General features: G+C 41.1%; 8 protein-coding genes and 1 pseudogene across 10 annotated transcripts; 5 read left to right on the forward strand and 4 right to left on the reverse strand.

The window, feature by feature from the left end:
- Positions 1-354: 354 nt before the first annotated feature.
- Positions 355-1,484, forward strand: LOC130200090 (WAP four-disulfide core domain protein 18-like). Its single transcript, XM_056424054.1, has 3 exons — positions 355-483; positions 683-820; positions 901-1,484. The coding sequence occupies exons 1-3, from the start codon at positions 396-398 to the stop codon at positions 1,035-1,037; spliced, it is 363 nt and encodes a 120-aa protein (XP_056280029.1). The 5' UTR covers positions 355-395; the 3' UTR covers positions 1,038-1,484.
- LOC130200089 (WAP four-disulfide core domain protein 18-like) lies at positions 1,466-4,105 on the forward strand. The gene is made up of 4 exons (XM_056424053.1): positions 1,466-1,554; positions 2,597-2,728; positions 3,166-3,303; positions 3,384-4,105. The coding sequence occupies exons 1-4, from the start codon at positions 1,542-1,544 to the stop codon at positions 3,515-3,517; spliced, it is 417 nt and encodes a 138-aa protein (XP_056280028.1). The 5' UTR covers positions 1,466-1,541; the 3' UTR covers positions 3,518-4,105.
- Positions 4,106-6,856: 2,751 nt separating this feature from the next.
- On the reverse strand, positions 6,857-13,528 carry pigt (phosphatidylinositol glycan anchor biosynthesis, class T). The gene is made up of 11 exons (XM_056423844.1): positions 13,117-13,528; positions 12,283-12,460; positions 11,975-12,102; positions 11,430-11,530; positions 11,048-11,222; positions 10,839-10,936; positions 10,330-10,486; positions 9,805-10,005; positions 8,475-8,640; positions 8,278-8,361; positions 6,857-8,141 (listed from the first exon to the last, which is right to left on the reverse strand). Exons 1-11 carry the CDS (start codon positions 13,526-13,528, stop codon positions 7,892-7,894), a joined length of 1,950 nt encoding a protein of 649 aa, XP_056279819.1. The 3' UTR covers positions 6,857-7,891.
- Positions 13,529-14,538: 1,010 nt separating this feature from the next.
- On the forward strand, positions 14,539-49,071 carry phactr3a (phosphatase and actin regulator 3a). The gene is made up of 12 exons (XM_056423709.1): positions 14,539-14,673; positions 35,732-35,896; positions 38,031-38,198; positions 38,579-38,794; positions 40,261-40,489; positions 40,765-41,015; positions 42,143-42,296; positions 46,362-46,417; positions 46,684-46,745; positions 46,894-47,034; positions 47,388-47,464; positions 48,298-49,071. The coding sequence occupies exons 1-12, from the start codon at positions 14,571-14,573 to the stop codon at positions 48,311-48,313; spliced, it is 1,638 nt and encodes a 545-aa protein (XP_056279684.1). The 5' UTR covers positions 14,539-14,570; the 3' UTR covers positions 48,314-49,071.
- On the reverse strand, positions 48,969-71,539 carry sycp2 (synaptonemal complex protein 2). Its single transcript, XM_056423708.1, has 46 exons — positions 71,466-71,539; positions 71,193-71,333; positions 70,972-71,105; positions 70,778-70,880; positions 70,650-70,674; positions 70,275-70,360; positions 70,082-70,176; positions 69,958-69,992; positions 69,722-69,864; positions 69,532-69,584; positions 69,322-69,367; positions 69,040-69,144; positions 68,868-68,928; positions 68,556-68,704; positions 68,107-68,181; positions 67,731-67,817; positions 66,432-66,540; positions 65,588-65,733; positions 65,421-65,489; positions 65,070-65,133; positions 64,930-64,975; positions 64,736-64,815; positions 64,167-64,600; positions 63,528-63,652; positions 63,391-63,427; positions 63,230-63,300; positions 63,096-63,141; positions 62,946-62,989; positions 62,771-62,831; positions 62,386-62,545; positions 62,193-62,257; positions 61,923-62,108; positions 61,502-61,666; positions 60,071-60,221; positions 59,328-59,617; positions 58,194-58,472; positions 57,979-58,030; positions 57,578-57,703; positions 57,104-57,268; positions 56,612-56,805; positions 56,174-56,268; positions 51,878-51,977; positions 50,979-51,037; positions 49,870-49,948; positions 49,494-49,550; positions 48,969-49,405 (listed from the first exon to the last, which is right to left on the reverse strand). The coding sequence occupies exons 1-46, from the start codon at positions 71,487-71,489 to the stop codon at positions 49,349-49,351; spliced, it is 4,974 nt and encodes a 1,657-aa protein (XP_056279683.1). The 5' UTR covers positions 71,490-71,539; the 3' UTR covers positions 48,969-49,348.
- A 1,410-nt stretch (positions 71,540-72,949) lies between these two features.
- ppp1r3da (protein phosphatase 1, regulatory subunit 3Da) lies at positions 72,950-75,325 on the reverse strand. Of its 3 annotated transcripts, none has more exons than XM_056423840.1 (2): positions 75,127-75,325; positions 72,950-74,539 (listed from the first exon to the last, which is right to left on the reverse strand). In XM_056423840.1, the coding sequence occupies exon 2, from the start codon at positions 74,509-74,511 to the stop codon at positions 73,594-73,596; it is 918 nt and encodes a 305-aa protein (XP_056279815.1). In that variant the 5' UTR covers positions 74,512-74,539; positions 75,127-75,325; the 3' UTR covers positions 72,950-73,593. The 3 variants fall into 3 exon arrangements, with proteins under 3 accessions (XP_056279815.1, XP_056279813.1, XP_056279814.1); XM_056423838.1 differs by having other exon boundaries at positions 75,091-75,170; XM_056423839.1 differs by lacking the exon at positions 75,127-75,325 and adding an exon at positions 74,893-75,074.
- Positions 75,118-79,264, forward strand: fam217ba (family with sequence similarity 217 member Ba). The gene is made up of 5 exons (XM_056423837.1): positions 75,118-75,207; positions 75,337-75,893; positions 76,009-76,108; positions 76,249-76,313; positions 76,415-79,264. Exons 2-5 carry the CDS (start codon positions 75,787-75,789, stop codon positions 77,850-77,852), a joined length of 1,710 nt encoding a protein of 569 aa, XP_056279812.1. The 5' UTR covers positions 75,118-75,207; positions 75,337-75,786; the 3' UTR covers positions 77,853-79,264.
- A 119-nt stretch (positions 79,265-79,383) lies between these two features.
- Positions 79,384-81,136, reverse strand: LOC130199960 (probable tubulin polyglutamylase TTLL9; annotated as a pseudogene).
- Positions 81,137-84,913: 3,777 nt separating this feature from the next.
- Positions 84,914-99,831, forward strand: edn3b (endothelin 3b). Its single transcript, XM_056423836.1, has 5 exons — positions 84,914-84,931; positions 85,027-85,096; positions 85,197-85,407; positions 91,505-91,663; positions 99,750-99,831. The coding sequence occupies exons 1-5, from the start codon at positions 84,914-84,916 to the stop codon at positions 99,829-99,831; spliced, it is 540 nt and encodes a 179-aa protein (XP_056279811.1).
- Positions 99,832-116,640: the final 16,809 nt, after the last annotated feature.

Genomic DNA, 116,640 nt, shown 5'->3' on the forward strand with positions numbered 1-116,640 from the left:
GTCTCACCAGCAGTCAGATAGGAGAGGGATACAAGTTTATATGCATCAGGTTAAGAGATTAGTCAGAATGGACCAAAAAGGAAGAAATCCAGCCACAACACACAAAACTCATAAATGACCCTGTGGTTGCCTTGTGACCTGTGCAGGATGTACCCAGCCCCTGCCCTCTTCCAATGTCAGCTGTGATTCCCCCCCCCCCCCCCCCCATAACAAGATAAGCAGTTACAGATAATGATGGATGGACAAATGGACAAAACATATAGTGCAGAGATAAGAATGTAACTCTACAGGCACGAGGACCCCGCGCCCTCTGTCTGGGATGCTCAGCCTGCAGGTTGTATATAAAGATACATTTCCAAACAGGAGAACATTCCTCTTGTGAGGAGGAAGTTAGAATGGAGCAATACTGGTCGACAGTTGGTGCACTGCTTCTAGCACTCATTGCATGTGAGCACTCTGACATCGCTTTGGCTACAAACAAAGGTTCTTATTTCCCAGTATACGTTTGTTTTGTTGAATATATAATCTGCAAGTTCATTGTTTACTTCTGAAAAAAAGTGGCTGTTTGTGTGTTTTAATTAACAACCCTGTTTGGCAACTAGACACCTTCATGCATGTTCTCCAGGTGATCTGTCTCCTCTGATCTGATCTCCTCTTCTGCTTTACTGTCTCTTTCTCTTAGCAACGAAACCAGGAGTGTGTCCTATTTGGAATGGCTTCGGAATGTGTCATCAGTTTTGCCGCTTTGACACGCAGTGCCCCAATGTTCAGAAGTGCTGCTCCAACGGATGTGGAATGCAGTGCATGAGACCATACGAAGGTTAGATATAATCAACAGCGGAAAAATACTCCTAAAGTATGTTTGTTTGATCAAATCTTCTTCTTTTTTTGTCTTGTCAGAGAAGCCGGGTGTATGCCCTCCTGAACATGGGGCCAGCATATGTAGCGAGGCATGCTCTCAAGACGGGCAGTGTGAAAGAGATCAGAAGTGCTGCAAGACATGTGGCCATGCCTGTCGTGATCCGGTCCTTGTGTAGAATTAGCTGCAACAGAAATGTATCATTTTCACTTTTTACAAATTTCAACTCCATGGAACAATATTTGGATTATATGGGGGAGAAAGTAAATTGTTAAGATGCCATTTGATGTGCCTGTACTTTAAGTACACACAACATTCAAATAGTGTTCTACTCTAAATGTTAAAGAGCAAAAGCCTAGAGAATAACCTGCAGGAGGGAAATAATTGGTACCGTTTCATTCTCGTGTAAAAGTGTTGTATTTTTTAAAATTAATTTACAACTTGATTGATCTTACTTTGATGCCAATAACATGTTGGTCAGTATGTCTGGAGGAGTTTAGATATTATATCTTCTAGTATATTGTATATTCTAAATGGATGAACATTTACTTTACATATATCAGTTGCTTGAAGGTATGGAGGAATGTGTTTTTCAACCAATAAACATGTTTCCAGAACCTAGAAATGTCTCATCAGCTCGCTGTTTATAAGAAGAGAAGAGAGCGAGAAACGTTGAGGTCCCATGAACAATAATGGTAAGCCTATGAATGACATTTGCTGTTCCCTTTAATTTGTACTTCGGCCAAATGGGTCATTTTATAAGTTTTTAATCATCTTCCCCTCTTCAAAATGGCCAACATATTTTAAATACACGTAGAAAGAGATACATTAACTACTTTTACATAAATCTTCACAATAATTAGTCCACAGTGTGATGCAGATAGATTCATTGATAGATTAAATGTGAGACTATTTATGGTGGGTCGTAAAAAGAACATTATTAAGAACCTAACAGTGTTTTTTTGTGTGTGTCAGTGAGAACATAACAAACTTCCATTTAACAGCTTTCATGTAACTCCTGATTTTGCCAATAGATGGCAACACAGGGTCAGAAAGAGCGCTCCATGCTTTGTCGGATACATAACTGTATTAGGATACTATCTTTGATTGTTGTATCGTGTATTTCCAGTGACCTCTGGGATAATAAGGTCAACTGAAGCCACAGCACAATAAATAAGGGGAGAGAAACACAAATAATGTATGAAATGCTGGTAAAGTGCACTCAAGATAAAAGTAACAACACAAAGTTATAATCATAAAATACCTTTAATAGAAAGTCTCAATTGAAGTTCAGATTCATGACAACTAGGGCAATAATCATGTATTCATTACATTTTTAACATAATCTACTATTGTGCACAAGAATATGAATATGAAATGGGGCTACAGTCAAACATTAGGTATGAATGTGTGCAGTGTGTTATTCATCCAGAGACTATGAGAACAACAAAACATGCTGTTTCCCCCCTATAAAGGCAAAACAACAGATTACTATTTGGCACAAGAAAACTTTTCAAACTACAAACTATGACATAAACATAATTTCTAAAAAAAAAGGTCAAACACACTGCATCATTGAGTCGATTTGAAGCATTTGATTGGGGAAAGGGTGTCCGCTGTCAAATAGACCACTAAAGTGCAGAGATAGGAATGTAACACTACAGGCACAAGGACCCCGCGTCCTGTGTCTGGGATGCTCAGCCTGCAGGTTATGCATAAGGATAAATGTCCAAACAGGAGAACATTCCTGGGAGAAGGAAGTAAAAATGGAGCAACACTGGTCGACAGTTGGTGCACTGCTTCTAGCTCTCAGTGCATTCGTGCACTATGACATCGCTTTTGCTGCAGAAGCTGATGGTAACTCAACAGGTACGTTGGTTTTGTTTAACGAATAATCTGCAAGTTCATTGTTTACTTCTGAAAAAAAGTGCATGTTTGTGTGTTTTATTCCTCTTCTGCTTCACTGCCTCTTTCTCTCAGTGATTCTTCTAAAACCAGGCCACAGCCCACGAGATTTAATGTTGTCCCATCACATAAGGGGTGCCTTTGTGTGTGTGTGTGTGTGTTTACGTGCATGTGTGTGTGTGTGTATAATATAAGGATTGTCCTGCTGACCATGACATTGCTGTGGAGCTGCCTGTGTCCCTCTTACTTTCAGTGTGAGCCACAATGTTTAACTTTTGCTCAAGCGTGCAGCTGTTAAATCTTTGTTTGAAGCTGAGCTGACGTGAGAATCAAGCATGTACAGTATTTCAAATGTCTGTTAAAGCTCTCTTTGCATGTATTCATTTGCCTTTCCCCTTCAGCCAAGCCAGGAGTGTGTCCTAGCAGACTCTGGGGCGTTGGAAAGTGTGCTGAATTTTGCACCAATGACACTGACTGCCCTAAAGATGAGAAGTGCTGCTACAATGGATGTGGGCATGAGTGCATGGCACCACACACAGGTTGGATATGATGAACAGTAGCAAAATACTCCTCAAGTATGGTGTTTGTTTGATCAAATCCTTTGTCTTTGTCTTGTCAGTGAAGCCGGGCCGCTGTGCCCTTCCCCAGGGAACCCCCATGTGTGCCGAGTACTGCTATCATGACGGGCAGTGTCCAGGAGAGCAGAAGTGCTGCAAGACATCCTGTGGCCACGCCTGCAGTGAGCCCTGCTGACCGGATGGCACAGAGACTCAGCTGCAACAGAAATGTATCATGTTTACTTTTTTTACAACTCCATGGTAGCACTCTTTGGCGCAATATCTGAGCACTGGATGGCACCAAGTTGGATTCTTTGGAGGAGAAATTAAATTGTTGTTAAAATGCCATTTTATGTGCCTGTACTTTAAGTGTGTACACAAATTTAATAGTTATGTATCTTCTAGTATATTCTAAATGAATGAAAATGTACTTTACTTATATATCACCTTTTTTTTTTTTAGGTGTAGAGCAATTTTGTATTCCAACGAATAAACATGTTTCCAGAAGCTAGACATGTCCCATCACCTTGCTGCTGTTTTTAAGGTCCCTTTTATGGGTTTTTTAGATGAGAGCTTGGCTCAACAAAAAAAAGTGATGAAATGTACCAAGGATAGAAAATGTTTCCTGGCAGAAAAGCAGACTATTTCAAAAGGTGGCCAAGAATGCCTGTTGCACCACATCAATCTTCAAATGCAGCTTGAATTCATTTTTTGGAAATGATTTACACCCATTCCCAAACATACAGGCTAAATAAAGGGCTGTGACGGGCCACTTATCATTGAAGATGTGCATCCTATTATTGTGTGTGTGTGTGTGTGTATATACATACAAGCCTATACAAAATATGTATATAGTATATATAAAAATATGTACACATATATACAGTGCATCCGGAAAGTATTCACAGCGCTTCACTTTTTCCACATTTTGTTATGTTACAGCCTTATTCCAAAATGGATTAAATTCATTATTTTCCTCAACATTCTACACACAACAACCCATAATGAAAAAGTGAAAACTGTTTTTTGCAAATTTTTGCAAATCTGTTAAAAATAAAGAACGAAAACATAACATGTACATAAGTATTCACAGCCTTTGCCATGACACTCAAAATTTAGCTCAGGTGCATCCTGTTTCCACCGATCATCCTTGAGATGTTTGATTGGAGTCCACCTGTGCTAAATTCAGTTGATTGGACATGATTGAGAAAGGCACACACCTGTCTATATAAGGTATCACAGTTGACAGTGCATATCAGAGCATAAACCAAGCCATGAAGTTCAAGGAATTATCTATAGACCGCCGAGACAGAATTGTATCGAGGCACAGATCTGGCGAAGGGTACAGAAAGATTTCTGCAGCATTGAAAGTCCCAATGAGCACAGTGGCCTCCATCATCTGGAAATGGAAGAAGTTTGGAACCACCAGGACTCTTCCTAGAGTTGGCCGCCCAGCCAGACTGAGCGATCGGGGGAGAAGGGCCTTAGTCAGGGAGGTGACCAGGAACCCGATGGTCACTCTGACAGAGCTCCAGCGTTGTTCTATGAAGAGAGGAGAACCTTCCAGAAGGACAACCATCTCTGCAGCACTCCACAAATCAGGCCTGTTTGGTAGAGTGGCCAGATGGAAGCCACTCCTCAGTAAAAACACACGACAGCCCGCCTAGAGTTTGCAAAAAAGCACCTGAAGGACTCTCAGACCATGAGAAACTAAATTCTCTGGTCTGATGAAACAAAGATTGAACTCTTTGGCCTGAATGCCAAGCGTCATGTCTGGAGGAAACCAGGCACTGCTCATCACCTGGGCAATACCATCCCGACAGTGAAGCATGGTGGTGGCAGCATCATGCTGTGGGGATGTTTTTTCAGCGGGAGGAACTGGGAGACTAGTCAGGATTGAGGGAAAGATGAATGCAGCAATGTACAGAGACATCCTGGATGAAAACATGCTCCAAAGCGCTCTGGACCTCAGACTGGGGCGACGGTTCATCTTCCAACAGGACAACGACCCGCAGCACACAGCCAAGATAACAAAGGAGTGGCTTCGGGACGACTCTGTGAATGTCCTTGTGGCCCAGCCAGAGCCCTGACTTGAACCCGATTGAACATCTCTGGAGAGATGTGAAAATGGCTGTGCACCGACGCTCCCCATCCAACCTGATGGAACTTGAGGTTCTGCAAAGAAGAATGGGAGAAACTGCCCAGAAATAGGTGTGCCACGCTTGTGGAATCATACCCAAGAAGACTTGAGGCTGTAATTGCTGCCAAAGGTGCTTCAACAAAGTATTGCGCAAAGGCTGTGAATACTTATGTACATGTTATGTTTTCGTTCTTTATTTTTAATAAATGTGCAAGAATTTGCAAAAAACAGTTTTCACTTTGTCAATGGCTTTTTGTGTGTAGAATGTTGAGGAAAATAATGAATTTAATCCATTTTGGAATATGGCTGTAACATAACAAGATGTGGAAAAAATGAAGTGCTGTGAATACTTTCCGGATGCACTGTATATGTATACAGGACTCTCAGAAAATTAGAATATTGTGATGAAGTTCTTTATTTTCTGTAATGCAATTCAAAAAACAAAAATGTCATGCATTCTGGATTCATTACAAATCAACTGAAATATTGCAAGCCTTTTATTCTTTTAATATTGCTGATTATGGCTTACAGCTTAAGAAAACTCATATCCTATCTCTAAATATTAGAATATCATGAAAAAGTATACTAGTAGGGTATTAAACAAATCACTTGAATTGTCTAATTAACTCGAAACACCTGCAAGGGTTTCCTGAGCCTTGACAAACACTCAGCTGTTATAAATCTTTTTTTAACTTGGTCTGAGGAAATATTAAAATTTTATGAGATAGGATTTTAGAGTTTTCTTAAGCTGTAAGCCATAATCAGCAATATTAAAAGAATAAAAGGCTTGCAATATTTCAGTTGATTTGTAATGAATCCAGAATGCATGACATTTTTGTTTTTTTAATTGCATTACAGAAAATAAAGAACTTTATCACAATATTCTAATTTTCTGAGACAGTCCTGTATACATATATATGTATATACATACTGTATATGTGTATACATATATACATTCCATTTATACCTTGTCAGCTGCAAACTGTTGGTTACTCATCATGCAATCGATATAGATCTAGATCTATATTATATCTTGCATGATGAGTTAACAGTTTGCAGCTGACAATGTATCAAGAAATATGCAGAAAGCTGCTTTTTCTTTTGTTTCACGCTGTTGCCAGACGTGCAGGGGTGAGACTCGGTGACCGGCCGAACACAGAGACTGTGAGTCTGTTTTCTGTGAGTGCCAGAAAAGGGGCCAAGTTTGTTTTTACAAAAATGTGGGAAGTACTACAGCTCTGGTTCAGTTTAGAGCAATGTACCTTCTTACACAGCGAGGGATTTTAATAAGATGACAGAAAGATGGTATATTTGAAAAGAACACTAGTTATGACACACACACTTTTACCCAGCAAGTGAAGCACAATGTAGATCAATGCAAAAAAAGTGCAACAGTTAACAAACAAATGCACGGTAGTATTTAATGGTCGAGTAAAATAATGTCCACAATGACAGACTTCTTATTCGCTATAAGACACTATGAACCTGCATTGGACAGATGAGATTATAAAACCCAACAAACTACAGGCAATTAGTTATGAAGAGATCTGCAGACAATCGTATTGAACATTCAAGCATGCATCCAACATCCAGCAAGGGATAAATAAATGTTTGGTAAGAGGGCTGTGCATTTCCTAGAGGACAAATAAACCAATAAAAAAAATATGGTTTTGGTACCTTTAGTATTTTTGAGGCCATTTCTTCTTTTCTCATATATTATACTATAAAACATGTCAGACAAGACAAATGAATGAGAACTATTAAATATAAAAAGGACATATAGTGAGACTTTGATGCCGTGTTAAATTCCAGTTTACCAAAAGCACGTTTAACGGTCATACGGTTCAAGTAACTGACTTAAAAAGTTATTTTATTTGATCTTTCCTAGAAGGGCGATAGCAATCAACAGGTCAGAAATGCAGTACGACAACAAAAGGCTTCTACTCTCTGAGCTCTGAAGCTTTGTAATGTTGTGTAAGGCCATTCGTCTCATATTTGTAGAAACATAATTTTAGCACACATAGGAACAAAATGTCTCAGAGACATTGTGGCTACATTATGACGGAGTGGAATTATGGCTTCACACATCCCAAAAAAACAAAAACATCGATGCAATTGCCGTAGCAGCACGCTGCACAGCGTTGGTTGCTTGTAAAACAATAACAACGCTCTTGCATCTCATTCAAGTTGAGAAATGTCTGTTTTCTCTTGTCCTTAGTCAACAGGAAATTACCCTGAATACATTTATGTTAAAAATTCTTATTTTTCTTCTTCCATTTGAAAAGAACACCTTCCGAGTTGACCATTAGAAAAACAAAACATTCAAACCAGTGCTTGACTCAGTTCTTCCCTGAATATCACATGTTGGCCGGTGGTTTCGCCAGAAGGAAAACGTCCTCTCTAAAAGTAGAGCCAGTTGGCATCGATGTCTCAGAGTAGCGGCACGCCCCTCATCTTGCGGATGATGTTGGCTAACCGCTTGGCCAATCCCGGGCCGGGCTCTTCTATCTGGAAGCTCCGGGTCAGTAGGTTGTAGAGGGAGCCGTAGCCCACAGCCACCACAGTGCAGGTCAGGCAGATGACATTATAAGGCATGCTGAAGTCTGGGGTTGGCAGGTTGACCAGCAGAGGCTCTGTGTAGACGCGCATAAAGTAGCTGGACTCCTCTTTACAGGGAAAACTGGAAGCAGAAGGGATATTTGATCATTTGATTTGAATGCGTTTTTTTGCAGGAACTCAAACGTGAATGTGAACGTCAATGAATGAGTAGCAACAACAGGCATTTTCCTCAAAAAACCAAACGACTATATACTTACAAGCTGCTGAAAAGAGGCTGTTCCCGAGTGCTGTTTGTATCCATGGCGACGATGCTTGGTACCAGAGAGCTGATTACTGAAGACCTGAATGTTGCAGAAACAGAAAAATAAATACAAACCATCTTTTAAACAACAGTGCTGCTTCTTCTTTCCGCGACCTCTGTAAATCGGTTTTGAGAACTCAACATGCTCCATACCCGACATAGAAGCCGTGGTTGGCATCAGGCGTGTATTCCGTCCACTTGAGCAGAGCCCTCTCGAACTGCACTGTGACCTCTGTGACCGAGTTGGGAGGAAGCTGGACAAGCATCTCCAGCAGGTGGGGCCTGACGCGGTCCTTAGACGGCTGGTAGTGGATGAAGCCTGACGGAGAAAGAAAAAACACGAGTGACCATCGACACACTATTCTAATGTGTATACATAGCCCTTACCAGCATACTCCAGAAATATAATTAAAAAACATTGTTTCATGAAGTTCGTCTTTTAACCAGAAGGAGGAGAACTCGAGTCAGATTCTTGACAGGAAAACAGTAGTGGAAAAATTAATTGTGTGCATGTGTAATATATATATATATATATATACACTACCGTTCAAAAGATTGGGGTCACTTAGAAATGTCTTTATTTTTCAAAGAAAAGCACTGTTTTTTCAATAAAGATAATATTAAATTAATCAAAAATACACTCTATACATTGTTAATGTGGTAAATTAATATTCAAGGTGGAAGTGTCTGGTTTCTAATGAAATATCTCCAGAGGTGTATAGAGGCCCATTTCCATCAACTATCACTCCAGTGTTCTAATGGTACATTGATGCTTGCTAATCGCCTTAGAAGACTAATGGATGATTAGAAAACCCTTGTGCAATTATGTTAGCACAGCTGAAAACAGTTATGCTGGTGATATAAGCTATACAACTGGCCTTCCTTTGAGCTTGAGGTTTGTAGAACAAAATTAATACTTCAAATATTAATCATTATTTCTAACCTTGTCAATGTCTTGACTATATGTTCTATGAAATGTTCAATTCATTTGATAAATAAAAGTGTGAGTTTTCATGGAAGACACAAAATTGTCTGGGTGACCCCAAACTTTTGAACGGTAGTGTACATACATACACAAACACAGAGAAGATTAATTTTTCCACTACTGTTTTCATGTCAAAAGAATATGACTCAAGTTCTCCTCCTTCTGGTAAAAAGACTCAAACAATGTTTCCTGTAAGGAAAGCAAGACTGACACATCATGGGATTGTTGATGGCATTGTTGAAATAAATAGCCACGCTTCTGTTGTTTAGCGTCACATCAATGCCAATTAATTTGTTGTGAGTGTAAGATGTTTCGTGAAAGGGGGATCTGATTTATATAATCTTATAATGCAACGACTTGAGAGTGGCTTTCCTTCATTTATCGATTAAAGACAAACTGATCCAGCATTTGGCACATTTGGACTTGTTAATCACAATCAGATCCTGATAGCAAATTGGTGTGCACACAGATCCCTCTCAACTTTCTAAAGGGACTCACTGGGCTTGTTGTCCTTTCCCTTGCTGGTGACAGTGAGGGTGTGGATGTAGAGACGGAGGTACCAAGGCACAGAGTCCAGCAGCAGCACAGGGAAAGACCTGTAGGGGTGGTTGTTGTACATCAGCGTGTGAATCTCTCCCGTCTGCAGCCCGTAACCAGCCACATAGCGCTCAGCGTGGAGCAGCGGACGCAGCATGTCTCCTGCAGACAGGAGTTACGAGAGAAGGAGATTAAATGGGCAACCATGCGGGAAACATTGCATGAGAAATATTGCAATAAAAACATTGATTTACGACTTAATTTCATTTGAACATCAAGTCAGTTTCTCTGGTTGACTTTGTCAAAAAATTAATAAACAAGTTTATGTCATGTTTGACAAGCTCACAGAGGAACAAGGAGGAACAATGTTGCTTCACTACAAAACGCAACAATCTGAGTATTTTATGAACTCCTTTCCAGTGAATAATGATCCGACTGTATGTCCAGCCTCTAACACAAAGCTGTGTGTCATGCGCTTTAACTCACCTTCACTGGATTTCCAGCAAATCAACAGGTTAAGGGAGCGCACGGTGCCAAAGGTGATTTGTTGGGTCAGATCGTAGACGGAGAAGGTCCGCCTGTCCCCCAGCACCATCGCCTGGCTCATCAGGTGAGTGGCCGGGCTCACCTCAAACTGTTCGCCCTGCAAAATCACACCGAATGCATCTCGCGTTGTACTTCTCCTTGGACTCTGACAAATAGTTTGAACGCATTTCCTTCCTCATTGAACACTTACAAAGTCGATGGTAAAGTATTTTAAATCCTGTTTCCATGTTTTGTTGCTAGCTTTATTGGCGCATTGCTGCATATATTAGCCAGCTCATAAATAAACAGCTCCAGAGCGCTAATCCAAAGGGACTCTTTAAATATCTCTTCCTTTGTACATATTTAACAGTTAAGTCAAACTAATCCGCTTCTGCTTTTTTCGGTGAAGTTTATGTTAAGCAAAATAACTTCTCATTTGAGTAGATGATAGCATATCCTGTGAGTCAAACCTGAGGGTCGTCTGTGATGTCGATGTAGATTTTACTGGAGGAGGCCAGTGGACAAGCTTCCGTCAGCGTGCGAGAGAACATCTTAAAAAGAGACCACTCTGAGGGAATAAACAGCTGAAGTTAACTAAGGCCAGGGTGTCATCAAAACATACCTCAGAAACTATACACTTAAATGTGGGATTGTGCAGGAACAATGTGCCTGTGCTCACCCCGTTTGCCCTGTCCAGAGGTGTGCAGGTCAAAAACCACATTCAGCGTCTGTCTCAGCTCCCAAGAGGTAGTTTTGCACTGCCAGTCCTGACACACGGGTCTGATGTGCACTGCCTGGGAAAGAAAACTGCTGTGGAAGAGTTTCTCCGACTTCAACAGGACAGCGAGACCAGCCTACAACACGGGCACGTAAAGGAACAGAAGAAGAAAGTGAGCGCAAGTCTGAAAATATGACACTAAGAATTTCTGCCTTATATGAGGGGTTCACATACAGACATAAGATCCTGGATGTCCGTATGTGCATTATAGAAAGCATCACACATGGTATTAGTGTTTACTTTAGAAATACAGAAATAATGACACACACACGCGCTCACTCACCTTGGACCCACACGGCAAGAGTTTCTTCCAGGGTGTCAAATTCTCAGTGCAAACAATCTCTCGTGGGAGGGTGGCATAGCGAAGGAAGCGGTGGTCCGTCACTTCAAGATCAACACAAAAGACATGTATTTTGGGCAGAATTTATATAATAATTAATATATATGTATGCTCGAAGGTTGGTAGGGTCATTGATTTCAAGTCAGATGTGAATGTGTTTACAACAGTGCCAGTGTTCTTGAACAGTCCTTGTTAATGTAATTACAAAGACCTGAATATGAGAGTTTTTTTTTTTACGTTGTCATTTCCTATTTAGATGAAACGAGATCTGTTTGTTATTAAAATGTTGATGTAGTGTCATATTTCACATGAAGGTTAACCTTAATGTGGCACACTGATTAACAAGAAAATTACACAATGGCACTTTGTAACAAAAAGGATGCCGACCACTGAGTTATGGTGTCTAATCACAGCATAAAGTCAAATTCAGGCTCATCGTGAGAAAGCTTGACAGAATACAAAGGGGAGATAAAGAAGGCTTTCTGTACCGTTGCTTATTCCCAGCGGTTTGAAAGACGCAGTTGGCTGAACCGTGTTGGTGGAGTCAATGAAGTTAAGTGAAGCGCAGAAGATCCCGGACAAAACATTCGTCAGCTCCTTCCATGTGGCATCGACACTAGGAAAAAAGGGAAGAAAAAATGTCAAAGGAAGGTTGAAATGACTGAGAAAGCACATACAAGGATTTCAGAAAGAAACACATGCTTGTTGTAAGATGAACTTTTCTCTTATAAATCCACATATACAGGATATGTATTCCACCTCCGATGCTCTACAGCCACCAGTGGGCTACACTCACTCTGTCACAGAGTCCTGGAACCAGACCCACAGTTCAGCCCCAGGAGGGGATGGAAGAAAAGGCTGCCCCCACTGCATGGTCCTCCAGTAGCCCTGCGTGAAGGAGATGTGCAGCTCTCGCACTGAGAACTTGGAGAGGACCTGACCCAGAGACTTGGGAAACAGCCGATAGTGTGACACTGAGAAACATAAAATAACATTATGGAGTTTAGGATTACGGCGAGCAGGGTGGATAGTACTTATTTACCATCAATGAACCATCACAAATCATCAAAAACAGGGGAGGGAGGGGCTAGATATTGTAATGTCAATAAGAGGAACATTTTGTTTTAGAAGGGAGGCTAATCTTTTCACTGTCCTCATCAGGTGCATTAAAGAAACACTTAGAAACCAGGATATTGAACGAAGAACGCTTCAAGACTGTCACAACCTCCATATTTACGTTACACTGATAATATAGGATAGGAATATGTCCAAATGTAATTCATTACCAAAAGAGTGAAAAAACACGTCCATTTCTGACCCAACATGAGTAATTCAATTCAATTCAGTTTATTTGTATAGCCCAATTTCACAAATTACAAATTTGTCTCGGAGTGCTTTACAATCTGTACACAGACATCCCTGCCCCAAAACCTCACATCGGATCAGGAAAAACTCCCAAATAACCCTTCAGGGGGAAAAATGGAAGAAACCTTCAGGAGAGCAACAGAGGAGGATCCCTCTCCAGGATGGACAGATGCAATAGATGTAATGTGTACAGAAGGACATATTTAGAGTTAAAATACATTCAATGAATATGACAATGTGCTTGTTAACAGACGACGCAGCTAACCTTTGTTTCCTCGCATGAAGTCAGTCTCCCACAGGGTGCGGAACTGGAAGCTGGCGTAAATGTCTCCTGAGTGAAGCGGTCTGATGACCAGTTCCTCCTGAAAATCGTCTTTGGGCTGCGGCACCGAGGGCTGGACCACGGCTTCCGGGGCAGGCGAGTCCTCTTTTCCGGCTGCCGCCTCAACCAGAGTCGCCTCTTCAACCTGCGTTGCTTCCCACCGCCTGTCCTCCTCGACAGCAGGCTGCTCGGCCGCCGCTCCTTCCGCTGTTTCTGCGACTGTTTGTAGATTATCGACCGCAGTGGCATGATGATCAACAGTTAGTGTCGCTTTGTCACTGTCGGCGACGATGAACACCAACAAACTACAAAGAATAAGCAGCAGCGCCGAGTGGCTGCACCTGTGGGCTGCCATCTTTCTCCGACAGTGGGGATACACTTCCGCATTAACGCGTCATTCGTGAAAGCAGCCAATGGGCTGCTTCCATATGTGCTCCTGTGAACCTTCTTTGTGAGATCGAGATTTTATGATATTGTACGAGTAAATGCTGATATAAAAGCTGTATCTGTTTTATTTTAAGCAAGTATTCTAAGTTCTACGTATTTGTTTTGGTGGAGAATACAAATATCTTTAACTCATTGCTTTTTTAATTAGATGTATTTAATATATTTTGGGCCTTGAAGAATGTATCACATTTAGTTGTATTATAAAAATGAATACACCGATTGGTGCATTCTTCCTATGCTTTCTGGAGACATGGAGGAACATTTTAAACAGATACCAAAATTACAAATAAATACGAAGCCATTACAGTATATACACCACCAGTAGACCAGTAGTAGCCTATATGTCCATTTTGACATTCTAACTAACTAACTAAATCACCAATTAACTAACTAACCAATTACAGGCAATGACATATTCATGAGTATGCCTTTGAATTATCTGGTATTGCATGCCGTTATACCACGGCTGTTTAAATACCTAATACCCCTAATGGCTGACGCGGGTTGGTCGGGTTTTGGGGGTGGGGTACAAGGATGATTTGTCGCTAATATAATGTCATCATAAAATGCATATACAATTAATTATAAGCTCCAAAAATGTATCAACGTATGCAGCATGCTGGATGTTTGAGATATTTTGTCGTGTTGCTGGACAGGGACCGGCATCATCGGGGGCTTAACACCCCTCCCACATCCATACACATCATCGCGCACACTGCTCAGACACACGCACACACACACACACACACACCACACGCACATAAACACGCACACACACACACACACACACACACACTGAATTTCTGCTCAGCCATGGCTCCCTGGTAGATGCTCAAGCGGCTGTTGTCAGAGCGAATTAAATCTGCACTCGCTCGCTGCTTTCCTCCTGACCTTGCCTGCTTCTGGTTGGGTTTTCAATATTTTATTCAGGATTCCTGTGCTGTCTTCCTATGGCTACATCGGATGGACTAGACGGCTGTCTGCAACGAGGCAGATCTCAAAGTGACCCGAACCTACTCACCGAACCGGCCGTCGATGTGGCTCATGGCACAGGTAAGATAGACGCGTCATTGTCTGTATATATATTTGCTTTATATGCAACTGTTTTTTAGTATTTTTTTTCCTGTTTCCGCTGCTTTGGCGATGCAGCGGTTTCGAAAATACATCATTGCTTGCCCAGTGGGACATCGCGAGGGATAATTAGCGCATATGCTTCCAACCTTGGACGTAAAATACGGTCTGTAACACCGAATCGTGGAGCTGCAAATTGAAAATTAATGTGCCATATCAGCGTCTATGAATGGCTGCATGCCCCTCCAGATTTGCGGGTTACAAAGACGCCTGTAGCCCATTGGGCTGTCATGGCTGCAAGTATTTAGGAATCAGCGTGTAGGCCGTTTATTATGTTATTAACGCGTGCAACATTTACAGAATATGTAGCCTATTGCCTTCTGCACGATACCAACCTCCCCATGGAGCGCGCTCATTCATCTCAAAATCCGCATGCATGTGTTTTCATCATGCTAGGCTGAGCGTATTTGTTGTCTTATCTAAGCCACCACCATATCCTCGTTATTCCGGAGACACATGCATTATTCTTTTTGGCGTTAGATTTGAGTTTGATGCATTTAAAAAAGGCCCATGACCGTCTCCTTTTAAAACATTTTTAATACAAGCTTATAGCTCTCACCCTGCGTTTTGACAGCTCTTTCACCCCCACCCCTCCTCTTTTCCCCACACTGAAATGATCACTGTTATGATCAATGGCCGGTCTTCCACGTGATGGAGGCAACGGTTGGAAATATGTCCAATTCTGCACAGCCATGCTCGCACAAGTTATCGATTAACTAATGCATGCATCCTGCAGGTGTGCTTTTCAACATGGAGCCCATGCTTATCTCTCCGTGGTCTGTTAGTCATCCCTCTGCAGAAGGAATAATGAATTGATCTTTCATTAATAAGAGGACAACAGCAGGGAGCAGTCATGTCAAACACTTTTCTGATGAACTCCTGCATATAGACTTCATGGCTCTTGTGTTTGCTGTAAATTATTCTCGCTCCTGAATTTACCTTCAGTGCAAGTACAGTACATGGTTTGATTTTTGATTTTTTTTTGTGAGGCTATTTATGGTCATATTGTGTGGGCTTAGAAAGAGTCATCACCTTCACTCCCACGCATGGTGAGTTTTAAGAATGCTTGACAGAATGCTTCAGAAAAAACCAATGTCATACACCTTTCAACTGTTCACTAATGAGGCCCATGTTTTACTCAGCCCTCAAATCACACCTGTCTGCAATCATCAACTGCCCATAACACATATTAATGGGCTCTTGCTGAAATCAACCCCCCTATGGACGATTTAATTCACATATGGGTGGATGTGATAATTTCACACTGGGTCTTTGAGACACCTGAACAAACACCATAGCAGCCATTGTAGTGATGAGAGCTAGGACACATTGAATATCAGCCTCTTGCACTGGGATATACACAACTGCACCACTGTCAAAGATGTGAATACAGTTATCAATACACTGCAAGGACAATGTTAGTGTCTGGTGACCCAAAGTACACAACATTGCCCACCCCATCTCTATGTGTATCATTACTGCGCAAGCGGCTGCGACAGCAGTCTTTGCCAAAGTAATCCTTTGGCAAAGACTGCTTTCCCCCCAACACAGTGGCCCTTGCAGCTGCGGAGGCTGACACTGTTTTCATCCACTTACTCAACAATAGGAAGACGAGTCAATAGAGACAGCAGTCCCAGTTGCCCATCGCAGAGAAGCCGCTATGTTTTCTCTTGAATACAAGTGCAGTAATGATACAGCAAGTCGAGTCTTCAAACTGTCCGACAATCTGTTTCTTATTGTGGGTTCGGGTTAAGTGTTAGTGGTAAGTGTTCAGGCTCGATAATGTTTTCTCTCATTGTTCCAATAACCTTTTATTCTGGGGGGTTAGTCTTGTGGAAATCCTCTTAGAGTATCTGATTTATATTTCACAGTTATTTAGGTCCGGTAACAGGAGCAGCAGTATAAAACTAGTTCAGTCTGTATGTTCAGACAAGGACCCTCTACATTCTACTGTTAATAAAATGTCACTTTCACTCAAACTGCGGGATCAATAAAGTATACATCTATCTATCTATCTATCTTAGTCATTGCAGAGTGACGACCAAGTTAATGGTGTGGAGAGGACACCTTGAAGCTTTGCGGACAGGAAGCGTGTCCAAGCAGGGCTGTCGCTGTGGCTCCTCTGAATATCCTCTTTCCTGTATAAATATGGGATTCTGTGCACAGAAGAAGCACTGGTGAGGAAGATTTAGGCAGGAAGTTTGGGCAGAGTTACATAAGACCCATATCAGGAGAGAATATAAGAAGAATATCAGTTATGCAGTCCAAAAAAACACACAAATACCGTCCCGATACAGATACAACCCATGATTAATTTAATCTCCAGTTCACCAGTTTATGTTTTTTGGATAACCCAGTAATATTTTAATTTAGTTAATGTCATAACAAAGTGGGAATCCACGTCATAGTTTCCCAGAGCCAGAGTGGATGTCTTAATATTACTTGTTTTATCTAACAAACAGCCCCAAACCCCCAACTATCCCAAGTACAATGATAACACACAGAATATAATGGGAACTTCAAAGAGTTTGTCTCTGTATTTTAAACTGAAGAAGTTTGAAGAAGTGGTCATCTTGCTCAAGGAAACTTCTAATGGTGGATCTCAGCTCACATGGCGGCTTAAACCTGTGGACAGTTGGACCCACTTTGGGTCAGTGGACAGTGTGCAATGAACAGAGGTCTTTTAGGTCTCATCCCCCTTCACCGGTCTGACTGATACCTGGATAATCCTCTCAGATCTGCCATCAGAAGGCTCTCTGAGGATTGCAGGTATAAGTGGAGTCCCCCTATGAACAAGGAGATGCATCAAACATTGTGAGAGCTGATATTGAACTCCCTCCAAACAACCTCCCCGATGCTCAGGCCTTGAGGAGCAATAATACACTACGGGTTAGGGTTAACTATACGAACAATCAGACAAGGATAGAAAACATACAAAAAAGCACAGACATAAACCAGAAATAAATCATCAGCCATATTGAACATACTATAACAATTATGTAATAATGAATATTGTGCACTTAGGTCATCAGGTCCCTTGGATGCTAAAGATGCAACCTCTACTTCCTACCACCATTTGATTTTTATTTTATACAGGCCACTCTGCGAATTTCCGAATGTCACCCCAAGAAAGATTATGTACAACATGGCAGCTATAGATACACAAGGAGCCAGACACATCCACAACCAATGCTAGAGGAAAAGGGTACAGCAGAAATGTAATGTCTTTCATCTATCTATCTTTTAATGTATCTATGTATTCATCCATTAATCTACTTAATCCACCCGTGGATCTCTGTCAATGACTCGCTGTCTGGCTCAAAGACTCTTCAGAGAATACTGCAAAGATTAGAGTGGTACCAATCTTCTTTGCTAACTTTCATCCAGAAAACAACAAAAGAATGTCTTTCAAAGAAATCGTCATCTACTGTCTATTTTTCTGAATGATTGTCAACCTCCTCGAGAGTCTACTCTAGAAGCAAGGTGGGAGCTTGTTGCAACCAGCTGTGGATCACATGAGTTGAGGTGTTCAAACAACAGTGAGAGCAACAATGACAAAGAGGTGGGACATGTTTCAGTAGAAGAAGTGAGAATTAGACACCAGTATATAATTATGCTATAACAGTTAAAGTCTGTGAGTATCTTAGTATGACATCATGCTGTCTGTGTCTGGCGAGGTTATCAGCTTTACTAAGCAAACATTTGAATGAAGTAAACCAAGGAATGCCAAGTATTTTCTGGCATGACAGGTGTTGTAAGAGAGATTTAAAGTGATCATTCAACTAAAGTGAAGTTCAGTTGCAGTAATATTTGTGTCTGTTTGCAGAATGAGTTTGGCTTTAAACTGGTTGTGTGTGGGAGAAATACAGATTTTACTGGCTGAAGCCTTTATCAATGTTAGGTTGTAACGCAAATGGAAGATATTATCACTAGAGCTGAAACAAGTAGTCGATTAGCTGATCAACAGAAAAGTAATCTGTAACTATTCTAAGTTATTGTGAAAGGAAAATTTACAACAATTCACAGGTTCCAGCTTTGGTAATGTTTGGATCTTAAATAATTGTAAACTGAATATATTTGGGTTCTGGACTGTTGAATGGACAACACAAGACACACTTGGACTCTAGAAAGAGTTTATGGCCATTAATTATTATATCATGACATTTTCTAGACAAATAAAATAATGTTAAAATATCCGTTTTTGAAGGGTTATTTAGTTGCATTCAAGGAGAACACACAAAAACAATACACACACAGCTTACAGTATCAGGATGTTCTGTAGTAAGATGTGGTCTTCAGAAGAACCACCTGCACCCACATGAAGCCCGGCCTCTTTAGGTCCTTACTTCCTATCTCAAGAAGCAGGGCTCACGCCGGTGTCCCGACTCATTGGTCATAGAGGGACTGTGAGTCAGTCGAGGCCACCTGTTAGGGGTAGCCTCTGGAGAGCTGTTCCTTTCTCTCCTCCATGATGCTCTACGGGTCCTCACAGAGGCCAACGAGACAAACACCACATCTAGAGCCTGAGAGCAGCTGCCGAACCAAATAGAGGATTTCACCAACATGAAATGTTGACTGTTTTTTCGTATTATTAATTAATGTAGTTGACTGAGACTGTGGGATCAAATAGCTGAGTGTTTTCGAGTTGGCACTTTAGGACAGTGATACATATCCATCAGTCCATGACTACAAGCACTGACTCATTCACTCATCGTTTACTGTCTTTGGTAAGGAAGGGCGATATAAATTAAATATTCCATAACATTATATGTTATTTCATACTGTAATATGTATATACTAATCTGAATAAATGTTTTTAAAAATTATCCATCCATATGGGGCAGAAGGAGTCACTTAATGGTTTAATTAAAACATATGAATCATGTCCTGTGGCCTTCATAGTCATCAGGTCTTTTAGAGCGATGCCTTTACAAGTATCTGTTGGAGGAATGGGCTTCATCACTTCAATTCCTGGATAATCAATAATGCCAAGGCGAGTTGAAGCTGTTTCATTATTGATACGTTCCGTTATTTGTTAGCTTTCTGGCAATATTATTTTAAAATTGTTTGAATCGTCAAAATAATGAGTTGGGAAGGTCTTTGTTTTGGCCTATCACGTGTATTAAGCACTCGATAACCGGGGCACTTTTTTTCATCACATTGATAAATATTAAGCAGATGGCCTTATTCTACTTGAGATAGAACCAGAACAGAAAATGCATTGCAAAATGTGTTCTCCATTGACCTTCATATAGGACTGCAACGAACTAACTCTTAATTAATCATCCGTCCATTTATTTCTTTTTATTGTTTCGCCTGTAAAATGTCGGAGAATTGTGGAAAAAAACTGAAAAAAATGTTTTATATATATATATATATATATATATTCATAACCTTTGTTTTTAGTTTATTTATTTATATATATATATATATATATATATTTATTTATAAATATATAACAGAAAAGAGTCAGGAAATGTTCTTTTGTGTTCCCCTCCTTTCTCCTCTCCGTCTGTAACATATCTGCACGTTGTACCAACCGTACTGTCACATTGTGTGAGGAGTGAATGGTAATAAGCCACATCTGGACGTTTTGTTGAGCTCTGCTCTCTGTGGACGCCTTCACTGCCTTTCAGCCGCCCATGAAAATGGAGCACAAAAATGATGACAACAACAAAAGCTCTACATCATGCTTACTCCCTGTGGATGTGGGAGCAGATTAGGCATTTGACGGTGTCGGAGCCATGTGTGTCTGCTCCTGTTGTTTGCATGCACAACATCTGCATGTCTGTGGGATTTTTGGAGCGTGTGCATTCAAGTGTGCATTGATCTGCAGGAGAACTGTCAGGTCTGTGCAGACTCGTGCAATGAAAACAATCGCACAATTACAGCCGGAATATGCTAGAGTGAAAGAGTCACGCAGGTGAACAGACAGCCCTGGAGAACAGGGAATGAAGACCCAAGCAGCCCTCAACACCTGCTGGAGAAACCAGCGTAAAGGCAGTTTGAAATGGAGCGATTTAGCCTTTAAATGCTGAGGTTAAATGAAGTTCAGGAAGTTGTATGCACTATGCCGAGAAGGGTAAAGAGCAAAGAGAGGAAACTCCTCTCGGGATCGAGTCTGTAGAACATTTCTCTTTGGAGGAAAGGAGAAAAAAAGGACAGGGGGCTGAATTAGTGAGGGCAAGGAGGTGGAGGAGCAGGAAACAGAGAGAAAGAGAGGCGAAGAAATGGTCACTATTGCTGACTTGCCAAGGTGAGATGATGGATAGTCTACAGAAGACAGGCAGTAGTAGCTGTGTGGGTCTGCAGCTCCAGGACTGGACAGTTTCCTATGGATCCTGTTTGATATAGTTACACCAAGAAGACTAAATCCTTTCGACCTAAACCTGGATGATTTCCTCCTCAGTCATTTCTTCCCATTGACTTACCTTTTGTTCTACATTTCTAGACTCTCATACTTATTTTTTCAAGCAGCTATTAATAGCAATATAAATATGAATATCAACTTGCAGAGACTTTAAATGTTTAGATAATTAATTAATTATGGGGAACATTTGGTTGAATTCATTTGGATCAACAAAAATGTTGTTAGACAATTACACCTGTTAAAAGACAAACAATATACATGCATGCATGGACATTGTAAGGAAAAGGAAAAGCATAATATACATTTGGTATTTTTCTTGTATGGATGCAACTAATGATTATCATCATCATTGATACATTATTTTTCAATCAGTCAATTTAATTCAGTTTATTTTGTATAGTCCATTATCACAAATTACAAATTTGCCTCAGAGGGCTTTACAATCTGTACACAGACAACATCCCTGTCCCAGGACCTCACATGGGATCAGGAAAAACTCCCAAAAAATATTTAAAAAATCTTTCACAGGGAAAAAAGGGAAGAAACCTTCTGGAGAGCAATAAAGGAGGATCCCTCTCCAGAATGGACAGATGTAATATATGCCATGTGTACAGAATAAATCATTATAGAGTTACAACACATTCAATCTGTTACGAGCTCAGACACTTAGGAAGTAGGACCCAATTGCACGACCCGGGAGACAGAGATAAAGTATTTGTAAGTACTTTATTTTTTTTTTTTCGCAGTGAAACAATGAAAGCGCCGTGATGAGTGAGGGATCAAAAAAACTTTTCAAGAGCCCACCCCTGATCGGCAAAAAGAAGAGACTACTGAATGACATGAACCTCTCTAGCATATCTGTCGGTGCACAACAGTACCCCCTAGGGCCAACCATTAAAGTCGTGGATAAGTAGTGTCTCGCGATAAATAAACCAGCTATATCCCAGCTTCTAGCCTCAGGACAGCACTTCAGTCTACCAGGAATTGCTTTTGCCCCTCCCCTATTACCGGACCTAGCTTGCCCCACCTTCTGTAACGTTATCAAGAAGAGAGGGGGGGAGGGGAGAACAAGAGGGCACAGTGTGCTCTATCTACACCACACGTTGGGTTGGTTGATGACTCTGGACACTGGAAACGGACCCACAAATCTGGCCCCAGTTTCTTGAGCGCTGGTAAGTCTTAGGAGGAGCGACCCTGCGATGAACGTCCGCAAGCGCATCCGAGCTGCTGAAACTGAGAAGAGACTGGCGCACACCCAAACTCTGCTGCGACAACGTCTGATGGCATGTATGGATGGATGGAACCATCACCTCTTCCTTGGGAAAGGAAAGTGGCTGAAACCCTGATGACAGGCTGACGGTGGCACCTAGTCGACGAAACTCTTTCTTCCAGAAGGGCGGAATTGTGGACCCCCCCCATGTCATTAATGTCATTAGATCATGGATCCTGAATACGTGATTCATCATGACCTCTGCGGTGACTTTAGAGGGAAGGCTTGGTCAATGATGGGATGAAGTGAGCCATCTGTCGATCAAATCCATCGAAATGTGTGACAAGGACGATGGGGGAATCGGCAGCGGCTGGAGCCATCTTAACTTGATGAGGATGAGGTCTTATTACACGCACACACGCTATATACGGCCACATTTTTCTTCATGGATGGATGCCAGAAGTTGTGTTGAATCGTTTGATTGTTCTTGCTACTCTTGCTACTCCCACGATAGCACGAGAGCACAGATGAGTGATGACCTTGGGTGAAAGAGCCCAGGAACAAACAGCAGGGACACTCGCTTCTGGGACACTCATGACATTGCCTCTTTATTGTCTGACTCCACTTGCCAGGAAAAGGCTCCGATCACCCGGTTAAGTGGAAGGATGGAAGGATGACTCGCCAAGTACCGCGGTTGGGATCGTAAAAGAGGAGACAAAGCATGTTTTGATTCTGAGACCGACCGAAAGAAAGTGTGAGAGTGAAATGAAGTAAAGAGAAAAAGAACCTCACCTGGCCTGGAGGGGTTAAGGGCTTTTTTATATTTCTTCTATTCTCTAGATTCTTGAAACGGTGTCTCGGGCTCTAAAGCAGTCTGCTCCTCCCATGTGTCAGGGTCCCGAGGGGCAGCTTTTACAGCTAACATTCCCTAATTTCCTCTGCCCGTCACCCGTGCCTCGTTGTCAACTTCCTTCCCAGCTAAGCACATGGTGTTCTCTGTTGTCTTGTCGAATGCAGTTCCGTTTCCTCATCCAATTCCTCCATCCCGACCATAAAGCTGGCGCTGGGAGTATGGGAATGAGTGACTGGATCTCTGATGGTGTCTGAGAAGTGAAATTTGAAAGTATGAAAAGTTAAGGGGTCCAGGAAGGAAGAACCTTGAAGGAAAGAACAGAGGGAGAAAGAAACATCAGAGAAGGCTTACAACAACTAACTTCCTAATAAACTTCCTCCTAGAAGTTAGCAAGTCCTAGGAACTGCTGAACCTTTTTCCTTCCATCTGGTGTACTGATGGTGGGATGATGCACTGAGACCATAGGATCCATTGGATGTATCTCTGTGACCTTGCTTTCTGTGTGAGCACCGCTCTGTGTCTGCTCGCACTTCTCTGCGCCTACCACTAGTTTATGATCAGTTTCTGTTGGACTAACATGAGATTTAGCACACAGAGTTTAGCGTCTGGGGTCAAATCAGTATGTCATCAAGAAAATAAAAAAAACATAATTCAAAATTCACTAAAACAAAACTCAAACAACCGGTCCAAAGCAACAGCCGTGCACATTACCATCCACTCTCCACAAGCCAGTCTTCCTACCATGTTGATCTAGTTATCATCCAAGTTTTATCATTCTCTTACCGTGAACTTCTTAAATCCAACTTGGTGAACAAATTGGCCGTGGCAGACAGTTCAAAAGCAGAGCAGATGAGTGGCAGAGGCAGAGAATGTGACACGTGGTCTCATTAGTGGACTGTAGTCTGTTGTAGTCTAGAACCGGAGACGAGGTCTCAGAAACCCGCCTTTCGAGAGGACAAAGATTCCTCCGACGGAGGAGGATGATTCAGGATTTATGTAGATGTATTCACTAAGAGAATGTCTTCCTCCAGAGATCAATTCTCCTCAGGTCTCCCCAGTAAAATGGCTAGGCTTGGGACAGTCAAAATCTGGGTGAAATCATGGTAACAGGAATGGTAGCTTTAAGGCTTTAACTTTTGTTATTATTTCTCTTTTTCACTTTGGTCAGAGAAGGAATTAAGTGATCATGTGTAGATCAGGATAGTCAGGTATATCTCTCCTGTCCTAGAGGTGTGTGTTGGTGCAAGGTTCCTCTTCACACCAGTCTTGATCCTCCCCCTCTCTCCATCTTATGAGTTGTTCATGTGAATGAAATGGGATGTTCAACAAAAAAACCCCAAATAGGAAACCCCAAAATAAATCAAAAATATTGAGTACTCAAAATATGGTCATCACTATCTGTAAGTAGGTGTGACTTCAGTGCAATTTATATAGCCGACAAACAAAGCCCGTCTCTAAGGCACTAAGACTTTGAGGAGGCTGCGGGCTATTTTTTGTTTTTTTTATTTGACAGAGCTATTCTAGGTCTACAATTATTGAGTCACAGCCCATTGTCTAACACACCACCTGAGTCGGTCTACAAGTCGATAAGACAATCCTTTCGAGTAGAGAAGTTGCAGAGGAACTTCTGCGGACAAATTTGTCACCAGCGCCAACGTTTGACTGCGGAGCGCATATCTTTTTCCCAGGAAAGCGCCTGTCCCGTGAGACTGCATAGAAACAACAACCCTCCGTGAAACAGCAACAGAGAGCCTCACCTCTCTCCGCTGTCCTTCCTCTGGTGTGCCGCGAAGACCGGAGGTAAATCCGAGGATGGTCCTATACGTCTCGGTCTCTCTGGGTCCGATCACTCAGCTGCGACCCGATCGCCCCGATGCGGAAGAGGCGGTTACTCTCTCGATTCGCCGGCCGATGAGGATTCTTCGTCGGCGCTCCTCTCTCATCCGGGCCTGTTCGATGAGGGATTCAAGTCCCGGAATGTTCCATCCGGAGCCAGCTGGTCGCCGAAAATTTGACGGTTGAGCTGACGTTTTGAAACAGTTCTTCTCTGCTGGCCTCAGGCGATGAGTGAGTGGTCAAAAATCTCATAGTCTCTCTCTGAAATCGGCCAGGCAAATACATATTCTTTCTTGTCTCTAGACCATTCTGCAGGGCTGCAGGCTGCAGCTCTATAAATAGAGACATAAACACTTTTAAAAAAGCTGCTGGGTTGTTGAAATGCAGATCATCACCAGAGAGGCTCTGCAATGAGAGTCTCCGAAAATCTCCGGAAAAATCTCCGAGCCAGCCGAATGGGACAAACTGGAAACAGCCTGACTCGTATTGACTTTAGGCAAATTCTCAGCTGTGGATGACGCACCACCAGAGGAGAGTCTGTTGATGAGTGAAATTATTCAAATTACAACCAGTTGTTGTTCTGTGTAGATAATTCTTCCTGAACTTCCTGCTGAACCCCGGCTCTCTGTATTTCAGTTCTTTTGTCCAGTTTTTTTTTTTTCCTCGAAATGAAAATCACGCCTGCACCACAGCCCTGTGCAGCGTGAAGGGTGAGCGTCCTCAGCCGGTCCATGTCGTTGCTGTCACGATTATTCTGTTTAGGCTTCAGACCAAGAGACGACCTGAGGGACAAGAGGGAAAGAGACTGTGTAAAGTATTTATTGTAAGTTTTTTTACGGTCTGCAAAAGAACAATGGTGAAGGATCAAATGAGGATCAAAAAATCAAAGAAAACAACATAACCCTGATCATGGTAAAAGACCAGACACCAAAGAACAACACACTGGGAGACAGAAAGAATTTGGCACATGGTAACAAACACACAGTGACACAACAGAGGGCAGGGCACAGATGAGCATAGGTGACAGGAGGTGTGATGTGAGGTGTGAAAACAATCAGGAAGCCTGGAATGAGAGAAAGCGAACATAAATGACATGAACCTCTCTAGCATATCTGTCGGTGCACAACACAATCCATCAGTTATTTTCAACTTTGTCTGTTTAGTGCTGGGCAGGTAGCGTACGGTGGGTTTTAAGAGTTCTTTTACTGAAAGGGGCTGCCAAAGGCAATACTTAAAGAGTGTTGAGAGTGAACCAAAATACTAAAAATGGTAAGCCATAAAACAGAAACGATGAACTGAAAGATGCTATAAAGCTGCAGCCGAGGGGGACCGCAGAATCGGGTGGTAATCGTCTGTGTGTTCATCATTTTATACAACTCCTTTGTATTGTCATGAATTATCATCTACATAACAATTACAATTAAAGCAGCTTCAAGCAAGGCTGTATAACAATAAAGACAAATATTCTCTCTCTCTCTCTCTTTCTCTCTGTCTCCTCCCACCTGTTTATAGCCAATGTGTTCCTCTCTCCTAACAAAGCTGCCAGATTTAGTCAGAGATAGATGAAGAGGGCAAAGGGGAGTCCTGGGCCCCATCACCGATAAACGCTCCTGTCTAGGATGGAGTAACAGGGGATAGGGGAGGCACAAGTGAAGGACAGGGTGAGAAAGGAAGAATAAAAACAGGCAGGTAAAGCTTCAAAAGTAGGGGAGGTATGATGAGACAGACTAATAGACTGAAAGACTTGAGAGAGCCACAGAGATGAGAGAAAATGGTGTGAGGCCTTCCAGAGAGTGACTGTTTAAAAGACACTTAGACTTCAGTGTTATTGAACATCTCCTCCAGGGCCTCTCTGGAGATGCTAAATTAAAAACTTAGTCAGATCAGATAACTGTACTTGAAGTAATACATCATAAAAAGTAAATTAATTGAAGCTTTTTATTGTGTTGTTGGACTGACTGTGTGAGGTAAAGAGATGCTCTGGGTATTCACTCATTCAATATTCCCTACACATTACTTACTCTATATTTTGAAATGTGTTTTAAATGTATATCGCATCGAACACAATTCCACAACATTAAAAGCCATTTTGAGTTTCACATATCGATCCCCCGCGACATCTGTCGAAAGGAGAATCATAATTCTCAGAATCTGTTCATGATAATGTTGTTTTGCCACATAACTTTAATTTACATGTATCAAAAGGTAAAGCACTGAATTGTCAGAAGAATATGTACATAATCTTTGAAGCCAAAGTCACAAAATAATATTTTGTATACTATTCATGTCAGCTTCCTCTCATTTAGCCTATATGTATCAGGTGTTACTGTTTGCACAGTTCATGGTGATATATACATTTTTCCAATAAAAATATTAAAGAAAAGTTTAAAAAAAACTCTTTACCTTTTTCCCAGAGCCCATGGTGAGGAATTTTAGTTCACACAAAGTCACACTTCAGTCATACTTCATAACATTTTATGGATCATAATCTTTATTGATTCATCATTGTCACATAACGTTTGTACTCCATGGTGAAGGGCTGAAAGGATTCATCTCTTGTGTCATTTCCCAAACAAAAAGGTAAAACATTCTCTTGTTCTAGCGTCTCTAATGTGAAAGGTTTGCTGCTTTTCTTTATTATTGTAGATAACGTTTTTTGGGGTTTTTGACCTTCTGGCTCTGGGAATTTAACATTTTGCATTAAGCACATAATTTATTTGACATTCATTCAACACTTAATTGAGAGGTCAAAATAGTAAGCAGATTAATTAAAAATAAATATAAGCTCGAGCTCCAGTTTTTGAGCCCAGTAACATTAAAGAATTTGAAATTTGGTGAAAAGGAAATGTATTGAAATATATTGGAATAATTTAACTGATGACATCAAAGAAAGTAAAAATCTGGTGCAATTCAAAAGAAAGTTTAAAAACATGACTGGAGAAGTATCGACTTGACGGTTTTGATAAAGCATAAGAAGTAACGGATCATGGGGACAAATACTTGAATTTCTGGTTTGTTTGTTTTGTTTTATATATAAGGCTCTTCGGAACACGTTTTCAAGCAATTATCGGTTAGGGCACTTAGCTTGATAGCTTCAGCCTTAACCCTTTCGGTGAGCCACATGTATCTTTCTTCTTTTTTTATTTCTGGTGGTTGCATATTTTGCTAATCGAAATGAATAAACGAATTCATTCATTGCTCTAGGTTGCTAATAGGGAGTGATGTTTGACTTGAGTTGTTCTGGTATTATAGCAGAGTGAGCTTCAGCACCATGGACAGCACTTTTGCATTGCAGAAAAGCCGCATTCTGTGTGCTGATAAGTCATCAGGCTCTTTTTTTGCCTTTTTTTGTTTTTGCACATTAATGAGGAAAGCACAGTAGGAACATACAGGCACAAAATTAAATTAAATTCAATCATCCCAAACATTCATGCAAGGCAAAAGCTCAAATCCAATCCCATTAAAACTGCTATTAGAACTGTGGCCAAGTCTGTAGTCATTAATGATGAGTGAGTGGCTTCTAGCAATTTGTCCATCAACACAGATTCATCAAATGAAGATAGCGTTGTTCTTTCTTTCACCACAGCAGCCTCTCTCTTGCATTACAGGGAAGCGTGTGTGGTCACTCAAGTGAATGTCTTTGTGTAACTGGGCAGAATCCTTTGTGGACAGTTTCCTGTCTGCCATCAGTACCAGACATCTCTCACAACAGATTCTACTGGGGGATTGACTCATGTTTGCTCCAAAGCAAAACACATTTTCCAAACAGCAAAAAAAAACTATTTCTGTTGACATCATCTCAGGCAGGAGACCGAGATTCTGGACTCGGTCTACTTACAGGTGCAATACTTTACTTAAAGAAATGAAGCCTAACATCATTGTGGGAGCAGAACTGTGTCTTTGATTAGAAAGCTAATAATTGTAACTGCAGTCCTAACTGTTGTAATATACTACACACATCACATTTCCTATCTCTGATCTCTCAATACAACTAGCATGCAGTGTGTTTGTTTGACCCCATGTCTTCCATGATATCCATGAGATGACTATTAACATGGTAATTACATGCTATAATGACAAGAACGATCATGCATGCAATGCCTGGCCTATTTAAGTATATCTGTTTGTCCATGACGAATGAGGTAAATGGGCAGTTACTGGTCTGGCGTCAGAAAATTAGCTGTTGGCCTCTGTCCATGTTTCAATTGAGGTCCAGCATATGGCGGAAACACAGCTTTTTGGACAAAATTCAATTCAATTCAATTCAGTTTATTTGTAGAGCCCAATTTCACAAATTACAAATTTGTCTCGGAGTGCTTTACAATCTGTACACATAGACATCCCTGACCCAAAACCTTGCATCGGATCAGGAAAAACTCCCAAATAACCCTTCAGGGGGGAAAAAAAGGGAAGAAACCTTCAGGAGAGCAACAGAGGAGGATCCCTCTCCAGGATGGACAGATGCAATAGATGTAATGTGTACAGAAGGACAGATTTAGAGTTAAAATACATTCAATGAATATGACTGAGTGTATGCATAGTTCATAGTAGGCATATTCCACATGACGAATAATGATATTCTAGTCACTTTTGTGTTCCCCTTGAGGAGTAGCAGTTTTGTAGATTGTGGGTCACTGTTTCTCGCTCCAGTCACTGCTTGGGCTGATACATCAAGTTATTTTTAGTAGTCCCACAAACATGCTCGCACACTTGAGGGAATCCAAATGTGAGTGAGGTCCTTGTTGCGGGAACTTGGTTGGAGATTACAGTGCTAACAGCAGAGATTTCTACTGTTCCTCTGCGCATCGCTCATTGTCTTCCCTGCCTGGAGACCGTGATGTGCTCATCTCCCTGCAGAGCAATGGGAGTCGAGTGGAACTGAGCTATCAAGTGCACAGAAACATGGATACACACTCATGTAGTCACACAGATCGCCCACGCCTCATTGAAGACCCACGGCTCATCTGAGTTTACATATCCTGTTGGGATTAAAGCGGAGCATTTTTGTTGTTGGATAAGCTCTTCAAAACACAAGACTGACCACCTCTTTTTTGTCATCAGGGTGTACAAGTGTAACTGTATCTCTGTGACAAGGCTAGCAGGAGATTTGAAGACATACAATGAGCTGAATGAGTCAATGTGAATCTTGCTGTTTTTTAGATGAATGTGATACACAGGAACAACCCGAGGTATGAAGGGTGAACCAAGACTTCCATTACCTGATTGGAGCGACCTTTTGGATGAGATTTCTTGGAATGGGAACACGGCCAACACTGGAAGTCCTACTGTACTCAATAAGGGCCTCTTTTTCCTTCTGGGGTTTGTTGTTAGGTGAGCAGGTTGGAATGACATTTTCCGAGGCTCGTCTTATTGTGTGGGTGACAGTGAAAGCACTTTTAGCAGGATCGTTTCCGTCCCACTGGGTGGTGATGGCTGCAGCAAGGCTTTCACAGTTGATCAAACAATTATTTAAATGTTTATTATAGTACTGGGAAAGGCACCAGATAGCATTTTTTTTTCTAAAGTTGAGCATTAGATGTTCTTGATGTAAATAGAGTTTAAACAATTATAACAAAAAAATGCTTCCAAAATAATTACACTAGCCAAGCTTTAAATAACGTTTCAAATATATGCCTAATGTGCACTCAGCTATAACTAATGAGGCTAATTCAGTTTGGACAAACTGGTCCTCCAGATTTCATGAAACCAGATAAAAGGCCTTCCATCAGAAACTGAGAATGAACTAGATTCTTAGATCTCCTTGTTGATGCTGCAGCAAAGCCTTACACACAAAGCCACACTAGTCCTCATTCCTAACACCAACATATGGTAACACAAAAAACAAGAGCCTCGGGCATTTCCTATTGGTTGCTGGCTTCACTGACATCATTTCACTCTCTCGATGCCAGTAGCCCACATGCTGGAGTTTTGGGCTGTAATCACTTGGATGATCTGGAGGCTTGACATTTGCAGACTCATGTAACACCGTGACACCCTGTTTTCCCATAAGTTAGTTTTATTCCTAAACAAGTGAGAGTATGCAAAAGACATGGATGAGTCGTTTCAACACATTAACCTGAAGGAGCGTAGCCAGCTTTGTTTGTTGACACCGTAATGTATTTATTAGGATTAGAATGGATGCTTCAGAAGGGTGCATAGATTGTTTTTATTATTTCCTCTTCTAATGAAGTACATTTGTATGTGCACACAAGACACAACATGACCTTCATCAATCACCGTCAGTCGTGGTTAAGGTCCATTATATAATAAAACTGTACTGAAAACAAGTCATTAGTAATGTATTATTTATGTATCGTTAATATACACAGAAAGCTTTATGAGACAAGACTTTCAGGTGTTACTGATGTCGAGTCTTTTTTGGAGTCTTTTTGCGAAGCTGTTCATTATTCTCCCTCTTTCTCCTTTAATAAATAACTCGACACTTGAGCACCGCCGTTCTTGATCTCAGCTTTTGTCTCTCATTCTTACTCGTTTCCCTTCTCGTTGCCTCAGCCCTTCCCCTCTTCACTCTCTCCCTGCAAGTTGTTCGCCGTGTGCCCTAACTGTGCCGGGGCCCCGAGGCAGAGGGGCCACAGACAGATGGCAGCACAGTTGTAAAGCCAGAGGGTAAAGTGAGGAGGTTAGCTGGTGGTCTGTTCAAGGGTAGACTGTCTGTTGCCCGGGTGGAGGGAGCAGGATGGCTTCAGTGAGGACCCGGTGGGGTGAAGGGCCGTTATTTACAGCGATGATGAGTCCACATGCATCGTGTTATGCAGGAAAGGCTGCACGGTGATATTTATTATTTGTTATTAGCCCCAGGTTTGGAGATTTAGTCCACCTGCAGCTACAGTATAGTAACAAGAGTCTTCAGCCATGCTAGCAGCGGTGTGAGGCATGCTAATATTTGCAAATCAGCACAAAATACAAAGTGCAGCTGAGGCTGATGGGAATGTCATAAAATCATTGCAGGTAGTCGCACTGATTACCATATTGACCTAATGATGGTGCTGGAGGAAAAGTAAAGGAATCACCAAAGTTATTAGAGTTAATTCTGAGGTGGCCATAAAGGACTGACGACAACCGACTGACAGGCTGACATGGCCATCCTTGGAGCGAGGCCACTGGAGTGACGACAACATTAAACCAAAATGAACTGAACAACTCACCAAAGATAAACTTAACAGTGCACCAGACTGTCTGAAGCTGTACTCTATGATTGTATATTATGTCATAGTAATCATAGTAAGATAGTATTTTCTGACTCACTTGACAACCCTCCAAGGCCTTTTCAGCATTGATATCCCAGAGATCAGAGACCTGATTGTGTTTGAGAGTTTAAAAGATCTGCTTTCAAAAATAATTGTGATAACACTTGCAATGCAATCGAGTGTTGAAAACATTATTGACAGTTGACACAGACGACTAGATTAGTACTGGAATGCTGTTTTATTCTGAAGTGTCTTTTAATACGACAGAAGGTATTTCCCAGTGCAAGGCTCTGTGGTTACAGAGTCCTTTTCAGTATCGGTTGTCTTCAGCCCTCACTCATTCTTTAACGTGTTGACTGTCATGGTTGCAAAAAAAAGCAAAACAATTCGGTGTTTGACTTTTTTTTTTTTAAAGTTGCCTTTAATCTTTAGTCTAGACTTCCTAATTTTAACAGAACATATTCACCTTGGTCTTCTAACTGTAGGCACTTGGAAAAGGGATGATGGGAGAGATCTTATGCGACTGAATGTGCTGACAAGCTGGTTAAGTAGGGCGTGGTCCCTGGTGGCACACTAACACACTCTGATGTAGTTTTCTTGCCAAGTCACATTATCATATTGCCTACTTCATTCCACTCCTAAATCATCTTGGAGTTCACACCGCACTAAGGCCGTATAGAGAGCAGCATTCAACGTTTATACAGTATTTCCCTGCAATCATGTGCTCGTTCATGAACTATATAAGGTTATCAATCAGGAATTTAATCTATTTACTTGTGGAAAGGCATCAGAGAGGACTGTGGGCATACGGCAAACGGCTATATTGGTCTACTTCGTCAGCATGAAACTATGATCTGTTAAATCCTAGTTGCATTAGCATATTAATTAGAATAACATATAATCGTCACATGGTACACGTAGTTCATTCATGCTTATCTGACATTTCAATACAGCCTCATCCAGCAGATAAAGAAAATAAATCTCCATGTGCATGTATGTGTTTTCAGCTAATTCCGGTGCTCCTGTCATTTTCTTTGAGTAGCCACCCCTTCTATGAAAAATGAAGAGTTACTTGATATGCATTAGAAATAGCTGCTCCCTGATTGGCCGAGCTCATACTCTCCTGCAGGCTCTTCCGTATAGCAACAGCCCCCTCCCATCCCTCCTTATCACCGCTTCTCCCTGGAATCCCCTTTCTCTCCTCCTCCCCCCTCCCATCTCCTTCCCTTATTCAAAAATGCAGACGGATCTCGTCCTCCATGTAGCTTCACCCTCATCCCACAATGCACTGGGTGCTGCCACTGGCTTTAAGGTGGCAAGCAGTGTTGGTGTAAGGGGCTCCTCTGCTCTCCTCCTCTCCTCTAAGCTACGGACTTGCTCCTCCCGCCGGCTCCCACTGCTGCGGCAGCATCTGGATCTGGTCGCCATGGCAACAGCAGCGGGCCTAACCCCACCTCCTCTCCTCCTCTTCTCTCTCTCTCTCTCTCTCCACACACACACTCTCCCGTTCACCCAGACACAACGCCTCTACCCCTCCTGCTCCCCCTCTCTTAAGCTTTTTTTTCTTTCTCTGCCCGGCTGGGTGCGCTTCCTTCAAGCTTGACCTGGATTCAGCGTGCGGCGCCACGTCTGCTACGCTGCATGTGTGACAGGCAGCGCCGCCGCTCCCATAACGCGCACTACGCGCTGCGCGTAGGGCACCAAGTCCTGAGGGGGCACCACAAAATAGGCAACTAAAAAAATCCTCATAGTTATAATAATTATAATGCTGATATTATTTCAGTCTAGAAATATTAGGCGCCTTTTAGGCATGTATATCACAAAACAGGCAGAACTAGAGATATATTTAATCTTTCAGCACCCCCCGTGAACACTTCTCGGGTCGCATCGCTCTGCCGTGATGCGCGCCGACACATCCGCGCACACAGGTGAGCACACTCTCACTAAGGGTCAAATGTTGGACTGGAAATGACCTCCTATCATCTCATCTATTCTCCTTCCCTTCTTCTGTTTACTGCCGATACTTTCCCTTTCCTTTCCTCTCCTCTGCTTGTTTCTCGCTCCCTTTTTTCCTCTTGCCACTCTCCTTTCTTTCCTCTCCTCTCTTTTTTTCTCATCTCCTCTGCTCTTCTTTCTTGGATCTCCTATCTCACTTCCTTTCCGTTTAGCCACCAGCCTTCCTTTTCTTTCATCCCTTGTTTCTTCTCTCCTTTCCTTTACATTATTGCTTCTCCTCTTGTCTCCTTGTTTCTCCTCTCCGCTTCTCTCCTCCCCCAAGCACCACTACCACCACCCTCTTTCTATTCCCTCCCCATGTGCTTCAGGGCAGAATGAAGGGGCTGTAAAAAAGAAACATGAAAAAAGTCAACTGTATCCTCTTTCCTCCATCAGTCTGCACCCCCTACCCAATCCTTTCCTCCCCCATCACAAATCCTTGCCTTCTCCTCAGCTGAATATTTGAACAAAGATATCAACCTCCTGAAGGCAGATATCGCAGAATGTGTATCACACTGCAGCTCTTAAATACATGGACTGTATTGTACTTTATTTTCTTTCTTTTTTACACTCGTTGTGCGTCTGGCCCAGCAGCAATGTTCTCACATGTATATGGAGACCCAAACTTTAAAATATGAGTCACAGACACTATTTATTGGAAAATATTCAGAATTTTCTTGGTTTGTTTTTTTCCTTCTATCATTTTCATTGTTAACCCTCATTTACCTGCCAAATCAGCTCACTTATCTTCTGATGTTTAAAGTATGATTGGTTATTGCCTCCTGTGTGCTTTTAAGTTGTTGTGTATTTTTTATCATTTTATGTGGGGAACTTGAAGAGCACACACACACACACACACACACACACACACACACACAAACACTCAAGGCTTTGAGGGATGAAATTATACAAATTCCGCTGCATGTAACTCACGATTTGTTTAATAGCAATATACTACATATTATACAGACATGTACATCTTCTGATAACATGTGTCCTGTGAGCAGAGGAGCATTATATTGGACAAAAAGGAAGTTGACACAATAACACAATCAGCCCATTTACCAGGCAGCCGGGTCTCATGCAGTATCTGGGAAAGCAGAGAGGCTGGGAAACCGGTTGGTCTCAGGGGATATGCATCTTTTGTAGTGTAATGAGGCTGTCTGCATGGTCCCAACACATTTGGAAAGTGAGAGATATTTATTTTGATACGTGACATAGGGGAGGGGTTTCAAGTAGCAACTGTTAGGGAGTGTGTCAAATTAGTCATTCTAATTCTATCTGTTCACAGCACTTGGAGTCCATCATGGTTTATTCAGTAATGTGAGCAAACTAATTGTGCTCTGGTTTCCTCCCTGCCTCCCCACCTCAATACTCCCTTCCCCCTTGGTCCTCTCTTTGCATGCATTTGATCCCCCCTCCTCTACAAACCAACACACACTATCTCCTTGCCCCTCTTTCATCTCACTCTTCTCTGGGCTTCTTTTCCAACTCCTGTGTCCCTGCAGTAGAGTTGATGGACCAGCAGAGGGTGCTGAGGACCGGTTGCCTGGTGACAGGTGTCCACACTCCACCCATCCGACGTAACAGCAAGCTTGCCACGCTGGGTCGTATCTTCAAGCCCTGGAAGTGGAGGAAAAAGAAAAATGAGAAGCTAAAGCAGAGTTCCACAGGTACAGTGCTGGATGGGTTATGGGTGAAGTGATGGCATAGGGTGGCTGGAGAGGTCCAGGTTCACACACACGCACGCACGCACACACACACACACACACACACACACACACACTCTAGCATTTGCTGAACACATGGTTTAATGTGATGCTCTTGCTGTAATGGAGAGTGCTTTGGAGAAAAGGTGACAAAGAAGGTGAACGTCATTTCGGGAAACGGTAACAGTTAGTCAGAGGTCTGCTGCCGTGGATCTCAGTCCCTCCAGTGACTGGACCTGCCTTGTCATGGGCTAATGTAGTCCAAATTCTATACATTAATAACAAATAAATCAAAAAGTGTGTGTGTGCGTGTGTGTGTATATATATATATAATATATATATATATATATACACATATAAATACACATGAATTTGTACGTGTATATATATATACAGGACTGTCTCAGAAAATTAGAATAATGTGATAAAGTTCTTTATTTTCTGTAATGCAATTAAAAAAACAAAAATGTCATGCATTCTGGATTCATTACAAATCAACTGAAATATTGCAAGCCTTTTATTCTTTTAATATTGCTGATTATTTTTTACAGCTTAAGAAAACTCTAAAATCCTATCTCATAAAATTTTAATATTTCCTCAGACCAAGTAAAAAAAAAGATTTATAACAGCTGAGTGTTTGTCAAGGCTCAGGAAACCCTTGCAGGTGTTTCGAGTTAATTAGACAATTCAAGTGATTTGTTTAATACCCTACTAGTATACTTTTTCATGATATTCTAATATTTAGAGATAGGATATTTGAGTTTTCTTAAGCTGTAAGCCATAATCAGCAATATTAAAAGAATAAAAGGCTTGCAATATTTCAGTTGATTTGTAATGAATCCAGAATGCATGACATTTTTGTTTTTTGAATTGCATTACAGAAAATAAAGAACTTCATCACAATATTCTAATTTTCTGAGACAGTCCTGTATATGTATGTACATATATACTTATATGTTTATCTTCCTGAGACACAGCCCATTCATTTGTGTCCTCTGTGTTGGACATTTTGGTTTTGCATCTCTTTTTTTACCCATTTGAGTTCTATCAAAACCTGTTGTACTCTCAAGAGGTAAGCCTGTACATTATATACAGGACTGTCTCAGAAAATTAGAATATTGTGATAAAGTTCTTTATTTTCTGTAATGCAATTAAAAAAACAAAAATGTCATGCATTCTGGATTCATTACAAATCAACTGAAATATTGCAAGCCTTTTATTCTTTTAATATTGCTGATTATGGCTTACAGCTTAAGAAAACTCTAAAATCCTATCTCATAAAATTTTAATATTTCCTCAGACCACGTAAAAAAAAAGATTTATAACAGCTGAGTGTTTGTCAAGGCTCAGGAAACCCTTGCAGGTGTTTCGAGTTAATTAGACAATTCAAGTGATTTGTTTAATACCCTACTAGTATACTTTTTCATGATATTCTAATATTTAGAGATAGGATATTTGAGTTTTCTTAAGCTGTAAGCCATAATCAGCAATAAATCAGAATAAAAGGCTTGCAATATTTCAGTTGATTTGTAATGAATCCAGAATGCATGACATTTTTGTTTTTTTAATTGCATTACAGAAAATAAAGAACTTCATCACAATATTCTAATTTTCTGAGACAGTCCTGTATATATATAATATATATATATATTCATATATACATATATATATACACATGTATATACATATACACACATACATATATATCTACACAGATATACACATATATATATATATACACATATATACACCCATATATATATATATATATACACACACATATATATACACACATATATATAAATATATAAACATATACAGATATATATATATAGATATATCTATATATATATATAGATATATATACAATATATACATTCGTTGCCTCTGTACCTGTACTCTGTGCAATGACAATAAATTGAATCCAATCCAATAATAACAAGAAAATAAGGATAATGGGGGCAAGGTACTAACACAATACAATACAATAACAATTCTGACAACAATATTTGCCCTTAAAATGTCCAGGGTGCCACATATATATGTACTTCTTGTCAGAAGTATCATGACATACTTCTCCCCTCTGGTCCTCCCACAGATGTAGCATTATCCAGCAGTCTTCTATGCCACGACCTGAGCTCCCCCACCCGGGGCTGCTGCTCAGACGGGGCCGTCCTGCTTGGAGGATTTGGGGGATCCTTGAACTCAAGCCTCGCAGTCAGCAGTGTGGAATACCTTGGTCCTGAGGAGGAGCTTCCCCCTCCAGGTAGTACAACCCCTCAATGTACTCAGACTCAAATCTTCAATTTAGATGATAGAGCTGCAACAAGAAAACATTGGCCGGGTGTCTTTTCCTCCGCTACGGTAGATCAATAGGAGAGTTAAGTTCTGAATTACTGCCGTTTTACTAAAGTTGTTGATGCTGCGATATAATTGAATTATTAGTTTTGTGTATGAATCGTCAAGTTCAAAATTAATTGTGTATGCTTTTCATTTTTGATGTAATCCACTAAGACATTTATTCCGAGGTCAGCAAAGAACCTCATAAGAGTTCTACGATATGTCATCAGTAAAACAGCTATGCAAAAATATTACCGCAAAGTCCATTTTAGCTCAATTATAATTGCTTTCCTGAACACATTCCAGTAGCTGCCCCTCTTCATGACTGTGAACGGGTGGAGGAGAATGTGCTAACACCGGAGGAGGAGGGAAGAGAGGAGGGTCACCCTGTCGGGGATTTACCTGAGAGGCTGCAGGACGTGGGCGAGCAGATGGAAGAAAGACCAGAGGAAGAGATTCCTCCTCGAACGTCCCCACCACAAGTACCTCCCAAACTTTTGCACCAGCTGAGTCCTGGAGATGGTAAGTGCTATGAGGTCAAGAATAAGTCCTTTGTGTATCAGATGAATCGGAGAGGTTGTGTGATGATCAATGGGTGAGGAACGAGGATACAATTAAATCCTGCTTCTCAAATGTGTGTTCTTTGGGCTTTCCTCAAATGTGTGTTTATATATATCTGACAATCCTTGGGCTCAAATGGTTATTAACATGAAACCCTCCGAGTAGTTTAGAGGAGAACAACTGAACTATGACGAGGGGACCTAACTAGACACTGTCTCAGAGAAAAGGTTCAGAATTAACAGTTTAATCCTACATAATATGGTGTGTTTCATAAGATTAAGGCTTAATTTTAAGAATAAATAGTTTACTTAATTATAGCTGTTAAACCAATGTCGTGGAGTAAAAAGTACAATAAGTTCTTTAAATAAATGTTATTTGCTAATTTTCACCACTGTTGAATGTCTAAATGAGGGAATATCTTTCGGAAGACTGGGGACTGTCCCGCCAGGTCCAGTTCCAGAGGCGTGTGGAGACTAAGATGTAAAGCGTGCTCTAGGTTTCATGTTGTCACTGAATGTATTCAAGCATTTAAAGACGGTCGCTGTCTCCGGGTCTGTGTGTCTGCGCCTGTGTGTGCTCTACGACGTTATACCTGGATGCAAGACAAACATTCCCTGGGAAACATTGACAGTTGAAGATTCATTGAAGCTGCTCGGTCGGGTCAGGGTGGCTCGACACGTTACTAATTGTGTAGTTTGACACGTCTTAAAGTTCGCATCGATACCTCGTTTAAAAGCCAGAGTGACTCAGACTTCTGTGTACATAGCGACGAGCCATTTAACCCTTGTGTTGCCTTCGGGTCATTTTGACCGATTAAATATTACACCCTCCCCCCGCCTTTGGGTCATTTTGACCCGATTCAATGTTTCACCCTCCTGTTACCTTTATATTTACTAACATATTTTACCCTTTGGGTTCAATTTGACGCCAGCAATTAAAACCTCCAGAAAATTATTAGAATTAATATTGTTTTCCAAGTTTAAGTGTGAGGCACTTTATGTTTGTTTGTTGACTACCGAAAGAACACCGACATTAAACATTGAATGGGGTCAAATTAACCCGAAGGCGGCAGAAGGGTGTAATATTGATTCGGGTCAAAATGACCCGAAGGCAACACAAGGGTTAAGAGAACACACACACTGTAGATATAGAGCAGATGGCAGGTTGGCAAAGTAGTTTGCTCTTTATTTCTCTTTGCATGAACATTTTGTTCATATTTTTCCTCCAGATATCTCATATTAAACAGATGTGCAAGTCTAGTGCATCTTAAATTCTGAATAACTAGAGATGTAAATGTGTTTCCCAAACTTCAGCGAAGTATCATTAAGATAAACTCTAGCCCCCATGTGCCTGCAGACAAATATAAGGATAAGATAATGGGGGGAATAAGAGAGTCCTCCCTCCACTGATTATATGCTCCCTTTCAGATTCCGGACCTGTGTCTCTTCCTACTCACCTGCCCAACTCCTACCTCCCCAAGGAGCCTCCACCCAGGGCCACAGAAAGCATGGCTTCAATGACTCTGCCGCTACGAGGGCTCCTAGTCAACACCTCAGGGTCCCCATATATAGGCAATATGATGCACCCTCCAATGCCCCCTAGTTGCATTATGGAGGAACTGCAGAGAGCATTCGCTTCCAAGAACAGACAAGAGAGGTGAGTGCTCAGGTGCCCCCCTCCGACCCCCAGATATCTAATTATATTAACGCCACTTGGAATTACTGGGAGGGTAAAAAATCACATACGATGTTGCTTTGTTCAGTCTAATTGGTGTTATAATGAAGTTTTCTCACACATTTCGGACAATACAACCATTCATTAAGATTTCCCCCCTGGATGACACCTTCACTCTATATTGATGTTATCAGATGTTATCCTCCCACTGCTGTCAGCCTTAAGCCTACATTTTCCCTCCTCCTCTGTACCCTCAGTGTCCATAGAGGGTGTGAGCAGGCCTCACCCCCAAGGCTGTGGTGTTCAGACGGACGTCTCTCTCGCTCCTGCAGCGCTCAGAACCAACACACATCGTCTTTTGGGGGCGGCTATGTGGGAGGCAGACGGTCCAACTGGCCCAAGAAGGAGGCGGAGGAGAATAAGGAGAACATGCGGCTGGACCAGTGCTTCTCCAACACCTCAGGCCTCCCCACCGACTTAGAAGAGTGGAATGATTCCGTCATCTCTGGTGGGTTGAAGAGCTTAAAAGTATGATTTACAATGCGGTCTCGAAGCATTTTCATATTTACACATTTTTAGTTTTGTCTTGGTACCGTACTTTTAAATTAAAATTAAAATTAAATTAATGACTGATGAATGAAACATAGCCCCGCCCTTATCTGAGTATCCAACCAGCTGTCGTGTCAATCATTTTGTGAAATTCAATGAAACTAAAATGTTTCACAATTTAAAGCTGCACAAATCAATATTTCTACGTAAACAATGGGTGCAATACTAGACTATGTGTAATATGAAAGAGGTCGCTCATATTGAAAAACCCACACAGAATTACCACCTGGCTCTCCTCATCTCTCCAGAAGATGTTAGCGTCCTTTAGCTCATTGTTTTGGTTTTACAGTCCACAACTCTGTTGTTTTGGTTAATTGCTCCCCGCACCATGGGCTTCCAACCACCGATTCCCCCACAAAAGTTGTGATGAATCAGCTACACTCCCACAGGTAGCCAGTTACACAACTCCAACTGAATGCTAATGTTGCTCTGTGGCTGCCGGGGTGTAAATAGAGAACTGATGCTCACGATTTCACCCTAAAAACTTTATAAAGTGGCAAACAGACTCAATTAATGCAGATGTTTCTCATGCTAATAGAATCAAATTAAGTAACATAGGTTTAAAGTGATATATTTGACTTTACTTTGGTATCTCCATAAAAGATTACCCTCCCACAATATCAGCTGAAATATTAAGGAATTGTCCTTATTATTTCAGCTGATATTGTGCTTAAATATCCCCAAACAAATTTGTACTTGCAACATATTTGAGGCAGGAGCCTGGCCAGGAAAGTTACATATTAAAAAGGGCCTACGAGTTATTCATTGTTTCACTTCAAATGAAATTAGCTGCAGTACAGGGCAACACACAACAGAAAACTACATGAATAACAATCACTCGGTGTTGATATTTGCTGAGATCAAGTCGTCATTGGCATTTTTGGGGTGAGGGATATGTAGGTTTGATTTTTTTTTAAAATGATTTTCCAAATTGTTAAGATACATAATTGTAAATAAACACTGTGGTTCTAAGAAGAGATAATCAGTTGGTTCCCTGTGTGTTAATGCTTGTATGCATGGTTGCAGGTACACTTCCTCGCAGGCTAAGGAAGGAGTTGCTGTCTGTCAAACTACGAAACCGGCCCAGCAAGCAGGAATTGGAAGACAGAAATATCTTCCCAGTCAGGAGTGACCAGGAGCGCCAGGAAATTCGCCAGCATATTGAGATGAAACTTGCCAAGTAAGAAATTAAATATTCCCTCTTTTGCTGCAGTCTTGTACAAATGAAATGTTTTCATGGATTTCACTTTCTCCTTGCTTAAATATGCCTCAATCCCAGTCTGCAGTTTCATGTCATAACGAGGCAAACCAATGACAGATCGGGCCAATGCTTCCCGCAGGGTAAATCTGTGCGTTTAATTGCTTGAGTTACATAATACCTAACAGTAGGAGGATGAGGTGAGATAGAAAATGTGATCTCACCGGATTATCCCATTGTTTTGAGTGATGCTGTGTAATCTGCTCCTGTTTAGAGGAGACAGTTTACTCAGTCCTTGTATTGTATTCCAGAATCGCACGAAACCACTAAACTGAGAGGATTCACAATGTGAGGAAACGTTACGTCTATTGACTAGTGAGGCATCCAAATGGACTGAAGTCCCGGAACTCCTTTGGCGAAACAAAACGTGCACATGTCAAGTCAACCTCTGGATGCTTTCGGAGGTAACAACAGGTGCACCGAGAACAGACAGACGCTGCTTTCAGGAAATCCCCAAGTACAAGACGTACCGCGGATGTATCTGTGCTCTCCTGAGAGGACATTAATAGAACAACGGGCTGGTACAATAACACTGGGAAACCTAATGTGCAAAGACTAAAAGCAGCATTCTCGTGTGTGAACGTGTCCCGAGGCTCGACTTCTTTAACACCAGCTTTTCAAACCACCGCGTTACATAACCTGCTGTGCAATAGAACTCGCAGCCACACTTTGAGATCCAAGATCCATCGACTGTCTGTGCGACAACTAAGAATACTGCCTCCCTGATCTTTTCTTAGATTGAAAACAAATATAGAGTGTGTTGTCATGTGAGATTTGTACAGGTGTTTCATAAGCAAACCGCGGATATTGAAAAGGTGAGGACAGGGCACAATTGGTCTGTGTTTTGAAGACGGGGAGTTTCCTCTTCGCACAGCAGCGAGAGAAGCTGCTTGTTACATGAAGCGTCAGATTCAATTGATCTGAAACCCAGTTTTAACTTATATTTGGGTCGAAATAATACAGACTGAATTAAAGGAATGATCCCATAACGATTAACGCGGATTCTCAAAGGAGATTCGATTGCCTCATGCTGACATTGCTGGAAGAAAATTGTAACAAAATGGATATATCCGAATAGGCAAAGGGCGTCTGGCTGCTGTCCAGGTTAGGAAGTTCTAAAAAAAGTATGTGAATCCCCTCCGGTGGCAAGCAAAATAGAAGATGCCTTTTTACCCTACAGTATGAATACGTTGAGAGCATAATGCACCATTTTGGAAGGAAATCCTGGCTAAATATAGCTAAAAATGTTAAAGAGGAGGACGAATGCTAATTTCCCCGGGGCATTCTTACTAAATGACAAAACAATCCATCACACTACTGTGGATTTCTGTGGGCGACTCCCACCCAGATTCAATCGGCTCTTCTTCCGATCTCATCCGCAGCTCACAACAAGGCAAACCTGCTGCCGATCGAGCAGAAAATGCCATCGGGACGTGTCGTGGATAATGACACCTCGTCTGTCCATCGTGTCAGTGATAGATGACATTTCTATCTTTAGAGACTCCCCGCCTCCACTTGTGCTGCAGCCGCACTCCGCTGTTCTAATCTTAGTTCCTGACGCTGTTCAATAATGCACCTCCCCACGCACTCTCTCTTCTCCACAAATGTGTTCTTGGGGAGTTATATCAGCAGAAATAATAAGAATAAATAAATATAAATATAAAGAATATAAATAAATAAAAAATAAATAATAAGAAATAATAAAAGGAGCAGGTGGGGATTATATACTGTTCTAAAAGGAAGAAAGATGGGAACGGCCAAGTGCGTCTCCTTGCACGGTTGGCAGCTGAAATATATAAACACACTGAAAGCCTCGGCCACCCACTCCTTGTTTTTGTATTCCTTTGTTTAGATTTCTCATTCCTCCCTTGGCTGACATGGTTAGACTTTATATTCCAGCTCATTTTGTTTGGAGAACATCCTGAGGGGGAAATGGAAACCCTCATGCCGACAGGCATGTGTGCGTCATCGCGGTATTCCGGGGATTCCTTTCAAGATCATACTTAGAGACCCCATCCTCTGTCACCTGAGCGGAGCAGAGTGATCAGCTTGCGTGTGATTAATTTGGCTCACAAATAAAGAACATCCGAATGTGGGACCAAAATAGTGTCGGATATTGACAGCGATCTCTAAAATATATTCAGCTCACCCGCAAGGAAAATTGTCCGTTTCTAAAAATAGCCACAGACTCTCTGCCAGGCGCACACATCTCTGTGTGCAATAGTGAACTCTCCATTAGCGTGTTGCTAGGGAGAAGTGAGAATATTCTGCGGGAAGATTCTATTGTCTCAAGGATACCGAGTGTTGTTGCTAAGCAACTCGGAGGCCAGGTCAATAATACAGTGGATGGTCGTGTTCGCTTCGGCTTTGAAAGTCATTTTCCGTTTCATCTGCTTGAAATGTAATCCTGTTAAGTGCTGTGGGAAGACTTTGTGTATCAGTCACTAAAGAGTCATCGTGTTGGACTGCTCCCCAACATAAGATTTGAGGATTGTATTGTAGAACTGATTTGATCAAAAAGTACTTTGATAAAAAGGCAAACCTCACAGAAGAGGATCGAAAGCAAACGGGAGGAAATAGATCACGCTCCCACGCGGATCGTGTGCAAAACACTGAAATTGTTCTCGACCATCCTCTTAGTGTTCGTGTTCCATATTTCATCTGATTTCTCAGGAGTGAAACTATTGCATTATTCCTGTTACTATTACGGGATGTCTAGTCACGCATGTTAATTAACACCAGCCCGATCGCCCGATTACACTACCGGTGTGACGTTGTGCTCTGTGCCAGCCAGCGTTCTTTCCTCTGCCATCCTGTGATGTGGAAAACACACCTGATCCCGTAATGCGGTTTAGTCACGATGCATTTTTTTCTGTTTTGATGGTGGCATCTGCTTAAGTCCCACTTAAATAGTTTTGGATGACTAAAATGTTTCTCACGACTACCCCGTGCACATGTAGACGGGCACACACACCGTTGCTCTGTGGGTGTCCAGGTCTCAGTCTATGTGACCTAACTTTGATCTTTCCAGGACAGAACTATAAAGTGCCCGGTGTTATCTTGGGTGGGGGTATGAAGAGAGTCCTGCTGCGTGGCGGCATTCTGCCCTCTCCGTCCTTTCCACCTCTAGAGGTGTGCCACATGATGTCTGGGGCTGAGTCTGGCTGTGAAGCTCACATTTATTATTTATGCAAAGTATGAATAGTTCACACACACACACACACACACACACACACACACACACACACACACACACACACACACACACACAGGGGACTCTGAATTTGGGAGACCTTTCGGATGCTTTGATGGCGAGGGAACGTGACAGCTTGAAATGAATGTACTCTACTGTGGGTGTGATCTGAACATGAGAGCAAAAGGCAAATTTGAATTGTATCAGAACATAAAATAGTGATTACTATCGTTTTACTTCCTTTAAAAAAGAAGAAGCTGCGTTTTACGTGACTAAAAACAGCAATTAAGTGCAACAACAAGAGTAAAATGCGCGTGCCAGCAGCACAGTGTGCACCAGAACGAGGTTGGGGATGCCGCGAGTGGGAGCCCGTTAGGCTCCGCCTCCTGAACATTATGCATGCAGTAACCGGGGAAACTAGAGTAGTCGCGCCCCGGCAGCCCATCACGACCCAGCTCCAAAGCGCTCGTCGGCTGTCGGAGAGCAGAGGGGCGCTCCGGCGGTGTTTTGGAAACGCACTCCGGACGCTGCACCTGAGATGCAGCATCTTGACATCGACAACTAATTTAGCGTCGAGAGATTCTCCAACGAGAGGATTGCGCTCCTTCGACTGTTCCAGATGTGGGGCGCGCCTCTGCCGAAGCATCACAGCCGCGGTTTGGATGCGAGATGGAGACATAGGGGATTCCTCTCGAGGACGCGCAGTGCAGAAACTCCAGCCGGTTTAAGCAGGACGGGGACAGGGCGGCTCGAGCCACGATGGTTCAAAACGTGGTGTTGGTGTTTCTCCGCAGGAGGCTGAGCCAGAGACCCAATGTGGAGGAGCTGGAGAGTCGGAACATACTGAAGCGTAAGTACACAGTCTTCCAATGGCGTCTCCAAACTGCAGGGTCTTCACACAAATACGAGTGTTTACTATGTCAAATAAATCTGAAAAAACCCGGATGGGAAGGGAAAAACACACACACCAGGGCAACATGATGCATTAGTGATAAGGCAGATTGCAGTGTAGTATATTATTCAGGAGCAAAATGACGTGTGAGGGAACCTTGTTGGTAGGAACTGAGAGTATATATATATATTTATTTTTTCCAAATTGATATTTCCTTTTCCCAGAGAGAAACGACCAGACAGAGCAAGAGGAGAGGAGGGAGATCAAACAGCGGCTAAACAGAAAGGTAAAACATGGTGTGCTTGTGCATTCTGCATGTTTAAAGACATTTGTTTTGATAACTAATTATAACAACACCGGCACTGTTCTAAATGAAGCGCATGGAGACTTTCATAGCAGGCAACCATAAATGTGTGTCTCATCTCGTGTTCCAGCTCAACCAACGGCCCACAGTAGACGAACTACGAGACAGAAAGATTCTGATCCGCTTCAGTGACTATGTGGAGGTGGCCAAAGCTCAGGACTATGACAGGAGAGCGGACAAGCCCTGGACTCGGCTCTCGGCAGCAGACAAGGTGTGTATCTGGGTGGAGCGGAGACGACGTGTTTGACAGTGAAGACAAAACAGCCTCCGTGCCAACACGTGTGCCCCCGACACTGAGCACTTAACAAAGCAAGTCCCCCATTCAGGACAACCGGATACAAAAAAAACCCTTCAATTCTTTGTCTTTTAAGTTCATCGGGACTATTTGCATGACGTGTAGCTGTTATCAGCTTATCTCACAAAACCCCCATACTCTTTTTATGCTGATTATGTTTCCTCTTCCTCCTCCTGCTGTCACTTTGCCATCCAGAGGTTTCAGAACCCGAATGGCTCAGGATGTACTTAGGAACGCACTAATGTTGTTTTTCACTATTCCCCACGCAGGCTGCAATCCGAAAAGAGCTCAACGAGTTCAAAAGCACGGAGATGGAAGTGCATGCCTCGAGCAAACACCTCACGAGGTCAGTACTGTACCACTCCACGTAGTATGCGCTTGGTAATGCATGCTCGCTCTATTCTGGGCTGCAGCGGTCTAAAAATAGCTCTCCTCGCTCATCCAGAGAGCACAAAGGAGCTAAAGATGGATGGGGGGTGCTTGCAGACGGGGGCCGGGGAGGTTGTCCTCTGGGGAGCTGGAACTGCAAAGCAGAGACATGATTAAATGCCACAGTGTCCTTGGCGAAGCAGGAATCCTTAATGTGAATTGTAACAGTGACACAGCGGGAGGACTGGATGCGAGTGTGTACAGCCCCTCAGCAAATGTAATGACTGTGCTAAAAATAGCAACACAAAACTGATGATAGCTGCAATAGATGCCTTGCTCGCAGCATCCTGAAGGACTCTTCTCACCCTGCTCAGACTGTTCTCCCTCCTTCAGGAGCTTACGGTCTGACCAGCCGTCTGAGGAACAGCTTCTTCCAGAGCTGTTACTCTTTTGAACTCTACCCCCCACTGATCATCATACACCACTCTATCCGCACCGGAGACACTTTATGCCATTTGTTGCACTATCGAGTTAATATGCACTGAATATTTGCACAAGTTTAGCAACCCCAGAAATATATATTTATATCTCCGCATTATTTATAACCTGTAGATCATGTATTTATTAGGATACTTTCTGTTGCACTTCTGGTCGGATGCCAAGCTGCATTTCGTTGCTCTGTACTTGTACATGTGTCATGACAATAAAGTTGAATCTAATCTAATCTTGTGCGGTGACAAAGGCGCCCTCTGCTCTCACGCTTGTGATTCGACCCTTACAAGTGGTTTCTCTGCACGTTTGTCTCTCCAGGTTCCACCGGCCATGAAAGCAGGGAGTTTCTTCTGTGAAGAAATGCTGAGCTTCAACATTTTCTTGAGCTGAGCAGCGGCAGGCAGTTCAGAGAGCCTGAGGCCTCTTCGTCTTCAGCGCGTCCTGAACATTGTTCCAGCACCCTTGACATCTGTATGAGGGCACGGGTGTGAGAGAAGCCGATGGAAATGTTTGCGGCAGTGTGTCCTGGTGACTCCTGAATGTCGCCGCGTGGAAGCTGGCTGGTGGAAGAGGACTCTGATGGCGCCTTTGACCCTCCGCATGAGAGCGGAGGGGGGGAAAAACAATTATGTCATTCAGTCAGTGTTGTTTTTTTTACTATTTCATGGACTTTGGCGAGGCGGTGTCGTTGGAAGAAGTTGTGCATGTGACCAGCTTCACCTTTTCTTAACTGATGAGTAATGTGTCACTTGGACTGTGTAAAGACTGCAGTCTCTGAGGTGGTGTTGGGTATGAATTTTGATATTATCTGTACATACAGTATGTCAATCTGAATGGGACGTCAATGTCTTCACTGAAAAGAGAAATACCTTTGTAAGCACTACTTGTCTTCAAAATACAAGGTCTTTTTTAAGAATGGCTTATTTCTTTTGTAAACAGTGTTATTTTCAATTAAGAATCAGGTTGAATACCTATTTAAAAACAATTGATAGATTTAACAATTTCATTGTTTAATTAATTGGCAATTTTCAGTACTTTACTAATCTACATGAATAAATCAGGAATTTGTATTAAAAATGTCACAGAGCCGAACAGCTTTTTACTGTACTTACTTTCGAAGAACACAAAACATCAGAATAAGATAACATTTCTAATAAAACCAAACATATAGCAACAACACTTCCAGGTCAGAATAAAACAAACATATCCAGGTACAATGAACGCAGAACCTGTAACAATCAGTACTCAAGGCAAACACTTTGAAATGAAACCAGAACAGTTAAAGTACACAGTGGTAAAATACACAACCTTGTTTATACTGTAGTGATCTTTGGCTGTACTTTGTTCAGCTCAAGACGTGGCTCCATCATCAGGGGAAAAACAGAGCATGCAGGCCTCTCTTCACACTCTGGATCTCCCCCTCTTGCTACAAAACACACACAAAGAAATATTCTGAAAAGACGCCTCGTTAAAATGAGTCATAACTTCTCTCCGACTGCGTCGTGTCTACTCACCATCTCGCTGAGGAGTCTGTCCTGAGCTGACTTCATGTCATTTCGTATCATGCACATCTGAGAAAGAGCAGACGCAGCAGCAGGTTTTAGGGGCGCTAACATAGAAGATGACAGTCGGGACAAGCGGGACGAGTTGACACACGAGACAATGACAAAATTGTATTAATGCAACTCAGTGGAAAATCTTTAGTCAGACAAGCTCACAGGCAGAGGTAACGTGCTCTATTACAAGAAATTGATGAGCTGTGAATACGCATTCTCAGTTAGAAGCCACCTGAGCTTTGGGTGTGCCCAGCGAATTAGATGCGACCACTTGGGCAACACAAGGAAGCACATATTAGAAGTCAGCCGTGAAGTTTCGGTGTGCGGATCCCACCTGGGATGTGAATATTTTCTCCTCATACTCCACACTGTGACACACGTTAGTCCGGAGGGCTTTCTTCAAGGCCTCATTTCTGGAAGGAAGGTGACGGACAGTCACACAACCAAATGAGGGATAGACACAAAAAAGGTGAGAAAACACAAGAGCTCAAGGTAAGCAAACATGTATATGTGATATAGCTTAAATGGGAAACACGGACAACATTAAATGCATTATTTTCTAAGGACTGCACTTGAAAATAATTTCTGGTTTACTGAACACTATCATTGGATGTCGGTGATTCAAACTCAAACACATTTCTAACTTAGACTGTAAAAGCAAAAAGCCTACGATTAAATCAAGGAAATAATCTGATCAAGATTAAACAAAAGAAATTCTACATTTTTTGACCATTAATGCGTGTGTGAGTGGCCACAGATAAAGCAGCTAACCCACTTCACCCCATCACTTCTTTGTGGAGACAATCATTCGGAATAATTACAAAACTCAACTCAACTCTTTTTAAAAAAATGTATCAGTCTTGATCTTGTCAAGTTAATAAATAATGTTGAAACTTTCTGAACAGCCTCTTTAACATGTTCGACAGGACACTGATTGGATCAGCTGGCCGATTGTCCTTTGTATCGATTCAATCAGACAATACAGTAGTCATCCACAAGACAAGCAACAAAGGGCCCTTTGCATCGGGGCAGCAGTGCCAGGCTGGGGATAAATGCATTTTGCATACGCATGACGCTGCCTTGCGTCTCCTGCTTTTATTTGAAGTGTTGGTTGTTTAGTCAGAAATAAACGCGACACATACACAACGCATGATAACACAAAAGTATACCTCCTACGTTAGTCATATAAAGAAACACTGGTCACATCCCTCAAAAATAGCTCCCGGTGCATATTTAGTGTATGATGATGAGCTTGAGGAATAACTTATTTTTCAAGCGTTTCAATTTAAGTTCCACAGATTAATCAAGTGTTTTTCACTCTTTTACAGAGTATTTGGGTTCAAGCCTGCGGGAAAACTGCCGTGAGGCGGGAATCCCCGCATTAAAATTATAGAATGGCTCTTTCAGTGCTCTCACAAACACACACAGAGGCATAAGTTTCACCTGATGATTCCCTGCTCCCGGTGGGAATGGAAAGCCACGGACTGCTTTTTCCAGTAAATCTGTGAGAGAACAGAGAAAACACTGATCAAGAACGCATCATAATTAGTGCCATTTGTATTGAGCAGAATCCTGTATGTGGATAGTGTTGAGACTGTGGGGGGGGGGGGGGGGGGGACCTCTGACTCTCTAGGTGGTTACAGCGGAAATGCTGGGCATTTTAAAATGAAATGCATCAACCTGGTGTACTTTGAGATACAAAATTAGGAGGCCGGATCAGTTGAGAACTTTGTGCTCTTGTAAACAATATTATGCTCTAGCAATGGTGGAATGTCACTAATTACATTTAGGCTACTCAAGTAATCAGAATCAGCTTTAATGGCCATGTGTGTGTACACATACATGGTGTTTTAAATCATACATATGAACTCAAAAAAGTAATTACATTAAGTACAATTTTAAGGTCATTGTACAATTACAATAGTAATGCATCCTTGATCAATGACAAAGTAAATCCAGTAAATATATTATTTGAAATTATATCGTATACTCATACTGCATAATGAGTAAACCTATGCTAATTTGAGTATATTTTGATGGAAAAACTTTTGTATTTCTACTTAAGTGTCATTTTGAACGCAGGACTTTAACTTAATCGCGTGGCATGGCAAACGGAACGGGCCTGAGGGGTCGCTGACATTGGCTCAGATCGAGCACTGCGGACAGTCCGCCCTGTTGAAGAGTCGCCCAGGAACAGGAGGCTCGGTCACTCCCGGCAAGAGCAGAGGCGCAGAGAGTACCGAGTTCATGGGCCCAGGAAGCGGTGCAGTGAGGGTGAAGGGTGCTGTGAAGCTGGCATGACTGACTGAATGTGTGTTTGAGTGAGAGAGTGAGTTGCATACAGTCAGGTCTCTCTCCATGCTCGTGAGCACAGTGTCATCCTTCTCCAGTTGGTTGATCTCTTCCACGAGGACCTTCTGAACCTGTTCAAGCCTCTGAGTCCTGCACACAGGAGGAAATATTAAGTGGAAATCTACAATATAAAGCAGACAAAAAAACCATGTTTTCAGATTGCAGGGAGGCACAACAATGTGGACTTGGAGCCTGTCAAACAAACACATACTTAGGTACCAACAAAGTAAACTTAAAGCTGCTTTGGGAAATTAATACTTGGTATACCTGCTGACTGTATAGTTGTTTTCACTAAGACCACATTGGTGGGCAAGCAACTATTATACGCTGGCTTAAATAAATACGGGCAGCCATTGAATTCAGAGACCTCATCCACATTGTGGAGGTGATAAAAATATTAAGCCATGACATTCAAACTCTTTTAGATAACCCCAAGCTATGCTTCTGTACTCAAACACAACAAACCTGCCCCGCCGACACTCACATCCCCTCGCAAGACTTCAGAAAGTGAAACTCTTATCATAATGTAGTCAGACCCATCTAATCACAATCACAGCCGGTCGGTGACATAGACCAGGACATTTAATGGACGTAAATGACGGTGTTGGCTGGTGCCTTGCTGGTGTCTACACCAGTTTTAGAAAATGTTGCTGGTGTCCCTACTGGGCCCTATTTCTCGTACCTGGCTAACTTAGTTAGCGGGATAGGGAGGATGAGCGGTGTTGGATGTTCCTAATAGGAAGCGCTGTGCCAACGGCTGCTTGTTTCAGTAGTGGCGTTTTGCTTTTATTTTATTGTCTTTTTTTTTTTTTTTTTTTGTTTTTTCTTTCTCTTTTTCTTTTGTCACTTAGTCTTATGGACGGACGACACTGACCATAACTACTTTTTCGATACTTTTTTGTTTTTTTTGTGTTGAGTTCGGGTATCGGTAACATAACAGCATAAATGACTGCTGGGACCTGTGTCGCTCGCGCGCAGCTGATCGCTGAGGCCTGACTTCTGCTCTGGGAGAAGGAGAAAGACCTGTGCTGGAGCTAGAGAGAGGGCTCGGCGGCTGGCTGCGGTGTCGCGGGGCGGCTAGGGCTAAGGAGATACAAACCCTCGGTACCCGATCGGCACGGGGCAGGCGTCTTTGGCGGCGAATAAGGGATGATGAGCTCCGGCTGCGCTAATGAGGGAGGGTCTGACGTGAGCAGTCCTGTGTTCACTGAGCGCGTGGCTGCGCGGCGGACTATCCGGATCCGGCCGGCGGCTTTGCCGGCGCCCGACTTCAGGACTGAGCTGCAGACAGGGTAGAAGACAGAGAAAGGGCGGCGGGTGATGTGAATGTTTATGTGTGCCATCCGATGGTGCATTGGAGTGGCGCAAGAGTGTGCTGAATTGAGAACTGTGAACTGTGGGCGTGAGGATGCGCCCGTGGCGAGAGTTCCGAGTCCGCCATTGTGGTTTGGGGTTATCGTACGTCAGTCCGCTGACGCTGAGCTGCTGAGGAAGCTGATCCACTCCACCACTGTCTGTGCTCCTGCTGCTGCATCAGCCTGGAGCATTCATGGCACTCACTGGTGACACCACACACCACACTGGATAAGCTCTTGGAACATCAGCCATGCCATGAACTGCTGCCCAACTAGACACAAACACTAGGAACAATGCTGCATGCTAACTAATACCGGCATACAGCGCCACTGCCCCTTCCCCCTCGGGTGTCCGGGCTGACACCCAGGTATGTTCCTCTGGGTGTGTTCCTCTGGTGCTGTGAGGGTGGGACTGTGAGGAGGTGGTCTAGTGAGGGACTGGCTTGAGGACTGCTTGACAGGAACGACTGGGGAGTCGCTGGATGGACACAGTGGGTGAGGACGGGAGACATCAATGACCGACTGCATCACACTGACCTGATCATCACGGTGAATCCACACCATCCCCATCCACACCACGGCCGCGCTTCACCCAACAACAAGCCCTGGATCACAGGAGATGAAAAGGGCTCTTAACATGAAAGCTGCTTTCAGGTCAGGAGGAGCGCAGGATGAGCTGAGAAAAAGCGCAGCACAACTCCTACAGGAGGAAGGGAGGACAACTCACTCTGGGAGGAAGAAGCTGGAGGGCAAACTCCAAGCAAGGAGGTGTGGGTGTGGAGGTGCATGAGGGCAGCTGCTGGTGGAGAGGCCAGGGGGAGGAGGCTCCCCCAGGGGTGCTCCTCAGAGCTGCTTTTTCATTTCCTTCAGTTCCATCACTCCCTCCTCCCACATCCCCCACCTCCCACCTCCAAACATCCCTCTCCCCCCCTCCCCCTGCTGACCTGCACCTCGAGCCTCCTGACTCCATGACCTCCCTCCTCCCCTCCTGTGTCTCAGCCAGGCCAGAAGCTGGTGAAGACTACAGTCCAGGGGCGACAGCTGGAGGTCCCAGGCATCAGCCCAGGGTCAGCCCCCTCTGCACCCAGCTGTCTGGTGTCCAGCCTGAGCGCCTCTTCAACGTCAGCCTGAGGCTGGGGGGGCTGTGGCTGGGGTCCGTGCATCAAGTCACTCCCCAAGAAGTCGTCAGCACCATCTGGCAGCACCATTGTACCGACTGTGCCCTCACCTCCCATGTGATGAAGGTGCTGAGGTGGGGTCTGTGGCCACCCGTTCTCTACCAGCCAATCACTGGTGACTCCTCAAGGGACCATCATCCAGCACCATGTGAGCCTTGCTTAATTGCAACGGGTGGTGGTGCAACCTCATCAACTTGTCACTCAGTGAGGCTCTGTGAGAGTCACTTGAGCTTACTGATGTCTCTGTGAGCTGCATGCAGAGCCATCCACCAGTGCCAGGTGGACTGGCCTGGATGACTGACGACCACAGTTTGTCAGTCATGATCAGTGTGTCACAGGCAGCCCACAGTTTTTGTCAGGCAGGTCAGTGTTGTTGAGCCCGTTCTGTTGCTGTGTGGACCCTGTACACCTGTGACTTCCACTCAGGAACTGCCTCACCACCTGCTCCAGTGACTTACAGAGGTGCGGTATCCAGCAGTGGGCAAGTACTCTGATGATTCTGCAGTGAGTGGGCGGCTGGTGTGGAGGAGGTGGGGGAGAGGTGGAGGCCAGGACCAGGGAGGTGTGGATGGACAGGAGGAGATGGAGGTGGAACCTGGGAGGAGGGGGGTGGACACACTGGAGAGAGATGGGCGTGGACTTGGTGGGGCGGGGACAAGTACAGCGTATTGTCATGAAGGCCCGGAGTGACAGGGATGGAAAGGGACATAGTGGAGCTGGGGCTGAGAGCAGCGACCCACTGAAGCAAGCAAGGAAAGCTCACTCTTTTTCCTGAGAAGGCTCTGGAGTTATTCTTTTGCAGCAGTGTTGCTGTCCTTCAAGCACCAGTCGGCGAGGGCCAGTGCTTACAGAACCTAGGTGGAGTCTGGGGCCCATCACGTGTCTGCTGGGGAGCAGACTGGGCACAATCTGGAAGAGGTCACTGAAAACTCTGGGACAGCTGGAGTTGGACACCCGGAACTGGTGCTCACCACCTGGAAGGTGGAAGGAGGTGGTGTCGAAGAAGGACACTCCCCGCTCCTGACTCTCCACACCCTCTCCACATTCTTCCCCAGGTCCTCAAGGCTCTCACAGAGCATTTCCTCCAGGAGATCACCAACCCACGATACATTTTGTGTTTTTTTAGAATTTTTTTTTTTTTCTTTGTGTTAGGCTCTTGATTTTTTCTTTTTTTTTGAATTTTTTAATTTTTAAATTTTTTTTATTTTTTTCTATCTTTTATATTCTCCTTGGGCTGCTATAATCTATGATTATGGTCTGGAATTCCTTCATATGCGTTCATGATCATCTCCTGCTCGTCAGCGCAGAAAAACAAGGCTTTTCCTTTGAGTTTATTTGACTTTGTGCCGTTATATAATTATGGTTTCGGTGAGACGCTTCCCCCTTTTGAAGTCGGGACGGGCACGCTGTGGACTGATGTCTGGTTCAAATTAACGAGACAGTTTGAGGGCGGATCAGGTTTTGAGAAACCGAGATAGCCTGATGTTCAATCATCTCGTTAATTTAAGCGGGATAATAGGACATTTGATCGACTTCGTTGAGACACGTACGAGAAGTAGGGCCCTGGTCAGTTCAGACACAAACATGGGAAAACGTGGTCACGGTAAATAACCCCAGTTACCCGTAAGGCTTATCAATCTTGTAAAAAGAAAAAAGAAACATAAAATGTGCATATTCATTTTGTAATCTATTAGCCAACATGACTCGTGGATGGAAATGTTAGCTTTACAACACTAACTACATACTAACTGACCTGTATTTGGTAACATGCATGTTGAGGCAGGAGACATGTTGTTGGACGGTCTTCAAGGAATGCTTGTTGTAAACTTCCACCATATTATGACGGCTCTGAATACAAACCCATTTAATAGATACGGTTTCAGCTAGGCCATTATTTAGACATTTAATTGGCTCAGGATTACAGTCATCAAGAAAAGGTTATAGAATATATATGCAAGACAAATACATTTCATTTATATTTAATATATAGTATATAAGACAAACATTTGTCTTTTGAAATTCCTTGAGAAGAAATGGAACGACATAATGCTGAATGCCAGTAATGCAATTATGATATGATATGATATTCCTTTATTCGTCCCACAGTGGGGGAATTTCAAAAATTACTGCTGCTTTTCTCTTTTCTATTTAAATGTCTATCATTGTATGTGTGTGTATATGTGTGTCCAACCTGGAACTTTTTCTTTAGCTCAGAGCTGAATTGTTTGGACAGGTTACTCGCGTTTTCAGCAAGTTTTGGCAACTCGAAACCCTCATCCGCATCCATGTCTCCATCTTCCACCTCAGCCTCCCAATGACTGGTGCTCACCGTGTGGGAAGAAGACATCACACAGCTCACCTCATCCTCGGCAGACACCTCAGCGACTGAGGATGACAGAAAGGGCCTCTGATCTATTAGAGAAACATCTTCCCAAAAAAGTAGTATTGAAGTTGTATAGTTGTATTTTGCTGTTGGTATACAGTAATATCTCATTTAAACTATGAAAAATACATCCCACATGCAACTATTACAATAACATTTATTCTAAGACAACTTATCTGCTTTTTGAGCTTTTCTAATTGTGACGGCCAGACAACAGTCCCCGAGTAGGATCCTGATCACATCTGTTCCATGACAAATCACCTGACACTGAATGTGATGTATAGTCGGGGAAACAGATACCTGTGCCATGAGCCGTGTCTCTGACAGTCTCCTTTGTGATATTCTGATATCTGTCACTTATTCTTTCCTTAGCAACTTTGAAAGTCATCTCCTTTGGCTGGCTTTCCTCTTCGTCTTGACTACTTTGCTCTCCCCAGAGCTCGTCTTCACCATGAGGTCTAGTTGCTGAAACAATGAAGAGATGACTATTATCTCACAGACGAGTCATTGGCAATATTAGAGGCAAATCAATGAAAAACGGTCATGTTTCAATACTGAACACTCTCTATGGTGTACATTACGTAGCATGTAAAATGTAAATGATGAGTTGAGAAGTAACTTATCTCTAATCAATCATTTCTTTGCAAGAGAGGCACTAATTTCTTGATGGATATTGTTCTACCTGGACATTTGGAAATGTTATTCTAAAATTAATTGAAAGCTAATTGTACTTATCAGTTAACTGTTAATTAGCAGTAAAGTACTATGTCTTACAGGTTTTGAACAACTTCCTTGGTTTCATCCGAGGAGTGCGCTGTCCTCTTGTCTTGCTCTTTTTTCTCTCTTCCTCTTCATCTTCCTCAGAATTACAGGACAAAGAGATGCGCTTGCGACTGGGTCCTGGAACAAGCACCAACCGTTACAATACATGACCCAGATACATTTAACACATTCCCTTTAAAGCTGATCAGTGATGTGACCCTGGAGCCCCATTTCAGATAATTGCGACTCACAATGACTATTTCATTAGATTACATTACACTTTTACATTTCGTCTGAATTGCAACATCGTTTCGCTGTAAAGGGAACCTGGCTTTGAGGATAGACTGTACAGCAAAAAGGGAAATCCATTGTACAGCTGTCAACACCCCAGTTGAACACAACAGGCCTTTTACCTGAGAAATGAAGCCGGTCAGACCTTTGGTCTCGGTCTGAAGATGGTGTTTTCTATCAGGATGGACGGTAATGTATTAGTCGTTTGTTTGACTGGCTTCAGTTTTTTTTATTGCAATAACTCAAAGTGGTCTTTCGTGGCTCTCATCCGTCTGTCCTAAAGCATTCCAATTATAATGAATCCATCATAAAAACATAAAGTGTGTTAAAGCCCTACCTCTTTTATACGAGACACATTCAGGGCAGCAGCGGGACTGCTCTTAACTCTACTACTGAGTACTGATGACTTAGTGGATGAAACCCAAGATACTGAAGACACTTTACTGAAGCTGTAATGGCTCCCATGGTTGAAAGTGTCTTCAGGGAACGGAGACTGAGGAGGAGAGGGAATGGACGTCTTCTCCAGCTCGAGAAGAGTGGATGTCAACAGGGGTTGAGCAGACAGAGGAAAGGGAGATGGAGTTGCAGACGGCAGACGCTCCTCGATTGGATTCATCTGGAAACAAATAAAGGAATGGAGAGGGACAGAAAGTGATGAGGAAATGAAGGACAAAATAAATAATTGAATGGTTAACTAATCACCATGTATATAATAAATTAAGCAGTTCAATGAGAAGAACAGTCAACCATTTGTTAAGCGGCACAAATGAGTGCTCTGCCTCGAGTAGCATGGATCATTTCAATCATTCCACCTAATCATTCAGATCACGTGCAATGCCAATGTTTACTACTTAATTACATTTCATATTTATCTTGAAACATTGTAACCTCGCAAATGGCCACTCCGACTCATTCTGACAATATCCCCAGTCATCTTATGTTACCCGTAACAACTGTTTGCAGTTTGGTAGTTTGAGATTCAATGGAAACAAACTGCTGAAAGAGAGAATCTCAAACTTAAAACGGGTTTACAGAAGGAAGTGTTACTCCTTTAATTTCTCTGCACACATTTTCTCAGTTGAACTGGGATTACAGCCAGCAATGCTTCAGTTCCCGACCGACTTCATTAAATTCTTTGTTTCCATTTATGAAGGCCTACAGTCACACAATAGTTCACACCTTCATTCACGTCACTCTGGTGATTCTCATGTGATTGTTGCTCCACACCAGTCGTCAGACCTGATTAAGACTCTGAGGTATGACTATCTTTTAAATAATTACATTCAGCTGCGATTGCCTACAATGAATACCACGGCGTACTACAACATATATTCTCGACTACACTGCCCAGGTGATGTATATATTGTTGGAGTAAAAGGTAGCATGTGGTATGATGCTACATAACAAATGTAGTTGGAACCTTTAACACCGAATCCACACATGACAATGACACCGACATCAGGTGTTGTACCTCTGCTGCAGCAGCAGGTGCAGGGGTTTGTCTGATGGGGGTCAGTGAAGGGAGAGCGGGTACAGACTGGTTGGATCGAGTCTTGGATGAGCTGCGCTTTTTTTCTGCACTGTATAAAGAGGCCCTTAAGTTTCCTTTGCTGCTGACTGTAGAGCGAGGTTTGGGTCGCAGCAGGATCGGTGAGGAGGGGTCCTCGCTGAGTTGGTCGGGGGAGGCAGGGAGTGGGGATCCCCGCGGGGTGAAGAGAGGGGAGCAGGTCAACTCCAAGGTTGGGGCTGACCTCTCAGCAGCTGTGAGGGTCCAAAATAAGCACAGATGTTCAGGCAGCCGCCCTCAGAGGTCGGACAGGGAATACAAGGTCAATATATACATGCTTTTCTAAATATCAATTTACAGTTCAGAGTTTGGGGAGCAATAGGGTGATTTATGTAACAGTTTAAAAAAATGCTCTGCATTAAAGTAAGTGACAATGCATTGAGTAAAATAAATGTAGATAAATACAAAATGTTTCACATTTTTACAGGGGGAAAGTATTATATCTCTCGGCTAAAAGTTAACAGACCACGTAAATGCTTGACATACAATAGGTGCAACAATGTAGGTTTACGGTGAAGAACCAAATGTAATCTCGCTCTACAATTGTTTCAAACTATTTAAACCACTATGACACATGTAATCGACACTAACTGGTGTAAAAAAAAAGACTGTTATGTAATTGTTGCTGATCGGCTATCCAGTCTTACATCTCATCGTCTCGATCAAAGGGGATGGATTGAAGAAGGTCTGGCGGTCAGCCCGGGGACCCTTCAATCTGTTCACTTGTTCTTGGGCAGGAACGACATTTTTCTTATTTAACTTCCTAGTTTCTGAAAGAACATTGTCAGGCCTCTGCTTCTGAAAAGCAAAGTGTATTTGTCTTCAACAAGCAGGAAGACAAAGAGAACCTAAAAAGCTCACATTCAAGACCATGACTCCTTCCCAATTTATTGCAAAAAGGGTTGCTAAAAGTTCCTTGAAACGTTTCACTTGTTGGTGTTGATGATATTCAGTTTTCTGTGTGTTAATATTTCCACCAACTGGTCAGTGCACATGCATTTATAGCTGGTTGTTATGCATTATTTTAGAACTACATACTGTATTTTCCGACTATATCTGGATTAAAATACAGATTAGCACTTCAGACTGGTGGTATTACTGATGGTATTATTCATGGTACTTTTGTAGTTTGACTTTCTTGAAGAAATGTTACCCTGGATTCTTGTTCTGAGTTTTTACTCTTGGTTGAATGCACTTATTGTAAGTCGCTTTGGATAAAAGCGTCTGCTAAATGACATGTAATATAATGTAATGTAATATCAGTTGTCGAATATGATGAGGATTTTTATTATTTTTAGATACATTTCTCTTTTTAGTTTAACTAACATTTTATTTGTGTTTCTTTGAAAATGAACTTGTATTATCCAATGTCCTTCATTAACACAACGTAGTACTTTTGAAAAGGTAAGACACAAAGACCTAAATTAAGGGGCTCCCCCCGTCGACCCAATGGCTTTTTAAGATCCGACTGCTTGTTGCTGTTGGATCTCCTCTGTGCATCGTGGATTGCTCAGAGAGGATTTTTCCCTCCTTACCTCTGGAACCTCTAAACAGGACTTCTCACTCTTCCCCTGCTGGCCTACAAAATATGTCTTTTGGCAAACCAATAAGGAATGTGTTTTCAATACAGCCATGATGTTAAAATGAGTATGTACATATTCTACAGAGCTCAGTAAGGGGAGGCTGATGTGTGGACTTTCAACAAGCTTTGCAGCTTAGAAAAGTTACCTGTGGCTGAACCTTTCTTAGTCAGTCTGTGTCAAAAGACGATTTGATTTCCACCCCGTTATTTTCCAGTTAGAGGGATTTTTTTAAACAGAAGCTCTAATAACTCTGACGTTTGGGGAACAACTGCATCCACCTGGGGAGTTTATAGTAAGCTCTGATGTTGCATGTTACATTACATGCCATTTAGCTGACGCTTTTATCCACAAACTAGAAGTCACAGAAAATAAATGATGAGTACAGGGTGATATGGATACATTCCCTGATATATTCCAACATAGATGCTTTGTGGCATGCAGAAAATACAATCACCTGATCTCAAAAACACGAGATTACATCTTAATGACCTCTACCTTGGAAGGGGGTGGATGTCCAAAGATGGACTCTGACTGGTTGCTATGACGGTCGCTCTCTGGCATCATATAGCTTTTGGTTGGGTGGCTGGCAGTCTTTTTCTTTGTCACTTGAGCAGCCTCGTAAGTTCTCTCAGCATTCTGCAAATGATGAGCGGAGGAGTACTATTATGCAGACAAGAGACAGTATGATTTTAGTAATTATCCTTGCTGAAGTAGTTCATCAAAAATATTGAAAGAATTTGCTTGACATTGTGTAAGGTGATCAGGATAAGTCTGTTTGATCAAGACAAACCTAGTCTCTTGGGCATGTGCTTACACAATTAGAAAAATAGTTGTTATTTTTTTTAACAAAAGTAGAAACATTTTTTTGATGGTTAAAAAACAAGATCAGAACGTGAGATAAAGTGAAGTATTTTGCCTTGGGAACAGCAGGCTTCTCTAACTCCGATAGGCTGTCATCAGTGTCTGGCTCCTTGTAGCTCTTGGTAGAGATGGCTGCAGTTCTTTTGGACCTCCTGCCTGCTGCATGGAGTCTTTTGGGTGCTGGTGCTAGCTTCACTGCCTTGTTTGGCTGCTCCACTCTCCCCTTCACCTCAGGCCTCTTCTGATTAAACAATGACACACTGTGGCGAACTGCGATATTGCATAATAGACTAGGGCAACATCTAAAAAAACAATACTGTCACACCTTGTTGAGTTTGGTATTGCCCTTCTCAGGTTTTTGAGAGGATGGGGGAAGATCTGTGAAATCATCTGTATTGAAAGAAAGACCCATTTGTTATGGAAATATTGATGTCTTTAAATAATTGTATGCCCATTCATTATTAATGACAATTATTCCAGATTGTGAGCCGTATGAATGCGTGGCTTTCATGGCCTACATGAAGTATGAGGTGACATTGCTCTTGGTTGGACAGGCGCCTGTCTGGAGTATTTGGTGACTTTAGGTTTGGGTTTCCTGCATGTTTCCCTCAGCCAGCTGACATCTGTCGTGCTGTAGTCCGTGTCACTGAACAGATGCTTTTTCACATACCGCTTCGCCTGTAACACAGAAGGCAAGGTAGTTCAAGACGCATATAGGAAGATGGTTTATTGGCCAGCACATAATGTATTTATTATTTTGTAATGGCAGCGTAATAATTGCCCAGAAAGTGAACTTAAGCTGCAGTAAGCATGCACACACACATAAATCGAGTGAATGAGTGTCTCTACGAGCTTCAACTTTGAATACCTATAATAATACACTACGGTGCAATAAATGTATACTTTTTCCGCAGGTTGTCCTTTCTTGGTTGTGCTGGGCAGTGTTGGTGAGTCATTGCTGCTACTGTCAAACAATAACGCGAATATCAAATTAGATTGTTAAACTTTTCTTTTTTTAAGATTCTTAAAAAAGGTTACCGTTTGAGATGCTGGACAGTCCACAGGCCATCAAACCTACCTGATCGACATGGCAGAAATGTGAGAGAATGTTGTGTTCTTTCCCTAAAGAGCAAGAAAACAGACTTAAAACACTAGTGGCATATCAAGTACTTGGGTATAATATAACCAGGTGTCAACATATCAAATAAATAACATGAGTAATATTTACCGTCACACTCAAATGTCCATCAATGTTGAATGCAAAAATATCTTTTCTGTACAACAGAAAAAAAGCATTAGTGACATACAAAAATACACTAAAAAGCCACTGAAATATCTAATGTTTTCACTGAATTGCTGTACCTTTGCCGTGTAGATTTAGTTGTGGTTTTGCTCTCTGATTTCATTAGGCTTACAGCTCCTGATGATTTGTTCTATAGCAGATTAAGATTGTGTTTTGTTAATCAATTAGGAGGAAGGTAACTCAAAGTTACTCCTCCATATATGAAGTAACGATCACTTACTTTACCACCTGAAAACCAGCTCATATTGAAGACATGCCTATTACAAAAACAGTCAATAAGCGACAACCATATGTTAGTGACCTCATTTGTTAATTTACGACAACATAATGTAGCCCAACAATCAGCAATATGTGTACCTTTTGACAAGAGGAATCCAGCTCTTGGGGATACCTTCTGCAGTATCTTTTGCTTTGGATTTGGTGTTGATCTCATAATGACTAGAAATGCGCTTCACCAGGCTGCCTGCAACTTCTGCATCTCTCTGAATCGAGACAGTAGGTATGAGAATCACAGCGTACAAAACTAAAAGCCATACAATCAACTGAAAAGGCCCAAAAGCACTGAAAGCATCTGACGTGCGTTTTTTTAAGTAAACATATTGTTTTAAATGGCTTTACATTTCAGAGCGACAAATGTGGACCCAGCAGCCTCAGTATCCATCATGAAAACTAAAAGGAAGAAAAAGCTATGGATTATTCCCAGAGGAATTAATTATGAATTAAGAATAATACTCTCACTTTAATAAGGTGCCAATGGGAGGGCACATCAGCTACATTAATTCCAATCTTGATGTAACTTTAGACCAAAAAGTTTAAAGAAAATAATAACAATCTGTAATCTATGCTCAGCCAGATTGTTCATGAGGTAAAACAAGCTTCAAAATGTAACATCAGTGCCTCATAGGAGCATCAAATGATGCCTGTCAAATGAGGCTCGTACGTTTCTGCTCAAGTGTGTTTGGGCCTTAAAATGCTTAAAGCGTACAGAATGCATACCGTCTCTTTGTTTGATCGGCCAATATCATTTCCAACCTTAGCTTGAGGTGGAACTCTTTTTTGCAGAGCCTTGGCTGTGGAGGTCTTGGCTGGAGCTTTGATTACAGCAGCATCTGCCTCTGGTGACATCAGGCGTTGGCGCTTCCCTTTGGAAAGGGCCTTTGTCCGGGTCTGCTGCTCTTTGGAAGTACACAGCCCCAAATCAGACTGAACTGCAGAGTTTCTGCCTTTAGAACCCTCTTTGAGATCGGCCAATTTTCTCCGGGGGGTGGATGGCTCCCGTGGTGCAGGACCTTGGTTCCTCTCACTGAGGACCTTCTGCAGGCGCTGGGTGAGTTCGATATGGAGTTGCTTTTGGCTGGTTGAGCTTGAGACTGGAATTGACAATTTCTGTGACGGGCACTCCTGCTGTTGTGCCAAACTTGAACGAGGCTCTAAGGAGAACGAATGGTTTCAGAAACAAATAGAAGTGAAGTGACGACACTCGTTTTGGTTCCTTGCTTTTAATAAGCAAAACATTTGGTGACATCTTAGAGATAGTTGTATTATTTCATGACTTCTTTGCCTACCAGGTCTTGGCCGAGAATTGATTTTCTGCGTCGACGTCATTATGAATTCAGAAACTGACAATTTGTTCCGGTTCAAAGTTCTGCAATTTGAACAAATGAATTGTTAAGATATACACTCATACACATACTGTATAAACACAACTACTCCGAAGGCAGTAGATTTAAAAACAGCATGGTGGTTCTTCAGTGCTTACATGTTCCTCTCAGTTCTGGGTTGGGTGTCAGGCACAACACTAGACTCTGTCAGTAAAAAGATCAGTCGTGGGTTCAAGATATTCTGAAGAATAACAATGCAGCTATATTTTTTCTGGCTAAGCTTCAGCAATAACAATACCCAAAGAGTGTTCTTCTCCATGTCCAGACAGAACCATTTTGACTGCTTCTGCCACTGGTATGTTCTGTAGAAAAAGCAGAGAAAACAAATGTAACAATTTAAAGATAGAAGATAAATTACATTTGGAAGGCAGGTTGGGACAGCCTCAAACAGTATCTGGGCCTGGAGTCATCAGATGCAATTATAATAGTTAATGCTAATACTAATTACTAAAAAGATTAAAATCAATATTGTTGTGTTTTTTCAATCACATCATACCTACACTGAATACAGTTCAGAGCGATTGCGAAATAGCAGACGAGTGACACTAGCTCCACTTTATTCATAAACATATCAATTTGGTGATTATACCTTTTTGTATTTGTGAACATTATTCCTATTGGACTGTTTGGAAGCCATGCTCTGGAGAGACGGATCAATCTGAGACGGACACCATGAAAACAAAACACATTTTGAATACTGTAATGTCACATTTTGAAGTTTCTGATCTTAAATACAGTATTCAGTATATGTCATACCTGCTCTGTCATGCCACCTGCCATTGTGCTGTTAGGTGTGCTATTACTGCAGGTCTTAGCAGATGTCCTTAGCGCTCCCAGGTAAGATTCACCTTGCCTATCACATGAACGCACCATCTCCAGAGATGGCTTCCCTTTACCCTTGGCTGAAGTGTCAAAAAGAGAAAGTCACACAATGTCATCATAAGATCTGAGTTGGCAAACCTTTCTTTAACTCAAAAACAAAGAAAGAGAGAATGAATAATTTTAGTTAGATGTTTTGTAAACTAACCATTTGATTTCTCTTACTAGATGTGACCTATTACGATGTATCCCAACTGCTTCCTCCCTTACTACAAGGCACAATTATGAAATCTTTTTTTTATTTTAAGTGTTGTCATAAATGGTGAACAAAGCTTCACAGTAAAGTAAAGCCAATGAATTGTAAAATAAATGTTTGCATATTGTACCAGGAATTCTATATTATTCGAAGATTATAAATATATATATAAAAAAAGTAAAGTAAAGCAAATTGTAAAATAAATGTTTGCATATTGTACCAGGAACCCTATATTATTCGAAGATTATAAATATATATATAAAAAAAGTAAAGTAAAGCAAATTGTAAAATAAATGTTTGCATATTGTACCAGGAACCCTATATTATTCGAAGATTATAAATATATATATAAAAAAAGTAAATACACAATACAAAATACAGCACAAACAAACTGATTGATTAATTGATTACTGATTCCATCGCAAACAAGCTTAATTGTTATAATTGTTTTTAAGTGCATTTCTAATAATTTCACTCATTTCAATTTGTGTGACAGCAATTCAAAACAATTTCTGGGACACCCACTTGAGGACATAACAGAGGAGAGGAGACGGGAATCATGCACACTTCCTCCTGCACTGTTGTTGATGAAGGTGGTAGACTCTGAACACCTCCTCTTCGTTGGGGTCTCCATCTGGATTGAAAATCAGAATGTGTCAGTGAATTCTTTGTGTCGTCCGTGAATGGTCAATTTTAATGTAATACTAAAATGACAACTAAAACAAAAATCTTAAAAGATATATGTAATCCCTTCCAAATTACGATAATAGTGCAAGATCACAGCAGAATGGAAATATTGAAATTCTACATTAAAAAGGGTCTATTGTCTTTAATGTCAACAACTCCTTATATATTGTCCAGCAATCTCTTAACCTCATATGGCTGGTTCTATTACCCTTTGCGCCACCTAGTGGCCTTGACTGTTTGTTTTTGAGGCGTTGCCTTGGCAGAAAGGCTGCAACTTGTAAGTGATATATTAAAATCATATATTTATTTTAGTGCTGTGAAAAATAACGCATTAACTCAGTTAATTAAATTACAGGATTAACTAGTTTTTTGTTTTTTTACGCATTTAACGCATGCGCAGAATGAGCTTCCAATCCGTCTGTTGTTGGTCGTCTCGAACCAGCAGCGTGTCATTCTGTCTCTACCTACGTGTTGCGTTAACACGACTCCGATCTCCGTCTCGCGCGCCGCAGAGCTCGGATGCCGAAAAAAAGTCACTTGCCCCCCCCCCCCCCGTCAACAACTCTTCTCGGAGCTCTTGCTTGTCTTGAGAGCCCTGTAAATGTATATATGTGATTAATCATGATTAATCCACAGAAACCTGTGATTAACCTGATTAAAAAACGTTCTCGTTTCACAGCCCTAATTTATTTGCATTCATTTATGTAGCTATAACACAGCATGGTAGAGTTGTTACAAATACATTTATCAATTCACCGCTAATGATTACTATTGGATAACAACCGCAACTGAAGTCAATCTAAATTGTAATAGTTTGACACTTCTTTAAAATCCTTATTTGTCTTTTATCTGAAAGAATCACATCATTTGTAGACAAAAAACTTCACAGTGATATGTAATGTATTGTTATACTAAATCTCTTCAAACTAAATAGAGTAATACCTGAACTAAACTTTTGTTCTGACTTATCGTCCATTTTTTGTACTTGGAGTAAGAAAAACATTTTTACATTTCAACTGCATAAATTACTGGTTATGTATGTTTTGAGCCAACTGAACTGTCATTAACAAACTTCTGCCTCGTAAGTGTGTAATAGCAAAAGTATTTGATTTAATATAGAATACAAAATTGTTTCACCTGCACAATTGCAGACTGGGCAGGTAAAAGGTAGGGGGCAGTATCTTTCTCACTTTCACCAAGGGACATCTGACTCTCTGGAACAACCTGCGTGGTGAGCGGTATGCAATATGAACACACAAATGCCATCATGCTGATGTGTTTCAACCAGCCATACAATGATTTTCTCTGTAGCAATATTCCATTCACTAAACATAATTTACACCGTGTATCCTGACAATGTAATCCAAGCCGATCTCAGAAATTAGCCAGTCCCATCCACAAATAGGCACCCACCCGACAACTCAGTGAAGACATTTTGGCATTTGTCATGACATTTATTGGTCACATCATAGCTGCATATTGAAAAACAGTGTGTGAACAGACATTTCATTACCTGGGAGATGTTTTCCGTCATTATAATTCTAACTGTCGTCTTTACTTGCGATTTGCCCATCTTTCCCACAAAGCCCTGACAGGAAGAGATGCTTGTTAAAACAAAACAAAAGTTCCAAGTTCTTTTCAATATCGTTAATGTATCTAGAACATTTAATATTTGTGTATTTTGGTGCTACAGGAAGATCGAATATTCTTTTGAACATTTTCAATTAAATTCAGTTTACTTTATACAGGCCAATATCAAAAGGACAAATTTGGCTCAGAGTGCTTTACAATCTGTACACATACGACATCCCTGTCCCAGCACCTCACATCGGATCAGGAAAAAATCCCCAAAAATAGAAAAAATTCCTTTCATGGGGGAAAAAGGGAAGAAACCTTCAGGAGAGCAACAGAGGATCCCCATTTTGTGGTCATTGTGGATTGGGTAAATAAGCCATGACATACTTTGTTTTTGCGGTGTCCGTAGACAGTACAAGCAGCCTGCAGGATGTCCAGGGAGGAGCTGAAGTGGATGGCAAGTCTTGATCCTTCTATGTCACCCACAACGATCAGCTCTGACAACAGTAACTGCAAGACTTTGCTCTTGCCCTCCTCTGGAAATAAAAAAACACACACAAATATTGAAAAGACATGGCCAGTCACATGACAAAAATCTAAAGGAAGATATCTTCTTGAAGTTTAGGGCTCTTGGTTCATTTGTTATGCATGCTTACTTACTCCATATATACACACACCTGTGGTCTCTGTTTTGATTACCTGTAACAGTGAAACTTCTGACTTCATGGTCATCGATGCATATTGTTTCCCATTGGCCCTCCTACATGAAAAGGAAATGACTCCATGTTCAAAATCTGACAAACATCTTATGTGTATTATAATATAAATGTTGCACTTTGATTTTTCAATTTCATAAATGATTGTGAGGTACCCGTGCTTCTCCATCAAATAAAGAGAAGTAAAAGGAGATGCTGTGGCTGTCAAGGTTGAAGTCAATCCAAAATTCTTCCAGCTTCTCATCAGCAGGCATCAGCAGCTAACAACAAAACCATAATCCTTCCAACACATCTGATAATAGACTGAAACTATTAACAAACAGTTAATTGTACCAATCAGACAATGGGTTCTTGATAAATGCATTATTATTATTATTATTATCTGTTCATGTTTCTTTTTAAAAATTATTAATCATATAAATCCGGTTGATACTGACCTCATGCTTGTCCAGAAAAACCTCCAAACAAGGATAGGAGTACACTCTATAGTGCAGAGAGGACATTGGAATTACACACAAGTTTTTCCTTTGAATAATATACATGATACTTCACCGGGTAAAAAGGCAGAAAAAGACATTAGGACATCATTCTTTTGACTGTTCGACTTCAGCCTATGTCTTGGGGTGTGCGTTATGGTTATTGTTTACCTTCTCCTGTCTCCCTGCATCCCATTCACCAAGTTCAGAAACTTGCGACAATCCTGAAATCACACTTATATTAAATTCGATATAGCTAAGCTCCTGCTGTGGTGTTATGACAATAATTACCATTGTAGTGCAAAAGAATATTAATTCAAATAAAAGGCTAAAGTGATTGGATAATATGACATGTTTTTACCGTCTCAAACTCAGAATCTTTGATCTTGACAAAGGCATTGGCCACATGCTCCATGCTGAACCATCGATCTGCCAGTTCCTTCCTCTGGTCAGAAGAGGCCATTCTGCACAATGCCTCCATCAGGGCTGTCTGCAAGTCGTAATCTGACACAAACAAAGTGCGTTGTACGTGTTTGTGTCCATGTATGGTTCCAAGTGAAGTGAGATGGAACTATATATTTAAAAAAAGATACTTACCACCCCCCTTCAAAATCTGACCAGCCAACTTCACCCTGAAGAAATGAACAAGCAAAAGTTAAGAGGATGTGGTTCAAAAGTGAATAATAATTATCCTTACAATGAGGAAACTACCATAACATACATGATATCTGAAGCCTCATTTGATGTTAGGATCTTCCTCTCTTTCTTAAGCTCCACTGGAATCTTGTCCAGAATTAAGTTATATTTACGAATTGCCTGTTCGGACATGGTTTGCAAATTAATTTATGAACAAAGACATGATTGACAGTTTCTAATGCTACTCCAAAAAGGGAGTTATCAAAACCATCTCAAACCTCTTTTTGGATCAGGATGAAGACTCTGGGGTCTACTGCCAATTGACCGACAGGGTACAGGAAGAACTCTGTGATTTTGCATGTTCCTACAAAAAGAAAAACACGTGTGGCAATATTGTGAATAGAGAAAGTATTTACGTATATATACCATGATTCATCATGAAAGTTGATGTGGTCCTAAGAAGTTCATTAAATATGATCAATGCCTATTAGATTATTTTACCACACCTACAATAACTGCGTTGTATAACTACATTTCTTAAACATTTAGCAATTGAAGTTTCCATATTCTCCACTTGGGTCCTAAAAAGGGCTAACTGAAGATGAAACACATGAGCTGAGGACAAATAAGAAGGAGAACATGTACAAGCATACCCTCTTTGCATGCTTCATGAACCACCTGTAACAAAGAGGTAAGAAACATGTTTAAATGATGAACACTAATGTGATTGGTCCATTGTTGAATTATACACGGTGTGTTTTAGGGTTTGACATCAGCTCACCATTAAGGCATCAAAGAATTCCTCAGACAGATTGAACAAGGTCTCATCCCATTTCGGGCCACATTCGATCCACAATTGCCTGCATTTCCCAAACCACTGTACCATGTGCACAAAACCAGGTTTAATAAACAACTGACTAGGTACTTGTACCTGTGCAGCAGTACTCACACACTGTGTGTATTACATGTATACTTATCTTTTCCAGCAGGCCTTGAGCGATCAATCCTGACAGCCCTTGGCAGCCACCAGGTAGTTTCAGGTGTTTCCCATACTTGTAAAGGATAGCAAGACCCAAACTGGCTGACTTGAAATCGTTTTGATCCAAACTCTAAATAAAGAATAAAGATATGGTTGGATTTAACCCACACTACAGAGCAGCAACCTGGCGTCTTGAGTGTACTGGGATACATCTTACCCTGATAACAAGTTTATCCAATTTGGGGAGAAACTGTGCAGAACATGCTATGGGGGGGCCTTCATGGATGTTCGTTTGCAAGAACACATCCAGCGCTTGGACATCGCCACTCTTTAGCACGTCATCGATGACTTTCTCCAACTGCACATGAAAAGGGTTCATCAAAGTTAACTTGTTACCACTTCTACAAGAACAAATATGTCAGTAACGCGACGTAATGTGACAGGAATGGTATTGTGCTTTGTTTTTGTTTTTACGGGTTTGCGTTCCCACCTGAGTGTTGTGCCTCGGAGCCATTTCTCCGTACGAGAAACAGCTTTCCTGCCGCTCGAAAAGGCTTCCCAGAAAGACGCTGTGAACGGTAAATTGCAAACCACAAATGTCAAGTTAAATGTCAAACAACCTGTCATCTAACGTGACTTGCACGCGAATGTACTTAGCTTAATGCGACTGTACGGTTAACTACAGTGTACTGACCGAACCTAACGTTTTGTATGCAGTGTATCAAAGTCCATGGGTGGGTTGACGTGTACGACAGACAGACAGACGGACGGACAGACAGACACAGACAGACGGCTCAGTTAGTGAGAAGTTAGTTACAGATGACTTGTAACTGTTTCACATGTAACGTTATCGTCATAACTATTTCGGCGACGTGAACCAACATTAGCTAACGTTGCTATCACTGGACACAACGTTTGAAATAAGATAACGTTAATCTGAGCTAACGTTAGCTCTGGCTAACTGACAGGTTCACCACTCGACGGTTTGCTCGGGGTGATTGGCGATGATTGAACGATAATTCTTAAGCTAATTTCATCAGCCACTGGATAACTAAAATCGTAGATTTGTCTTATTCTTATAAAATAACTTACCGCGATGTCAAATGTCGGAGAGAAACATGACTCGTAAACTATTTTTACGCGGCTCTGGACGAAGCGCGCGAAGTATCTTCCTTCATTGCGCATGCGCACGAATAGTGTCGCTAGAGTCGTTCACATAGGAAAAGGTTGCCTTTTTTTTATTATTGAACACAAACCAAACCAACTAGTTTGTGAACAGAAGAAAGGGCAAGGCTACTACGTATAGTCCATCTACTCCCGTGTTGGATAGTATAGTTAGAGCAAGTCCTCATTTTAACACATATATCATATGTTGTGAGTATTTAACAACTAAAGTACATTTCCCATGAGCTTTCCCATTATGTTCCTGGAATGTTCTTGTCATCGATAGCAACTGATTACAGTAGTTTATTCACATTTAGCTAAAAACATAAGACTAAAAACTATGTTTTCAAATATTACTACATTCCTTAAAGGAAATTGTTTACACATAGAGTCAACGTTCTTATGTGTTTTATTGATGTTTCCAAAGCTTTTGATTTTGTTAATCATAAAAATGTGTTTGTTAAATTGGGTCAAAGAGGTGTCCCTGAATCCATTATAAGAATGCTGGTTTATTGGTATGCCCACTAGACTACAGCTGTGGGGCCATTGGTACAGCAGTCTCTTTGTAAGGCATTGTTAGGCCTATGTACTTGTATTGTGCTTGTGTATGTCATTGTATGTACATTAATGGTTTGTCTTATCTGGATCCTATGTCGAAAATAAATGTTTTATTAATTGATTGATTATGTCACAAAGAATGGGTTTTGAACAGTTCAGAAAGGCAAATTAAAAAAAATAGCTGGTAGAGGATATTTGCAGCCTTCAATAGGAATATAAATTACAATACAACAAATAATAACAAGCATAACATTATTTGGAACTGTGCTTTATTGCTAAACAAAATACACATTTCTGATTCATTACAATTGTATCTATTGAATGGTTATGGCATTTGGTTTGACAACATTTGACTCCAAAATAAACTCTGAATACTGGGTTATTTTTTTTTGCCTAGGACCAGACCTTTGAATCAGCCCACTCCACCAAGTATACGAGTTGACAATTCTGTCTGATGACAGCCACGAGCAGAATGGTTCTGCAGACAAAATTCCTGCATCGTATAAAAACTATTTTATTCTTACCTAGCAGGAAAAATGAGTGGACTGATGCGTACTAATTTACATTTGACTGACTATTCATATAACGCTCAGTGGGTGTCACATCCATTCAAAACGCACACATTAAAGTGAAAAAAAATATAATTAGAAAGTGCATTAAAAATTAAAAAAATTAAATACTGCATTAAAGTTGGCATAAGGTAGAAGTGCATTAGTGTTTCTGTTATTGTTCACTCTGACTGTCTAGTCTGTCTAGAGTTGACAGTTTATCTAGGTTCAAAAAATGTTTAGTCAAAATGAATATGACATGTCACAATGCAGTTATGTATATCTAGATATTGCTGATAACCATCATAAAGTGCTCTAAATAGATTTGATCTACCTTAAGTCAGCATCCTAAATGAAGTGCACCATACTATCCTCACATTCTTTGGGCACAGTGAGTTTGTAGTTATGGCAAACTAACTTATAATTCTCTCCATAATTATTGTCCCAGTATTCAGCCCCACGGACTTTGTATTGAATGGCAAACTGTAACACTGCTCCTGGCTGCAGGAACGGAGGAACAGGCATGTGGAAACGAAATGTATCACAACTGAGTTGGCCCTCTCCTCCTTCCCAGCTCTTGGTGATGGTGGACACCCAAGAGGCCTTAGTTTCAGTGCAGCTCTTCCACTCTGTAAATGAATACCGGGCTATGACATCTTTTTCAAAATCCAAATTGAGGACCTGGGTGATTCCGATGACACCTAGTTCAAAACACAAGACTCTCTCAAGACACACTTTCTGCTCATAAAGGCGATGCAGGAATCCGTGCTGGTCGCCAGGTTGTTGGGCAAAAACCGGCTTCAAGTATGGCAAGGATATCTCTAGATGCCTTCCATCTGCCAACTCTGCACCCATCGACAATCTGAAGGCAACATGATGTGGTACACATGGATCTTCTCCTGATTTGAAAAGCTTGATGTGTTCCAGGTCAAGCCCCAAAGAATCAATAAAGCGTACGCCAACATTTCTGCATTGTTTCCTCTTTTCTGTAGTTGGAGGCAGAGAGCGGGATCGTTGTCGGATGATGGGTTTAGGCCTAGGTTCACAGGAGAAACTGCAATGAAACTCTTGTTCCCTCTGCGGATAGACTCGGGAGCTTGGGGGCCGGATTGGAATCGGTTTCTTTACTGCACTAGGTTTGTCAGCTTGAAGCATTTTAGTCAGGTTGATAGTAATGCAAGACCTCGAGACACTGCTGTCAGAGCTGGACGGGTCCTCCTCTGGAGGGGGAATCCTCTCAGGTCCAATAAACCACCCTCTATCCATGTTCTGTGAGAACTGGTGTCCTGCTTACCTGTAAACAAAGTTGTGACGCATTGTTTATCAGGCCTCTTATGTCACATTCCAAACACACACCAAAACACAATGTCATTTTTATCTAAAGCATAATGACCCCGTTGTAACGTCAATGTACCCTTTTTTTTAACCGAAAATGTATGATGCTGTGCTGCAAATGTAACAAGAACAATGGTGTTGTTGTAAATGACAAGACAGAAACCGTCCCGGCAGGAAAGAGTATTCGTGGACTCTGACAGTAGGCCTACGTGCCTAAATGCATACGACCCTTTTCCTCTCTGCGTAAAATTCTGCACTATTCAAACTACGTTTAATTTGTTTAAATAATATTAGATGTCGATTTCACCTCACCATATAAAGATATATTGCGTTAGTTGCATCTGAGCTGCAGGATGTAGCCGAAGCTAAATCTTTGATTTAAGGAAGTATTTATTCGAGATCCGCGTGCCGTGCGTCATGCAGTCTCCGCTGTTGGCCACCGCCACACAACCTGAATATTAACCGTCTACCTAAGGTTAAACTATATTCATAAGTCTCGATGACACATACGTGAGTGTAGCATGCCCTCGATGGAGATCGGCCAACCTGCGCTCAGTTAACCGGAAGCGTCAAACAGTCCAGAACATCACAGACGTCGACTGGGAGATTGAGTAATGTAAGATTAAGGTCAGCGTCTGTGTGCCTTGTTCTAAACGTTTTCCTCAAAAAAAGTGTCGGCCGTGTAGCCACGTAACGGCACCAATATGTAAAGTTAGTAGTATCACCACAAGAGTGACTTCGTATTTCGTTTGACAGAGCGGCTCGTATGACTGCACTTCAAGTCCCATGATGCACCTGCGGTGCTCACTTCGACACGAACGGCGAGCCAGTAAGCAGCAGGTAAACAAACCCATCTCGCTGGGAAGGAGCCAAACGAACCGTAGGCTATGCGCTGTTTTACCGTCTTGCATGTTTTATGGTGAGGAGGATGAAGAAGAGACACGTCTGCTGTCGGCAATTCATTTCAACAACAAAATCGCTGACGAGCGAGGCGACGGCAAACGGAAGGACGAGTTTAACCTACAACGACTGTCGCTACTGGGACGTCTGCGCATGATGCATTGCACCACTTTTGGGGAAATGGGAGTTATGCTCGTTCTCAGAACAGAGCACATTATCAGAGTTGACGGTTGTGTCCTTTAGCTGCCGTGTCATTTGATTGTGCTGGATTATTACGGAACAACATCCCCTCTGGCGACCTGCAACATGGGGCCCATCATGCAGGAGCGCACAGCATCCACGGCACTGAAACGCGTCGTCTCCAAAGAAAAGATTCGGGTGAAATATACTGAGAACAACGGACCTGTAACCAGGTGGGCCCTAAATTTCCAGTGATGCGAATGGGATTAAATTAATTATGTTATGGTATGTTATGGCTCAGACATTGTTTAGAAGGAAGTCTGACAATCCACTATAATGTTTCCACAGTTCCAAGAAAAGTAACAAGATGAAGAAAGCAGCGGGCCAGATGAGAAATGGCCTCCCAGGAACAGGTCAGGATAAGGACACAGTGACAACAGTGCAGAAGGTGAGGGAATGGCATCCTGGTCAATTAAAGATAGGTCATGTCAACATCATTGTCGGTTTACAGGATAAGACAGTGCTGCAGCATGTGCCCAAACAATTAAAGACTGAATTATCACACACAAAATATATATTGTTTTGCAGGGTGCACAGTCAAAAGGTGGCAGGATCAAATCTGGCACAACACGCAATACAAGCAAACTCTCCAGGTATGTGTGGGTGAGGGTGTTTATATTCTTACTGAATGCTTTGCTTCAAGTACAGTAAAATCACGAATGGCTTTTCCTTACACTTGTACGTCTCTTTACAGCCCTGAAGAAGGAGATTTGAGACCTCAAGTCCGGAAACATTTATCTGTGCACAGGAAAGAGGAGCAACTGGAAAATCAACAGATATCACAGTGCAGCAACTTGCTCCACCAGAATCGTGGGGGGATGGGGAAAAATCGGCGAGCTCTCTCCCTGCCTCTCTCCCCAATATCAGGACTACGACACATGCCAGCACACCCCCTGACACACTCTCCAGCCCTCACCCCAGAGGTACTGCAGCGGCACTACAACCAAAAGGATATAGACACTGACAGTGCCAGTGATCTGTCAGATTCTGAGAGGCTGCCTGTACTGCCCTCTCCCTGTACCCCTTGCACCCCTCCTCACCTCAACCTCAGGGCCGAGGTCATCAACACTAATGACTTTCCCCCGGACTTCCCTGGACCTCATGGGGCTGTGGATGATGAAGATGAGAGTGAAAAACCCAGCTACAGTTACCCCGACTTTCTGCCTCCTCCCTTCAACACTTGGAGCCTGAGACAGCTGGCAGTGTTTCTCCATACGGAGGGCCGTGGTGCCCCCCGGCCCAAGCCTGTAGGGCACCTAGAGAAGTACCTGGAGAGGCTGCTGCAGCTGGAGTGGCTCCAGATCCAAACAGTGCAAGCAGATAGCAGTCGTCCGCCCGGGAGCCGTACAAAGCCTCAGGGCTTCCCCTCTGCCACCACTGCTCACCAACCGAGGCCTCACACAGCTCCGCCATCCCGACTCAACTCCCCGAAAGGGCAGCGGCACAGCCAGAGAGCCTTCCCATTTTCACCTGTTAATAACCCCCCATCACCCGCCTCAGTCCAGCAAACGCATTCCCGCTTTCCAGTTTGCCCTCACTGTCACATTCGCTACCCATTGTGCAATGGAAGCTGCTCCGCCAATGCCTACCAGCGCCACTCAAGGCTCAGCCCACTGCTCGAGCATAGAGCCAGGCCTGGAGCACCAGCGAAGAGGAGTAGCAGCGAGACCCGAGCAACCTCAACAGAAGGAAGGAGCTCCGGAGGACACAGTGGAGGACAAGGCGGAGGAGGAGCCCAGACCCCAGTTAGCCCCTCTGCTGGAAAAAGTCATCTCAGACACATGCAGGCTTCAGGCAATACCCGTAAGCTAACCCAGGAGTCTGAAACTAAGCCAAACGGTCAAGGTCAGGTCAGGAAAAGCCGCGTTCGAGCTAACTCTGAGACCGATATTAAAAAAGAGTCTTGTGGCAGTAAAACGGCCGGGGCAGAGAAACGTGTTTTTGCTGCAAGTAAAAGAGAGGTCATCACCTCTAAGAGAGTAGAGAAGGACTGGCAGAGGATAGAAGCCGTCGCTCCAGCCTCTAAAACGGCCATGAAAAGAGCTGCTAAAGAGCCACAGTCTCTCTTCAAAGCGCCGCCTATCAGTAAGCAGAATGGCAAAACTAAAAATGTGCACTTTGTTGCAAAGTAACAGCTATAAACCTACAGTAGTGCAATACTGATTGGTTACTTGGTACGGGAACTTGAAGCTATGCCTGCTTTCTGTGTAATCTGTGTAATACTAACATGCTGTAACTGTTGAACAACAGTGTGAATCAGTCAGTGATGGACAGCCTTCTATCGGGCAAAACTAACAAGAAGCTGTGCAGCTAGAATAGAGATAAAACAGCAACGATCGCAAAGCAAAATATGAAACTTGCATCGAACAGAATTATATAAACTGTATTTCATTCAAAATGCACAGTAAGTATACAATCATAATTTTAGATTGTGTTTTGACAGAAGGCTGATTATGATCCAAAGCACTACTATGATATTAAAAAACAGCTTTTATGTAAATTGAATTCAGCTGCACTGCAGATCATCAACTCGCAGTATACTACTAATGTAGAAAATTGACATCAACTAAGAATCTACTCTACTATTGGACAGCTTTCAGCACAAGTAATCTACAGTGAAGTTTACCACAGATCATTACATTACAACGACGACCATAGCTGTTACAAGTTTGTGATGTTGGAATATATTTATTTTCAATCCTTTTTCTTGACTTGATGTTGTATTTTATATTATATTTGGCGCCTCATGTTAAATTACATGTTTAATTAAAGCATCTTTGGCTGAAAGAGAGGCACAGCGAGTGGTGGTGTACCGCAGTGATGTAATTTGTCTCGGTCCTATTTGTGCATTGGTTTAACATGTTTGGTACAAGGGCTTTTCATGTTTGACCAGCTTGAATTGTAGTCTATTGATATTGATTGATATTGATCTATATGATATTATACTGTATTTTGCATAGAGCTGAGCGCTTTCTATAATTGAAGACGGCGTAATGTTTGCTACGAATGTAAATGCATATTTTTCCAAATTTTATATACCATAGTTATATTTATGAAAAGTGTTGTGGATGACTTATTCATCATTGTCATTATTTTGTTTACATTGTCATGCGTAAAAAGAAAATATTTAGTCAAAAAGATGGATGTAACGGGATTGATCATCCCTAATTCAAATGATTTTGATACACCATCGCTGTTATGCTGTAACATGGTAATGTTATACATATCACGTCCATATCACACTGCATACTTGAAGTCTAGAACACTGTGTTTACATTTGTGTCTCATGTTTGTTGTGATTTACCATGTGCACTGGATTCATGTCAACACTACATCAATGTACAAAATGTGATATACATTGAGATTGTACCGCTTTACTTAAACTCATGTAAAGTATTAAAGCCATACATAAGGGGCCAGGAGGGGCGATATTAATAAATGTGTACATTATGTTGACAATGCACGCAGAAAGATTGTGGTATGTCTTTTCTCAATGTTGAATGCAAGTATTTGTAAGGCATAGAAATAAATGTTTTGCACTCGAGGGATATTGATTCACTGGCCATTCTTTGGAACATGTGAAGTGATAAACAGTTGACCTGTCCTTGTTTCTGAGATGCTAAAATCCCAAACCTAACCAGCCCTAACTCTGCCACTGAAATAATGACGCGCTTTGGTAGTCGGCCATAATGTTAAGAAAAAGTAGTTTTCATTTATTCAAAGTGTCTTCCATCAGCCGGAACTTCATCTCGTAATCCTCTTGATTACTCGGTGTAAGTGACGGGGACGCGTTCACCTCAATTAACCACCTGCAAGAAGAGGAGGGGGTTCATTATTAACAATACATTTGTTGCATACCACAACATTATTTTGATAGATTTATATGTATTTTCTGAGTTTGTTTGTGTATCCAGAGAGGCGAGTCCTAGGTGTGTCATGTCTGCTTGGCTGTGCCTCTTTGTGAGCATGCATGTCTTCGTGCATGTTTGCAAGTGGCTATGTGTCGGTGATGATGCATTGTGTTGCCATGTGGACAGTGTATGATCATAGGAGGACTCACGGTTTGAGACACTGATCCAGTAGAATGTCATACCCATAGAGCTCAAAGCAGTGTTTGTCATTGATAATGACCTTTTGTACACTCTGTAGACTGTGGACAAAGATGTTATCGATCTCCTTAAACAGGGATTCTATCGTCTGTCTGCTATGTTTTGCAGTCAGGTATCTTCGAAGCTGTTGCATCTGCCATTTAAATCCCCATCTAATTATTTTTGCTCACTCATCCTCCTGTTCCAATTTGTCAATGTTATGTGTTTGTTACTCCTCTGTAAGAACATTTGATGGTTATTAAATTATATTAGATTTACGATTAAATTATTTGTTTCATTCAGTTTAGTGTATAAGATAGCAGGATCAACAGAATTATTATAAACCGAATATTATTCTTATATTTATCTTTCTTTAACTTTTTAAACCTTTTAACTTTTACCTTTCTTTGTTTCACAATGCTGTGTCACGAAATCTAATTCCTTTGTACATTTTACATTTTTTATTTCTGATTCTGACAACCATTGATTAGGTAGGGGTTCTCGATGTAGCGTTGAGTCACATAGCTTTCCACTTGAGCTGCATCCTTCTGTTCCTCTGAGCGCATGCCATCCTGTGTAAACACAATATTACCAATCTGAATATGTGGGTGTGAACGTAACCATCATTTAATTTACACCTAATTCCTTGATGAAATAACCTTTTTCCAATCCATGATGTCTTTCAGTTTCCTGAATAGGAAAATGCCTTTCCCTCCAGATTTAGCTACCTAATAAACATACAGGAACAGTATTTTTTTATGATTTAAATGCCATGTGGTAATAACTTCATTTTAATTCCTAACGTCATCCAAACACACAATTCAATATCTTTTCATTGCATTGGATCACATGCATGGTCTACTTTAGCTAACCGGCTTCATGATCCAGGTGCTACCAGGGCTTCTTTTGAACTCCTCAACGAAGAGATGGTATTCGTTGGGCAATGCGAAGGTGCAGGGGAAGAAATCACATTTGGAGGCCTCCATGTGGCCAACATCCCTTTCGAGATTTTTCCGGTATCTTTTGAGGTTTTTCACCATGAGGTTTTTGTAAGTCAACTGTCACATAAAACACAGAAACAAAAAATGTTTATTTAATTTTCAGTAAGACATTTTTAATGTAGTTGGTATGATCACCACGACCCATAGTGTCAGTTCTAATATGATTCATAATTATCTTTTCATTTTACTCACAAGTCTACCTTTAAAGAAGAAAGTCCTAATTAAACATCTAAAACACAGACAACTCATGTCATCACTCGACCCTACTCTAAAATCACTACTTAGCGGCGTCAACACCTCATCTAACTGAGAGCCTCTGAGAACCATAGACGTTCAATTATTAAAAGTTCAACATTTTTTACTTTCTGCAGAAGATAAACAGTTAAAACAAAGCAATTGATGCATATACATATCAATATGACAAATCAACACAAATAGTAACATTGTTTAGGATTTGTCCCTCAACGATTAAATATTTTATATTATTTATTTTATAAAATAAATTAATATAAAGAGAGAACGTCAACATTTAGAATGATTGATGATTTAAGATAACAAACAGCTGAAGGACAAATGGCCTGTCACTGCATCCAGCAATTTACCACGACAGGATGATTATGAAAGAAAACAGCCTGGAGCGAAAGATAGCTTTGACCTTTGACCTCTAATGGTTAAGAAGGACCCTACTTAGGACATTGAGAAAGTACACTGCCCTGCATACTCAGCCCCTCACTTATCATCCATTGATTAATGGATTGCATCTCATTTGTTTATGTTTCCTGTTTCTCTTTCTGCGTGCATTACTTTCATCGAACAAATTGGCTTAAACATGTCTCATTGATCCTTTGGTTGTTGTTTCTGAGATAAAGCCATGGAGGGTTGGGGTACGGGGTAAGGGATTCTTCCCTTTTTCTTTTTTATAAAGCATAACAGCTGAATATATACCCCATTCAAAAATATTTTAATTTATTGCTTTAAACGCCTTGATGTCCATTCTGTAAAAGGATCTCATCCTTGAGTCAGATTCCAGTGCAAAGCAAAATAAATGGGAAGATTACTGTTTTGTTTATTGTTGCTGAACCTTTTTTCTTTCTTAGCAATCCACTGCTAATCAAACAATCAAATGTGGGAGGAAAATGTATATGTGTCTTAAAATGTCACAAAACCAAGTAGTTAACACACATTATTTATTTAACTTATAGCACAAAACACAACTTAATCTAGCAATGTCGTGTGCAATCAGTACTTTCAGCAGTAAGTATATGTAATGTCGTATAGTGTAGAGATAAACCATAATCTTTAACAACGAGCCAAACAGGTGTCTCAGGACAGAGACACAGCAATGAGACCAGAGGGCCTTTTAACAGAGTGCACTGGCACACACGGCGCATGGGTTGCCAGTGCTGCTAATTAATCGCAGGTGTTCCCACTCTTCTGAGGCCCCTCTGCCACGCCCACCTCCAATACCTGCAGAGACCACGGCCACAGTGGCAGACAGATTCGTCACAGTATCAACATATAGTCATATCCATAATCTGATATGGGTTTTTACTGTTCATCTGTTCTTCAATTCACCAAGGCAAACTATGGATGCCCTTTTGTAGCCTTAAGCTTGTAATCTTAAAGCACAGGCAAAGAAAAGTTCACCGCTTGTACAGACCCCATCTTAATTGTGCACAGAGGAAACAGAATATCTGAGCCAGGTGCTAAAAGAAAGGGAGCTATCAAACATCAATAAGTAGAGCGTCCACTGATGACAGGTACAGAGGAATTCAGGAAATAACTAAAGAGGGTTGTGATGGATGGCAACCAAGGGATCAGTTAGGAGCATGAGCATGTATATTTAGGAGTCTAGAAGCAGAGGGACGGAGCCCGGGGGTCTCTCAGGGGGTCTCTACTCTCTAGGGACAGATACGTTACTGGACCTGGGACACGGTGTAAACTGATCCACATTATTTTTGTGAAGTTAGTTGATCCTGGAACAACTCGGTTTGCTTGTACTCTGTGTGATCAACTAAACCTGCATGGAGTGAACACAATCCAATCTCTCTTGTGTTCAGTGTTTTGTACTGAGTTAATGAGAGTGAGATCTTCTGGTGTCTCGCCATTAATGAGACAGCTATCTGACTGGTGTCTCAAAGTTATTGAGTCAGCTGTATTGAGTTTGTAATATAATAAACGAAGCTACTCATCCCAAATCAACCACTCCACAACCATCCTTTAAACTCTGGCATAAATAATCAGGACAGGCCTGATTATAGGGCTTTACACTGTATTTGGATGTATGGTTTGGCTAGGTGTCAATACAGTAAGAACATATAGGCCAGGCCTCTCTGCAGTCTGTACAGTGATGGAGTCAAAGCTCAGTCTCAACTTCCTACCATGCATATAAATAGAATCAAGTACTATATTCAATTCAATTCAAATCAGTTTATTTTGTATAGCCCACTATCACAAATTACAAATTTGCATCAGAGGGCTTTACAATCTGTACACACATGACATCCCTGTCCCTGGACCTCACATAGGATCAGGAAAAACTCCCAAGAAATAGAAAAAATATGTTCACGGGGAAAAAATGGCAGAAACCTTCAGGAAAACAACAGAGGAGGGTTCTCTCTAGGCCAGACCTGATTCAGCCCTAACTATAAGACTAAAGAGGAAAGTCTTAAGTCTACTCCTAATGAGGTGACTGTGTCTGCCTCCCGGACTGAAGGTGGAAGCTGGCTCCATAAAAGAGGAGCTTGATAACTGAAGGCTCTGGCTCCCATTCTACTTTTTAAGACTCTAGGAACACAATTTTAAATGTGATTCTTGATTTTAAAGGGAGCCAGTGCAGAGCAGCTAGTGCAGGGGTTATGTAATCTCTTTTCTTAGTTTTAGTGAGTACACGAGCTGCAGCATTCTGGATTAACTGGAGGAATTTAAGAGACTTATTAGAGCAGCCTGATAATAAGGAGTTGCAGTAATCTAGTCTAGAACTAACGAATGCGTGAACCAATTTTTCTGCATCTTTTTGAGACAAGATGTGCCTGATTTTTGAAATATTACGTAGATGAAAGAATGCAGTCCTTGAGATTTGCGTCACGTGGGAGTTGAAGGACAAGTCCCGATCAAAGATAACGCCGAGATTCTTTACAGTGGTGTTGGATGCCAGGGCAATGCCGTCTACAGAAACCACATCACCAGATAATTGATCTCTGAGCTGCTCAGGGCCGAGTAAAATTACTTCGGTTTTGTCTGAGTTTAACATCAAGAAGTTGCAGGTCATCCATGTTTTTATGTCTGAAAGACATGCTTGAAGTTTAGCAAACTGGTTGGTCTCCTCTGGTTTTATCGATAGATATAATTGAGTATCATCTGCAAAACAATGAAAGTTTTAAAATTTAGATTCATGTCATTTCATATCAATAACATTTTGAAAATCAACTTCTTTTGAAGATGAACAAGACATTTTTCACTTTAAAGTGATGATTTTGGTTGTTACTTTTGGTGCTGCTTTTTCCTGTGTTAATCGTGTTTTTATATTTTAGTAATTTCATAGTATTCATATATTGCTTAGTTCATCCTAGCTCATACTCCTTGTTCATGGCGGCCACAGCACCCAAACAAATAAACTTCATAATTCTCAAAATTCGGACCCTTTGTTTTTTTTATTAACAGCATTTACTTTTACTTTTACTTTCAATACTTAAGTACATTTAATATCAGAAAATTACTTTTGATACTTAAGTACAAAAAAAATCAGATACTTTAATACTTTTACTCAAGTAGTATTCTCATAGGTGACTTTTACTTTTACTTGAGTAATTTTCCAGTCAAGTATCTTTACTTTTACTCAAGTATGACTTTTGGGTACTTTATACACCACTGGTTGTACCAGCAGCGTGGGCGTGTACCTTGTTTGGGGCTTTAGACTTTGAGGAGCATTGTTGCTCTCTTTGCTCTGCAGATCACACTTTGCTGCGGGCAGTTTGCTCTCACTCTACAATGTGCATGCTACCGGTGTGATTTATGAAATGAAGCTAATATGAAAGGAACTGTGACCAGCATCCTCTGATCCGTTATTTGACCTCTGTCTGGACCGTGTGGAATTAGCTGCACATGGACATCTCCACAGAAGTAAATGGACTTTCACTCGGTGCTGGGGGAGATTAATTTTAAATTAAGTGCGCTGCATCCTCTTCGAGCTATGATTTATTTTGGGAATATCTGAGAGGACAAGGACACTATCCATCCTCGCGAGAACCATGCTTTTTAAAATTCTTGCATTCATTCTCTTACAAGGTAGGTTTTATGTCGGCAAGGTGCAAACAAAGTTAATGTTTCCCCCCACTATTTATTAACTTGATTATATCTTTATTTCTAATGTGTTTTTTTAAACAAGGGGTTTTGACGTCTGGCAACTCGGTGACATCCGAGCTCAACCCCGCCAGCCTCCCACACTCCAGCACGGCGTTTGGCTCCGGGAGATCCCGAGAGGTGTCTGGAGCAACGGAGTCGAAGTCCAGAGCGAAGCGCTGTACCTGCTATTCCTACACGGATAAAGAGTGCGTCTACTACTGCCACTTGGATATCATCTGGATCAACACTCCCGAGTAAGACATGCTTTATACTATCAGGCACGTGCACAGATAGAGCCCTAGTGGTGCTCAAGCACCAGCCCCTTTGCCCTGGATGAGTAAAGTGCCCTTTTTGCTGGAGACACTTTTTTTTAATTCATCCGTATTTAAGAATAAACGTTACTCTTTCTGTCATCAAGTCCCCCCAAATGTGTTTTAATATCCAACGGGGCATTTATTTGAGTTCTTGTGAGAATTTCGCCCCGACATGCGGGCCTTAGTTTGAGGACCACTGCTCTTGGCTGTTGATGTCTATCAATATCGCTCATTTTGAAAATGACGTAAGAGGGCAATACGGATCCGTATCAGAGCAGCGAGGAGGGCGATACGTGGCTGGCATGACACCCATTAGCCAATCAGAACGCTTGTACTGTTGTTGCTATATAATAATTCATCTTTATTCATAAAGAAAATGTAAGCTAGCTGTCTGATGCTGCCAGAGGAAACACAGGTCGAGGATGTATTGCATCATCAGTGTATTGCTGCTTATGCTTCAACTCTGTCAGAAATTTCTTTGGGCATTGGGTGCCCTTTTTTTTGGTTTGAGCACCTGCCCCCCAAAATGTCTGTGCACGTGCCTGCTATACAACATATATTATTTTGCGTATTTCACCAATCCACCTGGACGTGCTGTTATTCAAGTAAGGGCGGCGGCTGCGTTTCTACACTGGACATATTATTAAGGTCCTTCCGCCAAAAAGACACAAAAAAAGCTAACTTTATTGCATTCTGGTGAATTGTTCTGCACCATTTTCTGCCTTTTCTGCATACATTTCTGCTGAATATGTCTTTATTTATCCACTGTTCAGATTTCTATTTTGGAAAATCACATATTTAATTTAGAAGAGCATATTTTCATATTTAAACATAACATTTCCGAAAGCATTTAATACACATAATAAGTGCCTGAAGGGGAAATAATAAACTGGGGTAGTTTTATGGTCGTGTTTATTAGTTCCATTTTGTCCCCAGGTGTCTTAGATGAAGTAACAATATTTCAAGACAAAATGTAGTCTGTGCATTACTTTATTCAGACCGCCTGACAGACACACATATCCCTGACAAAACGTACACGGACCCAGGGTCCGTGTACGTTTTGTTAGTTTGTTTTTTCGTTTCATTCCAAATACGGAATACGGAAATCACGTGGTTTTTCGTTTTCCGTTTGAAAACCAAAAACGGAAAAACGGAATACCACCTCCGTATTTCGTTTCTGCCGTCTGAAACCAAAAACGACAGAACGGAAGTGCTTAAAATGAAGTCAAAATAAAAGCCAGTGATACATGCCAGTGATACATATTCGTATTAACCTTAGAAGAATATTAATTAATCAATATAAAGAATAAATAATTAAACGGGGATATTTTAACGATGCAAACACATAGCAGGGTAATGTTAGAAGAATATTAATTAGTCAATATAAAGAATAAAGAATTAAACCTGGATATGTTAGCGACAGTGGTGACGACGGGAAGTTTAATATTCATTTAGCCTACACAGCAAGAATCACCTTCTCACTTAATCGTTGCATTGTTTGATGCAACACAGTTCCTAATATAGATTAATCAAAGTAATGTTTCTGTGCAGAGACTATATTTCCACCGCAGAGTAAACGGTTCACCTTTATACCGCTAGATGGCAGTATACCTGTTATTGATACATATGTATTTAATGCCGTTTATTTCCTCTGATATTTATGGTCATGGTTAATTTCCAGCATAGTTGTATACATCATGTATTTACTTGTTTTATTTGGGTCATTTTGGAACTAAACATTCCCACATGGAAGAGTGAGGATATGATGACCACGAGGCAATACATATTGACAATTGAAAAATAAAGAGACAGTTGAGTTTTTCTTATGAAGCAGCGTTCAGTTCGCACCCAGTCACAGCACCACCTGTGCTTCACCTGTAACCTTCATTACTACATCATCATTACATCAACGGTTAATGGGGACACGTTTTTTGTTTTGTTTTTCGTTTTATGTTGATATGCATGTGTGTGTATGTATAGTGTGTGTGTTTATATGTATATATGTGTATATGTATGTATATGTATACGTATGTATGTGTGTATATATATATATATATATATATATATATGATTCTTTGAAATAAGTTTTCGAGAAATCATAGGTTAGGGCACTTATAAGCTCGTTAGCTTCAGCCTCGACCTTTCGGTCAGCCACTTTCTTCATTTGTTGAATTATGAGTGTTGTATATTTTGCTGATTGAAATAAACTCAATCATCATCAACATGTAACCTGTTCTGTTGTGACTGCTGTCTTACTCCTCTGACTACATCACATCATCAACATGTAACCTGTTCTGTTGTTACTCTGCAGTCTTAGCCCTCTGACTACATCACATCATCATCATGTAGTACTTTGGTCTCCAGAAGGATGGAGCTCTGTGTTGTGTGTGAACATGTTCTGAGGAGTTGACTCCATGAGTTATTGTATCAGACTGAAACATGGAGAGCAAAGCTCCTCTCACATCTCTAAGATGTCTCACATAGTTTATAGTAGTGATTGTTAGGAGTTGTTGCCTGTGTTTAGCCGTATGGCTATATCTCTGCATGTACATTTAGATAAGCCATATTCAGCTCAGAGCCTTCTTTAGCTCAGAGCAACAGGCCATGGCCTTCTTTAGTTTAGAGCAGCAAGTCATGACCTTCTTTAGTTTAGAGCAACAAGTCATGGCCTTGTTTAGCTAATAGCAACAGGTTTAGCTCAGAGTAGGCCTAACAGGTCATGGCCTTTAGTTTAGAGCAGCAGCTCACATGTAGCCTACTTATATCTGATCCAATGACATCTGCACACTTCTAGATTAGTAAAGAAAGACAATCTTTGGTATTTTCTAATTCTTTATGTCAAGCACAAGTTAACTACTCCCCTAAAAGAGGAAGCCTTCAGAATTAGTGGTAGCATTGCATTAGGATTACATTCCTGTATTTGAATTGTATTGCTGGATCTCAATTCCTCTGATTCTTCCATCTGCAGTTAATCTGCTCGCATGATTTACATCATCAAAGTGTTGCCTTCCAAGAGCTTTTTCCAAATGAAAAGTGAATGTCAGATGTATGAACCGTCCTGACTGAGCTTCCACTGAAGCTTTATACCTGCTACAAGCTCAGGTCAAAGTGGTGTTTAGTATTATGTGATTTATAGGTTGGCTCAGATTGTTTATCATTGATGTTTGTTCCTGCTGTTTGATTGTCGTGCTCAGACATCAGCTGTGTTCTTAGTGAAGCAATAGGTGTCAGATTGGCATCCAAACTGAGGGTGTCAGGGTCCTTAAGCTTCCCTTCATAAACAAGTGAGGTTCCCAACCACATAGGGGTCCTCCTCCAGTGGGAAATCTTCACACTGGGTCCAAATCTGTGATGTCCGGCTGTCGGGGAGACCGACTTCTTAGCCTGAAACAAGTGATACAATGGTGGCTAATGTATGAAGTTATCATGGCTTCACCGCCCTAAACCGGCTGCATCCGTCTTGTGTGTGTATATTTTGGGGTGTACGTTTGTTACCTAGGTCAGAAGTCGCTGAACAAGCCATCTTCCAGTGCCTTACATCAGAGGGAGGAGGGCAGAGACAGGAGGATGACTGATGTCTATGTTTTTCATTCTTTATTAACTTCACTCAGGAGTGTTATTTATCTTATTGACATTTAATATTTGTTTTTGACAGGTATGAATTATTTTATTGTTAACATTTCTGTTGCTCCTCTATAAACAATATTACGTTATGTATACATTCTAATCCCATTCTAAACATATTTGTTTTTTTAAACTGTTTATAATAATATAATATAACTATACCCTTTTTATTTTATGTAATATAAAAAGCATTAATTTAGTTATTAAAATGGCCACTTATCAATAAGAGTATTATTAAAATCCTAAAAATACTTATCCCTATACCGGAAGGCCACCAGATGGAGGAACGGGAAAGGGAGGGGTGGGTGGAGGGGTATTTAGTTGGTAATCTACAACCTCACCACTAAATGTTACTAAATCTCTCCCCCCCCCCACCCCCAACATGTGATGTGATGAGGAACCATAAAAAATGTCATAGTTTTTTGCACATGTGCAGACACAACGTGTGTTCAACATGTGTCCTAGCACACCACAGATTATTAGCAAAACAATAAAGTGTTATTTTCAACGCCTTGTTTCAAGGTATTTGTTTTGCTACCTCCAGATTAGAATCCTTGGCAAAACGGTGAGAACGCATTCTCGCTTCCTCTTTCTTTTTTTGCGATCAAATGTTTTTATTTAGCATAATCACACAGGATGGCGGAACACCAACACATGGTGCCCTTTCAAATTACAAACAATATGCTGAGACCAAAGGAGTCTCTAAGAACCATAAAGCAGAGAGGAAAGATGGGGGGGGGGGGGGACATAAATATACACACAACACAAGAGACAGACAGACAGACAGACAAATAACATTGACAGGGACCAAGGACATGCGCAATTAGAAGTAAGGGGCGATAGCACACATCTACAGCATATTTTTCAAAGAATCAGCAATGTTGACCCAAGTGTCCAAAGTCTTTTCTGATGCTCCATTTATGCGAGCCGTTGAGATTTCCATATATACAACATCCAAAAAGGAAAGTGTCCATGTCCGAATAGACAAGTCATGAGGTGGTTTCCAACGGGTTGCAATCATTCTCTTAGCAGCTGTAAGTCCAGCAAATGCAGCACGCATTTGAATTTTGGAGAGCTGAAATTCTGACAGATCATTTAGAATCAAAACACTGAGAGTGACAGGCACAGTAACATTAATCAAGACAGATAACTTGGATGCAATATTGTTCCAAAACTGACAAACAGGGGAGCAATCCCAGAACATGTGAACATATGTACCTTGAGTGTTTGGTGGGCAGAAAGTGCATAAAGGACTGGTAATCAGAATCAGAATCAGAATCAGTTTTATTGGCCAAGTAAGTTTGCACAAACAAGGAATTACTTTCATGTGCTTCCTCTTTCTTCTTGTGCCAATTCTGCTGTTGGCTGTCCACTTAATTACTGCTAAGCAAGTTTGGACAAATTGACATAGTTTAAACACTGACAGAAAAGTACAAGCAGTAGGTCTGTTTTCCAATTTGTCAGCTGACATTTTGTGCAGTGCTGCACTGGGATAGAGGATACACTTAAAAACAATTCTCTGTCTCTTTCAAGGTATAGTTTCTTAAAATGGAAGATGGAGCATGGAAAGTAGAAGAGTATGTATCACATTGATCCAAAATGGAAGCATCCCAAATGTTGCAGAGGAACAACTCAATATTGGCTCACAACACGTCCAAGTGTCAGTGTGGGCATACACTGACACTTGTGACCCTAACCCTACACTACAATTATAATGTAAGTGTTCTTCCTCAATTTGCATCATCTATTAATCAGATACATGCAGCAGGAGGTCTGCAAAACGGACTTGATGGTTCATGGACATACTTTTCTCAGCTATACACAAACGTAACTGAGGTACTGTGACAGACTCTCCGCCCTCTTTGGCCTTTTGTATTTTGTTTTTCACAAAATCCATCACATCTTGTAAAAAGCAGATGAGTGGGAATAGGAGAGATTGGAGAGAAGATAAGCAATGCCACCTGACAATTAACAGCATTAGCAGCATACAGTCATGGATTTTTTTAATGTTTATTTCTATCCATATAAGTTATATTCACTTACATTTAACTTATCACTAAACAAAAAAAGTTCACTGGCAAAAGGTTTCATCAATAAATGAATGCAAAGCGCAATGTGTTCAGTGAAACATCTAATGCTAATGATTCTTTTTAAATAGAGATCTTCTGCCTAGATTGAGAAGCATGTTTTATGTGCATGTTTTTTCTTGAAACCTAAACTGCCAGAACATAATCCATAGAGATCTCGCTATCAATAGTGTGAACGCCTCGATATGCCTCCTATGGTTACATTTAGATGCTCTCCAAAACTAAGACTGTTTAGTATTCTTTGTTTTTCCTTGTCCCAAGAATGGGATTTCTCTCACATTGAACTTTTCCTTAAAAAAGCTCTTCTGTTTGTTTGACCCTCTCAGACACACGGTGCCCTATGGAATGTTAAGCTACAGAGGACCTCAGCGGACCAGACGGGCTTTCGGTGGACAAGCAACTGACCGCAAAGAGGCAAAGACTCAGCGCTGCATTTGCACTGTTCAGGATGCAGACCCCGAGTGCGATCATTTTTGCCTGTTAAGGTCAGTCTGATTCTTTCTTTCTCATCGGATTCGTCTAATTATTTTTAGATCATCACATTATGCTAATTATAAGTGGAGAGTGAAATAAATTAACCCTGATGAAAATGGATGGGCTGAATTAGCCATTTTTTAGGATATTACAGATTTAATATGACATTTTCTCCACAGAGTCCCTGGTCCTGGATGACAGTTTGAAACCTCTCCATCGTCTGCTCTTCTTCTCTGGGGAATGGACAATGCCCTCCTCTTCACCCTCTTCCCTCTCTTATTGCAACTCTTGCCTCCACATGTAAACATTCAAGGAAAACACTATGGAGTTTAAACACTGTGTAGACATTCCTCAGCATCACAAGTCTTGGAGCAAGTTTCATCTGGCTGTACGGTTTCAAGCACTCCTCAGCAAATTCAATACAGATCCCTGGAGGCTGTCCTTTTTTGTTTCCTTCTGAGAGCAGCAAGAGGATTACTTGCATCCTGAACTCATAGCTCTTCTGTAAAACTTGATCAGACAAATCCTGTGTATTAGCACCTGTTTGGATTGAGAACTACGCTTGTTGTTAGCTTGTATCAACCTGTAAGGGACAAAAAAAAGGCATTTCTATGACAATGTTGGAAAACAAAAAGTGACACACGGAGGCATGTAAAGTAGGAACAAGGAATGATATTGCGATATCTTGCCATAGGAATATTGAAATAATTGTTTCTATTAGCAAGTATTGCCTGTGCAGTCAAAGCGTTGTTCATCTGATTACGCTAAAACGGAAACATCCTATATTGAAAATGCAATTGCATAAGTAAAAGTATGTAAGTAAAATCAGGAAAATATTCGATGTATTAAACGTAAAAGTACTTAACGCAGAAAAAATGTCTCAGTGTCCGTATTGTTCTATATTATATAATTGTATTATTATACTTATGCATTAATGTGAAAGCCTACATTTAGTGCTGTTGTTGATTGAGGTGGAGCTATAATTTTAAACTATTTCTTGGACTGCAATTAATTATTATTTATATTATGGACTAATCTGCTGATTATTTTTTTGCTTAATCAACTAATTGTTTCAAATGTACTTGTGATTACAGTTGGGTGGTTTAATTTATAACAAAACATTACATTTTACATATGTTTCTTGATTTATTTTATATGCAAAATTGGGGTCATATATGATAATACTGTTTAATTAAATCTAATCTTTCAGCTACAAAATATATTGCAATGTAATGCCAACATATACATTAGTAGAAAAAATATCTTCAGTAAAAGCAATGAATAAACCAACAATAAATTGAATTACTATCGACGGCACTTTGCAGCCTCAGCATACCACTGATCGATCATTGTCAATATTCAATCACCTTCCTTTGTTGCTGTGGTTGCACTATAATTAACCTAAGTGTGTGTTCATTCCTGAAGCATAACCAGCTCACTCAGCTCCTCAGATTTGTTTTCTTCATCAAGCTTTGCAGTCACATCAGTTATTATTGACGTAAAAAATCAATAATTCCACACACACCTCACTTAAGGAACAATTTACTCAGAAGTTACCACCAGAGGATCCACCATGATCATATTAGTATTGATCATGTTGGCCAGTGATGCAGCATTGTGAGTGTGTTGACCTAAGGAAACTTAACGGGCTTGTACATGCAACTATCCCGAAGTACAATGATTAATAACCTTATTGCATTGATGTGCATTTTTGATTGCATGCTCAGTAGATACTTTATTGAAAGTGTGAAAAGCAACCAGTAACATCTGAGACTAAATTATAATAAATTACGGAAAAACGGAATACCACCTCCGTATTTCTTTTCTGCCATCTGAAACCAAAAACGACAGAACGGAAGTGCTTAAAATGAAAGTCAAAATAAAAGCCAGTGATACATATTCGTATTGACGTTAGAAGAATATTAATTAATCAATATAAAGAATAAACCACTGTAGCAGGACCGACGCCGCTACCCGTGGGTTTCCCCCACCAGCACCAAGGACCAGCCAGGCACAGAGAGGTTTCGCTCAATGACATCTTTATTTCTCCAAACACACACCGAGCAGACCGCCAAACATGCGCCTCTGCTCACTTCTCCTCCTCCACTCTCCACTGAGAGCTTTTATGAGCGCGGCCTCGGCTGCTGACTGATTGCAAATCACCAGCAGCCGAGGCCAAATTAGAGCCAGCTGCCACAACCACGTGATTTCCGTATTCCGTATTTGGAATGAAACAAAAAAACAAACTAACAAAACGTACACGGACCCAGGTGGGCTGTTGTAGCCAGAGAGAGATAGGACCCAAATGTTTCATAATATTTGAGATTGCTGGCCCAAGGCCTGCCGCTGTAGGACTCACCACAAAGGTAAATCATACACTGCAAAGTCTTCAAAAAGATTTGAGTTGTTAAGCAGCTGACAATCTCAGTAACATGCAAACACTGATTGATTCAAGTGTGGAATGTGAGGAGTGTTCATGGTTGAGTTGTTGTTCACACTCAGTGACCTCAAAGATTATTTTCTCACTCATCTTCTAACCATGAACAATGGGATCGACATGATCACACAATGTTCTGCAACAGTTTGAACCGTCTCAGGTTATTTCATGTGAAAGATTTATGTTTGGGGATTTGTTTTCTTACAGGTGGGGTTCAATTAGGATGGTTAGTTGATGTCATATACTTCCATGCAGGATCAGGATTTAGCTTAATTTAAATATGAAGCTGATGACAGTCGGAGGGTAGTCACTGTCAAAGAACACTGATCAAACCACAACCAATCAGTCCTGACAAAGCAGATTAGCTGTGTTTTTTTGTGTTAAACCATGAATATATATGAATATTCAATGTTAGTTTCTATATATTAAGTTAATGAAGAACATAGTGTCTTATATGTGGAAAACTTTGTTTGTTAAAGTGTAGAATGTAACACGACAGACGAGAAAACATGCTTATTAGCTGCAGTAAATAGGTTTGTGCTTGTAAAAAGTAGACTGTTCTGGATCATGATTACATTCTTATTTATCTGAACAGGCTTGTCTGTCACAGACTTTATTGATGCCCACAGGGAATGAAGAAGTGTATCAGTGCATGTTGTAGCATCACACCTGATGATGCAAGTACACATTATTATGTGTGAAGATTTATAAAATAATTTAATACCACAAGCAGGCACGTGCACAGATAGAGCCCTAGTGGTGCTCAAGCACCAGCCCTTTTGCCCTGGATGAGAAAAGGGCCCTTTCTGCTAGAGCCACTTTTTTTCATTCATCAGCATTAAAGAATAAAAATGACTCTCTGTCATCAAGTCCCCCCAAATGTGTTTTGATATCCGACGGGGCATTTATTTGAGTTCTTGTGAGAATTTCGCCCCGACATGCTTGTATCACATTGTTTCATGTGGTATGTTTCTCTTTGTTTTGTCTGTTCCAGTTTTACAAAGATCAATCTTGTATGAGCATTGCAGAGGCTGAAAAGGGTAAACGCAAGAAAAAACAACACTTGTAATAACTAACCCAGAGTGAGGTCATGCCGGGAAATATCAGACTGAGGCTTTATAACTTTTTTACAGAGGTTTGATATTTCACGGCATGACCGAGCGGTCGAGGTTAGTAAGTTGTTTATTATATGGCATTTTTCGCTCCTATCATTTTGTAAATAAAAACTAATTGTAATTGTTAATAGAAAACTTTTCATTTTGTTTAGCTCTCATGTCTTCTCACGACACAATGTGTTTCAATTACTTGCTAACTTCAAGTTACAGCGATCAATCTAAAAATTATTTTGCCGATGGGTGCCCTTTTTTTTGGTTCGAGCACCTGCCCCCCAAAATGTCTGTGCACGTGCCTGACCACAAGTCAAGAGATTGATTAATGTCTCTCCTTCACAGCTCAATTTCTACAACACACATCTTGCGCTTTTTTCCACTTCACTTCAGCAAGACAAATCACAATTCTGAGAAATTACTACTCCAACAACTCAGAAACCCAAAAGCATGTATCACAGACAGGCAGATACGATCAACGTCCAACTTTAGTCAGTTAAAAAAGGTCAAATCCAAGTAGACAGTCAGATCAGGCAAATCAATCCAATGAAGGACGAGGCAGAGAATCATAAAACCATTGGCCAGGCACTAGATTAGGCAGGCAGATTATACCTGTTTATACCTGGCGTTACCATGAGTCCTGGATGATAAATTCACAAGTGGACAGGTCTAAGTACAGGCGTACTGAGGTCACATCTGATCGGATCACTCTGACTCCATTTGGAGGTGGTCTGGACCACATATTTTCAATTCAATTCAGTTTATTTAGTATTTTTGTACATATGACCACATTCGTTTTACAAATGCGTCATGTTGGGTCAAATTGATACTTAACTGGCATCCTGTGCGTAAGTGGAAGTACATACTCTTATACGTGGCACTGGCATCATATAAAAGTGCTACAACAGGCAACAAGAAGAACGACAAGATTAAGAACAACACCACGCAAAAGGGATTCTCATGGATGGAGAGCACACGCAGTGACATGGTGTCGGATTTGCATTTGTGCCGAAGAGTCAGCACAAAAATATACGTGTATATATACATCGCAACTGGGTTATTTCCCCCCCAAAAAAATCCAGTCTTCAAATCAACAACAAGTGCTCGGAGGCCATCTGGCATTCAAACAGACTTGAGAGTATAAAACTCCCTGTGGAATGAGAGCAATTGACAATTGATTTACAATATAAGTATTCTAACTGTCAAATAAACCACAATTATTTCCAAGTACTGTGTTTTTTGTTACGAAAGATTGTGTTTTAACTGTACAATAGAAACTTCAACACTGTAAAGTATAAGTACTGCAACTGTTGATCAAATAACTCCTGGTATACTTTATGTCAAACTGGTGATTTGAGGTTTACTGGCATTCGGCTTTCTTCTTGACACATTTATTAATCTTCATCAATAACTGCAAACATTTCTTTTGGTGAAAAACAACAAATATTTCTGGCATTTAATTAGGGAGCATATTACACAATAGCAACCATAACACAATAGGTATTCATATTCAAATTGGCAGATCCAATCAAGCTCTGGTTCCAACCTAATAACAAAAGAGACAACTCTGTTGAGAGTGAGCTAGACGTCACTCATCAGATGAAAACACATTGAGAGAAATGCCTGGACTTTGTTTTGGCTTCTCTTCATACTGAAACTGCTGGTACACGGTTCATAGTAACTGTGCAACATGATGTGCTGTTCTAACTAAATTGTTCCCTCAATTCTGCCGACTCATCCACTTTCTCCCTCCAGTTTGCCCAAAACTCATGTTCCATGAGCTGCTGACAATGGTGGAGCAGTGCTGTAACGGGCCCTAGTGCACACAAGTTATTACTTATGACACATACACACACACACACACACAACCAACTATCATCAAACATTAACATACACGGGACCCAGAAATCCTTACTGAATATCCGCATATGACATGTATACAAATATAAGAATATATTAATTTAATTGAATAATTTGTAAAGCTTTTTATAGTGTTTTCTAGTTTTTCTAGAATATATAGTTATATACATTGGTTATCGATTGCTTCTGACTATTTACACAGAATAGAAACATACATACAGCAAATGGCAACAGTTGTAATTCGATGTGAGATTGTCCCATCCAATAAGATATGGGAGGGCCTGCTCTCTCTACAGGGGCTCCTCTATCACATGGGCCCCAGTACATCTGCACTCCATGCAATGTTTGTATTTATGCCTCTGGGTGGTACCTTTACGAAGCTGACATCCATCTTCTTAAATAAACACAAATTGGAATTTCAAAATGGAAAAAGCAGAAAACCGTCACTCTTGTGATTAATCCTGCAGTTAATGCAAGTACCAACAAACAAGCAGGCCATCTGTCGAGCATCGCAAGGTTATGCCTCATAGGTAAAACAGGTGATCACTCTTAGCTCGATCAAACAGTGTATATTTTCTCAGCATTGTACACACTGGCAGCCCGTCCAATGTTGATCTTGGTGAATCTGTTGATGGAAAAGAAAAGCTTTGAATTACTCTGATTCTATTAGGCAGGCAAAAAAATAGACAACTGTTTACATAATTTAAGTACAAACTCAATATAATGTTAACTCAAAAGATTAATAGTATTTTAAACCAACTAAGTCATGTGTGTGTTTGTTTATGTGTGTGTGTGTGTGTGTGTGCGTGTGTGTTACTCAGCTTGTAGGAGGGTGGAAGGACTTCCTTTATGATTGAAGTTATCCGTGGCATTCTTGGAGAGGGCGGTAAGAGAATACAAGAGCCATCCATCCCCCTTCCGGGGCAATGAGGGAGCATATAAGCTGCAGAGACAGGAAACAAGTTGTAACTGATTAGGATAGTTTGACACATTGATTACAAATTTGGTAAATTGTCATTACCTTTCTGTTGGCTGAAACAAAGCAGCCCTGCAGTGATCCACATCAAGCAGAGGGAGGATGGCAGGAGGAATGGCTGACTGATATGTCTGTTCTTCATTTTTTATAGACTTCACTCAGAAATATTTTGTATTTTATTGACATTTTACAATTGGTTCCAGCGAGATATTATTTAGTTTATATAGTGGCTTTGCTGTTTAAAAATGTGCTGCTCTGGAAATTATTTTTAGTTATATAAAAACTATTAATATATACGTAATATATATCTTATATGTTTAAAAAAAACTATTATTTAATAAGAGTACCGTATTGATAAAGAATTGAACAGATAAGGAATACCATCAGGAGTCGTAAAATCCTGATGACACCCTTCCCCTTCTCTTCCTGGGTAATGTTTCACTTTTTCCTGTTAAAGTTGTTCTCATCTGAATTAGGGGTCTTAGGACAGAGGGTGTGATAAAGTGCTCAGACTTGTCATTTCGAAATTTAGCAATATACATACATTTGGCGTGACCTGAGCCTCAGGCGTGACACCTTTGAAATGTGGAATTTACTCTTCTTGGCTCCATGGTCCTCCGACTCAAACCCACTTCCCAAGAAGATTAAAAGTTTACAGCAATTCATTTTGAATGGTCTTTTCCTAGGTTAGTGTTAGTTGTAGGAACTGTTATATTGATTACAAGACATGGAACCCGGTTTCATTCTTAATCGTTTGATAAGGGTCACAACTTTTGTCAGTTATTTGAATTCCTTTAGTTGATAAAGAAAAGAAGACTAAACCCTAACTCATTAGCTAAAGTAGTTAGGTCCTCTTCCATTTAAAACAGGTATGTACTGTATTCCAGCAATTGTTCACTGTAGTGATATTTAATAATATTGAATAACACTTCAATAATTAGTTCAGCGTATGTGTTGTGAACGAAGCCAACTTCAATACGATTAAGTTTGATCAAACACTGTTTAGTCACACTGACACACATTACAGACTGATTTTCATCCAATTATAATTTTTAATTCAGTTCTTCATTTGACAAGAAGATCTTACAATTTTGTTTCAGAATTGGTACAAATGCCACACAACAAGCACTTTCCATTGACATTGTTGAATATATTAGTGTACTATTAGTGTGTTCTCTCAGTGCATGCTGGGAAGTCTGCAAATATGCCAAGAAAGTATATTCATAATAAATTAATTGCCCTATATTAACTTTCAGTAGTCCATTCATGTCAAAAGACTTCAAGTCAGATGAACTAATGACTTCAATTCAGATGAACTCACATGAATTTAATGACAGAAGATTCCTCTGAATTCCAGTATGATGATTTACAAATGTTCTCCATTTGTCAAAAAGTCTGATACGTCTACATTGTGTTGGAGGCTATAGGTAATGTATTGTTTTTTTGCTTTGTGGCAACAACTAAGCGATGTCGAATGCAAACATAAATCATCTGGTGGCTATGATGTCACCCTTCGTCCCACTCTATCTTTCTCAGATATATATTTCATCTCTGTGTCCGCCTCAAGGAAGTGCAACAAAACAGTGTCACAGTGTAGATAATGTAGCAAGCATGCAGAAATACTGCATATGATACATATGGCAACATGACCCACATGTCTGGTGACGGTACAGTAAAAATGGTGAAATCTCTTGACCTGTTGTAAGGGGCGTGTGCAGGTATGGTACATTGGAGACTGTCCTCATGGCTGTGATGGTGTCTGACCGCCACCATGTGGAGGAATCTCTTTACAGCGACTAGACGTTGGCTTCTTATGTTAACAAGAACATTTAATATTTATATCCAAATTGATTTATAACGGTGTCTGGCTATATATTCAGTGGATTCAACAGTAACCTCATTCATCACAGGGATAATAGTTTAAGATGCATATAGCTTTAATTTAGTTTAAGTTTCCAAAATCTTCCCCACATGGAAATGAAGTCATTTGGCTGCTGATTTTTGCATCCTGTGAGCAGGAAGGAGACCCACTGAGGCGTGACTGGAATGGATTTTCCTGTATGCATATTTGCATTTGAACAGAGCACTTGTGGGTTGTAAGCCAATTCCAAAGGGTGTTCCTATTCTACAATGCAACACTTAACCTTCATCCAACATAATTACTAGATTCATGCTTCTGAATGGAGCTTGTTGGATGTGTGGTATACTGGAATTTAGCCTGCATGTAGTTTTCTAGCTTTTGGAACCGAATAAAAAATATTTATAATTAACAAAAATACTGATCTAACATATTATAAACTACATTCCTTGAACATTATGTCTTCTCAGTTATGATCAAAGCCAGACGAAAGTTTGTTTGACATATGTCTTGCTCATTGGGCTATATCCATGTCTATATCAATAATTTCCATTAGCTTTATGGATAGCCAAGAGCATTGATTTGCAATTAATGCTGCATAATGCACATACAATGTGGACTTTTAGAAACTGGCAGGTGCATAAATGGCATCCTAGGGTGCTCTGACACTAATAGGCAGCAGCAGTCAATTCATTTGCTAAAAGCTCTGGAGCCAGAACTCAGCAGGTGTCCTCCCCCTTCATTTTAAAGAGATGGGTATAGGCCTACTTACATTTAAATATATACAATTAGACATTAAATTGACATGCTTCTACTGATGCAGACAAGTAACTCGAGGGATCATATATATATGAATAATATATATGAATAATAATATATATGCACCTATATGAATATAAATGAATAATATATCATATATATATATGAATTTCAAACAGAATTCGAGAACTTTGACATATATATATGAATTATATATATGAATAATAATGTATGTATATATATATATATATCAAAGTTCTCAATTTATGTTTTTATTTAATTGCAATGCCCCATTGAACTGAACATGTGCATTAGACAACCTTTTTGTTCCTTCTTTTTCTTGCACATTGTGCTTCACGGTGGGAAAAGATGACCCGAATATCAGTAAGGCAGGTGGTGACAGGCGCTGCGTGGCATCAGCGGAGCGGTCCTCACATCTCACGCACGACGTGAGGAGTTCCCTCGCTTCACCGTGAAAACGCCCCTCTATTCTCTTGCTAGCCCTTCCCGAACGTGAGCATCCCTGCCGGCTTGAGCCCGTCTGCTGTCCCAGCCTCGCAAAGGGTACACCTCCCGTGGCAGAGGAAAGGCGCTCCGGGGCGGTGCGTCCGTCTTCCAGTTTCCTGCCATCTCAATGTCCAGATTGTGGACTGAAGCTTGACAGCCGGACCTGACAGGACAGGTAACATAACGCCTTCGATGCGCCCGTCTCATACTGTGACAGCGGAACAGGTGGATGCTGCATTTTGCCGGTTGTTGGGAAATGACATTGCGGGCATCTCCGCGCCGGTGACAGCATTTGACACAAAAACGTGCTCCGCAAAGACAGCGCTTTGTGGCTCAAGCGCCGCGGACGGATGGGGGGTGCTGCCACGGAGCTTTAATCTGAGCAACATGGTCGGCGGGCTGGTTTAAAAGGCTGTATAGCATCAGGGCATCCTTTTTTGTCCATGCAGATCAAGGCCCAGTAGAAAGAGCAGGTGCATCTTTCTTATCGTCTGATCACAGAGCGCCGGTTCAGCCCTGCTTCTTTCCACATCCAGCCCGCACACCTATCATTACGCGCTATTCTTAGACACGCATGTGTGTGTAAGGATTGTGATTTCTCTATGTGGAGCTATAGGCTAATAGCTGATGCTCAAGATAATGAGCTAATTGAAGACGGAGTGGAGTGTGTTGTCGCGGGTGTGGCAGAGGGGGCAGGCGTGGGCGCATCGGCACAGCGACGGTCTGGTGCGCGTTTGAATTGCAGTGTGAGAAAGTGTGCTATTGAACTGGAATAGCTCTGAAACTAGAATTAGAGGAGTGTATTTAGAAAAGAAAATTCACATTTATCTGAATTATTTAAAGAAAGGGGTACAAACTGACCTATCTAGCACGTTAAATGGCTTTTCCACCGCTATAATGCATGTTATCATTAGGTGCAGGTAAATGTCTGTTAATACAAAAATGACATTAGCATTTCTGCAATGGGTTTGATATATCCTCAACATTAAAAGATGTAACTCATAACTTCCACAGTCACTTGGGTTAATTTCCGGATGTATCTCTAAGTGCCACATGCCTTCTGTTCAACATATTGGACAATGTATTCCTGAAATGATACACTCATTACATTTCATATTTGATTCTGCAGTTATAACAGATACAGTAGTCTGATCGCACATTTTGTTGATGGAAAGAAATAATTCAGCCACTACAGTAACAACAAAAATAGCTAATAACTGCACTTCTCAGCAAGTTCTATTTCATCATCTCCAGACAAGTCTGACTGTAAACGTTCCAATTATAAGTCATGCACCCTTCTGTTCACCCTCCTTCTACTCACACAGACTGTCAGTACTCGTGTATCTGGCTCCTTCTCAGCCACGCCACAGGCTACAGTAACTCCAAGACTCTGAGTGTGTGGAGGCACAGTCAGGGAGGGGGAGAACTAGATATACAATGCATCCATCTGTCCATCTGTGCCCTCCTTGCATCTTTAAGGATCATTTTCATTTATTTCACCTGCTCCTCTTCCAGCCTCCCTGGTGTGCGTTGCAATGGTGCAACCATAAGCAGTGTGTGCTCCTCGGTTTACGCCTCTTTGCTCGCTCACATCAAAGAGCAAAGCCTCTGTCTGCGGCTGCATGTCGTCTTAAACACCTTCTGGAATAATTATCGAACACCTGTTTTCCAGGTTGCGGTCAAGGTGGTTCAAGGCGTCTCAGTTGATACAACAATGGATTTACATCATACATTTCCAACAGAGCAATTTACTCTTTAACCATGACAGGTATGATGTAACAGACAGTCAACAAGAAGGGACGAGCAAGGATACACAGTGTTTGCAGGCGGTGACTCCATTACATTCCAGGTCAATGTGTTATTCTCTATGCATGTGCCATAAGGGTCAAAGGTCAGGTCACATGTTGAACTGCTGCAGGATGCACTTTCGTGTGTGCGTTTCTGCGTAGGTAAATCCAGCACGCTTGCTTGTTTAAGGGAGCACACTTTGCTACAATTCTCCCTGGAGTCCTATTTCAAGTCATCCTGTGATCGATTCGTAATAGCTCATTGACGCAAATTGGAATTCTGCACAAGATAAACTTACGCCACTTAGAAGTTAGAGCAGCTTTCAGAGGCGTATTAAATATAATAACATTGAATACACTGTCACTTGCATTATCATCACAAATGATTGGTTGTGGGATGCACTGCCTGAATCAGCAAGACATCCCATATTCTGGTGATTTAACATCATATTTACATTAAGACTGCAACACCGTTGGACAAAAGTATATTCTATTAGCCTCATGAAACCCTAAACCACGAATCAATTGCAATCATAAATCGAGATGTTTTTAAAACTAGAAATAGTGTGATTGCTCAAAGCAATATAACAGATAAATACCATATTTTTGGCTTCAACTGCAAAAAAAAGAAGAGTTTCAGTTGTTACCTGCTTAGTTTGAATGACTAAATGAAATGAATTCATGTGATTAGATGAGATTTGAACAAAAATCTTAAATGTGTAAATACTTACCAATCACTGTGTTCAGCACTCACGGTTGATGTTGTAAACCTTTGGATCCTCCTGCTTGATTTTCATAATACCAACAACAACTCTTATTAAAGGAATACTTCAACCACAACACGATCATGTGTATCAATTTATAATGATGGGTTACCTTGATTTATTCTTTTTGCTTTTCCCGCATGCCTCCACGGTGAACAAATCCAAGGTCACAGAACGTGAATAATTGATATGCAAATGGTTATTAGTTGGGTGAAGTATTCCTTTAAGTTATGAACAGATGTGATGGCTAGATTTGTCTTAATTTACACACCTCAGATTTGAATACTTATGGCATAATATCACTTTACATATTCTGAATAGCATCATAAAGACCAGATGATCATTTTCATAAAAGGGAATAATTTGACCCCACCATTTTTCCTTTGAGTGCTAAAATTGCATATTGATTTGAACAGCCCAACCAGATATGTGGGCAACAAATGATCCTCTACAAAGAGTGGGAGAAATAACATGCTCCAATAATAATGGTACATAAGTCACTCTACTGTGACAGACATAACATCCTCAGCTCTGTTTTCACCGACCCTTTGTCTTCATGGCAAACCCTTTTAGAGCAGACTGAGCAGACGTCATACTTGATATTATATACGGTTGGTCATCCCCACCCACTCAGCCGTCTCCACCGGGTCACTTCACTACGCCCACCTCTACGTGACCTGTCACATCCTCCTGTACAGCGACACGATGTGATTGTTCATCTCTTCTTTAATCGTACGCATGTCATATGTCAACCAGCAAAATCATTCCTACATGCGGTTGTCTTATTCTTTATCTTATTTTGTATGTGTTTGTATGTTTTTATGTTTTATGTTCACTGTATGCACCCATACACCAGAACAAATTCCAGGTAGGTGAAAACCTACTTGGCAATAAATACAATTCTGATTCTGATTCTGATTCTGATATGCTTGGTGTACAATGTTAGGCGAGGGTTCCCATGGTAACTGCATTTTAAACAGGCACGCCTGATGTCTCTTTGTTAACCATCGTGAGTGGTGACACTCCTCTCTCTGGGGAAATTGATGAAAAAAATGTTTTAACTGTGCTGGAGGCACAATGTGGTGCCTGTCATTTTACTGTCATTGTGGGGAAGACAGACGCTATGTTTCGGTTTTCTTCTATTTGACTCTGAAAGCAAAGAGGGAAGTATGCAGAAGATGTTTTTACTGTGGGAATTGGAGAAAGGGATTTAATTGAGCTTGACTCTTGCGATAAAGTATAATAATATGGGAATTTGTCGGGCTACATGATAATGGATGCATTCAGCTTGATAGATTTATTTTTCTCATTAACAATCCTAATTAATGCAATGTATTGTGTTGTGTTTCTCGTAATTAACAAAAAACATGGACATGTACTTTTAGTTACTTCCGGTACTTTCTTCTTCTGTACAACATCCAGCTGAAAACATGATGATAACAGCTGCACCTATATGATGCAACACAATAAATGAAATAGCACTGAAAGAGAAATAACTCAGATTATGTTATGCAAAAGAGGTGCTGATTCCACTCGATGGTTCAGTGTTAAGGTTGAACAGTTGTATTATATTGCACTACTTTACACACTGCACACACTATATAATCTACAGTCTGCCTTGCTTTGTCAGATTATATATGTCAGGTCTGGACATTGTTTGTCACTTAGTGTATCAACATGTCAACACTTCTCAGAATCAGTGTCACACACAGCTGTGTCTGTACACTGATGGTTGTTAAAATAATCCTATTTTTGATTTAAAAAAGCAAAGAAAAAAAGTAATCTGAGCATATCAATCATGTCGAGAAAATCGAATTGCTTTTGACCTTTAATGCAATGTTCCAATGCCTTGTTACATATCCTGACATGACCCCTTCAGTAAATGGATGTAAGATTACTTTGTGGTGTAGAATGGAGGAGGTTGGCTTTTCCGCTTGTGTAAACTGATTCATATTTAAGATATTCATGTCATGAATTAAACAAAGCATTCTGACAGTTCGTTTTGAGAGATCCCACCGCCTGATTTGCTTTAATCACTGAGGATTAACTGTACAACGAAACCCTCCCTCCTGCTCTAATCATTTTGATATGCACATTCCTTCACCTTCTATGACTCTAAGCTACAATGGAGCAGACACAGTTTGCAATCAGACAATCTGTCTTTTCATGTCAGCTCAAGAAGGAGAACTTAGTACTGCAGATGTTGAAGTGTACTCTTCTAACCCCTGCGATACCCCTTGGTGTAGTGCAGAGCCTTCCCACGAGACAGTGCTTGTTCGATGCAGGTAGTGCAACTTGCTCTGGGCTTGCTCTCTCTTGGGGAGGACAAACTTGCAGCCTCATCGGTTCCCAAGTTGTATCATTTATCTCTCTTGTGGGATGACATGATTTGCAGCAGACTCAACAGTCGTGCTACGCAATCTGCTTCTGAGACTGCGGAGTGCCAAAGGTTCGGAGAATGTATCTATGTGGTTTCCCCTAAACAAGGTCATCTTGCCACAAGGATTGATGGACTGACTGTATATTCCATTAGAAGGGAGCACTGATTATATAGCTGTCGAGGGAGCTGCATGATAAAATGGCAAGGCTCATTGAGAAATGTTCAGTGATTGGCTAATGCAGTGTGTGGCTTCTGCATATGTCAGTGGACATCCTGACATTTAGCATAATGAAGCTCTAGCGGAAGTTCAGACGGGAAGACTTTGACTCTATCACACCTAGGCCCTGGGTTTATTCCTCATACTTCTGTCATTCACTCCTCATGCATGCTCACTCATAATTTCCTTGTTACCTTCGCATTGAAAATGCGGAAGGTAATGTTTTGATCGCCGTGTATTTGTATGCGTGCGTGTTATTCGCATAAGTAAAAAAGTATTAAACCGAATCGCATGAAATTTGGTGGGATGATTGGTTATTATCCGGGGACCATTTGATTAGATTTTGTGATCGATCGGGTCAAAGGTCAAGGTTAAGGTCATGAAAAAGTTCAAAATCTTCTTCGCACGATGCAAATTGGGTGGGATGATTGGTTGTTAATTATTTGATTTTGATTAGATTTGGGTCAAGGTCGAGGTCATGGAAAGGTCAAAATCTTCTTTTTACCATAGCACGGTCAATTTATATCCAATTGGCATGCAACTAATGCCAAAATGTTCATAATTCAATGCCCAATCTTGTGATATGCAAAGGTATGCGCTCTACCGAGTGCCCGTTCTAGTTGTCATTGTTTGGGGCTGCCCATCAGATTAGCCGGTTTCTTCTATCCAATAGCACAATGACACAATGACAGCATTAGCTTATCGTCTTGCTGCCCTTCTCTTTTTAGTACATTAACGCTGCTGTTTCACGCCCCTCCACCTCCCCATCAGCTTCATCGGCTCCATCAGCTTCGTCACCTCATCAATCAGCCTCAACATCAGCCACCACCACCAGTGTCTGGACTCCAGGGGGGTTTATCTCATTGCGGCTCAGGGCAGACGCCCCTTGATTACGAAGTCCAAGCGCCACACACTCTATCAAGACTTTATCATCACACATCATCTGTTAATTATAAACAATTATCTTTTCTTCATCTGACTTGTCTCTTTTGATTTATAAATAGGAGGCCAACATGTAATTATATTTTTGTGGCTGTGCATTTTATTGCCAACAGTAGCTGCTTTAGACATTAATAAATAACATGTATTGCTGTGATAATCATTACAGTCTTGATACACTGCTCTCATTATATTGTACATGTATAGTGTTGGATTACAAATGCGACTAATCTTATCAGTCAAAACAGCAGACAATATTTTATTAACAGGAGTCTAAATAAATAAATTGTAAAGTGGTGCTAGAGAAAATGTCAAGGGATTGCCAAAATCAATAGGATTCATCTTCTGCTTTAGACAATCACTCTAATAGTCCAAGAGATATTTAAGTCTGGAGTAAAATAGTGGACCAATCAGTCAACCAGGATTGCAATCCTTGGATGACGCAACTTAAAAAATAAGGGTTCAGATAGAACAAACCAAACAAGTGGGATTCCTAGACATAACTAAATCAATTTATCAATTTGTGCATGTCAAAGGGCACCATGGAGAGGGATTAACCTCCAAAAAGTAGTATGAATAAAGTATCGGCGCCAGCCTGTCACCCTGCAAAACATCAAGGATACTTTTACACTTGGCACAAAATGAGGAGGTCTGGATCCAAGGTTATCGTTGATGAGAAAAAAACTTAATCAAACGTTCTGAAAACAGACAGATGGTTTAGGAGCAAACCCTCTTTGTTTCTAGGCGAAAGTATATCTCTTTAAATCTCAAAATTTAACAGCCTATTAACAGGACTATAATTTGGAGCATGCTCAGTTCATTGTTGTGAAAGATCTCATCTCTGATAAATGAAGACCACTACCTGGAGATCACAGGAAGCACATTATCTGTGTCCCTGTCAACCCACAACTTTTATTACTACTGCTGCTATTACTACTACAACTTTGCTTTTGTAACAGTTTTGTTTCAATATTAGTGCTTTTGCAATATTAGAATTAAATAAAAAGAAAGAAAAAGCTTGAATGAGCAAATATTGATGATGACAAATATCTTTGGTAAAAGTGAGCATTGGATGTGTTATTATAACCCACTTCTCTTGTAAGTAAATCTGTCCATACACTGATGCTTCTTTATATGAAAACGCCCATAAAGTTAGTGCACTTAAAATCTAACAAGCTGAACAAAATCAGTGTCTTCATTACAGGGTCAGTTAACTATAATTAAAAACCATTAAAACATTATAAAAACATCACAAGACACCCTCATGGCATCTAGCCATCTAGCTATTTTTTCAAATCTCAGTGGGTTATTATATAGAGATAACACAGGTGTTCTACCTGAATGTAGGCTGGTTTAGAATGGGAATTTCTTATGATATATTGTTTTCTTTAAACCCACTAAACATGGTCCTTCATTTTCCTCTTTATGAGAAATTCCAAACCACTTTTACAAACTTTACAAAGCTTTAATATTGTGACCAGAGGAAGTGCTGGTGACAGTGTGATTACTGCTTTCATCATTGTTTCGCTCTCACACAGTATACCAGACTTCCATTTTTTCTCCAGGAGGCTATACTGCAATGCCAGTTCAATACATTCCTGTTCTGAACAGACGGACTGCTTGGCTTTCTGTGTTGCTGCTTGCAGCTTTGTCGAGGAGCTCTCATCCAAACAACTTCACACTCAACACTGAGCTTCTCTTGATCTGGAGCAGTACACAGACCAAGTGTTAAGTCAATCGGATGAACTGTTGTTGAGAAAGCCTTGAGACACACATACATACATACATACACACATACATACATACACACATACATACACACATACACACATACATACATTCACACATACATACATACATTCATACATACATACTTTAAATACATACATACTGTACATACATACATAGATACATATATATATACATAAATACATACATACAGTACATATTACATTACATGTCATTTAGCAGACGCTTTTATCCAAAGCGACTTACAATAAGTGCATTCAACCTAGAGTACAAACTAAGAACAACAAGAATACAGGAAGTAACATTTCCTCAACATAGTCGAACTACAAAAGTAACCATTATAAGAGCTATTTAAGTGCCACTGAAGTGCACATCTGTGTTTTAATCCAGATATAATCGGAAAAGATGTGTTTTTAGTTTCCGGTGGAAGATGTAGAGACTTCCTGCTGTCCTGATGTCAGTGGGGAGCTCGTTCCACCACTGAGGAGCCAGGACAGCAAACAGGCTGGATTTAGAGTGATTAGCTCGAAGTGCAGGAGTCACAAGTCGGTTGGCTGTACATACATACTGTCCATTCATATACATAAATACAAACAAACATCCATACATCAATATACTTACAAACATACATACATACAGTATACATACACACATATTTACATATATAAATATAATTACATACATATATATATGTTTATATATAAACATACTTACAAACATACATACATAAATATAATTACATACATACATACATTTAGATATATATATACTAGGGCTGTGAAACGATTACAATTTTTAATCGGGTTAATCACAGGTTTTTGTGGATTAATCATGATTAATCACATATTACCAATATTCTCGGTATATTTTGTGAGAACATAGAGATTTATGACAAAAGACGGATATATACATTTATACATTCTTCTATACAATGGTGCTGCAACTCAGCAGTTATTTAGCAGTTTTCTTCCATATGGAACATTAATACATCTTCATCCTAAACAGAATGTTTAACCCTCCTGTTACCTTTTCGGGTCAATTTGACCCCATTCAATGTTTAATGTCGGTGTTCTTTGGGGTCAATTTGACCCCAGGCTGTTTTTCACTGTGTCAAACTTATAAGAAATATCAACTTTTTTATATATTTAATGGGCTATTTAGGTAGTCAACAAACAAACATAAAGTACCTCACACTTAAACTTGGGAAACAATATTAATTCTAATAATTTTCTGGAGGTTTTAATTGCTGGGGTCAAATTGACCCGAGGGTAAAATATGTTAGTAAATGTAAAGGTAACAGGAGGGTTAACCTCTTCCACTCCACTGAGGACGCCGGCGTCCTTAAGACCCTCCCTTCCCTTTAAACGGCTTGCTCACGCAGACCACGTCAATAAACATGGGCATGTTTGGTATCCCAGCATTCAACATATCCTCATCTTTGCAAAGAACATATACATTTTCTTTTATTTCGTAATAATTTTTCACAAGAGGAGCCCTAACACACAATGTCTAAAGTCGCGATCAATGCAGCAAGTCGGGTCTTGCAACATTTCGACGGAGAAAACGTACAGAATACACTTTCTAAGTAGATGTATTAGCGGAAGTACTAGCGGAAGTTAGCAAAGAGCTAGCGGAATCAGAAAAGGTAAAAAGTTGTTAAAAAAAACTTTTTTTTTGGTGCGCTGTGTCTTCCCTGACAGTAACGTGTTGAAGCCAGGAGACCGCGCTGTCTTTGCCCGGGCCATGAACACGGTGATTTGCTCCGTTTTTGTTTGACTACATTTTATGAGTAACAGTTAGGGGGGTGCTCGTGACTTTTCATGCGCGAAGACCGGCATCTGAACTCTGCGGCAACCGCGATCGACATATTGAGCACCCCTGCATTAAAACATTGGTGCAAGTGACTTTTTTTCGTCCCGATGTGCGCACACACGCCGGCATCCGAGCTCTGCGGCACGCAAGACGGGGATCGGAGTCATGTTAACACGACACGTAGAGACAGAATGACATGCTGCTGGAGAGACGACCAACAACAGACGGATTGGAAGCTCATTCTGCGCATGCGTTAAATGCGTTAAAAAAATAACGAAGTTAAACCTGTAATTTAATTAACTGAGTTAACGCGTTATTTTTCACAGCACTAATATATACATGCATATATATAAACATATACTTACAAACATGCATACATACATATACACACAAACATACATACATATATAAATATAAATACATACATATATATACATATACATACATACATATATACACAAACATACATACATATAAATACATACATATATATACATATACATACATACATATATACACATACACATACACGCATATATATAAACATATACATACAAACATACATACAATTACATCCATACTGTATATACATACATAAATACATATAAACAGACATACAAACACACACATGCACGCATGCACACACACACACACACACACACACACACACACACATGGTGCATTATGTGCATCAGTCTGCTCTAGATGATCAACCATCATGTCTGTTACTATGTGGCCATTTATCTGAGCTGCCCTCCACAGACCACGAGTGTTTTCAGAGGTCACATTGTCTGCATTTTGCTTCCTTTTGTTGAAGAGGCGTTGATGTTTTGCAGTTTGATACCTCTTTCCTCTTCAGTGACTGTGGTTTCAAAATCTTGCAGTTGATCCATGCTTACATCAGGACAGCAGCGATGCTCAGTCTCCTCTCCAGAGGTAGAGTGATGTGGCAAGTATAATAGAGTCCGGAATGAGCCGATGACTCAATAATAGGGAAGTCCATGTGCACCTGCATGTGTGTTTCATACAAGAAAGGAACTTGGCTTTCATATATCTGCGTCATATCTTAAAAGATGTTAATTAGCAGATCAGCTTATCTTTTTGACGCTTGCAGTGTTTTGTAACACTCTTGAACAGCCACACTTTGTATGGAAACAAAGCACATTCGTTTAATTTGAAGATACAATCTGTTCTTTTTGACAGTCGGAGATACAGATTAGATTTATCATCTTTGACAGTAAATATTTGAAACAAATGGCAATGTGATGAAACATGTTTGAAATATGGAGGCAAAGGTGTTGTCGTGGAAAAATACAAGTTTGTCTCATATTTGAACGCAGTATTCTCTTTTGTGCTCTGATAGTCAGCCAAAGAGGACTTCATGACTCATGGCTCCCTGCCTTGAAGAAGGAATTGCAGGATTTATACAGGTGAATTTGCAGAATGTCAAGATGCCAGATTATTCTGGCGGATGAGACACCTTCTCAGGATTGTGCAGGCATGTGTAGACAAATGTATTGACATCCTCCTGAGTCTCCTTTTGGCTTTGTTGCACCTGTAAAGGCAGGACAGACTACAACGCTATCATTCCTATTGGTAAATGGAGATTTGTGACCTCCAAAGTTCTAATCAAAGGGGAGGCCTTCAAGCTAAGAGGCAATCTATATTGCAGATATCCTTGTCGTTGTCTCCTACCCCTGCACAATTTCATTCATTGGGATTTACCATTAAAGAATGTAAGATAATTAAGAAGTTATAATACATTTTAAAGTCACAATGAGTCAAATGACACATGTGTACGGTGATAGGGATGGCTCATAGTGACAAACGCAAAACGCAATTTTCATTCTTTAATTCACCTCATCTCTTTAGAGCTTCTTTCAGCTCATTGTTTGTTTTCCTGTCTGAACTTTCTTGGCCTAGAATTGTGTGGGTTGATCTGAAAGCAAATACGTGACGTGAAATGGTTAAAATTATTGTAACTTTAGTTAAATAGGTATTTTATTATAGGGATTTGTGGTCATTCAAACAGTGAGAATTGGCTGCAAAGCTTTTCCTGATTTTCTATCGACATCACATCGACTTCTGTGTCTTCATGTCTGATGCAATTACCGCCAGTGGTAGTTTGGGACTGATGCAACCTTTGGTCAGTTGTAAATGCAATCCGTTTTCATTACAACGGACACACATTTAAAGCCCCCTCACACACACACACACACACACACAGACACAAACACAGACACAGACAACAGCAGAGAGGAAGCTGTCTGAGATTATTTTGGTTATTTAAGACTCAAGCAGATGTTCAAACATGTATGTTGTACAGTATCAGTTGTGTCCATTATTACGATAACCATACACTATATAAGCGCTTTCTCAAATATAGTCTGACATGTCTTTCCATTTGGGCCATGCACTTCTCAAGTATAAATAAAAAGTATGAATACAAATGTATTTCTGTGCTCACAGCATCACCAAACCCTGATGCTGTCATACTTCACAAAGACCTTCGTTAACATTTGCTCTTTGAAGTTCAACAACTAAAGGGCCCCAGATGAATTTGTGGAGAAAGACCATCAATGGTCGTCTGCTTGAAGACAGTGACTGAATGTCGAGTGGAAGCGGCTCGTCATACTTCTTAGTCTCCATCATCGACCTCACACAGATGATTAGGTGTGCGGAGACCAGAACTGATGTGAAGCAGGAGTGATCGAATCACAAATTGACCCAAATGAAAGAATTGATCGGCCTCACTATGATGTGTTTAAAAAGAGCGCCCAAGTGTGTGTCTGTGTCTGTGTGTATGTGTGTGTGTGGGGTGGGTTGACATTTGCACTGATATTACAGTGAGCAGATCTGATTGGCTCAGGCGAGTGTTCCGGAGAAGCGAGAGATGGATGTCAAGGTAAAATAAGGGACTCCGAATTTGAATCATTTGTATTGTGTTCCTCGGTATGCGACAGAGTGTATGAGATGAGCTTTTTGATGAAATGTAGAGCTCAAGGGCAGTATGTTATCTACACTTAACATGTAAACAAGAGTCAGCCATGCCTTGTGAGGTTGTTATGGTGATGCTTAGATCACCACTGCAAAATACATATTTAAGCACATGTAATAACTGTATAACAAAAGCCCATTTTAATCTGGAATAGACTGTTGCTTGGCTAAATAAAGCTTTACTCATTAGGAATTAGTATGGGGCAAAGGATAATTATGACATTGTACAAGCTGTTTTGTACCAAAAAACATCTATGTATTTGCGAATATGGCTAATTATATCAATGTAATTATTAAACACCCTTAGGTGTTGATCTAGAGAGTCTAGACCAAAGTGTCTGCCCACCTGACGTTGCTAATACAGAGCTATATTACTTTAATCAGCTTCTAATTTTGATTTCCCTTGAAAAATGTATTTGAAAAACAGAATTTTATAAAACAATACCATTACATTATCCTAACAATACTAAACAATTACATTAAACAGCATAAAACATCTAAATATGATGATATTGAATATTTTCTCAGCTCTAACGAAAGATGCATTTTCATTATTGTTTGTATTGAGCTTGTGAATTGACACCATGACTTTGAGATATCATTGGACTTGCGAATATCGTTAATGAGATGCCGAAACAGGTTCACTTATCGGGAAGCTCCATACATCTTTAAAGTTTAGTTTCACACCTTTTCTGCCTCTTCTGTAGTGTATATATGCATTCATGTAAATTGTCTGCGTCCCTTTTCTGACTTTGACACCGTCTCATTGCAATACACATGAGTTGTGTGAGACCATTTTACACATCGAAATTGCTTTGTAAAATGTATAAACCTTAATTTTATTTTTCCCACTTAAACCTAAAACACTAGAAAATGTTACGAAATCAATAAAAAAAATTTAATTACATAGATATTTCTGAATTAGATTAATCAAACAAACCCCAGACCCTTCAAAGCTGTGGAGGAACACTGCACGGTGGGAGTGTGACATCTGCAGCCAGTGGTGCCAGACAGCTTGCCTCTTTGATCCAGCTTCCTTGTGCAGACGCAGACTGACATGCATGGAAGCTGAGAGTGCTGTGTTCCAGACTCACAAATTGTAAATATAGACATGTAATCAAATGGTTGAGAAAGGAAGAAGATAACTAGGACCTCTTCGTTGGGGAAATACTATCATACCTCCTCCTGGTTCACAAACACATTACACGTTTCTGTTTTGCTCCTCCCTCATAACAGTTTTTCCTGGAAGCTGTGTGTTTTTTTAATTTGAGCTTCTCATGTTCCAGTCTCAATAATCCATACCTCTCATTAACTTCTGGCCCAAAACAATATGCTAGTTTCACATTTCTTATAATCAGGTTTTACGGTTCACCCTGTTGACCCACCACCCGCAGGGACAAGCATCGGTCTCGGGTGCTATGTAGACCAAGCGGCGGGCCGGGCAGGGGGCCTGGGCAGGGGGCCTGGGCGAGCCGATCGCCGGCACCATAGACTAGATCTAGCGGGGAAGGAGCCAGAGCTGGTGCGGGAGGTGGAGCAGTACCAGCTAGATATAGTTGGGCTCACCTCCACGCACAGCACTGGCTCTGGAACCAAGCTCCCGGAGAAGCTCACAAGCCCCCGGCTGAGCGCTGCTGTGTTGGGAGTTTTCCCCAGAGAACAAGAGTGTCGCCTCCCTGCACTGACGGGTTGCGGGGAGTAAGGCTCTGACTATTGTTTGTGCTTATGCACCAAACCGCAGTTCAGAGTATCCGGCCTTCTTGGAGTCGGGAGGAGGGGTCCTGGAAAAGGCACCGCCTGCCGACTCGGGGTGATTGGGAGGAACGTCTTGCCCGATCTGAACCCGAGCGGTGTTCTGCTCTTGGACGGTTTGTCCACAACGAACACCATGTTCGAACATAACGTGGCTCATAAGTGTACTGACCCAGACGGAGGAAATCGCCGGGCGGTGGAAAGAGCACTTTGAGGAACTCCAAAATCCGGCCATCATGTCCCCTCTAGATAGGGCAGTGCCAGTAGACTTGGGTGGGGGGGGAGGGGGGTCACACCAATATCCCTCGCAGAGGCCGCTAAGGTTGTCAAAAAGCTCCTTGGTGGCAATGCGCCGGGGGTGGATGAGATCCGCCCTGAGATGCTGAAGGCGCTGGACATTGTTGGGCTGTCTTGGCTGACACGCCTCTTCAATGTCGCATGGTGGTCAGGAACAGTGCCCTTGGACTGGCACACATTTAGAGCAGTTGAAACGTTTAAATCAACAATTTTATAGAGTAATTATGTGAGAGTTTACTTGGAAGTCAAAAGCTCTTTCTGGCTTTTAAGCCATTTTACATATAGTTAGTCATTAATGAAGTAGGCTTGAAAGAATATTACACATGCCTTAGGCTAACACATTTCCTGCAGTTACTTTAGAATACATTTTTACATTATACATGCTCGCAACATTTCTCTTAAGGCTGAAAAATGTAGGTCTAAACAATATACTTGAGGAAAGGAACACCTTCATAATTTGGCTATTGCCAACAAATACTTTTGGCTAGGAACAGAAAGCACACATAAAACTCCAGTCCCACTCAAAATAGTTATTACATTAAAATATGCTCTAAATATCAATATAACATTCAGCTGACATATGAGGAATATTAGACCTGTGACCCTGGGCTCACTTCTCAAACTAAGGCTAAAGATTGAGTCCCGGATCATTTGTTTCTCTGAGCTTTACCACCTAATCTAAATGTCAGCTAGTGTACTGTCACCCGCAGAAAGGGCAGGAGTCCAGCTAGAGTATTAGCAGTGGCTACCTTCAAATGACAATTAAGGCTCTTCCAGATACTATCTCCTTT

The sequence above is a fragment of the Pseudoliparis swirei genome, chromosome 9 (genome assembly GCF_029220125.1).
Source record: "Pseudoliparis swirei isolate HS2019 ecotype Mariana Trench chromosome 9, NWPU_hadal_v1, whole genome shotgun sequence".
Taxonomy (NCBI): domain Eukaryota; kingdom Metazoa; phylum Chordata; class Actinopteri; order Perciformes; family Liparidae; genus Pseudoliparis; species Pseudoliparis swirei.

Bases quoted from the DNA above. Each gene is read 5' to 3' on its own strand.
- sycp2 (XM_056423708.1), bottom strand. From the start codon at position 71,489: ATGGCTCCGAGGCACAACACTCAG. The intron at 68,705-68,867 runs GTAATCAAAACA...TTTTATTTCCAG, and splicing joins CAGAAGTTTCACTGTTACAG to AGGAGGGCAAGAGCAAAGTC. The intron at 57,704-57,978 runs GTAAAAGGCCTG...TGCTTGTTCCAG, and splicing joins TGACCGGCTTCATTTCTCAG to GACCCAGTCGCAAGCGCATC.
- fam217ba (XM_056423837.1), top strand. From the start codon at position 75,787: ATGGGGCCCATCATGCAGGAGCGCACAGCATCCACGGCACTGAAACGC. The intron at 75,894-76,008 runs GTGGGCCCTAAA...ATGTTTCCACAG, and splicing joins AACAACGGACCTGTAACCAG to TTCCAAGAAAAGTAACAAGA. The intron at 76,109-76,248 runs GTGAGGGAATGG...ATTGTTTTGCAG, and splicing joins CAGTGACAACAGTGCAGAAG to GGTGCACAGTCAAAAGGTGG.
- ppp1r3da (XM_056423840.1), bottom strand. From the start codon at position 74,511: ATGGATAGAGGGTGGTTTATTGGACCTGAGAGGATTCCCCCTCCAGAG.
- pigt (XM_056423844.1), bottom strand. From the start codon at position 13,528: ATGGCAGCCCACAGGTGCAGCCACTCGGCGCTGCTGCTTATTCTTTGT. The intron at 10,487-10,838 runs GTTTGACTCACA...GTGATTTTGCAG, and splicing joins ACATCACAGACGACCCTCAG to GGCGAACAGTTTGAGGTGAG. The intron at 8,362-8,474 runs GTATGGAGCATG...TGCAACATTCAG, and splicing joins AACCACGGCTTCTATGTCGG to GTCTTCAGTAATCAGCTCTC.
- phactr3a (XM_056423709.1), top strand. From the start codon at position 14,571: ATGGCTACATCGGATGGACTAGACGGCTGTCTGCAACGAGGCAGATCT. The intron at 35,897-38,030 runs GTACAGTGCTGG...GTCCTCCCACAG, and splicing joins GCTAAAGCAGAGTTCCACAG to ATGTAGCATTATCCAGCAGT. The intron at 47,035-47,387 runs GTGTGTATCTGG...TTCCCCACGCAG, and splicing joins GGCTCTCGGCAGCAGACAAG to GCTGCAATCCGAAAAGAGCT.
- LOC130200090 (XM_056424054.1), top strand. From the start codon at position 396: ATGGAGCAATACTGGTCGACAGTTGGTGCACTGCTTCTAGCACTCATT. The intron at 484-682 runs GTTCTTATTTCC...TCTTTCTCTTAG, and splicing joins CGCTTTGGCTACAAACAAAG to CAACGAAACCAGGAGTGTGT. The intron at 821-900 runs GTTAGATATAAT...TTGTCTTGTCAG, and splicing joins GTGCATGAGACCATACGAAG to AGAAGCCGGGTGTATGCCCT.
- LOC130200089 (XM_056424053.1), top strand. The intron at 2,729-3,165 runs GTACGTTGGTTT...TTTCCCCTTCAG, and splicing joins AGCTGATGGTAACTCAACAG to CCAAGCCAGGAGTGTGTCCT. The intron at 3,304-3,383 runs GTTGGATATGAT...TTGTCTTGTCAG, and splicing joins GTGCATGGCACCACACACAG to TGAAGCCGGGCCGCTGTGCC.
- edn3b (XM_056423836.1), top strand. The intron at 85,097-85,196 runs GTAGGTTTTATG...TTTTTAAACAAG, and splicing joins TGCATTCATTCTCTTACAAG to GGGTTTTGACGTCTGGCAAC. The intron at 91,664-99,749 runs GTCAGTCTGATT...GGGCGTGTGCAG, and splicing joins GATCATTTTTGCCTGTTAAG to GTATGGTACATTGGAGACTG.